General features: G+C 37.7%; 3 protein-coding genes and 1 pseudogene across 4 annotated transcripts; 3 read left to right on the top strand and 1 right to left on the bottom strand.

Annotated features, from left to right (window-relative positions):
- Positions 1–4,481: 4,481 nt before the first annotated feature.
- On the top strand, positions 4,482–4,599 carry LOC129411936 (5S ribosomal RNA; annotated as a pseudogene).
- An 8,539-nt stretch (positions 4,600–13,138) lies between these two features.
- rspo1 (R-spondin 1) lies at positions 13,139–39,163 on the top strand. The gene is made up of 6 exons (XM_020940482.2): positions 13,139–13,341; positions 22,252–22,545; positions 26,662–26,856; positions 29,194–29,337; positions 29,770–29,988; positions 38,860–39,163. The coding sequence occupies exons 2-6, from the start codon at positions 22,449–22,451 to the stop codon at positions 39,006–39,008; spliced, it is 804 nt and encodes a 267-aa protein (XP_020796141.1). The 5' UTR covers positions 13,139–13,341; positions 22,252–22,448; the 3' UTR covers positions 39,009–39,163.
- Positions 39,164–56,582: 17,419 nt separating this feature from the next.
- On the bottom strand, positions 56,583–122,701 carry fhl3a (four and a half LIM domains 3a). 2 transcript variants are annotated; one of them, XM_020940307.2, is made up of 7 exons: positions 122,533–122,701; positions 100,155–100,239; positions 68,973–69,135; positions 66,456–66,630; positions 61,273–61,442; positions 59,999–60,185; positions 56,583–58,858 (listed from the first exon to the last, which is right to left on the bottom strand). In XM_020940307.2, the coding sequence occupies exons 3-7, from the start codon at positions 69,126–69,128 to the stop codon at positions 58,707–58,709; spliced, it is 840 nt and encodes a 279-aa protein (XP_020795966.1). In that variant the 5' UTR covers positions 69,129–69,135; positions 100,155–100,239; positions 122,533–122,701; the 3' UTR covers positions 56,583–58,706. The 2 variants fall into 2 exon arrangements, with proteins under 2 accessions (XP_020795966.1, XP_055019640.1); XM_055163665.1 differs by lacking the exons at positions 100,155–100,239; positions 122,533–122,701 and adding an exon at positions 79,787–79,910.
- A 12,919-nt stretch (positions 122,702–135,620) lies between these two features.
- Positions 135,621–138,788, top strand: utp11 (UTP11 small subunit processome component). The gene is made up of 8 exons (XM_020940481.2): positions 135,621–135,821; positions 135,932–135,993; positions 136,546–136,648; positions 136,730–136,846; positions 136,934–137,027; positions 137,144–137,274; positions 137,628–137,738; positions 137,849–138,788. Exons 1-8 carry the CDS (start codon positions 135,762–135,764, stop codon positions 137,930–137,932), a joined length of 762 nt encoding a protein of 253 aa, XP_020796140.1. The 5' UTR covers positions 135,621–135,761; the 3' UTR covers positions 137,933–138,788.
- The last annotated feature ends 5,391 nt before the right edge of the window (positions 138,789–144,179 follow it).

Raw genomic sequence — 144,179 nt, 5'->3', positions numbered from 1 at the left:
GTAAGTTTTCCTGACGGAGTCCAACATGCACTGGGAACAGGTCTGAGTTGGTTGATATGAAACTACTAATTTGATTTTATGAGGTCTTAACTCTAAAAAGCTGAAATTCAAACTATATTACACTATATTAATTGGACAAGTAATCTATAGAGAATATTTTCAGATTAGTAAAACAAAAACAACAACAGCTAAAAGCATTTCCTCATGTAACATTTCCATTGAAACATTTCTCATTTCTAAGTATTTTGTGGAAATATTTGCTTCAGCGAAATACTACAGATACTTCTGAATAACTGAAAGTGTGACACATTTGGGCTTCACACTAAAGAATATGGGACAGTTAACGGTCTACAAATTGCTCACAGGCCAATAATTAAGTTTAAGTGTTGCAGTGGGAGCTGGACCCTATAGAGGATCAAATTGCACATTACGGTTGGAGCTTCCAGTAAAAGTTTGATGAGGAACCAAAAGATCACTTTGTTTATCAAAAGATATGGCACACAGCACGCATTCCTCTAAATCAAATGTTATGCTTTTGAGGGCTAAGTTGGAGAAGTTTGCAGGAATTATGCCATCATTGTAGCCATTGCACAACATCTGCATGGTATTTCAATGTGTAGTGTGAGACAGAAAAGATTGAGTGTGTTTTAATTACTGTGGGCCCCCACCCATTTGTTTGATGTAAGGAAGCAGGTTGTGGAGTCACGTTAACGTTAACCAAGCGTACTAATTGAAGAAGCTACATAATGATATTCATGTGTTTTTGCTGTATCCTCCAACTTAATTTACAGAGTCTAATCTTGCCAGTTTATTCAATCAACAAGCTTTTCATTGCACCTAAATAAGTATTAAAGGGTAGCCAGGCTGGCGCAACCTAGTGCCTCCACTCAATTTCATTTCTATCCAGCGACTAGGTCAGGAATCAAAATACACTAGTTTAGACGGTTTGCAAGAACCCGTAAAGTGCGAGTTCGGGCACCAGCCAATCATCAAAGAGCCATACATTCTGTGTTGGCAACGACTGCCGAGATCGAGGATTTAAAGCCAGAACAAAAAGAATGTTTGGTGAATTTCATCAAGGGGAAAGATGTTATTGTCCTTCTTCCTACGGCATTTGGGAAAACCTTAATATACCAGTTAGCCCCGTTAGCGGCACATTACATACATCACGACCAAATAGCAGAGATTGGCTAAATAAAAGAAAGTACCTGCCTACCGTCGAGCAAACAAATCTTACTGCTGTTGGGTCAGACGGTTTCCACAAAGTGAAAAGGGCTGATGAATTAGGCTGATTAAAGGGCCCATTTTACACTATTTTCTGGTCTATGTTATAATGATTCCTCATCAAAAAGGTACCTGTAGTTGTGTTTTGTTTCATTCACACATGTTCAAAACACAAATCCTGCATATTTAGACTGAGTTCTTCTCTCAAACTGAAAACGCTCTGTTCTACCTTGTCTTTGGGTTATACAGAAAGTGCTCCACTGTGTTTTTAAACTCCATGCAGCTTCACTAGAATCATTTGGATAATTTCAGCCATGGAATCTCCATTCTCTACTGCTTCATGACATCACAAGGTGCATTTTGCGCTTTGGAGTTGACAGACTGATAATAAAGGATTACTCAAAACATGTGTGAATGAAACAAAGCACAACTCCAGATCTGTTTTGATGAGGTAAAAACATTCTAACACAGCTAAAAGCTCACAGGAGTCAATGTTGCGCAATATACGACCTTTAATCTCTCCAAGAGGAAATAAAATCCCACTCATGAGTAAAGATGTGAAGTGGGTGAAGTGTCTTGCCAAACGACACAACAAATGTAGGAAACGTTGCTATGGTGACTTGATGCCTGGTCTATCTCCTGATCTGTTGTCCACACGTCTCTTTTTGCAGATGTCTGTTTAAAGAGGATCTCAATGTTACGACTCAGAGCTGCAGCTGAAGCAGGATTATAACAGGTACACAATTCGAAACATATGTGGATTCCCAAAACATGTCATTAAAATATTTATTTATTCAAACTTGTATACATGGACTAATTACTAATGATTGCTCTAGTAAAACCATAAACGTATTGCCAGAATGGAAAAAATTACTGCCTGATTTTGGACAAATTAGAAAATCAGCTCAAACATAACTGTATTATTTGTATGATCAAGTAAAACTCATAAAAAACATAATTAATTACATCCCAGTTGTCTTTTTAGTCAAATACTTTTCTTGTGACTACTGAATACCAGAGGGACATGGATCACATTTAGTTCTGGCTCAAGAGAGGTCTTTCACGTCCACTTCAATCAGCACCATGAGAGATGATAGTGGACATTTCTTATTTAAATTCAAATCATGTGATGTACCTTCTTTTGTTTGCAAATCCACCATGAGCACATTTCTGAAAGATTTGGAACTAACTATGCAAAACCAAACCAAATTGTTCCAAAATGAGTAATAAAATGCATCGTAACTAGTGTTTGTGCCACTACATTAGGGTTTTACAGTGGTGGTTGTTTGGGTCATTTTTCTCCATGTTCATCTGGTACCGTTTTAGAGAAGCTTTCCACAGTGACAGATGATTCAATAATAAGTCCATTTAGAGAACTTTTTGTCTCACTGCACACCTGCCACAGCACACATGTTTTCAAGCACAATATTAAAGGTCCTCTATTACACAAAATTGACTCTTGTGAGCTTTAAGCCGTGTTATCATGCTGTTACCTCATCGAAAACATACCTGGAGTTGTGTTTTGCTTCATTTACATGTGTTTTAGTAATCCTTTATACACTCTGTTCCACATTGTGATGTCATGAAGTAATTGTTTTCAAATTAACAACTATCTTTTGCTTTTTTTTCAGTAGAGATGAGATCAGCTTTAATATGCAGGATTTGTGTGGTAAACGTGTGAATGAAACAAAACAGAAATCCAGGTATGTTTGTGATGAGGAAACAAAATGTAGATCCAAAAATAGTGTAATATAGAACCTTTAAAGGTGCACTTTTCAGGTGGAAGATCTGCCACCTGCTTGACTCCATAGAATTATTCATTACTTTGCATGGAATGTTTGACAATATGGCATTAATTTTATCTGTCTCCATGCCACCAACCCAAGTTATAGGTCTAGGTCAGATCTACGGAGAGGCATCCCTCCTCATAGAATCAATGCATGTTTTCAAATTCAAGTTTTTTTTTGTTTTTTTTTCCAGTAATAAAATCACCTGTAATGAAATAAACTAAACTAGGAAAATATGCCTTTTCCTGCACAGCATCATGGCCTTGGAATCATTTAGAGAAATATCTTAAATTGGAATCTATGGTCTAAGTTGATTTTTATTTTTTTATTTTTTTTGTGTGTGTGTGTGTGACCGAGACATGCGGATGTTTTTCTTATGCAAGTGGTTTTATCATGTAATATTTTGTGAATTAAAGGTTTATGGCATACATTCCAGGCAAAACAATAACATCCCATTACAGACAAGCAGGTGGCTAGTCTCCAATAAAGTTACACAGTGTGCCTTTAAAACAAGACAAAGCCTCTTTCATGTCATTCATTTTATCAAAGAGAGTGCCTTGCCTAATCTAGTGTATTTAGTATAATAAGTCCCATGACAATGTTGATACTCAACAGAATAAGTCTCAACCACAGCCCAATACTTTCCAGTCTGTGTACTGTACTGTAGTCTTTATTATAGTGCAGCCCGCAACACCCCTGCTATTTCTGCCTCATTGTTTCAACTGATCCTCCAAATGCAGCTTGATCCTTTGAGCTTTTAAAAAATCTTTCAGAACAAAAAGTTAAGAATCAGATACGTACTGTTCACATTTTGGGTGGAAAAAACAGATTTAAGATGAATCAAACAGCTTCAAAGTCAAATCTTCACACATGTTTTATATTGAAACATTTCTTGTGTGAAGACAAGTGTAAGCTCTCAATCTACCAGTGAACACCATATGGTTTCCAAAGCCTACATTTGTCCATGGCCACTAACACCATTTTTGTGGTCTTTTATTTTAGAAAAAAATTTACAATAATTTCCATTGTCTGTAACTATTCCATGAGGTGACACAAGGACACAAAATCCATGGTGTTACAGTGAGAGCAGATCCTTCTCCATTCTCTCATTCAGTCAGTGTATTTCTGGGACATAATTTCTCCAGGTGTGAGGAGCTGCAGTAAAGGAACACTGAGCCAGCCGGACTGTTTTTATATCGCACTCATGGTGCAATTGATGGTGAAATGATGCTGGGGGGATGATTTTGAAACATTCATACTAATAATAGGGGAGTGTATAACCAGGCACCGTGGTGCTTAGCTTCTGAGATTAGGCTTTGACCTGGAGGTTTGGCCAAATAAACCTATATGGGATCCCACAGGGATCCATTCTGGGGCCATTTTTTCTGCTCCAGATTTTTTTCTTTTGTGTTCTTTAATATCAGTATTAATCGGTGTAAGTTGTAGACAATGCAGCGACAATACTAACATAAATGTGGTCATACTGGCTTGTCAAAGCCTGATCCTGCCAGATCTCAGAAGCTAAGCAAGTCCAGGCCTGGGTAGTACATGGATGGGAGACCACTGGGAATTCCAGGTGCCACAGTGGGATACCAGTAGCAAAAACTGTCATTGTGTCCTTAGGCAAGACACTTCACCCACATTGCCTATGTATGAAAGTGGATTGTGCATTAGTGATGGAGGTGGTTGTAGATGGCGCAGATTGGCAGCCTCGCTTCTGTCAGTGTAAAGCACTTTGGGTATCTTAAAAGTAGCTATATCAGTCCAATGATTAATTAATGGTGAATGGTCACATTTTTATATATCGCTTTTCCACCTTCAAGGCACTCAAAGTTCTTTACAACAAGGAACACTCACCCTTTCACACACAAGTGTAAGCAAGGCATTAGGGTCGAGATGGGTTAAGTGTCTTGCACAGGGACACAACAACAGCATTCATTTGTGGGAGCTAGAATCAAACTGCCAACCTGTGGGTCAGTGGATCTGACTGCTCAACCAATGATGTTTTTTTATTTTATGTCGAGATTCGAACTGTCTTCGGATCAGTGGACAAACAAGGCTACCAGGCTACTGCCACCCCTGTAAAGCTACATAAAGCTAAGTGCTAATATAATATATAAATAGACTGCTTTTTCTTTCATTTTCAGTCTAGTTTAAGTGCGCTGTCATGTGTGCTGTGAGATTTCAATGAGTGATGCTTTGTAAGAACCCAGTCTCAGTGTAAATGACCTCATTAGCCTCTGGCCTCTCCTCACACACTTCTGGAGAAGCTGATTCAGCGCCAGCCTCAGAGCCACTGTGGTGATTAACACCCTGGACAGTTCCAGAACATCTGTGGGAGGTGAAACAGGTCAAGAGAAACATAAACAAAAGGAATCTGTCTGCACCTTCTCTATGGAGGAACACACAATCATCTCCAGATCTTCTAACATGCTCCCCAGGCTTCCTCAGTCAACACCAACTATGTAAAGTGGAACTCTGGGCTCTGATTTTGGCCCATTTTCCACCATGAGCTCCTGCTCAACTGCTCAGTGAGTCTGAATTTTTGTATGGGCTGCATTGATACTCCTTCAAGTGTTTTAGCCTGGAGCCACGAGGAGTTTACGCACAGCACAGAAGCTTGTTTAACAGTTTCCAGGTTTATTCATTGTAAACATGCAATGACTTATTGTCTTAATAATTAGCATGTGTCCTGCATGGGTTGAAGTGCAAAGAACAAAACACTTTAATATTACGATTAAACATCAGAAGAAAACAACAACAACAATAAAAACAACAAAAAACATGTTCAGCTAAATTACTTTGCAAATTTGTCCCATTGTGCTACTTTCTCTCTATGCTTTAGGTAGATCCTATCAGATCCATCAATTTGGTGTTTAAAAATTCAGCTTGTTATAGATTCTGCACCTTTGAAAACCATGGAAATATGGTATATATTTTGATTATAGGCAGAATTATTGCATTCCTGCATGTATTTGAACACCAGTCCCATTTTTATGATTTTCTTGGGCCTTGAGGCTGGGCCAATGGGTTTACTTGGTAACAGATGATATGATATGGTTCATATCTGGACTGTGTCTGACTTTGATTGTCCTCTGCCAGCCTGTCTGTTCACATCTTTCTTTTTACGAGAAATGGACTAAGTGGTACCCGGCGACCACTTTAGCCGTCACCATTAATTTCGCATAAATCCCATACTATGTGTATGTGTTTTATATTCTGCTGGCTTGTGTTACTGCACAGAAGCTTGAGCACATCTGCAGGTTTATGGCACTGTCTACACTCACCTTAGAAAAACCTTTCTTATTTATTGAACTTTGATGGTTGGATTACCCAATATTGATATCCTGTTTTTAGTTTAACCATCTTATCTATAAATATGCGAGCTTTATCCAAACTTTGATTAAAGTGTATTCATGAAGTTAAGTTGTGACACACTGACACAGAATGGCCTGATCTCGATCCAACTGTTTTAGAGTGGTCAGTTGGGTAATAATTTGTAACTTTAACTGTAACTAAATACAAATGCCAAACAATGCAAAATAGGCTCAGGACATTTACAATGAGGCACGCAAGGCACAGGATTTACTTTTTAAATAAGTTACCTTAAATTGTTTTTACTGTCAGACTTCATTTCACCCGTTCATCATTAAAGTTCATACAAGTTCGCCTTTCTTGAAGTTTGTTGGAAAAAGAAAAAGGCAAGATTCCACCAAAAGGTAAGATCCCAGGTGGGATCTCCATGGAAACTGACATGTTAATATGGTTATACATTACATTACTTTAGTTAAAAGCTGCTTTCTATAGTAGGCTACATTGTAGTGGTGGAACAAACAAAGTAAATGTAGTGAAGTGTTGTACTGTGCAAAAAGTCAGGTATCTGTACTTCAGTTACGTATATTTGGCAGTGGATACTTTTTAATTTTTACTTCACTACATTTGACAGGTATCTGTACTTACTACTTCACTACTTTTTTTAACTAGACTGAAAAGTTAAAGTATTTGTCATTATAGTTTGAGACCTGCTGAAAAAGCTGTGCAAACAAAAATATACAAGTAAAAACAGAGGGGGAAAATCTATTAAAATCAGTACAATTGAAGCTTTATTAGATCTCAAACTCTCTGCCAAATACTTTTACTTTTTACTCTTTAAGTACATTTTTAAGCAAATGCATTAATATTTTTACATACGTTAATTTTTTCATGTGGTACTTTTACTTGAGTATTTTTAGCTTTGTTATCTGTACTTTTACTTTTACAAAATTGAATAATTCTTCCGCCACTGCAGCTGACGCACCCCATCACAGCCTAGTCACCGCAGCAATGATGGACAACAACAAAAAGGGGCTGGAAGTGTTTGAGGTCAGTGGTCAGATGTTGAGCGGTGTGAGTGAAGCGCTTCTATTGACTGAGTGCTAGGGATGCAACAATATCCACGTCTCATGGTATGATATTTATTGTAATATTTTGAAGATGCTAATAGGATTGTAGATTTTTTTTTTTTTGCTTTTAAAATACATTGACAAGGCTTTGGTGTGAATCATTATCGTCATAATCCCAAGAATTAAATAAAAAAACATATTTCTTCATGTTGTCTGCACTGAAATGAATCATGTTCTGTATAGGTCCCCATGTTTATTAGATGTTCCTACTATAAAACAATACAATTCGATATATTGTGACAGTTCTTGATATTATTGTAAGTCTTTTGACGATACACTGTCACGATATTTTAATTATTGTTACATCAGTACTGAGAGCTGACATAAATCACCAATGAAAATCAAGGTCCTAAACAGCAGAGCCCATCTTCAGGCTATACTGCCACACAACCTTTAAGTGTCAACACTTAAAGCAGCTCCAGATCTCCAAAACTGAGAGTCAAAAAGATAGAATGATTTCTCCAGTATCTCTAGTCTGAGAATTTAAGATCTGTGGTAGATTGAAAGATTATTTTTTTTCCTGTAAGCTACACTTTCACTGCAAAATATTTGACATTCTTGTGAGGTGATAAGGATTTGAAACATGAAAATCACTGTCCAAGAAAATACGATCTTTTCTGACTGCATGGTTTATCTGATCGCAAGCCTTTCCCCTTAAAGGTGCATTATGTAACTTTTCTACTTCAGGGGAGGTGACCCAGCAGCAGAACATAGCAGAACTCAGAGTGTGAATGTCACACCACAACTACACCACAGGGAGGGGTGAGTCCGGGATAAAGAGGGTTCGAAAAATTACTCAAACTTGTTTTTGATGGGATTTTGCATAATACCCCCTCTTTAAATTACATAAGTCTATTGTAAATGCATCACACTTTTTGAGCACGCCTCCTTGTTATGTGACTGAACCCCTGCTGGTGTTTTTTATAAATACTGTGGTCTGTAAATGGGGGAAATATTAATCCCTGATCTATGGTGCCTTAAATTATAGGCTATTTTCAAAACTGCTTTAATCCATGGCAGATGATGATAAATGTAAGTTTAATGTGAAAAATAAAAATCAAGAGGTGTTTTTTGTGAATAATGCACTTTTCAAGGCAGATGTCAGCTGTAAAACTTGAAAAATTAGTTAACAATGCCAGAGTTCTTCATCTGTGTCAGTTGCGTAGTGCTACTGCATTTATCAAAATGACATGTTTTGTGTTTTAAAAACTGTAATAAACACATTCATTTGGGATGATTGTTTAACACCTGAACTTTGGAGAATCTGTAGTCGGCTGTATAGATGATGCCATAAAAATGCATTTATTCTCCTGTAACATTATAATATCCTTATAATTTTGTGAAACATCTGTTATATTTGATGAATGGTCAATCCTGTGAAAAGGAATTCTCAATAAATACATCATTAATTATTGTGCTTCAACAACAACTGGAGTGTAACCTAAGCTTCATTTCACCTGTTTCACATGTGACACCATCAGAACATCTGCATAATTTACATTTGATATGTGTCTGCAAAGGTTGTATTGTAATGGTTCATTCAAGAGCAAATATGGCAGACACATGTTGGCAGCAGCTCTCTCAGCCTGGTGCTTTTCCTCATTTTTCAAACGTGATATAGTTTCATTTCCAGAACGCGTGAACAGGTTCAAAGGAGGTACATGGAGCCTGTTCTTTACCTGAGAAAAGATATAAACTGATTTTAAACTAACAAATGGGGTATTTGTTACTGAAATAATAAACATTGTCATTGTTCCTCACTGGTGGTCTGGTGCTCTCCCCAAGCACCAGTCATATCTCAGGGTGGAGCCTGCATGTCCTTCCTGCGTTGCCAGGTTCTGTCTGGGTTCAGAGGATTCCTCCCTTTGTCTCATGTCTCTGCCACACTGGACAGAGTTGACACTGTTCAAATAATTCAACAGACATTCTAAGTTGCTTGGAAAAATAATACGTTGATATACATTAAAGGTCTTATATTACACAAACTTGATGAGCTTGCAAGCTTTAAGCCATGTTAGAAAGTTGTTACCTCATCAAAAACATACCTTGAATTGTGTTTTGTTTCATTCACACATATGTGAGTACAACCTTTTATTATTAGTTTGTCTACATCTCCATAACTCAAAATGCTCTGCTCCACCTTGTGATGGCAGAACTGAAGTGTTCATTCTAACAACTACCTTTTGTGATTTTGTTCAGAAAAGTTTGGCAGTTCCAGTGCTGAAGTTCTCCAAATGATTCTAGTGAAAGTGTATGGAGTTTGAAAACACAGTGGAGCACTTCCTGTATTACCACATGACATCACAAGGTGTTTTCTGTTTGAGAGAAGAACTCTGTAATTTGTGTGTTTGGGATGAGGAAACTCATTGTGACATAGATCAGAAAATAGTGTAACATGGGCTCTTTAAAGTCAACCAAAATCTTTCCAAACCACTGTGATGTCTGGACTGCAGGCCACAGAGGAGCAGATACTTTTGTCCTGAGGGCTGTTACTCTCTCAAACCTCCCCGACTTTACACTGACGCAAGATGTGCTGGACCTACCTGATGTTTGACTATCTATCTATCTCAGCTTTACTTTTACTGGAATTTCAGTTCAAACAAAAGAAATACTATAGTGCAAACAACAGAGAAAGAATGACAATTGAGCGTGACCACATCCTACAGGTGAGTAATGACCAGACTAAATGCATTTCATTTCATTTTCTTCATTTTACTTTACCAGTAACAACCCGGAATGTTACTCAACAGCTTGTAGACTGTTGTTCTACTGTTAACATCTTCTATCACCACCACTGTGATGGATCTGAGCAAAATGGTTTGTTTGAACTATTTACCCTGACAGAGGAGACAGGCTGACTGGTAGCACAATAAAAAACAGCCACCATTTATTCAGACATCCCTCTCTGTTTACATATAGGCAACCAGAGGGAATTACCATCAGTACCCACCATTTGAATCACATTTCTTTGTTGTCTGCATTTCGTCAAAGCACAGAATTTCACTGAAACTTATAATCCTTGTACATGCCCCTGACAGTCCAATAAAGTAGTAGCCTTGAGACAGACAGTGACATACTCCCAACTCTTTTATGAAGTGTTTTACAGCCTCATTTGCGATGACACGGACCACGCTTGTGTATTCAGTTCTGTTGTCATTTGGCTTCTGGACAACTGTCCTCATCAAGATATATGTAATAGTTAATTCAAAAGATACAACACGGACATGCATGTACTTTTATATTATTGCATATAAAACGTCTCTCACTAATTTTAACCAGAAGGAATTGTTGGCGCTGGATGTTCTCTGGATTCATTTTAAGAGAAAAACAGCTGGCCGGGTAAAAGTGTGGACTAATTGCATGGCCATTTAATTTTGTTTACCAGTCCAGTATTATATAAGTATTAGTAGATTTTTTTTCTTTTTTTGTTTTTTTTGTTTGTTTGAGAAAATCAAAGTTCCTGCACTGGTCTGTTTTGCTTTAGCCTACCCTAATTGCCACTCTTATTTATTTTAAAATGAATAATATAAAACACAACTAGACTTAAAGGTGCACTGTGCAACTTTTCTGGTCAAGGGTTCGCCTCCCGCTTGTCTCCATGGAGATATTACTGTTTTGTCTTGATTACTCCACAGTATGGAAATAACTTTGAAACTTTGCAATCACAATATAGACAGGTTAACAGTCAGATCTATGGAGAAGCAAGCCTGCACATGGTGATAATTCATGTTTTTAAGGTATTTTTGAGTTATAAAACACCTATAATTGAACAACATCTATTGAAATAACATCTCTAGGGAGACAAGTTAGAACCCTCCACCTTAAATGTTACATAGAGCACCTTTAAGTTATTTTGAATGTATAAAAAGATGGTTTGAGGATTATCCAGTCTCATAAAATGTGTGTTTATGTCTAGGAATCAAATGTATTATTTTGTGTGCTAAATAGTTGCTGTATGATAGTATTGTACTGAGATGTGTCAAAATACTTAGGTGATTTTGTGGGACAGTTGTGGTATTATTTTCGTATTTTACTGTGATGGATATTCACATTGTCTTTGCTTGTCTTTTGCTCTGGTTTTGCCAAGTCACAAAGCTGGAGTCATGAGCCTATCATTAGTCATCACCGACCCCTCAGACTCTGCTAACTGCCTTTGGCTTTGAGCTGCTCCTCAAATCATTACCTTTATAAAACCGACTCTGTAATTTTTGCATTTACTAAAACCGTCTCGGTGATAGAGCAGGACACTGGGGCTCCCATGGGTGTCCAACTTAACTGGTGGACAATATGATTTTAGGTGCACTCCAGTGTATTGGAAAAGTAACTATTTTTGAATGTTGCCTATATATTTCAAAAGTAAAATTTGTCAGATGATAACCATAGAGGAGTAAATGCAAAGGCCAATTAATTTAAAACCATATGAAAACAACAGACAGTGCCGATGCAATGCAGCTCTTTCTCTGTCCTGGTTCAATGTCAGAGTGGCAAAAGGTACAAAGTGGGCAACTCTAACAGTTCAGTTTAAAACCTGTTCTTCACTCATAGTTCAGAATTGGATACCTGCTCTTTAAAATCTTTCTGTGGATACTTGACAGCCATCTTCATATATCTGTACTGTACTGTAAAACATTTCAAGAAAAGCATTGTCCATGGAGACTCCCAGATAGATGGTCCTCCGTTAATAAATCTGCATAGTAAGATCTGCACCTAGAACCATCTCACTTTGTTCAGCCCATCTCATATTTAGTCTCAGAACAGTCTTCCTCTAACCTCCTCACTGACAGAATGACCTGACACTCAACAAAACCAACTCATCTCCTCGCGATCACCATTTACGCTGTAATAATGATGCACAAAATGGGATGTAGTCAGTTATTTTTGGAGCATGAGTTTGAACAAAAACACAATTTAAGAGTTATAATTCAGTGCAAATAAAGTAACTCTATAACAATCGTTAATGTTTGTTTTATGGGATCTGAGCTACATTTCTGGTGCGGGAGACAGTGTGTAAAAACAAACGGCTCCATTCTCAGGATAAATCCTTCAGCACAGAGAGGAGCCCGTGTTTATCCAGTAGTCCTCCTCCAAACACGGCTCAAACAGGAACATGGATCAGCTGCTCTCCGCTGCTGCTGGATAATACTAAAATCAGGACTTCTTATATGTTGTCTACAATACTCTTTTTCAAAAAATATAGACTAGAATATCTTTACAAGGTAGACATGAATCCTAGTCTACACAAAAACATACTTATATTTACATTAGGTGCATTCAGGCCTGTTAATATTGTTTATTTTAGGCCTATTACATGTTAACCAAATGTTGGACGGCAAAGAGCCGTAGGCATTTTATAATAATGAAAAATACATTCATTTCACTTTCATTTAAAATTGAGTATAGCATAATAAACATGATTTTATCCCTGTGACAACATTTAAACAAAAATAATAGACTAAAAATAATAATGGCATGATTATGATGATCAGTGATTTGAAAGAGCCTAACTAAACTAATCTGGTTACGACTGAGAGATTTCACGCGCACAGTAAAGATGGAGGATTGCCTAAGTATCATCTAGATCGTCAATGGGCGGGGCGTGTTGGCCTTTGGCAGCGCGCGCCTCGGATGCAAATATCACCGGGCGTGCGCTCAGCTCCGAGTCAGATGCGCCTCTGCGCGAGGACCCAAAGAGCGCTACTCACACTCAGTCTGCGCCACACAGGATATTTGACCTGAGGTCTGCTGCAATGATTCGCGCCTTTCTGAAGTCACGATGTACAGTAGCGTGTGATGGCAAAGGAGACGTAAAAGATGTGATCGCTCGGATTTTTCTGAAGGGGCAACTTTTCTTTTAAAAACGCTGAACGCTACTCATGCCACACGTGCAGGTGAGTCGATTTCACCATTTGGCAGCGAAATTATTATTTACCAGAAACAGTGCCATCTGCTAGAACGCGCCACATTTGACTATGTTACTTTTGGCCTTTTGTTTGCCTATATGTGCCTATTGGTCTATTTTGAAATAGGCTACATACTTTTTTTTTTTTTTTTTTTTTTTTTGATAATTTGGTCTTTATCTGTTATCATTTAACTTCTGATTTAGAATAGAAAAACTTAGGCTACTAAGAAACTTAAATAGGCCTATTCAAATATCTGAATGGCGCACTCCAGTACATTACATGAGCTAATGAAAATGTAGGCTATAGCCTACAGATAGAAGTAAAAAACACAGAATCATTTTTGTAAAACAGTGCTGACCTGTGTTTCTTCACTGTTTTGTTCTTTTTCAATTTTATGTCCTATAGTTACATAATAGAAATAGGCCTACCTAGATCAGATTTATGCTACTTTACTTAAACTTTAGATTTAACTAAAGAATTATGTTAAAATGGCCAGTATAGATCTGTAAAAGCCATAAGTGGACTGTTCAGTAGCCCATGTTAGTGTAGAAGTAATCAGGCATATATGATGCTCTGTTTAATAACACTGACATTTTTACATACGACGTTGTAAACTAGAGACATTTTTGGTCGACTAAAGCCCTGCTCTGTGCATCAATTAATCGTGAAAAGGGGGCGTGGTTGGAGATGGCAAAAGCTCTCAGATATATGATCTTGGACAAACACTATCCTATGTGTACAGAGGAGTAGTAAACAGCAGTGAAAAGGTAGATTAAACTGTCCAGTCAGCGGTGGGGAGGCACAGATACTGATATTAGATATTGACTCTGATCCAGAAAAATGCATTGGACTGTTCAGATGCTGTCCTGATTACGCATTTAAACTGATGTAGATCGGTCCATTTTGGCATATGTACATTTTGTTTTAAGGAAATTAATTTTGAGTCTGTGCACTGGTACTGGCTGATGTTGACAATTAATGAACTGAATTAATATTTCGCTCATACCAAAGTGCCCAGTGAGTTTGTGAAAGTACTTTCTGACAAGGATGGTCAGAGTCAGTTAGTGAGGTCAGATCTGTGACAGGCCTCAGTTGTGACCTCGATGACTGTCTCTGGACTCGGGGCAGAGGAAGTCTGGGTCTGAGCCTGTGTGAGCCGTGTGCGGTCCTTCCTCAGCCCCTGGTCCTCCTCTCAGACCCAACGAGCTGATAATGAGCCACAGCTTTGGGGATGCTTACATGTATGGGCCCTGTTGAGATCTGCCTTCACATAAAACCAATCAACACCTCATTTACCCCTTGGCATTTCTTCTCCATCACCTCCTAAAGCTGCGCACTTCCCTCCAAGTTTATCACTGTGGCCAGCGCTGGATAACACCACTCACAAATATCCTCACAAACAATGTTAAATACTGGAAATGATACCCTCAAGCGACCTTGTATTTGACAGTAAACTCTGAATACACAAATAAAAAAGGAACGAAATGTCGTATTCTAAAATATGCAATGGGAAATTTACGTATTTTGATTTTCTAAAAGTAGCAGCTGAGGCAAGCCAGAGGGTCAATGGTTCAAATGTTGCTGATACTGTTGTGTTTCTGGGTATGACTCTATCCTCACTGCCTGCCAATGACTATTTGCACAAGAATGTCCTTTATCTTTCACACTCTACGAAAAAAAAAAAAGCTAAAAAAAAGCTTTAAAAAATAAATATATATATATATATTCTATGGTGTATATATATATATATATATATATATGCTCATAAAGAAATTCACTGTGCATAGCAAATATATTTTCTTTATCTTAAAATAGAAGAAGCAGGTGAACAATTTACAAAATGTAAGGGAGTATTAAAGTGTGATTTGATTATTTCCTTTACATCCATTATCACCATGTCTCCTTTACATATACAAAGACGTTTTTTTTTTCTGAATTCCATTTTATGATACAAACACAATTACGCCACTGTTACTTTCCAAAAAGAGGCCAGTTTTCAGTAGAAGTTGTTTATGAGGAGCAGAAAGCCCGGGTCCGCACAGGTTGCATTAGTAACTCTGAGCTCAGAGTTGTGGCACCTTCTCGTGTTCGATAAATTCCCAGTGTGGGAGTTCCCTTTCAGCACATGAATAATTAATAGATCAAACTTAGGACTTACAAAGGGGGCAATTTAATCTGATGACTATTTCATGAGGCCAGCTTAGTTTCACTGAGCTCAGTCCAATGTGGCCAACCGTGCAAAGGGAGACAGTTTAACGAGAGAAGTTTGACACAGCATAGGTACTTCACAAAGTCGAGCGATTTGAAAAGTGCTGTGAGGGTTCAGTTGATAATAAGAATTTCATTTCAAATATTAATTCTTATTACCGGAGTGGACACTTCTGAAAATATTATTTGGGTTTACACAAAAAAATTCAATTTTTCACCAACAAACTACCTGGAGCTGTGTCTTGCTACATTCGCACATGTTATTGTTTACTCCGTCTTCGTCTCCAGAGCTCAGAATGGCTACCTTTTTAATCAAATTTTCAAACAAAAAGAGCACCGTATCCGATATAAAGTAAAACTGAAAAGAACTCAGAAAAAAAAGAAAAGAAAAAGAAAAAATAACAATACATCAACAAATAAGGTGCAATTTCAAAGCTCCAGCTCTAGCTTACTGAAGAAAATCATAGTTGTACAAAAAGGACACAAGAAAACTGCCTCTTTTCTTTCAATAGTCTAAAAAATCTTAAAGCTTGAGGTCATTTTTCTAGTGTGCAATATTTTGTTTTGCAAAATGATATTTATGAATAAAATGTTTATCTAAAACAGTAAAATAGCGTTATTGGCAATGTTATTATCATCCATGGAAACACTTTTTTTTTTTTTTTTTTTTTTTTCTATGGTTAGAGGGGAAAACTGAATCCCCCTAGACTGACACCAAGTCTGAAAATCAAGCGTAAACTGCTGTTCAAAATGACACGGAAAGAATGGTTGAGTCCTTTATGTCTCATAAGCCATTCTCCATTTAACTTCTTTGTCTTTTAGTGGTCATCTTCATCAAACTTTTGATTATTTCTGTTCACATAGTGGCTCTATTAGTCCGGATCGGAGGCGTAACGATACCAGACTTTACTTTCACCTGTCAGCAGATACAGGTCTAGCACCATCTGCTGGGAACTTTTGTAACTACATGCAATGATCTAATGGAACACTTTCATGGCTCTAAGTCACACTAAAAGAATTGAAAAGATTATGGTGTATCAAAATACTAACATTTTCAAACTTGATTTTCAACATTAAATCATGTACTTTCTTCTATATTACCACATGGCCTTATATCTGTGCCATCTCTCCATCGTCCAGGTGGGTTCCATGGCCTTATACTAGTTTATGTTTAGGTCAAGCTCTCATACTTGTTCTGATACAGCTCAAGATTCTAAAACTATTTAGGAAAGGTTAACTTCTGTCAGTGCATGTTACTTTAATAACATTTAGGATTGATACCTGCTGAAGTGAGTATCCATTTTCAATACTAGTTTGAGTATCATTTACTATCTGATTTTCAGTACTTTTGACAACCGTAGCAAATTAGTATAAACCTACCAAACAGACATAATACTCTGGACAATTTACTTTGCTATACACTGCCAAAAATCATTCAGAACACACAATTTCCCAATGTTGTATCGAATTTGTCCATCTGTGGTCTTTGGTTAGGCACTATTCATAAGAAGCAGACCACTAGTGATCTCAAATATAGCTCCACTTTAAAACCAGGACTGGGGCAATTGCTCAAACCATCAAACCAAGTATGAAACGCATTCTTTGTTCAAATGACAAAAACCACTTGAGCTGCATGACTCACACTGACCACAAATCGTCCTGGGCATTGCTTTGTTTTTTACTTAACCTCTTCTTTGTATTTTAGTGTAAACCTTTCATTTAAAGGTGCATTGTGTAACTTTTCTGGTAAAGGGTCCGTCACCTGCATGTTTCTATGGTGATGTTATTGCTTTGTCTGAAATGTTCCACAGTATGATATTAAACAGTTCTACCTTACATTTATTCAATGACAGGTGATTTTATAGCTCAAAAATACCTAGAAAGACAGGCATTGTGACAGCTCTGACCTGTATCTGCTCTGTTTGATCTTCATGAAGATAGAAAGGTTTAACACCATACTGTGAAACATTCCAGAAAAAAGCAATAACATCTCCATGGAGGAAAGAAGTACAAACGTGTCTTTCTGCATAAAATTATTCATAATTTTTAGCATCTTGATTCTACGATTTATCCAAGTCTCAAGATTTGTTTCAAAAGAATTGTTCTTCTGAGAGCTTTGTGATTTACATCTTGACGTGACGTTAGATGCTATGCCAGATGCCCTTCCTCATCCAACCATTTCAGTTCAGTTTTGTGGCTGGAACAAGAGCAGATTTCGCGTATCTGATGCAATCATTTGGCACTATAACTAGATCTAAATCTTGACACACTGAAATCACCAATGTTATTACAGCATAAAAAAACAGACTATGGGTATAAATTTAAATGTTTTATTTTCACGATCTTTTCTAAAGGCACGTTAGACTTTTTTATTTCTATTTCGCTCACCAGAGATTAGTGTGGTCACGATACTAAAATTATTCCCGTTTGAATTCAGCTTTTTCAGTTTCGACACCGATTCCAATACTATAGCTATTTGCCGATACCCAATATGAACCAATACGAGTGCAGAGACTGAAAGCAGCATTCATTTCCTTTAAACAAAAATCAAATAAGACTAAAGTGACATATATTGGAGCTGTTATCTATCCCTCAACGAACAAAAATTTTGTATAAATAAAAGTTAAATTTGACACTTTCTGGGCTGACTATATGACCAGGAAATAGTCTTATTACATACATTTTTAGGCCCAACAAGAATTGACTAAATCTATATTTAGAAACCAATATCTGATCCAGCAAATTTTTCAGTATCCCCGCTGACATCCCTAAACTCGATTATACTAAGGAAAAGATTTGACACTCTATGCCAATTCCACACTGATAATAATAAATTAAAAACACTCTTTATTTAGACAATAGCGTGTCATTTTTAACAGATCGTAGTACTTTCTTTTATGTTATCATGTGGCCTTATATCTGTGTAATCCCTCAGTCATATAAGTGGGTTCCATAGTGGTCCATGAGTGTATATAAGATCTTATACTGATTTCTGATTGTAATGTAATATTGTTTTTTCTTTTGTTTTGTTTTTTCCCATTGTCTTTATTACATTGGACAAAAAAGAGTTCAAAGTTAAGCGCCGGCTATTCTTCAGAAGCTGTAGTTCCCAAAAGCTCTGACGACTACCATGACGGCAAACTTTTAAATAAACTTAATCAAAACTGATGAAGCCAAAATCGTGAACTGAAACGGATCATTTCTTTACTATAAATAATGTCAAAATCTCTTCTTATCGTGTACTCGTGGACCGGACAGAATAAATAAAAGTTAAATTGATGAATATGGACAGTATTCACTCTTAGTATTTTGGTTTATATTTTCTTTATTTTTAGATTGTTTCCAGCCTGAAGTCATCTTTACTGGCAAGTTGGCCGGTCACGATAACAAATTTTGAAGCTCAATATATAACTACAGATATGTACTGCAATAAAAGATAAAACTGAAACTACTGAGCAAAAACAATAAAGTGAAATCCTAGTAGAAATAGACAATAAAAAGGCACGAGCAACAACAAATTAATACCAGAATGAAGCAATAATTAGCCATAGAATTTACTTTTTCAAACCTCTACAGCTCAAATCTTTTCATGTTATTAAAAAAAAAAATCATCACAATTGTATGATAAATACTGAGCCCCAAAATATATTGTTCCAGCTTTCAGTCGATATAGTATTTATCATGACAAGTACTATTATTATCTACAGCTTTTCAGTATTTTGTTCTATTTATTATTTATTTATTTATTTTATTGTTTTCAGCCTGAAGTAATCTTTATTGGAATGGACAGTGTCACTACAATTACTATATTGACTTATCGTTCAGTATATGAAAGCATATTTGGGGGTCAGTATTTACCATGTGTACATTTTCTTTGCACTACTGGGAAGTTTGTTAATATATTTTGCCTATATGATAAGATTTAAGCCGTTAAAGGTTATATTAATCACATTTATCATCATACTCATTACAGATGCAAACTAAGTACTAAAGTACAATTAGGCCTGTCACAATAACAAATGTTGAATCATAATACTGAAACAGAAACATAAAGCAGTATTATCTCCCAAAAGTATTTTAAATGTAGCTTACAATATTGTTAAAAAACATTATCTTAAGCATTTAATTTGTGATTCAGAGGAGTCATAGAAGTTTATAATTCAATCCTATACAGCTGAAATATCATCGCAGTACAGAAAATAACCAAAAATGTCCCAATAGTACAAAGAAAAAGTACCCATGATAAATACTGAGCCCCAGAAAATATTGTTCCATCTAACATATGTTGAAAGATAAATTGATATAGTATATATTTTTTGTGATAGCCCCTAGTTTCATTCTGCTATTTATTTATTGCAGCTCATGATTCTTTTACAATATTGTAGAATAGTTTTTGTTGATTTAAATCTTCAGAAAAACAAATTTAGTTGTTTTGACAACTTACTCTGAAAGTTCAGCGATTCATTTCAAATAGAAATTCTTATAACTGGAGTCGACACTTCTAAACATATGATTTGGGTTTACACATAAAAATTTCATCTTTCTCAGACACAAACTTCCTGGAGTTGTGTCTTGCGTCAGTTGATCATTTGTTTACTCCGTCTTTGTCTCCAGAGCTCAAAATGGCTACCTGACTGCTTTTTTTTATTGCAAAGTTTCCAACACAAGAAACAGGGAGCATCGTACACGATATAAAAATTAAAAAATAAAACTGTATCAACAAATAAGAGGCAATTTCATAGCTCCCATACAAAAAAGACACAAAAAACCCACCTCTTTTCTTACAGTTAGTCTCAAAGATTTGATTATGATTCTTTAAAAATACTATAGATTTTGGAACGATTTGTGGTTTAAATCTGCTCTTCGATTTTTGTGTCTGTAGCAAAAATTGTTTGCAATATTATTTATTTACTTTAGCAATATATCACAGTTCAAATTTTGATGCATTATTGTGACAGGCTTACCAGGAATCAACATGGAGTCTGATATATGTGCTTATACAGCTTCGAGGCCCCTGCACTATCTTACTCCACAGCTTCTCAGTATTCTCCCTCATATGCAGTCAGAGGGAGCAGATAGTGTGGGGCCGTGGTGGGCTGTTGGCATTGCTGGTCTGGTGGGAGTGCTATATTGTGAAAGAGATCCTGGCTCAGAGTATGGACCAGACTGGGCTGCACTCATCGCTGTTTTCACCCACAAGCAGGTGCGGAGAGTGACTGCTCCACTCCGCTCCGCTGGCTCTGTCTTGTAAATATGGCCGAGGCTCCAAGGTGCCACTGACATCTTCTCTCATTACGTGTTAAAAGTAAATAAACTCACTGTTCGGCGCTAGGTTCAGCTCCCCCCGACCAGATCAGCCTTCTTCAGCTGGACTTTTTAAAAAGCGACGAAGGAGTTGGGGTTTAAAACGCAAAGATGAAGATGATGCAGTGATCTGTTACACATTTTTGTTTAATTTACAACTATAAATTTACCACACTGTTTAATTTGGTGATGGCATTTATTTGAATTATTATGATTTAGGTGAAACTGAATAACAATGTCGAAAGTGTAAAATAATAAGAGAAAGTTTATCTTGGCCGTGTATTGGACAAATCTGGTGAATTAGTTTTGTCTTTCATACCAGTAGCAAATGTATTCACTATTAAATACTTTTGTCCCGTTGATAGAATTTACTTTTTTTTTTTTTTACTCCTGACTTTTTGTACATTTTAAACAGTTACTCAATTGATAATTTTAAGTTAAAGGTGCATTGAGTTAGCCAGGCTGGCGCCACCTAGTGCCTCCGCTCCTCTCCAGCGACTAGGTCAAAAATCGGAACACACTAGATACTTCGCAAAAACCCCAGAAGTGCGAGTTTGGGCATCAGCCAATCAGTGAAGAGCCATACATTCTGTGTTGGCAACGGTTGCCGAGATTGAGGATTTAAAGCTGGAACAAAGAGAATGTTTGGTGAATTTTATCAAGGAGAAAGACATTATTGCCCTTCTTTCTATGGGATTTGGGAAAAGCTTAATATATCAGTTAGCCCCGTTAGCGGTGCATTACATACGTCACGACCAAATAGCAGCGATTGGTTACATGAAAAAAGTACCGACCTACCGTCGAGTGAATGAATCCTAATGCTGCAAGGTCAGACGGTTTCTACAAATTGAAACCGGCTGATGAATCAGGCTTGCATTGCACAACTTTTCTGGTGGCACTTGCTTCTCTCCATGGAGATGTTGCCTAGAATGTTCCACAGTACAGCACTACACAAATTTATCTCTACGGAGACAGCAGGTGACGCTATAGGGCCAAGTTACGTGTCAGATCTGTGGAGAGGTGAGCCCATTCATAGTAAGATTGCAAAATTTTAGGTCAATAAAAATCCACGTTATTGAGTAAATGCAAGATGGGTACGTTTAAAGCCATACGGGACCCGCCACCAGAAAAGTTGCATCATGCACCTTTAACTTTTTATGTTATTCATTAACCAGTACGAAAAGACACTGCTTTACAGCCCCGATTTTACAGCCGAGATTTTAAAATAGTGGCATGAATGAATTACATATTAAACCAAAGCATTTTGACTTTATGCACTGTCATTATGAACCTCCCCATGAGCTCAAACAAACTCTCTACAGATAACCCTCTCTCTCTCCCTCTCTCCCTCTCCCTCCCCTTCTCTCTCCCTCTCTCCCTCCACAGCCTCAGCTCTCCTCCACTCGCTCTAGTGCCAAGGTTCAGTGTGCCTCGGGGCTTGTTTGGACATGTAACCAGCGCTACATCCCGCTGACAGCACAGACACAGATCCGGGCTGACAGAGGAGAGGAGTAGCCCCAGTGAAGCACAGCCCTGTCAGCTGAACGCCCGGTGGTGAGGGGGGCCGGGGGGCACCAGGGACTATGCAGCTTGGACTGGTGGCGCTGGCGATGGTCTTCTTCAGCTCCATGGGTCACAGCTCTCCAGACGTGCTCTCCAGGGTCAGACGCCAGAGAAGAGGTGAGTTTTGCACATACGCATCCACTCGCATTACACGGAAGACACAAGATTAGCTGAGATATTTATTCGAATTAATTTTACCATTCATATTTTCTTCTTTGTTATTAGATTACATTGTGATGTGTGAGCTACTGTGTCCATTATGATTTCCCTTGTGGCTCAATAAAGTTATAATATCATGAATAATAAAGTTATACTATCATAATACAGTATCATGTCTCTCTGTACAATTGTGATTGCATTGTGTTGTGATTTCTCCAGCGTCATACTGTATTTCAGATGGCATCCCAGTAGGTCACAAATATTTAACAGAGATGGGGAGCTAAAATGAATATTGTTAAAATTTTTGTTGTGATAAATTTTGTTAGTTTAGTTTAGTTTATTGTATGACTGATTCAGCAGTCAAATTCATTTTTTTTTTTTTTTTTTTTCTTTTACAATGGTAATGTTTTTAATATTATGGAAATGTGTATTTCTCTTGTCTGTGGCTCAATTTTTCTTTCCAGCCTTTCCTCGTCATCTTTTATCATCATATAAATTTATATTACTATTATTATCATTGTCATGTGTTAGTATTATATTATTTTCCATACTAAATACATCTTTCTTACCCTTCATTATGAGGATGACACAATATTTTATAAGCTCATACCAATATTTGAAATTATTTTTAGTTTTAATAGTGTTTTTGTGATGTGGCTGATGCAGTATTTGCCGATATTATCTGATATGTCAAGGCTCCAAATTAGTGTAGCGAAGTTGAAGTTTGTAATTTTTTTTTTTTTTTTCTTGCAGTGTGGTGTGATAAAAATCATGATCTCACCATGTTGACAAACATGGGCACTTTTTCCCACCCATTTCTCCTATTGGTCAGTCAGACAGATGGATCTAACCAATCACAGTGAAGTGTGAACTTTAGAAGAAGCGGATGATTAAACGTTTTTTCTTATGGGCAATACAAATATATGAAGTGTGCATGAATTGTGATCAAATCCAAATTGTTATCTGACCCAAAGAACACTGTGATATATATATTTGTACCATATCACCGGCCCCTACTTTTTAAAATGAATGTATAAATATTGCGCTTCTTTTTTTCTTCTTAACGTGCTGATAACAGTAATAACGGAACTGTAAAAAGTTTCTCTGTTTGATTTTGGCCAAATTGGCAAACTTCTGTCTTTTTATATAGATACTATTCCATTCTAGTCTGACTTTATTGACTTTATTGATCCATCCATAAGGGAAATTATTTGGACACAGTAATTCACACATCACAATATATTATAATAACAAAAAAGAAACTATATATTATAATAACAAAACTGTATATTTAGTTAAGTTGTGTACAGTGTGTATTGATGTGAAGTTGCCAGTTGGATAATTCTGACATATATGTTCATTATACATTGTTTGATAGATATTGTCCCTTTGACTAAATAAGTAAATTGCTACCAGCTATTTATTCTAACATGTTTTGGAACATCTGTTTTTTATTCAAGTAATGCCCCTTCAAATAAAGACTAAAACAAATGTATGCTCATATTCAAATGGTCATAATTAGGACGGTGAAATTACACAAGGTACAGGACAGGTCTCATCCTCTGTCCGTTTGTTCAGGACTTATATGGACCTGGGCTTCTTTACACAGGGATTGTGATGGATTCTCCCTCAAATCCAGTGCTGACACTTGTAGACTTTGAGTTGGGCTGCATTTCCAGTCTTATTGGGAGCATATTTGGACCTGGTGCCGTTTTCTCTGCTTCTGCTGTTAGTGTTAGCTTTGAAATAATTCTTCCTTTACACACAAGCAGCTTTCAGTCAATGCCAAGCTCAGCCCCAGAGATTTGGATTTGTACAATACAATACAAGACTGGGCCCAGCAGCACAACACATGTGCAAGTGAACTGATCTGAGGAACTGTGCTCAGAAAAAGCTATTCTCACATATCAGTCCAACAGATGGCTAAAGATATGGCCGTGCATGATTCAGTGTATATAAAGATATACTGTGTTATTCTGCTTAAAGGTGCACTGTGTAACTTTTCATTTGGGGGTTCATCACCTTCTTGTTTCTATGGATATATCATTGTTTGGCTTAGAATGTTCCACACTATGACATTAAACATATCTACCTTACATTTATTCAATTACAGTTGGTTTTGTAGCTCAAAAATATCTAGAAAAACAAGCATTCTGACTGGAAGCGGGGTTGTCCCTCCACAGATATGACCTGTAACTTGGTCTGGTTTGGTCTAAGATAGAAAGGTTTAATGCCATGCTGTGAAACATTCCAATCAAAGCAATAACATCTCATTTGACAGATGCTATATATCCGTAGAAACAAGCAGGTGACAGACCCCCAACCAAAAAATTGCATAGCGCACCTTTAACGAAAACAAAACACAGAAATAAAACTAAAAACGAAAATGTGCTTTAAATGGAGCCTTCACTTCACTTTAATATTTAGACTCAAAATACTGACTGTTCAAAATACCAGTTGTGAGTGGCTGTAATCTGGTACAATTATTTGGTGCTACTCAGATTTTGTATTCTAAATTCGTTTATTTAATTCATTCATAAAATATAAAAAGGCATCCACAGTGTCATAAATTTAAACATACAAATAATGAATGAAAAAGGAGCAGAAAGAAGTGAAGTCTTATATTTTCTGCCCATTTTCCAGACAATACTAGTACATAAACACTGATAGTTTCTTAAAAACATTTCAGTACAGTTGCTTTCCTAAAATCAAACGAATATGTTGGAAATATCATACCATTCAGGCTACAGCTGCGCAGAACAAAAACACCACCTTTGCAGCTGGTCAAATCAGGTATTTTATTCTATTTTATTGGGTCCATAAAAGCAGACTGTTGTTTTGATTTCATCTGATAGTACGATCCATTTACTTCTCCAGTTTTACGACTTTTGATCCTGTGTTGTGTTGTGTCTGCATTTGGCTGTTTAATTATGTGGTTTTCTCACAATAAAATTCAACTAAGTATCTCCAGCGAGGCCTTTCTGGTAAACAGAGTGATTTCCCCCACAACAGACATGGTTGTGGTTAAATTAAGCCCTGGTTTTATAATGGCACCAGCACCTCAGCAGCACCTCCTGATTTTGTTTTTCATTTTCTAGAATGTGATGATATCATATTTCCAGATGGGTGGCAAGAGACAAGAGAGATTTTTCCCTATTGATTACATTGCACTTTACTGTCATATAATATAATATCTAAAGGGTATGTTGAACCTGATCATTTCTATTATTGATTGAACCCAAGAATTCACTGTATTATAACAATAATATTATATATTTATATTAAAAGGCTCATGCTGTGCTAGTTTCTGATCTATGTTATAACATTGTTTCCTCATGACAAATATACCAAGGGTTGTGTTAAGTTTCATTCACACATGTTTAACACAAAACTCTGCATATTTAGGCTGATGTTATGAGGTAATACAGGAAGTGCTCCAGCTCTACTCTGTTTTTAAACTCCATACTCCTTCACTAGAATCATTTGGATAATTTTAGCCCTGAAATTGACCATCTGTACTGAACTAAAGACATAAAGACATGACTTCACAAGGTGGAACAGAGCATTTTGATCTTTGAAGATGTAAACAGACTAATAATAAAGGACATATGTTTTTTTTTTTTTTAGTTTATTTGGGCTTTGTTTACATTTAGTTAATATTACATGCACACATAGAAATATATATAACCGAAAAAGGAGTCTGCTGAAGCAACAGTCGTGGAATGAAGTACAAGTAGTAACATACTGTACTTAAGCATACATTTTAGGTAGATTTTACAGTGGATACTTTTACTTGAGTAATGTTTTAGCTTTATATCTGTACTTTTACACAAAATTGAATACATCCACCCAGGCCCGTCAACAAAAATTTGGAGGCCCGGACAAGAAGCCTCACCTCAGACCTCCTTCTAATATTAATTAATAAGCAGAGGGTCCAATACTGGGCCCCTAAGACTATGGGGTCCGGGACAACAGATCCGTTTGCCCCCTCATCAGATCTCCCGCATCCACCACTGATTAGCACTTACACATAGAGAAGTCATGTTATTCTGTTGTGTATTTGTGTATGTGCAGTCAGTACGGAGGGGCCCCCGTCTTGTCCCAAAGGCTGTGATCGCTGCTCCGAGTACAACGGCTGTATCAAGTGTAACCCAAAGCTCTTCATCTTTCTGGAGAGGAATGACATCAGGCAGATTGGGGTGTGCCTGGCCTCCTGTCCGGCCGGATACTTCGGCATGAGGAACCCCGAGGGCAACAACAGATGCACGCGTGAGTCCCATTCAAGATTTCGTATTTATTTATTTTTTATTTTTTTGAGATGAGAAATTTATCAATTTTCTTAATTTATTGTTTTCATCTTCAAGTGATTAACATGTCAGGATGGTAAACTCTTTTAATTTCATCTATGAGCCTACCCCCTTTCACTTGCCATGTTAAATTGCTTTGAACATAACACATACACACACATTCGCACACAAAGACACAAGACAAGCAAAATAAACAACAAATAAAATAAAATGAAAACAACAACAACAACAACATGAAGACAAATATTTTTACTGGATATGGAAAATGGAAAAGTAGTGGGGCTAAGGGTTAGAGCCTGAAGATGAGAGGTTTTATCTCAGCTTTGGCCACTGCATACTGTTGTTATTGGGCAAGACACTACACCTGCCTTGCCTGTCTATAAATCAGAATTTAGTTTTAGTCTTAACTTGCTATATTCATAGTTGCAGTTTGACCATAATTCAGTGGGTTACCCCAAAGGTTAGGGGTTTGAATCCCACTCTAAATATCATTGGTTGGCGGTGCGATTCCAGCTCCCACAGATGAATGCTGTCATTGTGTCCTTGAGCAAGACACTTGGGCACCCACTCGCCCCAGTGTCTGCGTACACTGGTGGATGAATTTGTATGTGAATGGCTGAGTGGTTCCATGATGTAAAGCGCTTTGAGTGCCTTGAAGTTGGAAAAGCACGACCACCATGATATTTTAATAATATTATCTATGACAAATTGCAATGCATTACCTTATGTGACATGCTGGTGGCACATGAAATATGACCTAGATGAAAAACTATGACAAAAATATGTTTGTCGACGAAATTAACACTGGTATAAATGTGGTGTGTGGGTGAGTGATTGTTGACGGCTGCAGATGCCAGACGTTATGTGAAAATGCAATTCTATTTGGGATTATTTGCTTTAATAGATGGAAAACCACTTATTGCTTCCATGACTTTCTCAGGAAACTCTTTCAGTAATGTGGTCCTCTTGTGGTACTTGTGTGGTGGTTTGAAATGGCACGAGTCTCACACTTGGAGCCAATAAGGATTACCAAGTTCTGTTTCCTCTTGTGTTCAAAGCGCAAACAGGATCAGTGCTAAACCCCAACCCAAACAGCTCTAATACTGCTGGTTTGTTTTGGAGAAACCGCCTGCTCAATCATCACACGTAGTGCCAGCTCCTTGTCATGGCATTGTTTGTTTTTGCTTACAGTCTCGCATTGTATCCAATCGAGTGTGCAATGGGGAATTCTGGTTAAATATGATCATGTGAGTGGGCACGTATTTCCAAATATTTATCAAAATTCGAATCACCACGACGATTTAGAGTAGAAATATATCCATAGACTTGATGAAAGACGGATGCTTCAAAGCTATAGCGACTAACTTGTATTACTCAATCGATTTCTCAAAGTCTAGTTAGTGTCATTTGTCTTTCTTTATGGCCTCACTGCTGTCATATATAGCTGTCAGAGCTCTAATATAGTTATTGTGTTGAGCAGGGGAGAAAGTGGAGCTCCCAGGCAGCTCTTAGATCACTCCTGGCCTCACTCTGAAGACAGCTGCGCGGTGCCATTATTCAGTAAACAAGAATGAGATGAATATAGATGTGAAAAACGCCTTAAAGGTCGTCTGTTTTGGTCCAGATGTAAAAAATGATGGATCTGGGATGGAGCGTGGGAGCCTGCTTTTTATCTTCCACTAAGTCATAATTATGTGAAAGTGAAGAAAGGTGCTTGTTTGACTGTGGAGTGAGTGCGAGGGGTAGGGAGAGCTGCTCGGACAGTGCTGAAGTCTATAAGCTCCCATAATAGGTGTTTTGATCAGTGGGGTTTATGATTATTAAAGTGTATTGATTCTTTGACAGTGATTACAAAGTTTTAATGTGACGGCAAGAACACAATATTTCATGCTGGATCAAATACATCTTGAAATGCTTTACAAAACACTTGCCCAATGTGTCAGCAGTCATTAAGATACTCATCACCAGTGAAGTATTGCCAGTAAACTGTGACTAACACTGACATAATGCGTACAGTACGAGCCTTTATCCTCACATGTAAAGTAGTGACCAGTTCCCTCTCGTGCTTTGACACTGTGATATGATTCTGGCTGCACTGAATGAACCCAGGGCTGCAGTGCATGTGTTTAAAGGGAGGGCGAGTGTTTCATTTCTAATAAATCTGTGAGGACATAAAACTCATGTTGTCCCTGGAGACCCATTAGGATTTTTAAAATAGAAGCAAAGAGAGGAGCAGAATTAATGACCATGACTCATGGCTTGATTTAATTCTTTACTTGTGTCTCCCTGTGTCTTGCAGAGTGTAAAGTAGACAATTGTGAAACATGCTTCAATCGCAATTTTTGCACAAAATGTAAGGAGGGCTTGTATTCACACAGTGGGCGGTGCTACGTGAGCTGCCCCCCAGGCCAGCAGCCAGCCAACGACACCATGGAGTGCACTGGTGAGTGACACACACACTGTAGCACAACACTTCAGCCTTTTACTTTGGAGCTGGAGTTTACACAAAGTTACTGTTTCTTTAAACTTTTCAGCGATTCGATTATTAGCCCAATTGTCATACATTATTGCAGATCTCTGTAGACTCGATCAAAGGCTTGTATTACAGTGTTTAAAAAATAAAATGTCTGTTTTTGGCCTGAGTGATTATTAGTTCCAAATGTGGCATATGTGGTCCTCCTTTTACAGGGGCTTTTATGCAGTGAGCCCATTCAAAGACTCAACATAGATACCATGTTTCATAAAGTCATTAGTCGAGCTCTAGTGTAAATCATTGCGACATCGACAATGGACAGATGACATACATGTGTAAACCTACTTCTTCGCTTGTATTGTGTTACAACAACATAAGGCAGAGCTGTGTTCTGTGTTTCAGATCCTCGTGTTGCAAACTGTGAGCTGTCAGAGTGGAGTGAGTGGAGCACCTGCGCAAAGAAAAACAAAACCTGTGGCTTTAAAAAGGGCTCCCAGAGCAGGCTCCGAGTGCCACTGAGCCTGGCCCCCAGCACTGGCCCCTCGCCCATCCCCTCTCCTGTCTGCACACCGCTCACTGAGAAGAGGAAGTGTGAGGTCGTCAAGACGCCCTGTGTCAAAGGTAAATGCTAAACCTGCCCTATCATCTACCTGTTTTAAAGATGCACTGCACAACTTTTCTGGTGGAGGGTGTGTCACCTGCTTGTCTCCAGGGTGATGTTATTGCTGAGTTTTAGATGACATCACCACATTTTATAGGGCAATAATATGTAATACAGATGGGGGGGCAGCAAAAATGAATATTATTGCAGATTTCTGTTGTAATACCGTGAGCTCTTGAGTCAAACAAAGTAAAAATCAATGGGGGAATCTGGCTCTTACCCCCCGTCTGGGAGTATGACATCATCACATCCTAGAATCTGCCTAGAATGTTCCTTGCTATGACATTAAACACATTAATCTAGCATTTATTAGTTATGGGTGTTTCTATTGCTCAAAAATACAATAATTCTCTCTGTGAATAGGGTCATCTGTCCACAGATCTGACCTGTAATGTAGCCTGTAGTTGTCTCCCTTGAAACAGACAGGTTTGAGGTCTATTGTGGAACATTCTAGACAAAGCAATAACATTTCCATGGAGAAAAGCATTTGACGGACCCTCCGCCAGAAAAGTTGTGCAATGCACCTTTAAATGTATTAGTTAAAATATCAAAGAAGTACAGATGAAAAACTGTAGACGGTAAAGCATGGAGCGCAGCAGAACTCCACAACAATACATCTGTCATTATAATTGTAACAGGATATTTCTTCTTGATGCTTGGCGTGGAGGATGAGTTAAATTAATTAACACCATGAGAGATTAATAAAATATAAGATGATTGAATCCAGCAAAATTTCTACTGACATTTTTAAATTTGAAAATATATCATTTCTATTCAGTTGTATCTATATTGCTATTTCTATTCATTGTGTAATGAGGTTGTGATTGGCAAGTAAATGAGCTGTAATCTGTGTGCTCAGTGTAAAACAATATGTTAACAGTATATTTTTGCAGTCAGTATGCATCATGTATACATTTTCTTTGCACTGCATGGAAATGTGTGGTTATTTTTTGGCTATAAGATCAGATTTAAGCCATACAACAATAATAACTTTTAATGTTGTAGAGTTAGAATAGTTTTTGTGGTTTAAAGGTACTTTGTGTAACTTTTCTGGATAGGTAAGCCCTCTGACAGTCAGAATGCCTGTTTTCCTAGGTTGTTTGACCTATAAAACGACCTGTAATTTAATAAATGTAGGACAGAGCTGTTTAATGTCACACTGTGGAACATTTCAGGCAGAGCAATGACATAACCATAGAAACAAGCCAGTGGCAGACCCCCAACCAAAATGTTACATAGTGCACCTCTAAATCTGCTCTTGGGTTTTTGTGTCAGTGGCATAAATTGGTTTTACTATTATCGTTCATCATCTATATTTACTTCAGCAATAAATCGAACTTCAACAAATATTTGTTATCGTGACAGGCCTACATGTGACCTACAGTGTGTGGGTGGGTCTGGGTGCGCTTGTGAGGGCCCCTGCAGTCTGAGGTGTAGAGGGACATGTGTGCACTGCAAAACGTAAAATCTAGCTACATAAAAATGACTTGATTTCAGTTTTGTTTTTGTTTTTTTAATTCATCTTTATTGAGGACACAGAAAGCACATGTGGTCCATAGTCATTTTCACATTACAAGTATAATATCTACCAGTGGAACAAGATTTTTGTACTTGAAAAAGGAAATTACATCTTGTTACACTTAAGATAAGAAATACAACAAATATTTGCACTCAGAATAAGAAACAAACTGTGTGACTCATTCCATTGGTTTCATTTTACTTGTCAAGTTGAATCCACTCAAATCTAGTAAAATGTTAAATAAAGGTGCACTGTGTAACTTTTCTGGTGTAGAGTCAGCCAGAAGCTTTTCTCCAATGAGTTGTTATCCCTTTGTCTGGCTGTTTCACAATATGGCAATAAACCTTCCCTTTCTATCTTCATGGAGATCAAATGAGACCATGTTACAGGTCAGATCTGTGGAGATGTAACCTTGCTCACAGTCAGAATGCCTGTTTGTCTCTCAGCTATAAAACCACCTATAATTTAATAAATATAAGCTGTTAAATGTCATACTGTGGAACATTCCAGGCAGAGAAATGACGTATCCATAGAAACAAGAAGGTGACGGACCCCCAACCAAAAAGTTACACTGTGCACCTTTTTTCAGGGTGGACCGTATCTTCCAGACAGCCAGTATTCTGCTGCAGGTTTAGTTATTATCTTTTGGCTCCAGTTTGTTGGCATTCTTGGCCTTGTGCATTTCTATGACAAATAAACTCTGGACAAATGGTTCTGTTTTTATTACATGAGCAGTGCCACATGAAGAGGAATATCCATTACCATTTATAATCAGAAATAAATATACACATAAAATCAGACTGGTATTTTTAAAATATATATTGCTAAAGAGTCTATATTATGCAAAACTGACTCGTGTAAGCTTTGAGCCATGTTAGGATATTGTTACCTTCTTAAAAACATACCTGGAGTTGTGTTTTGTTTCATTCACACTTGTTTGAGTAATCCTGAATTATTGCGCAGTCTACATATCTAAAACTCAAAACACTCTGTTCCACTTTGTGATGTCATGTCGCGGTAGTTTTCAAGTTATCTTTTGTTCAGAGACTAGCAATCCTTGGTCTGAAATCATCCAAAGGATTCTAGTGAAGGTGTATGGAGTTGAGGACTTCCCGTGTTACCACATGACATCACAAGGTAGAGCAGCGTGTTTTCTGTTTGAGAGAAGAACTCAGCGTAAATATGCAGGTTTGTGTTTAACACGTGTGAATGAAACAAAACACAACTGCAGGTATAACATAGCATAATATGGGCTCTTTAAACACAAGAATTATATTTTACTGAAAACATTTGTATCATGTAAAGATTGTGAACTGTATGGATGTCATTTTTTCAATAGTTAGAAATCTAGAAATTACATACTGGAGTGTTGTTGAGCAAGGATCCCGAACTAATGGAAATTGTTATCCGTCTTATAAATTGTAGTTTATTTTTGTTTTATAGTCCAATGCTGTCGAATCACAGTTTTTACTATGAACGTATAAAATCAATTAACCAAATAAACAGAAAAAATTAGGGGTAAGACGTTAAAAAATATATAAGGGATTGTACTCATTTTGCGCTGTTGCTCCTGGCTCTGCCCCTTTCAACTGGTCCCTGAAACTAAATCTTGTGACTGTACCGGCCCTTTGGAGAAAAAAACTTTGGGGATCACCGTTGTAGAGGAGAAGCTAATCTTACTGTACCCTCCAAGTCCTTGTTTGTGGGTGAGTAGCTGGTCCTCTCCAGGTTGCTTTCTGGCTCTAATAGACTTGTTTTTTTACAAAGCGACCAACAATGTTTCCACTGCAGGGTATTCAGCTGGAGCTCTGGTTTATGGTCATTATAGGTCCAGTTAAAGTAGCATGAACTATATCAGTGTTGGATTCCTTCTGAATGTTGACAAGATGTTCAGGGTTTTTATTGGAGGACACAGTAGAGGGATGTAGAGAGAAAAGTGCAGTATCAGAATTATTACACTGAACATACTAGTATTAGAGATTGACAGGCGTTTGTGTATGCGAGTTTTCTACTTACATAACTGACGATGCAGTAGGCCTGTGCAATCGGTCTGTCTCATTGAATCATTCTGTCAATAGTCAGCTTGGGGCTTTTTAATATAACAACCCTGTCAGTAAAAACATGTGGTTTGTAGCACTGAATAAAATCTGTCTTGTATGTGTTCTTGGCATTAACAGTGAAAAGTATGTATGCATTTTTAGTAGGAAAATTCTCAATTGAGTAAAAAAGTGGGATTGAATCACTTTTTTGCCATATTGCCCTACCTTATTAGGGTTGTCAAAAGTACTGAAAATCAGGTACTACTAATTAGATACTCATTTGAGCAGGCATCAATACAAAAAAAAGTCACATTCGCAGGACAGAAATTAACCTGAATCTTAAATAGCTTTATGATGTTGAGCTGTATCAGAAGAAGTATAAGACCACATAGACCTGGACAACTAAGGGATTAGAGATATAAAACCATATGGTGATATAAAAGAAAGTAAAATTTTTCATGTTGAAAATAGCATTAACATAAGTAACAAAAAAACAAGGTGGAAAATGGTATAAATCAGTCAATAAAGTCATGTTTAATTAACAAGAATGTAAAGGGTAAATTAACAAAACATGCTAAAATATCTACATAAAATAACCTAAACTAAGAAACAAAACAGGATTACATATAACGACTTTTGTGCCAAAAACGAGTCATGTAGGCTTGTACAAAAAACGAGTGACTAAACTAAGGGACACACAACAAATCTAAATCACAAGTGTCCCAAAGTAAAAGCACATAAACCCACAAACAGAATCGAGTGACAAAACAAAAGGCACCAAACAGAATCATACTAAACTAATTGAGTGTCTCAACACGTCAGACACGTACTAGTACAAACAAAGTGACTGACACAAAAGAGATAGACACACAAAATGGCAGAATGGCCACAAAGACCAGCGCCCAAACAGCTGCTGGCAATCTCCTTAAACATGGGGAGGTGGCTGCAGGTGAGGCAGGATTGGCCCGGTGTAGAAGTGCCTCACCAATCAGGGACCAGGGCTCTCACGGCTGGAATCAGGACTGCCTGCAAAAGAAATGAAAACACACAAAACAAGTCAGAGAACTGGAGGTCTGGGGCCATAACAACAGTCCTTATATAGCAACTTAACTTTGCCTTAGAACATACACTGTATAAGTAAGCGGACTAAGGCAGTGTGACGTCATCCATAACGTTCGGCTCCAGTCAAATGAAGCTCATAAGGCTAGCATCCCCCTTTTAGGGACGAATTTGGAGCCAGGTCCATATTAGGAGTAGCAACATATATAAGGACAAAACTGTGAAATAAAAGCACCAGGACCATGTAGAGCAGGTTAATAGAGACATTTTAAGACCAAAATTACAAGACTCACAGCAGCAGTTACAGAGAGAGGGGTGACAATGATCAACAGACCCAGAAGCACCCCCATGAACACTTCCTATTTGGAATGAGGCGGCTAGCGGGTCAGCTATACAATCTATGCTTAGAACTAGGGATAGGACAAGATCTCATGCCACAAGATCTCCAGAGACAAATTGCCACAAGATCTCGTGAGGTTTTTTTTGCATGTTTTTTTCCATGAGATAAGTACTGGCGAGTTACATTTTTGAGACGCTTTAGGCCCAAAAAGCAGTCCCACAATGACAGCAGAAATATTAAATAAACTAAATAAAAAATGTGAGCAAAATTACGAACTGGATCGCACAGTTAATTTATTATAAATAATGTCAAAAACTCATCTTGTCTCATTCTTGTAGATCCAGTCTTGTGTCTTCTTGTGGAAATTGTAGCTCATCCCAACCCTACTTAAAACTTATGCGAATACACCAGCAGGTTGTGACAATCTGTGAACTGAAATGTACATTGCCCTGTCCAGTGCAAACACCCTGGCTCAGAATTTAAAAGTAAAATCACATGCTACATATTATAAACCAGCATATAAATCAAAGCTGTGTGGACTTCACCAATGTCCAGAAAGTGAGTGTCGTCTGAGAAGAGATGAGTCATACTAGTGTTTTAAATATATATAAGTACAGAAGATATAAGAAGATATGCCTCTCCTCTCCTCCATAATGGATGCAGGCATATACACATAGCTGCCAAAAACACACAGGAATCCATTTTGCCTGGTGTCATGTGTGATGTTAGAATGTGTCTGCAGTGTGCACAGCTGTGAATTCACATGTGGGAGTTGGCTGGCAGGCTGGCTATGTAAAACACAGGGGGCAGACCTTGTATAACATTAGTGATTTAGTAGTCTGAGGATCTCACGCTTTGTGTTGATTTGGCCGCACATTTTTTCCTCTCCCCTTTTTCCTGAAGCTCCACAAAGGGTCTCACGCGAAAACAGTCTTTTCTGGACCTGTGAGTGCGTTTGTCAAGCAGATATTGTTTAGTTTGGACGGGGTAGAGGTTCAATCAGGGTTGTCATAAACTGAGGTATCCCTGTTCTGGCCTTCATTAGCAATCTCCTCTGCTCTAATTAATGCTCCTTCACTAAACAGTGGCTAGAAAGTTTCACTTACTCATTCAAACCAAACACAATGAAGCTAATATATTATTTTTAAGAGCACCGGTGTTTATTTTAACTCTTATCATTTGAACAAACATTTTATGGGCCACCTGTTTGTCTACATAGAAATGTTATTGCTTTTCCATGTCTCACCGTGTGCCGTAAAAACTTGTCACTTTAAAAATGCATTGAAAAACTGCATTCTAACTGTGAGCAAGCTGTTTATGTCACCTGCTTGTCTCCATGGAGATAAATAAGTTGAATGCTATATACTGGAACTTTCTTGGCAACGTCTCCATGGTGATGATCTGCACCTTTAATCATATCTTTTTAATTAATCATAAATACCTCTTATTGTCTTTTTGTCCATATCTGACCTTCACCTTGGCTTAGTGGTGCATGTACCTGTTTGTCACTAACAAGATAGATATGTTTAATGCCACACTATGGAATATTTTTGGCAAGCTAAAACATCTCTAGACAGGCAGGTAGAAAAATCACACAAAGTCACACTTTAGATGCAACAGAGCATATGGAGAATAGCATGAGCAATAACTCATGGTTTAGCTTAAAAATGATATATTTATTTACCAAAGGTTGAGTATTATGTTTTTATGCCATACCCAACCACCAGTGGTGGAAGAAGTACTTAATTTTGCTAATAGAGCAAAACTCTCTCAAGTAAAAGTATCACATGAAAAACATCTACTGAAGTAAAAGTATTTAAGTACCTGTTTAAACATGTACTAAAAGATTAAAAAGTATTTCACGCAGAGTTTGAGATCTAATGAAGCTTCAGATGCAGTGATTTTGATAGATTTGTGCTGAATTTTGTTCAACAAAACAATTGAATCAATCTTTTATTTTATTTTATTTTATTCTAGCTTTTTTATTTATATATTTTTGTTTGCTCAACTTACGAGCATGCTAAAAATAAACTAAATATGAAAAAAAGTGAAAAATATTTTCAGTCTCAAAGTCTCAAACAATAGTCTCAAGCAATAATAAAAAAAATACTTTTAGTTCTCAGTCCTGTTCAAAAATTTTATAGAGTAGAAAGTACAGATACCCGCTTTCAAATACAACAAAGTAAAATTAAAAACTCCTATCCTAAACTGTCCACTTTGAAATCTACTACAGATACCTAAAATGTATACTTAAGTACAGTACTTCATTACTTTTGCTTCACTGTCTTGCACCACTGCCAACAACACAAGTCCTCTGTTAAGTCATTTCCACTTTTTAGTCCTCAGATCTTCTCTCCATGCTATTATACTATATAAGCCTTAAGTAGCTCTCTGTCCTTGGTCTGATGCTGCATGTACCATCACATACGGCGTGAATATTTCATGTGGTTGCTGCGTTTTAGCATTAGCAGATGGAGCAGGAATGTGATGCAATGAACTTAATCTTCATATTTCTTCTTTTCTTTGTGCTTAGCCCTGTAGCCACATGCAAACGATTCTTTATGCATGTGCAGATTGTCTGAAATGTCAGTGTGCATTATGTCTCCACGGTTACGGTTGAGGAGGACAACACCCTATTACTAATAATGAGTTTACTAACGAATTGTCAAATGGCTGTAGGTTGTAATTTGTTCATGTTTAGGCACTACTGTGTGGGTCTTAGGATCACTGTTTACTTGTGAACAAAACAGTTGTGGTGTACCTTGGCGTAAGCTAAATAAATGTTTCTCCATTGGCTCTGCGCGGTTGGACAAGGATGAGTTCTGTTCATCATCACATAATGATTTTCACCGCCTCAGCCTTCGTTCTCAGTGAGGATTCAGCACATTTTCTTTGTTATTTTGCTGAAAAACCGAAGAATCTTGAGTGTTTGTAGACTGGACCGCGGGGATAAACAGGGCTCTGGGCCCCGCTGCTCCACAGTAGACGTGATGGTGGCGCCATAGACTCTGCAGTTGTCGTCTGTGATGGGAACACTGTCCAGCGCTTGGCCCCCGCGCACTCTTTTTCCTGGATCCAAACTCCGCTTCATAACAAACATCATCTACTGTTTCATATCCTCCTCTAAACACAATAGTCTTTAAACAGCAGACACCTGACAGGACAAAGGTCAGTGTAGATGTTATAACAAGCCACCATTAAGGAGTGTGAGCCTATTCTGGGATGTGAAGTGTGGGTGGTGATAGTGATATAAAATTTATATCTCTTGATTGTTATCACAAACATACCTACATAGTATATATACATCATTTCACCTTTTGATGGATTAGATATTTTATAGACAAAAAATCTAAATTATAATTTGAAGAAATCTGAGCTTTTTAAAAGTATATCAAAAGTTTGCTGATCTAATTATTTGTATAATTGTAGTACCTAACTTGAAGTCATTGACCATTTAAAGACAAGCAGATTATCCACCATTCACTAGAACCATGCAAAAGCATAACTGTTCTGGGGCTTCCCCTGTCCTTAGACCCGCCTTCTCAACATGGAAATGCTCCAGAACTGATTCAAATTGATTGATTGTAAATACTGCCTTTCTTTGAAGTGCACAACTGTTTTGTTTTTGGTGAAAGACACACAAAAACATGTTGCTCAAGTGACAATAAGCATTAGAAGCAATAACTGCTGATGGTGTAACAATGACAGAGTTTGCGTACATGGCCCACACTGGGACTTTAGAGACAATCACATTCTTGTAAACATTCTTGTAAACCTCTAATCCTATAGTCACACAATTGTTATTGGACCATAACTAAGCATTTTATTAAACACAAAAACATAATGCATGCTGTTTATGTTTTGTTGTTTCCAGACAGAAAGAACAAAGGGGCCAGAACTAACCCTAACCGGAGGGAACGAGAGGGCACCCGTGGGAGAGGCCGAGGAGGCGGAGGCAAGAGGAGGAAAGGACACGTCAGGACAACCACCTCTCCAAGCCTCACCACCAGCTCCGTCACCTAAGCCCCGCCCCCTCTGCTGCTGACCGCTGGGCTTTAGACTTTCCCCAGCACACAGCGCCTCCTCCCCACACACACTCTCTGACTGACAGCTGTCGTGTCACGGACCACTGACTTCATGCTGCTATGTGTTATTGAAGATGCTCTACAGTGATACACAATGGAGTATTATGTGATACTTGGAACAGACTGGTGACTCCGGAGACATGCTGATCCTCGTTTATTGTGAACCAAAACTCAATCTGATCAAACTGAGGGCTCTCCGCTGGTCTGGAGGATTTGGTTCCAGTATGGTTCTCATTTGATTTTTTTTTTTTTTTTGAAAGAGATGGAAAATGGATTTGCTCAAACCGCTGTCCATGATATAACGCAGTCTATAAGACTCTACTATGTCTTTATATCTATGCGGACTATAGGAGAAGAAGAAGAGAAAGGCACTGGAAAATATTTGTGATTGTATATTGACAGATGGTCTATTATAAATATCTATATGTGAAGGGGCAAATATGTAAAATCTATAGGAGAAGCAAAGAAGTGTGGATCCTCCTCATCTTATGTCTTTGCCTACAGTTTGATGTACATTTTCATCAGATATTTGCATGGCACTTATGGATTCAGTGTGTGTGACCGCTGTTTCATTTTTTAAGAGTAATATGAAGGGTTTATACAAAACACAGACATACGTATTCATTAGTTACTTTAAAGTATACAGAGATAGTATACAAAGATTTGATTACTGCGAAATGTAGCCTAATTTCAAGGCCATTGTCAAACATTAAATGAAAGTAACATGTATTGGAGTCCATTCTAATCTTATGTGGAGCCAAACTGCAGAGGCACCTGTTAGGGACACCCAGACTTACCCCTCCCCAGACACTTCCCAGAGCTTTTACACGGTAATCTTTAGTCAGTGACACAGTCACTGCTACTTTCCCACAATATTGATCCCAAAATATTGAATATTGGCGAATTGGAGAAGCTATGTGATGAACAACTGGTGGAATGGCATAATAATGGTATTTGTCAGGTATGCCATAATAGAGATCTTACAATAATCACAGTGAAACAGATGGATAAAATAGACAGTATTTCATTATAATGATTAAAGTGGATGGAAATCAGATCAATGGAATCTAACATCTCCTTTGTAACCATGTCTTAGCCCTAATGCATGTGTCTGTGTTGTTCTCCAGAAGTCTGGGTGTTGCTTCACTTTTGAAATCATGAAGCTGAAGTTTGGGTGGAGCCTGCAGATGTACATGTGTGTTTACATTTGCACATAAGGTTTAATACAGGCCTGGTGGACAGAGAGGGCCTGGGGCTCTATAATGCACATTTATTTATCACAGATTTTTCTGAAGCCTTCCACTCATCAGCTGCTCTGTATTCATGTTTCCAACAGGCTCAGAACAAACCAGGCAAATGTGCACTTTAGACAAATGTTCTGTTTGCTATGTTTCCATGGGTGTTGCACTCCATTTACTAGTATTATACAGTACAATGCAATAACATTATCTTTGGGTCAATTACACATTTCATTACTTGCTAAAATTACAACTTGTGATGCTGAATATGTGGCACAGTGTTACTCAAATGAAGTATTAGTACTATCAACATGTACAGCTTATTCTGTAGACACCTAAATAAAGTTGGGATATTGTTTATAAAACTACAAATGTTGTGCTACTTTTTATTTTTTGACTGTCATATCATACACCTCAATTTCAAATCCACACATCTCAAGTGTTCAAGGCAGTTTAGACAAATCAGAAATCAGAAGAAATCAGGAAAGGTTTTATTGCGATTGTCAGTGAACATGAACATAAACAATGAACAAAAGCAAGTATTGTAAAATAGCAAAAAATCTAAATAAAGTTACAAAAAATATGGTAAATAAATATAGACTTTGATACACAAATATAAAATACACAGTACAAAACAGCACAAAACTATCAGTGCAAGAAAATAATTTATAGTTGCAATTTTAGAGTGTTCTGTTCTGAGGCAAGGGGAGGGGCTCAAATAGTCCACATCCTGGGCATAGACTGTGTAAATTGACAATAGCTAGCCTCTGTGTTCCAAAAAGGGAGTGTTTCCGGGTGCTCCCAGGTTCTGGCTTGACTTTACACTGAAAAATTGTCACCCCTCTTTCTGTAGCTGCTGCACTGAACCTCATCATCTACATGATCCTGGTGTTTTTATCCATAAATAAATTCCTATTCCTAATGTGGAGCTGGCTCCAAATTCATCCCTATAACCGCTAGCCTCATGAGCTTCATTTGACCAGAGCCGAACTTTATAGGTGATGTCACACTCTCTTAGTCCACTTCTTTAGAGAGTCTGTGGTCCAGGGTGAGGGCGGTTGTCATCCCACCTGTTGGAGACATGGTGATGAAGGTGGTGAGGATGGACTCAGTGATGGCTGGTTGGTTTTCCTCAGCTGTCGCAAGAACAATATCCTCCATGGGTCTTCTTGATGAGTGAGCTGATGGTGGGCTTGAGATCCTGGGTGATGGTGGAGCAGAGGAAGAGGAAGGAGTCCACAGTAGAGATGGAGGTGTCAGTAAGGGCGAGTGGAGACGGGGGGTCAACAATCTGGACCTGAGAATCGAGGTCCAGATTGTTGCCACTGCACCAGATCATGTCTACCTCTTTAAAAAGGCCATATGCTATTTTCTGATCTATGTTGCAATGTTGAGTCTTCATCACAAACATACTTGGTGTTGTTCAGACATGTTTAACACACAAACTCTAAAGCTGAGTTCTTCTCTCAAATGGAAATACGCTATTCCACCTTGTGATGTCATGTAGAAGTACAAAAAGTTCCCCATTGTGCTTTTAAACTCCAGTCACCTTAACTGGAATCATCTGGATAATTTCATTCCTGGAACTGCAAAGCTGTTAAATTGAAAACTACCACTTCATGACATCACAAGGTGGTGACTCAAACATGTGTGAATGAAACAAAACACAAGTCCACCAGTGTATGTTTTCGAGGAGGTAACAGCATTATAGCATGGCTTAAAGCTCACAACAGTCAATTTAACATAATATAGGACCTTAAAAGTTTATTGTAAACACTGTCCACTATTAAATGATGGTGTTGCTGAGGTCATAGGACATAGTTTTCTCCTCTCCTGTATCTCCTTTTAAAAATGTAAACCTGCTTTTGCCAGACAGGAGATAGGCTGAGGTCTATATATGAAGTATATATGGGCCTATAAACACATTGAATTACACTGTGGAGAGAAAAAGTCGTGCCCTAGCTATACTATAAGTGTCCTTCTACCCACTGTGAACAAATACACCCATAACTTTTGTCAGCATATTGTAATATCAAATAATGTAATAACTTGGAGACTAAGAGATGTATTTTTTCCAGCGGACACTACACTTTAAAATTTGGTCTTGTTAAAGCAGCCATAGCTCAAATGGGGCATAAAACCAGCCGTTCCGTGACCACTGGGAATGGACTGTATAGGCGATGTCATTAGTGCTGCAGGAGGCTGGTACAGCTGTCTACAGGCAGTGATGGGAAGAATACTTTGAAAATGTATTTAGTTATAGAATACTGAATACCTGCATTAAAATGTATTTTGTAACATATTCTGATATATGTTCCAATCAGAGTACTGTATTCTGATTACTGGATACTTTTAAATTGAGTTGCATTAAATCATAGTGGACAAAAATAACATTATTTTTGCAATTATGCATTCATTTGTGGCTAATTATAGGCAAAATAGCGTGTGTCTTTTTTCTTAAGAGTACCATGATGAAGTACCGTCATGTATTCCTTTTGAAGTAGGAAAGTAACTGTAATCAGAATACCACCAACAGAAAAGGTATCAGTACAAAAATACAGGTACTCAAAATGAATATTCTGAATACGTGTTTTCGGTCCATGTGTTCAGTTAGCCTCCAACACTGTCCACGGGAGGCCGTGAAGGGGGAGCACCTCTGGGATCTGCACCACGGACGAGCCGGTGATGGGACGATGATCCTGATCAGGGCCAAACGCTGGCGTCTGCACCCGGCTCGTAAAAGTAGAGACAGGAATAAAAACTAATGGTGTGTCGTTGCCAGTCGGGGCGGGGGGGCGTGCGCAACAGAGCAGCCGTTTCTCATTATTCCCAGGGAGGGCAGCTCGCGAACAGTCGGGTGTGCTGTAAATTAGGCATTCATCACTCGACTTGAGCATAAATTGTGGGGCTGGCTCCAGTAGACAGAGGAGACGCCGTGCACCTCCCTCTCCATGCGCCGCGGTGTCCGACAGAATTTACTGAATTGATGGTGATGGTGATTCTTCAAAATAAACTGTAGAGCTGCCAGTCTTTTCAATAGTCAGGATGATTTTATGACTCGCACTATTAACTTTTGTTTCATGCCTCTAAGAGAGTATTGCGTCATTTATGGATCACTGGGTCTCCATATATCACCACTGTGCCATTACAAAGATGGGCCTAGATCAGACTGTTACACGTAGACTACACTGACTAACACTTTTGATTTATTTCTTTAATTTATTGCTGAATATGGAGATTGAAGAGCCACAATAAAATGTCTGTCAGTGTCTCTGCATGATGCACCATTTTCTTTTGTTTTATAGATGCTCTAGGCCTATAAGTTTCTTGGTGGAGGACAGTCCATATTGTTTCTATTGTTCCATGATATGGAATTCAATTACAGGTGTTACATGTAACATATAATATGTTACTACACATTATTACAAATCTGATCTGTAACTTGGTTACTGTCATTGGTTGTATCCATGGAGAACGTTTAGTTTAATGCAGTAATGTGGAACCATCCAGGCTAAGCGTCTTGCTCAAAGACACACAGACACACACAACTGTCATTGTGTCTATAAGTTTGAATGTTGTTTGTTACATGATTTGGGTGAAGAGTGTTTGCAAAGGCGAGGAAATACAAGAGATGATAAATCAATTAAAAGGCAAATATCACTTTACTATATTACACAAAATAGACTATGAGCTTTAGGCCATGTTAGAATGTTGTTACCTTCTCAAAAACTTACCTGGAGTTTTGTTTGATTAATCCTTTATTATTAGTCTGTCTACATCTCCAAAGGTCAAAATGCTCTTTTCCACCTTGTGATGTCATGTATTAGTTTCTAGTGGTAGTTTTTAAGTTAACAGCTACCTTTTATCTTTAGTTCAGAAGAGACTGCCAATTGAAGTGCTCCAAGTGATACCTGAGAAGGTGTAAGTTTAAAAATACAGTGGAGCACTTCCTGTATTACCACATGACATCACAAGGAACTTAGCCTCAATATACAGGGTTTGTAATATCATAATAAGGTTTTAAACCAGGCTTTAAACAAGGTTTTAAAATGTATCAATATAAACATAAAATACATCCACATTACTATTCGTATTAAAGGTACATTGTGTAATTTTTCTGCTGGGCGGACCGTCAAATGCTTTTCTCTATGGAAATGTAATTACTTTGTATGGGATGTTTCACAGTATGGTTAAATGTTATTATTAAACATCAACAAGGAGACCAATCCAGACCAAGTTACAGATCAGATCTATGGAAAAGAAACCCTGCTCACAGTCAGAATGCCTGTTTTTCTAGGTATTTTTGACCTATAAAACCACCTGTAAACCACCTTTAATAAATGTAAGGTAGAGCTGTTTAATGTCATACTGTGGAACATTCCTGACAGATGGCATATCCATGGAAACAAACAGATGACGGACCCTCCACTAGCAAAGTTATATCAAAAACATTCTCTGAGTTGCGTTTGGTTTTGCAGTTTAATCTCCGTTGTGTCAGTAGTTCCTCACCTCAGACGCCCTGGCCAGCCCGCTCTGATAGCATCATCCTGGGGTGTTGTGGTAATGCTCTGTAGAAATGGCCTAATCCCGGTGGAAGTCTCCCAGAAATCTGCTGTCATCGTGTGGGTGAGAGAGAGGTCAGGGCGAATGAGGAGAGCACCCTGACCACCCTGAATCATAAACCCCACCCATGGGCGCCCCCGCAACCCCTACCACCCCCACCACCCTCACGTTGGAGCTCTGGGGGAGGAAAGGGTCTGTATGGTTTTCTGGGGAACATCATCAGAGTTGGGAAATAGACAACAAATCTTTCAGTGCATTGTCTTCAACAGTGTGTATAGTCTGAGTTGTTTTTGTTGTAGTCGTACTGAGTGAAAAACCATGTAAAATGTGACTATTAAGTGATGGGATTATCTGATGTAGATTCTGGTTATTAAAAATGAATCAAATAAATACACAAATTCTAATTATTACCTTAAGTAATATACAAACTCTACTAACACTGTGCTTGAAGGTTTGTTATTATTACCGACTGGAAAAAGCAGCCAAGATGTTGAAGGGGCCTATTGTTACTTTCAAATAGTTTATATGAGATGAGTTAAAGTGCGCACAGTAACTCCATAAGTCACAGTTCCAAAATAAAAGGGACTCTATGTAAAATTTCTGGTGTGTGTGTGGGGAGGGTCTGCCTTAGGGAAAAAAATAATAAAAAATCAGATGTGGAGTGGCCTGTAACTTGGTCAGGGGACCTCACCTGCTTGTCTCCATGGAGATGAACAATTTTAATACCATACCCTGGAACATTACAGACAAAGAAAAGCGACAGTGACTGATTGGTCTGGTCCAAGAATGTCCAAACTTTTTTCACCGAGAGCCTCATACTGAAACTGAAAGGAGCCATAGAGCCACAGATACAAGACACTGAAGTGAAACATACAAAAGGTTGCGTTTGTCTTTGGTCTGAAGCGAACGCAGCTTTAATAAGGCTGTATCTCATCTTACACCCCACTGCTCTAGACACACCTGAGACGCACAAACATTTCTAGGTGAGGTTAGAACAAGCACAGGTCTGATATACGTGAGCCACTGACATGCTCCAAACCTATAGTGTTTTTTGCGTTGAGGTGTATAGTGCCCTCTTCTGGTGAATTGTGGATTAACGTAACATAGACAAACCCAAAATTAAAACGTTAATAAAGTACACTATGGAGAAGAGTAATAGATTTTCCTTTCCTTTCGTTCATGTGTATATTTATGAAATGCATACAACAGGTGAGCACTCCAAAGGTAAAAAAGAATGTGTCAGTCATTTGATTATGTAAAACAACTGGGGTAGGACATTTAAAAAAAACAAAAAAAAACTTTTTAGGACCTGGTCCCAAATATGTAAGTAAGTAAGTAAGTAAGTAAGTAAATAAGTAAGTAAGTCTTTATTTATATAGCACTTTTCACAGACATTTTCTGTCCCCAAAGACGCTTTACACAGTATTATTCAGCATTTTTCATTCAACATTCATTCATTCAGCATTATTCATTCACTTTATACCCTGGTGATGGTAAGCTTCTATTGTAGCCACAGCTGCCCTGGGGCACACTGACAGAAGCGCAGCTGCCATGCCAATCTGTGCCATCGGTCCCTCCAACTACCACCATCACTCACACACACACCACTTTCATACTGGCCAATGTGGGTGAAGTGTCTTGCCTAAGGACACACAATGTACATGTACATATCCTTGTTTTTGTTTTGTATTTTTGTTAGTGTTGGTGATTTTGTTTTACCTTGCCCAAACAAATAAATAAATACAATAAAATACATTTTAGAATATATGATTGGCAAGAGAGTTTTATTCAATAAATAACTTAAAGAAAGAAAATGTTCAAATTGGACATTTATGTTATGGATTTGATTATGAACCATTTATGGTGAACCAAAAGAAAAAAAAAAAAAAAAAAAGGTCCATACTTGATTGCTGGAATTTGGCTATGAAAATGGAGAAACTGTTACTGTGTTATTTTATGTATAATTTGGTTGAACAATATTTCAATATTTTAACAAAAATACTTTACGAGACAGTCATTGTTTAAGTATTATTAAGTATTAGTATTAGTATTAGTATTAGTATTAGTATTAGTATTAGTATTAGTATTAGTATTAGTATTAGTATTAGTATTAGTATTAGTATTAGAGCAATAATACTCACAATGTTTCCACTACGCTTGGGGTCAGCTTCACAATATTTATTTTTTTATGTTTTCATTGTATTTTATTTTTTTATTGACAGCAACCTGATTTCGAAATTATGCGCTTCATCTTCACACCACCAGAGGGAGCTATAATCCCATAAAAACTGAAAGCGCTTCCAGACGCCACTATCAGAAACACCTTTTTACATGATGAGTGTATCATATTTATTACAGTGACGCATTTTCACGTCGTGTTCTTCTGTGAGAGAAATCCTTCATGCGTAATAGCCCTTCGGCAGAATGAGACTTCCCATGATTCCCATTGACAGCTTGTATCTTGTGCAGGTGTGAGCTGTCTAAACATGAAAAAGGATGGGCCTGTCCAAATAAGTCTATGCTCACACATACAGAGGAGTCATTAATAAAGTCAACACGTTCACAGACTTCCTGCGTAAGAAAACAGGTTTATAGGGGATGTTACTGGGAAAAAATACAGTTTTTATATTATGCGTTATTATTATTTTAAACCTTTTATGGAGACCTTACTCATGGACATATCAAGATTTCCACCATTTCTCAATAAAATACAGTATTGTAGTATGTGTCACTGGAAACAAGTATTAATCCTGGATATCCGAGCAAACAAACAAGTTTATGTCTTTCTTCATTTTAAATGCATAAAACATCACCATTAGCTTGTCTTCCTGAGGTATTATTTAATTTGCGAGTTAACTAACAGAAAGAAATGCATCAAATCTTACAAATCCAAAAATGGGTCCAGTGTGGGGGAAAAGAAAGAAAACATAATAATAATAATAATAATAATAATAATAATAATAATAATAATAATAAAATAATAATAATAAATAAATAAATAAAAAATACAGTAGCATATCCACATTTTGTTCAGCAGATTTGGCTACTATGAGACTGTTTCTAAGGTTACATTTACAATGAAACAAATCCTCGTATCACTGTATCACTGTATCACTGTATCACTGTATCACTGTATCACTGTATCACTGTATCACTGTATCACTGTATCACTGTATCACTGTATCACTGTATCACTGTATCACTGTATCACTGTATCGTGAAAAGTAGTAAGTAGTTCTCGCTACGCTGTTTCTCGTTTGTCTATGGTTTGTTTAAACTGTTTTCCACAACAGCGTCATATGACCGAGGTCATGAACCCAGCGAATCAGGAAGGCACAAGTCAGAGTGACATTGTCCAGTAAGCACGGCAACAAGTGCTCCTACGTTAGCATATCAATGTTTTCAGGCATCCACACAGTGCTGGATCAGATCTGTACTCAGATGAATTCATGGGAGCTGGCGGCACCAGATTGTTCTATCTCTGGAGCTGACTATTTCCATCGGATTAGTGTGGCCAAACACTGCATGCACTACAAAAATGACTCAAATACGTACTAGTGTGGATGGGGCCTTAGTATTATCTATTTCTTCAAGCAAAAATATATAAATCCTCCTCATGTCTGGGTGGGTGTCCTCCAAGGGCTTGTCTTACCCCCATTAAATTAAACCAAAGGATTAGTTCTCAAGGGAGGTAGAAAGTATAAACATTCTTAATTGTCATTTTTATTTTGATAGGAAGCAAAGGAGTAATTTAACAGATTGAATATAAAATGTTCCTTTAATACTAGTATATAGACCTGTCCCAGCTGTAGTTATGTTGTACACAGTGGATACAACCCTGAACTGTGGAAAACTGTCCTTGTTTTCCTCATTACAGCCTGAGAGAGCTCTGTACAAACAACCCCTCCTGACCTCAGCGGGGAGGAGGACCGCGCCAAGCCACAGACACACTGGCCCAAAGGCACAAGGGCAGCGGGTAATGGAGAGCGGAGAGTCAGCCTGGGACACAGATGCATGCTGGGAGGTTACTCACTCGCTCAGCTCATCCTCCACAGCTGCTCCGAGCCCTGAACTGTGGTAAAGCCAATGGGCCAGAACTAATGGAGGATAAACATTTAACTAGTCGTGGAAAAACGGCTGGAGCGCAGTTAATTACGGGCTGGAATAAATAACCTATTGCTTTTGTGTAGTATACTTGTTTGGAACTGAAGCTTTCAACCAGGGAGACTGTATTTTCAACTCTGTTTTTAGGCTATACCCATAGATTGTACATATAAATGGACATAACTAACCCGCTAGCCACCATGTTCCAATTAGAAAGTGAGCACGGGGGAGCTTTTGGCTCAACTGACTTTACCTCCAATTAACTAAAATCGTCATCCCTCTCTCTGTAACTACCGCATTGAGCCTCATCATTTTGGTCTTAAAATGTTTGTATTACTGTAACCTGCTCTCCTGTACATGATCCTGGTATTTTTATTTCTCTATTTTGTCTGTAAAAATAATCCTAATCTCGAACGCAACTCCAAATTTGGTTCATTTGACTGGAGCTGAGCACTATGGGTAATGTCACACAGTCTTAGTCCACTTCTTTATACAGTCTCTGGTTATACGTCTTTTAACCAAATCTGTATGTTGCCAAGTCTGCTTTTTTATAGCAAGTTTGGGGTTCTATTTTTTGAAAGTAGCTAGCAAATTTTAAGTGTTGCGGGTTGCATTTTGGGGGGCGTGTTCCTGCTTGCCCATTTTCAGATCATCAAAGAGGTTTTTATTTTAGCTTTGTTTAACTTTTCCACGTTAATGGACCCAGTGACGATTGAATAAACGAGGGAGTTTTTTGTGGGTCGCAGATTTTGCTTTGAGATATTTTTTATTTTTTTATTTTTGATCACTTGTTACTTTCTGAAAATCTTGCAGATCTTTCACTGTCAGCCAGTCACATTTTGGTACAGTACAGCTACAGTTAAGTGCAGCAACAGCATTAGAAATTGCCTCATCCTAGTATCACAAACTACTATATTTCAGCACAGGTTTAGATAACCACTTGTGTTTTTCATAGACTGTATAAAGAAGTGGACAAAGGGAGTGTGACAGTTTTCATGGGGTGACAATTTTTCAGTTTAAAGTAAATTGACGCCAGAATCGATGGAGCTGGAAGCACCGCATGAACATTTCATATATAGAATGCAGCGGCTTGCAGGTTAGGTATGTCCATTTATATATACAGTCTGCGTTCTTTTCTCTTTTGTTGCCTGATTCCTGAAACTTTATGCTGCTTTACTTAGTTATTTCTCTGTAAAACCTAAAATGTGTGGTTGCAAAATCGGACTATATAGTTTATATTAAAATATGCCTCTTATGTACTGTAACCATGTTGACTTTTCTGTTTCCAGTCCAACAGACACTTCCCCACTAACATTTCATCACTCTGAGGATGAGCAGTCTCGGATGATGACACTAACCGCTCTCACCAGCTGTTTCCACGGTGCCGACAGAGCCGACTACAGTAAATGGGTCCAAAATGCTGCAAATGACAAGCTCATGCAGTGGACCATATCTGATACTGTTGACTGGACTAATAGTTGTATTAACATTTCCATATAAGCTGACTCATGTTTTAGTGTACTGTCGAGACCGAGTACAAGATATGAACTCAAAGTGCACTGTGTTCTGTTATCAACAAATTAATAACGCAAGGGTTGTACTTGTTAAAAGTCTCATAACAAGGGAGGATCATTTCATTAAATATTAGGCTAAAAACCTGAATATGTAAATCACAAGACACAGGTGATGTAATATTTTTAATCTACTTACAAGTCTTGTGTAAACACTTAGTCCATCAAGGTATTGTATAATAGTATGTATTATTTGCTTGATGTTTTTGAAAAACAAGTAATTGGATTTGTACAGGACTTTTCATGAGACTCAAAGCACCTCATTCACTCCACACTAAGTAGTTGTTAGTTGCTGTTGAAGCCAGAGCTGCCCTGGGGTCGACTGAGTGCTTCAAGGCTGTCAATCTGAGCCATCACCATAGACTGTATATATAAATGAACATAGCTATCCCACTAGCCGCTGCGTTCCAAACAGAAAGTGACCATGGGGGTGCTTCCAGCTAGCCTGATTCATCATCTGGTTTCACTTTGTGGAAACCGTCTGACCTCATGGCTTTAGGATTTGTTCACTTGACAGTAAGAGGGTTTCTATTTCACCAGTCTCTGCTGTTTGGTCATGATGTATGTAATGGTCCAAATCCCATAGGAAGAAGGGCAATAACATCTTTCCCCTTGATAAAATTCACCAAACATTCTCTTTGTTTTGGCTTTAACTCCTCGATCTCAGGAATCGTTGCCAACATAGAATGTATGACTTCATCCATCTCGACCGCTTTGTTTACTGTCGTGCTGTACCACAAAAGGGACCCAGACAGGAGCTTGAGTTTGATGTCATGTCATGGCTCTTCACTGACTGACCGGTGTGCGGTCTACAACTTTCAGGGTTCTTGCAAACCATCTAGTGTATTCCAATTCCTGAGGAGGCACTAGGTGGCACCAGCCTGGCTAGCTTCCAGCTCCACTGACTCTGACGCCAACTGACTTTACACTGAAAAATGGTCACTCCTGTCTGTGTAACTGCTGCAGTGAGTCTCGTTATCTGTAAATAAATTCCTGTTTCTAATATGGAACTCAATTCCAAATTCACACTTGTAACTGCAGGCCTCGGTGAGCTTGATTTGACTGGAGCCGAATGAGAGGAAATAGGGCAGTATCCAAACGGTAAGACCATTTGATTGCAAACAAAAACAAGAACCAAAGCCACAATATTAGTTACATGATGACAAATGTTTTGTTCTCAACAAGAATTGCAGATATTACATAAAATTCACTCTACCACACTACCAGTGCACTGTCCCACTTTAACCGAATGCTTTTAACTGTATGTTTTTTATTTGTTTGTTTTTACTTTTGTCTATGCTTTTTATGTGTTTATTGCTGTAAAGTGACAACAGTAAAAAGGTCCTTAATAAATTAAATGCATCATTATTATTATTAATAATAATATTTAAATGATTCACGTCCCACTAGAGCAGCCGTCACCTGTTAATATCCTGGTATTATAACACAATGACATTTTTGGCGTGCACCTCCAAACCATTATTTCTAAACACTCAGAGGCTTAATGATATTTTATAGTAAAATAATAAATACACTCTCTTTAATGGCGGTTTTAGTGATAAGTGCCGGTGAGGAGTGTAAACAGTGTGGACATGAAGAGGGTTAGAAGGCTCTGTTAATCATCGGCAAAAGCTTTTATATGGACTTATAATGGAGTCTGGGAATACCACGTGTCCAAACGGAAACATGTCCAGTGTTACAGAGTTTAGTTAATTATGTTATGTTTATTCAATTATGTTAGGCTTTATTTATTTATTTATTTATTTATTTTTACAGTTTGCTTTTGCTTCTGAAATAGCTGTAGCTGTCTTTTTTTTTTTCTTTTACACATGTTGGCTGTTGGAAAGTAACTATTTGTGTTACCCTATTGTATGAACACCATACTACAAAGATAATAAAAAACAATTGTAGTACTTTCTTTTATATTATCATGTGGTCTTATATCTGTTTAGTCTCTCAGTCATCCAGGTAGGTTCTATTGTGGTCCATGTGCGCATACTAGTCTGTGTGTTCTTATACTTGTCTGATACATTTCAAAATCAAAAAAAAAATCTAAAGGTTAATTCAAGCATTTCTGTCAATGTTACTTCTTTAGTACCGATATCTGCTCAAATGTTGCCTGATTCATCAGCTGGTTTCACCTCATGGAAGCCATCTGACCTCGCACCATTAGGATTCATTCGCTCGACGATAGGCGGGTATTTTTTTGTTTAACCAATCGCTGGTATTTGGTCGTGACATATGTAATGCACCGGAACACTCAGTGGTGTCCAAGTACTTGCACAGCACAACAGCAAACAAAACAGAGAGTGAACATGTCTGCCAACGATCAATGTTGTTTCTGCGAGGTGAACTTGCGAATTAAAGGTGCAAAAAAAAAACAAAAAAAAAAACGAAGTTTGTATTTGACAAAGAAAGTCCAAAGGAGGATAGCATATGCAGTCTGCTATTGCAACTCGGGTTGGTTCAGCTCTTCGCTGATTGGCCGATGCGTGGTCTACAACTTCCAAGGGTCTCACAAACTGTCTAGTGTGTTCCGATTCCTGACCTAGTCACTGGAAAGAAATGAAATTGAGCGGAGGGACTAGGTGGCGCCAGCCTGGCCAGCTCAAATTAGCATGCAGTTTCAGTATTAGTTTTAGTATTGATTAGTATTAGTATTCGATAAGTTTGATAACCCTAGTCACAGGTGGGATTAAATAGTAGTAGTAGCATGTTTGAGTAACCCTTTATTATTAGTTTTTCTACATCTCCAATGCTCAAAGTGCCCTGTTCCACCTTGTGATGTCATGTTATGGTAGTTTTAAAGTTTTCCATTGGCATTTTCAGGTCTGAAATTATCCAAATGATTCTAGTGTATGAAGTGTATGGAATTTAAAACACAGTGAAGCAACAAGAAAGAGCATTATAACAGATCAGAAACAAACATAATATAGGGCTCTTTAAATCCTGCCCAGTTTAGAACGACAAACTTAATTCTTTTGTTAAAATTAAACTATGAGATACACTAAGAAATATAAATAAGCCTTATAACAGTTTTGACAGGTATAGTAGCTGCACTATTAAAGTATCCTGTGTATTTCTTTAGTTATACAGTATAGAGTACTTAGAAGCAAAAGAACGGTTTATTTCTACTACTTACTTGTTGATCATACATCATTAGGAGTGACTGTGGGGAACATGGCAGCCCCCTTCCAGACAAATGACTAGTGACAACTTTGACACAACACATGGCACTGTGCATTAAAACAGCGCCCCCTGATGGACTGTGGTTGTGACATTTGGTGTTTATCTTGTCACACTGAGAAGCCCTTCTCAAATTATAGAGTTTGTTTTTATGTAGTCTAATAATTATCCTCCCTAGAGTGAATTTCGTAACTGCTCGCTTAAATTAGTGATGTTTTGAAGAAATGTCTGGGTGTGGTGCAGTCGACAAAAAGGTCAAAGAAGTAAAGGTTCGAGATGAGTTACTGCAGAGTTTAGTCACTGTTCCAAGTAATACTAACCACTCTGCCACAAAGCATCTCTGATCACTTGTAAGGACTAGCAAACATAAAAAGTACCTTATTTTATCAGATAATTTCTACTAAAAACATTACATAAACTTACTTTAAAGGGCCCATATTGCACTATTTTCTGATATAAGTTATAATGTTGTTTCCTCATTACAAACACACATGGAGTTCTGTTTTTGTTTCATTTACACCTTTAACACACAACACATACATTTAAGATAAGTTCTTCTCTCAAACAGAAAACACTCTGTTTCGCCTTGTCATGTCATGTGGTAAGACAGGAATTGCTCCACTGTGTTTTTAAACTCCACACACCTTCACTAGAATCATTTGGCAAAATTCAGCCCCGGAACTGCACATGTCTACAGAATAAAAGTTGTCAAATGTAGCTGTTAACTTGAAAACTACTACTACATGACATCACAAGGTAGAACAGAGCATTTTGAGCTTTGGAGATATAGGCAGACTAATAAACCAGGATTACTCAAACATGTGTGAATGAAACAAAACACAACTCCAGGTATGTTTTTGATGAGGTAACAACATTATAACATGGTTTAAATCTCACAAGAGTTGATTTTGTGTAATATAGAACCTTTAAAATGCACAATTGTTTTTCATTTCCAAGGTGTATTCTGGTTGAAGATTAACCTATTACATTCAAAGAGGTATGCATACGTATATTGCCAGTAAATATGCAATGTAATAGGTCAGCTTTGGCAAACCGCACAAAGGACAGATAGGAGTGTCATTCTTTTACACGTGGAAACTTTACCTCATCAGGTTTTAAATTAACCTCATCATAAGGTAAACTGTATTAATCATTCCTGCTCCACTGACAGCATCTTAGCCACCACTTCTATTTAATATCAGTACGACAGGTTAAGATCGTTCCACTAAAACATGGTTAAGACTTTACTTTTTTGATTAAGTTTATAATTTTCCTGTCAGCTAGTAACTATAATGTTAAGAAGAGTCAAAACTTGTTTAAACTGCACAATAATTTTGGTTAAACTAATACAAATAAATGACAATGACACCTTTACATTGTTAAATGAAGATAAAGCTGCACTGCACATTTTTTCTCGTGGAGGTTGGTGGTTTACCTCCTTGTCTCCATGGAGATGTTACTGCTTTGGAATGTTACACGGTATGACATTCAACATATCCACAGAGCGTTTATTCATTACGGCGTTTCTATTGCTGAAAAATACAAGAATTCCTAAAGGCAACTCTCCACAGATCTGAATTATAATTGTAACCTGCTTGTCTCCCTCATGATGGATGGGTTTATCTATACAGTGGAACATTTTTACCTGTTTAATATCATACTGTGGCACATTTCAGGCAGAGCAATGACATATCCATAAAAACAAGCAGGTGACGGAACCTCCACCAAAAAAGTTACACAAATGAGCCTTTAAAGCAAACCAGCTGACCCTTCCAGACACACAGAACGAAAGTGCCACAGAGCTTTTCCGCATGTGCACATCCTCTCTCTTTCTTTCTCTTCCTCTCTCTCACTCCACCACCCCCCCTTCCTCCACACTCTCTCCCTCTCCTCCTTCCCCCCTCCTCCCTCCCGGCCCGAGCGGCTACAACTTTTCCATTTCCTTTTTTGGTGAAAAAATCCGCAACTTGGTGCAGGGAGGAGGACATCGCACCCAAGCCGTGAGCCTGGAGAGTGGGTCTGCTCCGTGTGTGTGTACAGTCCCATCAAAGAGTCCACTCAGCATAAACATTGGAGCGTGCAGTTTACCGAGCTTACATGCATTCACACACTTTATTGTTATGTTACAGTGAAATAAAGTAGATTAAGTTTGTGCTCTTGGTGGATGTGGTTTATCATCTAAGTACAGCAGTGGTGGAAGAAGTACTCAGTAAAAGTACAGATACTGGAGCAAAAAAACTCTTAAGTGAAAGTAAAAGTATCATATGAAAAAGTTAAAAGTATTAAAATATCTACTTAAAATTGCAATTAAAGAGTAAAAAGTAAAAGTATATTGTGCACATTTTGAGGGCTTATAAAACTTCAAATGTACTGATTTTGATACAGATTCATGCTGAATTTTGCTCAACAAAAACTTGATTTGTTTTTTCCTAGCTGTTTTTATTTGTATATTTTTGTTTGTTCAAATTATGAACTTAATATAATAAACCCTGCATTCATTTCAGCAGATCTGAAAATATAATACAAAATACTTTTAAAATTACTTTTCCGTCCTGTTCAAAGAATGTAGTGGAGTAGAAAGTACAGATACCTGCTCTCAAATATAGTGAAGTAAAAGAAAAAAAACAAAAAAACAACAACTTTAAAATCGACTTAAGTAAAGTACATATACCTAAAATTGACACTTAAGTACAGTACTTTACTACTTTAACTTGACACCTCTGAAGTATAGTGAAAACATTCTTCGAAAGAATACGCAGTATTCTGTTATACGAATACCACCGAGTACTATGAGCTCATAAAGAAGTAATGCGCACCCAACCGCAGCCACAAAAAAACACACAAAGTATAAAAATGTCCGCAGCGTATATTTATTTCATTAGACTTCACAAATCGAGCTAACCATCGTAGCATGTAGCCGTATCACATATTCCTGATTTACAGTAAGTTCATCCGGCTGTGACCACAACAGTTTACATATGCTGAAACACGTATATGCCAACTCTGACTCACCAGCATCAAAGCGGGAAAAAAGATTATAGAAATGCATTTTTAAATTTTACACACAAACAGTAAAACAAAAAATTTAAAGCGTGTTAATAAAGGGGCTAAAAACATGCACGTAGATCTGCTGCTCGCAATAAGCATCAGTGACAATTAAATATTTACAAATGAAAAGTACAAGTACAATTCCATAATGTTGAGTCACTGGAGGTAACTACAATAGAGTTGTTTTTAGATAATCATTGAACACACTGCATGCCTTATAGATGATCAAGCATAGGGACCTTACTATAATGATAAAGGTCCAGTATTACACAACATTGACTCTTAAGAGCTTGTTCTCATGCTATAATGTTATCTCCTCAAAAAACATACTTGGAGTTGTGTTTTTATTTCATTCACATGTTTAAGTAACCCTTTATTATTAGAATGCCTATATCTCCAAAGCTCAAAATGCTCTGTTCCACCTTGTGATATCATGAAGCGTTTTCAGTTCAACAGCTACCTTTTATTTCTAGTTAAGTAGAGATTGCCAGCTCCAAGGCTGGAATTGTCCAAATGATTTTAGTGAAGGAGTATGAAGTTTAAAAACACAGTGGAGCACTTACCACGTGACATCACAAGGTGGAACAGTGTTTTCCGTTTCATTCACACAAACCCTGCATATTCAATGCAGGGTTTGTGTGAATGAAACACAACCCCAGGTATGTTTGTAATAAGGGAACAACATTAAAACATAGGTCAGAAAATAAGAGTAATATTGGCCTTTTACTGATAATCAAACATTTTACAATGACTTCAAACATTTATATTATGTCAGCTTTTTCCATAAATGTGGTATTCTGTAGATATTATTTGGTTAATTCATGTTTTGAGTGTGCCCACCTGCTCCTCCAGTACTTTCTTTGGACTTTTGGACTATTTTCTTGTGCCTGTTGCTTGAGACATGTCCTTAATCGACAGATCTGAGTTGAATCACGTCCTTTGAGTCCCTGACAGTGTCCAAACTTTGTTGGAATTGTTGTGGTTAAAAAAACAAAACAAAAAAAAAACAGAAAAAAGACTAAAGCAGGAATATGACACATCAAAGTGGCATGTCTGTCTGTGGCAGTGAAATGTCTTATGTGCACAAACTGTAGAGACGAGCAACACCAGCCAAAGTGCAACAGAACTGAATGAAATACTAATAAGAATTTTTTTTTGCAAAGTACAATTTTTCTTTTTAAAATATTGTTTATAGTTTCTATAGGTATAGATTGTCACTATTTTTACAACAGTGTTGCGCTTTCTCCCACTTTCTATAGTTCAGAAAAATTACCGGATGAAGATGAAACATTTGAAATAAAGTGATTGCATTGGATTGTTAGACGCAATTTAGCAAATCTGTTTTGCCTTTAAAGTATGTATTTTTATTATACATATGTCACATATTATACTGTCTCTGGGTCCAGACCCACTGTTTGAGAACCATTGCATTTATCATTTATAAACACATTAAGAAAATCCACCAACAAATCATCAGTTTACCGTCTCCTCACTTACCTAAACACACTTTTAAAAGTGACTGGCACTTTTATCTCTTTGGTTTTATAGCATCTTTGATTTTGCATACCAACTTCTAAGGCACATTTTAGTATATGTATTTTTATTTTCTTACATTGTAAGTTAGTTTACAGGTTAGTCTATTATGTAGGGTTGTTCAGCAATTGCATTCTTTCTTTGTGCCCATATTGGAATATTCTCTGTGTCTAACTATTAATAAAAGGTCTACCAAATATATAGATAGCTCTACTTGCAAAACTCATTCTGTGACTTCTATACAGCATTAAACTGCTTTATGGACAACAAGGAACAAGTATGTTTATCACAAAGGGAAACCCTGCGTGCATCTTTGCATAGGCATGGTTGTGTCCAATACTGTGAAATCAAACACAGAGTCACAATGTGGTAGGGCATCTGGAATAGCAGGTTTTATAGGCTGGTGTGGCATTCGCGGCATAAGATCTTGTCCCCATCTGGAAAGAAGCCTGCCCCCACCAGGGAGACAGAGCACTGGCTGCAGGTGAAGCAGGGCTGGTGCCACTGGCGGTCCTCAAACGAAATGTACTTCCCTCCTCCAAAACCTACAATACAGAACAAAAACAAAAATATAAATGTAAGCTAAGAAAACTGAGAAAAGAACTCAGCCTAAATATGGAGGGTTGTGTGTTAAATGCGTGAATGAAACAAAACATAACTCCAGGTATGTTTACATGTTAACATAGATCAGAAAATAGCATAATATGGGCCCTTTAATACTGGTACCATTATATTCTTCTAGACGAAAGCCTTTAGTGTTATGACACAGGCCCCTCAAATGCTGAAATAGCAGAAAGTGGAGTGAGTGTTTACAGTTTTCCTCAGACATGTTCCCTTCTGTACACAATAGCAGTCTATTTGTCCAAACCATAAACACATGGGCTTCACTGTCACTTCTATTATTCTCAGTGAAATATCTTTTTTTGTTTTTCATTCAGTGTCAAACCACTTGTTGCTGAATCTGCATAATCCTGAGTTGTGTTGACATTTCTGACAGATTATTGCCATCCCAGTGGAACAAGAGATTTTTCGCATGAAAGACCCAAACATGAAGTAAAACCAACTACTATCTTTAAAACATGATATAAATGGATAAAATTTAGCTTCTTATATCACAGACTGTTGGGTAAATCATGTTTTCATTAACATTTTAATTAACAAAGGACTAAAGCAAAATGATATTCAGCTATATTCTCCTAAATTCAATAAAAATTTGATCACAATGTTGTAATCTATGAAATTCCTCTGTGGCGTTGTGTTTTCTTTCATTTGCATGTTAGTCTGTTTACATCTCCACAGCTAAAAATGCTCTGTTCCACCTTATGATATCATGTCACTGTAGTTTTCCAATTAACAGCTACCTTTTGCTTTCTGTTCAGTAGAAATGTGCAATTCCAGGGCTGAAATTTTCCAAATGATTCTAGTGAAGGTGTATGGATTTTAAAAACATAGAGGAGCAATTCTTGCATTACCACATGACATCACAAGGTGGAACAGAGTGTTTTCTGTTTGAGACCAAAACTCAGTCTAAATGTACAGGATTTGTGAATAAAACACAACTCCATGTATATTTTTGATGAGGAAACAACATAACATAGATCAGAAAATAATCTAATATGGGCCTTTAACCTTGCAGCCCAGTTCCAAAAGACGACAAACAGCAGGATGTGAGACTTTAGAGCTACCTGTGATGGGCTTGGAGCAGGCCTCACACTTCTTGGCGTACAGGCTCCCGAAGCACTTGAGGCAGTAGGGGCTGTCCTCTCTGGAGGTGAAGTGCTGTCCGGCCAGCTGGGTCTTACAGCTTGTGCACACAAAGCACTCCTTATGCCACGGCTCATCCCGGTAGGTCACTCCACCTTTAGCTAGGGTCTGAAACAAAGGCAAAGGTATATCATATATCCACTCCAGTTCAATAGAGAAGTTTTGGCAATAAAATGTGATATAAAGTGGATTTGTGTAAAATGTATAAAGTAGATTTGTGTAAAAAACAATGCTCATGTACACCAACAAGTCAGAAATACACAGATTCTCAGACAGGCTTTAAAACGGCTTTTAAAAAGGCTTTAGTAGTCTATATAAAACTTATTTACTGTTAAGATTGAAAGTCCCATGCAAAACATTACAACTCCAATGATAATGGCAGCACCTGCAGCATTTTCAGTAATAAGATTAATTATAATAATTCACAGTTTATATTATTACATGTTATTTATGATAATCAAAATATGCATTATTTGTAGCAATCTCCCTCTTAAAAATTGTATATTGCTGTAGCAAAGCAAAGCATTGTTGGCCCATATTAACACTATTTCTGATCTATGTCATAATGATGATTCCACATCAAAAACATACCTGGACTTGTGTTTTGTTTCCTATTTAACACACAAATGCTGAATAGTTAGATTGAGTTCTTCTCTCAAACTGAAAACATGCTGTTCCACCTTGTGATGTCATGTGGTAACACAGGAAGTGCTCCCCTGTATTTTTAATTTCCATACACTTTCACTTTAATCATTTGGAAAATTTCAGCCCTGGAATTATTATTTGAATTACTCAAGCATGTGACACAAAACACAGCTCCAGGTATGTTTTTGATGAAGTAACAGCATTATAACATGGCTTAAAGCTCACAAGAATCTATTTTGGACGGTTTGGACCTTTAATTAATTACATGTTTTGACACTGATGTTTGTTTGTATTGATTATTATGGTTTAAATTCACTCATTTTTGTTTGAGACTTGATGCTGTAAAAACATACCAGTCATTGAGTCATTGTACAGAATATTTTGTCCTCATAAAGGAAGAGCAAGTCTAGCTAAAACCAGCACTGCCAATCATGTATCAATATAAAAAAGTATAATTGCAGTGTGGTGTATTTCTGACTGAACCACAAACATCCAGAAGCATTTATGTTATCTTATTTGTTTGTTTTGTAGCTGTACAGTGAGTCAGTACCTTTTTACAACGTGTACAGCGAGGGGCAAACTTGTCCTCATAGCAGGGGACGCAGTAGTGCTCGTCTTTGTCTGGGATGAAGGACTTGGAGCCAATGGGCTGTTCACAACTGTGGCAGATGAAACAGCCCTCGTGCCATGTGGAGCCGCCATATTCCAGCTTCCTCGAGCCTGAAAAAGCAAAAAATACATTCATATAATAGACATAATGATGGATGGAAAAAACGACTGGCTAAAGGGACCTATTATCCTGTTTAAATCTCCTGGTAAACTCATTTCAGTGTTCCTGGTGGTACTTTAAGCGGGCTATAAAAAGATGAAATTGTTGCGTGATGGTATATAAAAGTCATTTTGTTTCACAACGGTTTATTTTATTTTGAATCATAATACCACAGACACCGCAGTACTTTCCGATTGCAGGAAATCTGATTTTCTTTATGTCCCCAAACACTTCATAGCATTACCTTCTGGCTTTGGAGTTCTTATGGTCTCATTGTTGTACATTGAATTACAGTAGAATTGAATTGAACTATTTTGCATAATGTACAGATATTTCGCACAAAAAGATAAAACAACAAGCAAATCTTGTATATAACAGAGATATATTTGTATTACTACAGTATATGTCTATATTTCATTTTTACTTGCACATATACATTTTTATATAATTATGCCTTATTTACACCAGTCTCTTGTTATTTTTCCTACTTATTTTTAATTTCCAACCATTTATATTTGCTCTTTGTTATTAAATTATATTGTGATGCATAAGCTACTGTGTCCAAATTATTTCCTTTGTAGATCAGAAAAGTTTTATCTGACTAAGTACTTCAATATATGCAAACATGTGAGTTAATAGTGACACATCGCACGGGGGATGTTCTGCCAGAGTGTCTACCGTATATAGTGGAATATATCAGCAGTTACCAGAGATGTAACAATTTCCAAATCTTCCGATACGATATTTTCATGAATCACATCTCACGGAGCGATATTTATTGCGATATTCTGTGGACGTTAACAAAATTGCACATACACTACTTTTCCATCATAATCCAAGATTCAGCGTAGTTCTCTCTGTTTTTTAGCTGTTGCTGCATATTTTTTTAGCTGTTGCTGCATATTGTGAGACTTTTGACAATACAATATCATGGTATGTTGGTTATTGTTACATCCCTAGCAGTTACCATGGAGATACAATGCACATATTTGCTGTTTAGGTTTTTGATTTTCAACAAAAAAGCTCCTCTGTTGTAGTTCCAATCAAGTAAGATTGTATCAGATCAAAGTATAACAGAGTTTCAGACTGAGCACTGCCTACAGTTGGCTTCACACCCCTAGGGAATGTTGATGACATCAATTGGCCAAGAATGATCTACCCTGACCCTATGAAGTTCCCATTAACAGTAACCAAACTTGGGTCAGTATAGTCCTGGAATAAGTGTGTAATCCACAATGTACATTTTTTCTCAAATTAGTCAAATGTCATGTCTGGGAAACTACACAATACAGCAACAGTTGTGTTACCATATGGTTAGAGATAAAAAAAAAAAAAAACTGCACCACCTTTGCCTGCACTGTGTAACTTTTTAGTGGAGTGTCGGTCACCTGCTCTGCCTGGAATGTTCCACGGTATTACATTAAACAACTAATTCAATTACAGGTGGTTTTATAGCTCAAAAATTCCTGGAAAAACAAGCATTCGGACTGTGAGCAGGGTCACCTCTCCACAGATCTGACCTGTAACTTGGTGTGGACTTCGTGATAATAGAAAGGTGTAATAGCATTCCGTGAAACATTCCAGACAAAGCAATAACATCTTCATGAAGAAAGGCAATTGACCCTCCACAAAAAAGTTACACAGTGCACATTTAAAGCTCAGAATTGACTCATGAGCTTTAAGCCATGTTATGATGTTGTTACCTCCTAAAAACATACCTGGAGTTTTGTTTTGTTTCATTCAAACATGTTTAAGTAATTCTGTATTATTAGTCTGTCTACCTCCACCTTGTGATGTCATGACGTGGTAGTTTTTGGCTACATTTTACCTTTAGTTCAATAGAAATGAGCAATTCCAGGGTTGAAACTATCAAAATGATTCTAGTGAAGGTATAATGAATTTAAAAAACACAGCGGAGCACTTCCTGTATTACCACATGACATCACAAGGTGGAACAAAGTGTTTTCCATTTGAGAGACAAACTCAGCCTAAATATGCAGGGTTTGTGTGCTAAACATGTGAGAATGAAACAAAACACAACTCCAGGTATGTTTGTGATGAGGAAACATTATAACATGAATCAGAGAATAGCATAATATGGGCCCTTTAATCCTCTAGTTCAGGAATAGATGAGTTAAACAATGGCAAGATTTACATTTCCCAAGAGCACGGTCAATACAAAGTCACTGAGTTTTCCTTGAAATGTATTACAATTCCAGCCAGTAGTTAATGTGCTGTTTTGAGATGTTTAGACCACATTAACAACCCATGTGTGAAAACAAACAAGTGCCTGCTGGCAGTAGTAAGAGCTCATCCTGCCAAATGTTAATACTAGGCAAATCAAAACACCATTATATTACCTCATAAATGACTTAACTTCAATTTGGTACAATTGCTCTGCGTAAGAACAGTTTAAGGCTCATATTAAACAATGACCAACTCTAGGGACGCAGACACCACAGAACTAAACCAGAACTAAACCAGGACTAGAATTAGACCTGTCACTATAACACATTTTGAAGCACGATATATTTCTGTAGAGATTTACTGCGATAAATTATAATATTACTGTTTAATATAACTTAACTATCATACACTTTTCTCCATGGAGAATGTTATCGCTTTGTCTGGAATGTTTCACAGTATGGCATTGAACCTTTCGATCTTCATGGAGACCCAAACCAGACCAAGTTAGATGTCATATCTGTGGACCCCACTCACAGTCAAAATTGTTTCTAGGTATTTTTGAGCTAGAAAACCACATGTCACTGAATAAATATAAGGTAGAACTGTTAAATGTCATACTGTGGAACATTCCAGGCAGAGCAATGACATATTCACAGAAAGAAGCAGCAGAAAAAGTTACATAGTGCACCTTTAATAATCCCAATAAAACAAAAATAAAATAGACAGTGTCATTAAAAGACATGAGCTTCAACACATAAATAGCTGAATGAAGCAAATGATAAAAATAGACCTAATTTTGCAAAGTACCCACTGGAATAAATGTGTAATCCACAATGGTAGATTTTTCTCAAACTAGTCAATTTGTCTTGCCTGGTAAACCACAAAATGTACTCCAGCAATAGTTGAGTTACCATATGGTTAAGGGTCAGAAACCTAACACACTTCACCACCTTTGCTTTAAAGGTCCTATATCATACAAAATTGACTCTTTTGAGCTTTGTGAGGCCATTTTATAATGTTGCTATCTCCTCAAAATCATAGAAAGAAGAGTTACTGCTTTACTAACATCTGAACTTCCATCACGCTGAAACACAAATGTACTGTTTTATTTACACAAGTCGATTCACTTAATCCTTAGGTTGGAAGTAGGTCAGTCGTAGCTGGAAGCACAGTCTACAGAGTGTGCTCCTGTTTATATCCATTGTCAATAAAGCGCTCCTCTGTCTTCTCCTTATATGTCCTCTTGAGCAAGCGCCATGTTTGAAGTTGACGCTAAGCTGTAGGGGGTTCTGGCAAAGGTACACTCGTACATGCATTGTATATCTGTATGATTCATAAAACTGAACCGAGATGAACTCCGAGGCCTTGAAACTGGGTTAGGACAGACATACTGGTTTAATATCAGGAAATGAGGGACCTTTTGGAGTAATAATACAGCATATCTCTACACATAGGGCTTGGGAGCAGCGTATCATAAAAATCTTGTAAACTAAGGAACCATTTGAGTGAGCTGTTTGGATGGTGTAGGTATAACTTTGCATGGCATGTGCATTAACCACTTTAGAGCAGAGTACAACAATTTAAAGTAAGACGAGTTTGTTAGCATATAGCATACACAGCTGAGTTAATGTGGTGAACTGGAGAAATGAGAAATATCTGTCTGCTTTCTAGACCATTAAGACGACTCAGGTGTATAAAAAACATAACTTTAACATCTTAATCGTACTGAAATAGCAAACAAGTACAAAGCAAAACACACATGGGTATTTGCTTGTCCTATACTTGCAGTGTGATAAATACACCACAAATTGGTATAGGCCTTCATGGAACAAAAACTTGCAAATTAATGTAATCTTTCAAATAACAATGATAATACAATGCAGCTTCAAGGCACTCAAAGTGCTTTGCATCAACACACCAGTGTACACCCACACTGGGTATGAGGGAGGGTTTAGTGTCCTTGGATTCATCTCTGGGAGCTGGAATCATCGCCAACCTGTGGGTCAGTGAATGACCAGTGATGTTTATGACAAAAGGAAGATTCTAACCACCAACCTTCTGATCACTGGACAAACACTCCTACTGAGCTACTGATGCCCAATGACAGCATGCATTAGAACCACCACTGCCACTGGTCTCTCATCCCCATACTGACTTCACCTAATCCTGCTATCCTCTAATTCCTTACCGTAATGCTCCAATTAAAACAACAGAACCATCATCCTCCTTCGTTTCCCCATCGTCTCCTTACTCCCACTAATGTCTGACCCCATGTCTTCTGTCTATAAACATATCGACACATTAGGGCTGTGCAAAAATATTGAAATATTTATATATGTGATGATACAGTATTGATTTTGTGGGCTGCTGTATTTTTTGGTATATTTTACTATTACTATTATTTTGTTACACCGCTACAATTTTGTTGCTAGTTTAGAAGAAGGAAACTCATTTACACATTTAACATATTCACTGTTTTGATGATTAAAATGGGCGTGTTTCATATTCATTTTGCACAGGAAGTGGCTAAACAAAGACTTTTATTATCACACCCATTATTTTGCTTTATTTTATTGAACCGTATCAAATTGATTTGAAATATATCGTATCGAATCGAAAGCTCACTGATTATAGATATTTATCGTATCGTGGCCTATGTATTGAGGTATATATCATATCTGCATCTTCTTAATGATACCCAACCAGGTCTGTCCCTCCAACACTCTTTTTGTCATTGTATTTTGTATCATGTCTGACTGATCAACTGAGTCCATTACCAGGCATGACGATCTTGTCACAGGCCACACACTTGGAGGAGAACTCATTGCAGTAGCAGTCGTTGCACAGCAGGGCGTCGTCCTGGCTGGTGAAGGGCTCATCGGCCAGAGAGCGGTCACAGCGGAAACAGCGGAAGCAGTGCTCGTGGTAGTGCCGGTCCTCATAGAACAGCTCCTGAGAACGCAAAGGGATTTCTTATGTAGTGTGTACAAATATATAATGTCCTTCACTAATAAGGGCATAAGGGTGGATTCTGACAGTCCCATTGTGACTGATAACACAACCACTGGATTAAATCAACTGTATTCTGATTTAAGGGTGCGTGTAACTGTGTAACAGGCACCTTTAACTTTTCTGGCTTTTCTGCTAGTCTCCATGAAAACAAGCAGTGCCATTTTTGTCTGGAAAGTCCTGGTATGGCATTAAATATATCCATGTTGTATTTGTACAATAACCTGGGTATTTATTGACCTAAAAACTTGCATATTTACAGTCAGCGAGCTCTCCTCTCCACAGATCTAACACGTGGACTAACTTAGCCCTATGGTGTCACCTGCTAATGACTACCTTAACAAGCCTAAATAAAGCATCACCCTAACCTTTAATTTAAAAAAAACTAATAATGCAGGATTACTCAAATGTGTGTGAATGAACAAAACACAACTCAGGTGACAACGGTCTAACATAGCTAAACGCTCACAAGAGTTAATTTTGCATAAAACCTTTAACATTTCTCTTTCATTTTTGTCTTTGTCAGGTTAGTTTGCCTTTTTTTGCATGACTTCTTGTCAAAACCAACACAAGTCTGAACAATGAGAAACAAATCAGATTACTCACATCAGATATAACAGTTTTCATGGCATTTCTATAACTGGATGACTCCAGAAATCAGATAAAGATCAGATTTGCACTGTGCTTGTAAACCATTTCCACATTTTGAGTTATTAAACAGAAAGAACCCAGTGGTTAGCATTATCCTAGTCACAATGACACATGAGCTGTGTACAAACTCCAACCACAATCTCTGTACAATGATGCATGCTACGATCTGAAAAATGTCCTGTTTAAAAGGGGAGTTTGCTACAGAGGCCTGGAGATGCCAAAAATGTGTTCAGTATAATTTTCCTCTATGGGCTGTGAGACTGCTAATAATTCACTGTTCTTAAACATAATCTGAAAGTTTTGCTGTGCTTGTTGAGTTCACATGATTAATGACTAGTTAGTGTTTTTCATTAGGAAGTAAGAAACATCTTGTTTCTGGGAATTAAAAAGAAGAGGCTGTTTCATGGTTGAGTTTTACGAGATAGAAGTGAACCCATGGCATATATGGACTTGGCTCAAATTGAGTGTATAATTACAGGTTAAATCAGCCATAACTGTGACCCGCTACACTAAATACATAGGAGATGCCTCATTTAGCCCAAGTGATGCATCAGTGGTACTATAAGCAGCTTGTAATTTTTAATGGTGAACCTTACTGAGAAGTCATTTATTATATTATTTAGCACAGTACTATAATACTGCCTGACCAGCCAGTTGCTTCTGCATTCTGTTCGAATCCAGAAGAGACTAGAACTGTAGAATCTGTCCAAACTTGAGATGGTCCAACCACTGCAGAAGACATCTCTTCAAAAAGCTCATAACACTCAGAACAAAATTACTTATTTTCTTCTCTCTTCTCTTTTAATGTAAATTTTATGATGATTATTCATGATGTCTTTCTTATTCTGTAAAGTGCTTTCAATTACTTTGTGTATGAATTGTGCTATACAAATAAACTTGCCTTGCCTTTTACTTGAGATAAGTAATAGTTTGGTGCTTCAGTTGTTGATTCTGTAAAAACTGACATGGTCTTTCAGACATTTATGTTGTTTTTTCCAACTTTTTTAAGGTAAGAGACATAAATTCTACTAACTATGGGGCTTTTTGTGTAACCAGTTGAACATATTTCAAAACACATGAAGATTATTGAGTGTTACTATCAGTCTAGGGCTAAACAGTTTTACAAAATAACATGCACAATAGGTCAAATCCTCCAGCTAAGCTAAAATAGTTCTGACCGAGACTAGCTCAAGATCTGGAGATTGATCTCAACTGCTCCTTACATGTTACCCCAGCCACATCAATAAATGGGTCAAATTCAAAGGACTATACAGTATGCAGGACAAAAGAGTCTACCTTAACTTTAACCTGAAATATGACCAGTTAAACTAGTATAAAAATCACACAGAGGACAAAGGTTAGCAGATGAAATTATATTCTTACTCTGTTATTATAATATATTGTGATGTGTGAGTTACTGTGTCCAAACAATTTCTCTGGTGGACCAATAAAGTTGGTCTAAATCTAAGTCTAATTACTATTATTTGTATATTTATACACTTATTTCTGGGTGGTTGGATTACACTACCTTAAATGGAAGTCTTTAGCTTTCATCATAACCTGCACTGTATCATATCATGGTCACATCTGATAGTTGTGCTGCAGGTCTGGTCCTGTCTGAGTAAAGTTCTTACCCGAGCATCGTGTCCTATCAGCTCTTTGCACTCGTCACACGTGTTGGAGAAGAGGCTGTCGTAGCAGGGGATGCAGTATGGGCTGTCATCAGACTGAATGTACTTCCGGCCATACAGGGACTCCTTACAGTTGTCACAGTCAAATCGGTCCGCCATTGTAAAGCTGTGGAAGACACATAGTAAATAATGAGCATTTAAATTTAAAGAAAGTTAAGTCAAGTATGAAGAGGTGATAATGTGGGAATAAAATGGTCAAAAATATGTTTCTGGTGTTGAAATGTTTGTAACAAATCTGAGTTAGCAGCACAAGTCATAATTGTAATTATAGTAGCAGAAATAAAATCAGTTAAAGGTGGACTATGTCACTTTTCTAGAGGAGAGTCTGCTACCTGTTTGTCTCAATGAAGATGTTATTGCATTACCTAATAGTCCAGAGTATGACAGATCATTCTACATAGAAAAAATATATTCTCCATAAAAAACAACTAAATCTCCATAGAAACCAGCATGTGACAACACCAGACCAAGTGAAAAGGTAAGATCTGTGAAAAAGTGACCCTGCCCACAGTAAGAAAGCAAATGTTTCAAGATATTTTTGAGAAATACAAACATCTGTAACTTAATCAAGGTGAGAGAGATTAAAAGTACTATTACATGTACTATTGCTAGTAGTCCTTATAGTACTAAAGCATTGTCAATATGGTAACAGTAGTAGCAGGAGTACAATAGAGGCAATAGCACATAATAGTTCTTTATATTTACATACAATTGCAGCCTCATTATATTGTATCTTTTTTGTACAATGCACTCACTGCCATTTCAACCCCAGTGACTTTGTTGGCTGCCAATATTTATGTAGTAAATACTTGGGCTTGTACTCCCGCTCAAACCAAACACGCAGCACAAGTGGGAGCAAGTGGAAAACGCAAACAGAGCAAGTCGACAAGGACCTGGGTTACACTATTTACTTTTATTACAGCATGAAAATGTAGTAGCAGAAATGGAGGGGACGGGTCCTGGCTGGTATCATCACTAGTGGTGGAACAAGGACTCAAACAGTAAAAGTACACATACAGGAGCAAAAAAAGTACTTGAGTAAAAGTAAAAGTATCATATTAAAAGAATGATTCAAGTAAAAGAATTTAAGTATCTGTTTGAAAATATACAAAGTAAAAGTATTTTGCACAGTCTGAGATCTAGTAAAGCCTCAAGTGTGCTTGCTCTATTATACTATTACTATACTATTATTGTTTGAGACTGCAGGTCTCAAACAATAATAGTAAAAAAAAAAAACTTTTACTTTTCAATACAGTTCAAAAATGTAGTGGAGTAGAAAGCACAGATACCTGCTCTCAAATGTAGTGAAGTAAAAGTACCTACTCTAAAATGTACCTACTCTAAAATGTACTTAAAGGTGCAAAGTGTAACTTTTCTGATGGAAGGTCCCCCATCTGCTTGACTCCATGGTGATACTATTGCTTTGCCTGGAATGTTCCGTAATCTGGCATTCAACAAAATAAATTGTATTTATTCAGTTATGGCTGTTTTTTATTTCACTTTCATTATTAACATGAGCCTACCTACTTCTCCACAGATCTGACCTGTAATTTGACGTGGTGATGTGGCCTGCTTGTTTCCATGGGGACAGTTAAATTAAAAGCCATACTGTAGAACATTCTGAGGAAACAATAATAGTCAAGCAGATTGTGAACCCTCTACCAAAAAAGTTACACAAATTTTAAATTTTAAATTAAGCACAGATACTTAAAATTTTACTTTATTTGCTACTTTCACTTTGCTACCTTCTACCACTGATCATTGCTGGGCTTTCTAAAGAACTCACATTTGCAACCACATGATAAAAAGTCCAAATGTGCTCAGGAGTTATAAATATTTATTATCCAGAACAGTTGAAAATGTAGACCACCAGCAGATCCCACAAAATAGTTTAGTATTTGTATATGAGAAGTAGTAGTTGGAGGCCGCTCCCTGTATAAATAATGAATAGTATTGCAAGCACATACAGATACTGAAAAATTGGACAGCGATTCAGAGATGTGTAACTGTGAGGTCTTGTCTTTTTAAAAAGGAACTTGTTTGAACATCTGTGGTATGTGCCGCTGATAAAAAATAACTGTGGTAATGATATTATAACATAAGACTGGCAAAATAAGTAGCTGTGCCGTAAGTAAAGTGTGTATTTTTATTTGCAGTTCAATTCAACTCAATTAACTTTATTTGCCCACAAGGGGAAATTTCTGAATTAGATGAGAGTTTTTAGTAGGCCAGAGAAATAGAAGTTTTATGGCTAGATTGGAAACAAAGATGGATTCTTATAGGATCTGGACCACAACTACTACAACTACTACTACTACAACAACAACGACAACTGCTACTACAACTACTACTACAACTACTACTACAACACTACAACAACACTACTACTAGAGCTACTACAACTAGTACTACAACTACTACCACTACAACTACTACTAATACTACTACTACAACAACTACTACTACTATTACTACTACCACTACTACCATAGCTATAACTACAACCACAACTACTATTAAAAAACTATTACTAATACTACTAGTCATTCCTTGACCTTTCACGAGTACTTGAATAGTTGATGGTTTTAAACTTTATCATAACTAAAACCACATGATAATATTCAAGACACAACTACTACTACTACTACTACTACTACTACTACTACTACTACTACTACTACTACTACTACTACAACAAATACTGCTACAACAACTATTACTACTACTACTAGACCTTTCCTTGACCTCTCCTGAATAGTTGAATGGCAGATGATTTTAAACTTCATAATAACTAAGACCACATGATAATATTCAAGAGACAACTACTAAATTTTAGTCTTGTAACAACACTCACTACTTCTACTGAAGAGATAAAACATTTTTGAGACAGACATCACCTGTTCATGACTCATATTCAACTTCATGATGGTGCAATGATGACCAAAATCTCCCCTCTTTTTGTTAGAACTGTCTCCATCTTGGACAGCCCGTGGCCATGTGTACACTCTGGATCACGTCTCTCCCATATTCTTTTATCATCACTTTAAAGGAGACAGCTTTAGTGTCTCAGTCAGTGCTTCTGATCTGGGGTCATGGCTCGCAGTCAGGACCAGCAGCTGTGGTTGGCCCTCCACATAATGACATCAGCTCTCTGTCATGGATACTCAAATTCAGAGTTGTTGACTAAGCTAAACGCCAGCTAAAATGATCTGGGGTTATTTAATCTTGTGTGACAGTAATGTTTTGTGTTGGCAATGTAATGTAAAGTTTTGTGTTGGCAATGCCACTTTTTCCCAGTGGTGGAACATAACAAAATAAAAGTAGTAAAGTACTGTACTTAAAGGTGCACTGTGTAACTTCTAAGGTAGAGGGTGTGCTACTTGATTGTCTCTACTGTCTCTCTCTATTTCTTTGCCTAGAATGTTCCACAGTGGAGTATTAAACATATCTCCCTTGCATTTGTTTGAATTATTACAATATGCAGGCTTGCTTCTCCATAGATCTGATCTTTAACCTGTCTCCACTGGGAATACCAAGTTTATTTCCATACTGTGGAATAATAAAGGTAATGCTGTAATATCTCCATGGAGACAAGCAAGCGGTGGACACTCCACCAGAAAAGTTACATAATGCACCTTTAAATAAAAAAAAAAAATCTGTACTTTACTTAAGTCAGTCTTAAAGTGGGCACTTTTTTACCCTTACTTCACTACATTATAGAGCAGCTATCTGCACTTTCTACTCTAATACATTTTTGAACAGGACTGAAAAGTATAAGTATTTATTCTTCTTCTTATTATTATTATTATTGTGTGAGATCTGCTCAAAAGGCTAGGGGTTTATTTTTTAACACATATTTTGTAACCCATTACAAAGAAAGACAGCCAAGGAAAAAAAATGAGTCATTTGTTTCTGTTGAACAAAATTCAGCATAGAGCTTTATCAAAATCAGTAAATTTTAAGTTTTATTAGATCTCAAAATATGCACATGGGTACTTTACTACTTTTACTTAACTTGATGTTTTAATGTGATACCTTTACTTTTACTGGAGTATTTATTTGCTGCAGTATCTGCACTTTTACTTAAGTAACAAAACTTCTTCCACCACAGTTTTTTCCTTAAAAATAGGCAATTATATGGCTGCATGGAATTATCTAATGTCTTAAAGATTTGCTCATGTTGTGTAAACCCGATTGAGCTGAAGTGAATTTTAATGACACTCCTACCATTTATTCATAGAGTAAACAAATGCTGAATTACTATCAGCCAAAAGAACGGTTACAATTAAAGTACAATAATGATATCACTGACTGTAAATGTACTTTCTGAATGGGTGCGGCCACCTCCTGATATTGCTCCTGCTATTTTGAGGGTGCAATTATCAGAGGCTGTAATTATTTATGTAACAGATGTCCCCTTCCACAACAAGATTTTATGGAGGAAAAACAGCTAATATTGTAGTCTGGCAGTTGTTAAATCTTTCAAATGTTTATGTACTTGTGTTTAAAATACACACTCTGAACTCTAATCTATCTATATGGAATTGCAGCCTTGTTTGCTGAAGTTTTTGTTTTTATTTTACTATTGCTAGACAGGGCAAATACAGCAGCTCAAATACATCAAATGGAGCTTGTAGATTGTATATAAATGGACATAGCTAACCCGCTGGCTGATGCATTCCAAACAGGAGGTGAACATGGGGGTGCTTCTGGCTCCATCGACTCTGACTCCAATTGACATAACATTGAATAACTGTCACCTCTCTCTCTGTGAGCCTTGTCATTTTGGCCTTAAAATGTTTGTATTAACCTGCTCTACATGATCCTGGTGTTTTTATTACACAATTTTGTCCAAAAATAAATTCTTATTCCTAAAATGGAACTTGGCTCTAAATTCACTCTAACTGCTAGCCTTCTTTAAACAGTCAATGAAAGAGCTCAAAAGTGACAAGTTTAAAAGCTTGCTGAGAGCTATCAGCTAAGTGTTAATGAATGACCACAAGACTTACAATTTTATTTAAAATCTTTTTCTGAAGCTTTATAAACTGCTAAGTTATTAAAGCATTATGCAGAATCTTATCTTGCATGTTTTTACTTAAAACAAGAATCCATGTGCAACTCCATATATCATTGGGAGGCACTGACTGATTATTTTCAGTTTCGAATAGATTCCAATACTATGACTACAAATCTGCCGATACCCTATATCAACCAGCATTTATTTCCTTAAAAAAAAAAAAAGACAAAACTGATCCAAATAAGATACGTAGCTGTTATTTATCCCTCAAGTAATCACAGAACAACTTTGTATAAATAAAATAAAAAACATTCCAAAACTTTCTGGACAATCTCTGACCAATAAATAGTCTTATTACCTAAAAAAAAATCATCATCAGCACCATATTTGGAATCACTATTGTTTCGGTGCATCCCTATTTATAATGTCGTTCAATCTGTAAACCAGAATAGGTGATGGGTCCCTGGATACTTCTCCTGACAGGTTGCCCAAGCAGCACTGAAAGATGGGTCAAATGCAGAGTACAAATGACCCTATACTGGGAGACTTAAGTATGCCACAACAACTTAACTTTACACTCTATTGAATCTTAATGACGTGTATAATGCCCTCTTCAACCTGCCTGATCGTCACACCTTAAACGGAAGTATACATTTGACACACCTAGTCTGTAGAAATTCCAAGATTGTCCTCAGCTATAACCCGAATACCAGAAGTCCACAGTTATTGCAGTGCAGGAGCTACGTGTGCTACCAAGGAACAGCATGTGCGTTAGCTTGTTTGCGAGTGGACGAGATCAGGCATGACTTTGCGGAGGGAATTCTGCGCTATGACGTCTGCTGTCACTCAGATTCCAATACAAAAGTACACAGATGTTCATTGCCTTATAGGTTACTTCACAAATTGCTCTCTCTGGAATTCAGTTTATTTGTAATTGTGACTTCCTTTCTGGTTTGGATCAACTTACTGCACATTCCTATAAGAGCTGCGTGGTTTTGGGGAGAAAAAAAAAGAAATGTGATTGCATTTTTTTGATTTGCGATTTTTAAAAAACAGGATTCTGTTCAAAGAGCTCATCGTAAACTACTCAAGAAGATAAAATATTTCGCAAAATTGAGCATTAAGCCATGTCATAATGTTGTTACCTCCTCAAAAACATACCCAGAGTTGTGCCTTCTTTCATTCACGCATTTGAGTAACTCTACGTCTCCAAAGCTCAAAATGCTTCGTTCCACCTTGTGATGTCATGTAGTGGTAGTTTTAGTTCAGTAGAGGACATCACAAGGTGGAACAGAGTGTTTGTTTGTTTTTTTGTATGAAAGTAGAACTTAGCCTAAATATGCAGAATTTGTGTGATAAATATATGTGAATGAAACAAAACACAACTCTTAACAACTTTTATTGAGGAAACAACATTATAACATAAATCAGAAAATAGCGTAATATGAGCTCTTTAATGTATATTCCTATATTGCTCAATCCAAGGCCTCTCTCTCAACTACAAGTATTTGGAGGTCACCTGGAACATACAGGATTGAGCAAGCATACCCATTGTGTGCCAGAAATCAGATAAGATTAAGTAACAGTTGACTCCCTAAACCATGAACAGGAATGCTATTGCAAAGATCCCAAATCCTGATATCAAAAGAGGTATATGTTTGAGGTGTGCCTGGATCTCAGAGAAGCTTACTGCTGTTTTCCCAGGATAAACATTTGTATGAATTTAATTTATTAAAGTATTTTAGAAGTGATAGTGTTTTCAGTATTGTTGTTAGAGTATTTTGTTAAAGGGCCCATATTACGATATTTTATGATCTATGGTATAATATTGTTTCCCCATCCAAAACATATCTGGAGTTGTGTTTTGTTTTGTTCACACAACCTCTGTGTATTTAGGCTATGCTATTCTCTCAAATGGAAAACAATGTTCACTCTTCCACTTTGTGATGCCATGTGGTAATACAGGAAGTGCTCCACTGTGTTTTTAAAATTCGTACACCTTTAGTAGAATCATTTGGATAATTTCAGCCCCAGAATTGTCTGTCTCTATTGAAAAAAAAGTAAAAGGTAAATGTTAATGTGAAACTACCACTACCTGACATCACAAGGTGGAACAGAGCATTTTGAGCTTTGGAGCTATAGACAGACTAATAAAAAAAGGGGTTACTCAAACATGTGTGAATGAAACAAAACACAACCCCGGGTATATTTTTGATGACATCACAACATTAATAACATGTTTTAAATCTCATAAGAATCAATTTAGCATAATGTAGGACCTTTAATACAGTCACAATGTAATTTAAAAAGGGCAAACTTAACCTCAACCAACTGACCAATGAACATCGCTCAGCTATTTCCTGATGTATATTACATGAACATATCTATGACTAAAGTACACCCAGACAAACTACATGACTGAACTAAAGTGACCTATTGACCGGGCCCTCTTGACGAATGCTCTCTTCATCGTAATGGCCCCTCTTGTCACTCTGTGGTAACTGTAGTAAACATGGGCTCACTAACCACAGAAGAGATAAGGTGAAAACTGAGCTGTATCCTCCCTGATAAAGCAGCAATAACATCAGTCTGAGTCAGTCACAATGCGGTTTCACTTCTGTTTTATACTGTAAGGGCAGAGCCACAAAAATACACAGAAAGAATGAATAATTACTAGCCTATTTGAGATATGAAATTATCCACTACAAGCGAATACCGAATTCCCTATTCTGTGCAAAACTGTTTTTGTTCCACCTTTTTATAATAAACATACCTGAAGAGTTTTTTTTTTTTTTTTCTCCATTTGCCCATGTTTCATAATCTTTTTTGTCGATGGGGTTTAGAATGATGAAAAATGTGGATCACTACCATGGACATTTAAAAAAAACATTTTTTTTAAAAATATCTTTTGAATGGGGAATACTTTTTATGCCAACCAGATGTTTGCAAGATACATAAATTATAAAACAGTCATAAGTTATACAAGGAAATATCAAGACTGAATGATCCAAAAATTGAAGAAGCCATAACTACATGCATAATATTTTAAAGATATAATAATAATATATATATATATATATATTTGGTTATTATTATTATTATTTTTTTATATATATTCCATCTATTTCTTGCAGAGGTCGCTGGTGTTAGGCTAGTGCATGTCAATGGCCATAGTTAGCCTGCCTCTAAAAACAGTCTTACCCAGTAAACAAAACACCAGAGGCAAAACAATTAAAACGCCAGACTGTCTTTGTGAATGTCTATGTTGATAGAATAATTTTAGAAGAAAAGACAAACTTGCATTTGAAGGATTTATGTCAGCAGAAGCAAGTTGTACTTCCTGATAGAAAGCTTGGCAACGGCGGACTGATATCACCTTGCACCTACCTTACCGGTAAAGTAAAATTACGCTACTGCTGAGAAAATAGTCCCTCAACATGCAACGATTCATGCGATGCAAGGTTAGTTTTATTTCAAACATTATTCCATCAACACAGACATTTACATCGACAGTCTGGCATAATAACAGATTTGTTTCGGGTGCTTTGTGGAGTATCCAAAAGAGTCAAAAATTCCAGATCGTCCCTTTAAACTGAGCTTTGTTTTAACATAATCTGAATATAAAGAACTGACTTAGCTGGAACTAAAACATGTGAGCTGCCTTGTGCTCTTAAACAAGTCCCTCTTTGGTCGGCTTTGTTTGCCAACGTGTACCTCGTGTCACTATGGAAACTGCTAAACATTTCCACATAGACACACATGCAGAACACCCTCACTGTGAAATATCGAGACTTGGGAGTTCTTTATCATTTCCACTGAGACCAATTTCCCTAAGAACTTAAAGCCCTGTATCAAAAGTTCATCATCGTAAAAACATCGTAACTCATCTATGACAAACTCTGGCTTAAGATTAAACCCCAAATCTAGTGATATTAAGTTTCCATCTGACTCATTACCTTTGGGTATCGAAATCATCGGAGAGCTGACCCGTGCAGAGAGGGTGTCCACAGAAAAATCTGACCCAAAACGGCACCTCCCCTTGGGCTTACATTTCCTACTGTACAACCTCACATCCACACTTCCCAGCAACAGCGGCGCTCTATCTCCCTCATGTCCAGTGACTAACTCTTTTTGGGTCAATAATATTCCAAAATTCCAAAGCAGTGACTGAACGCGGCCCCCTGGGAAAAATGTGGGCTTCAAGGAGAAAATGGCCACTGCCTACACACAGGATAGGTCCAGAAATACGCCAGTGTATTTAATTATAGTGTTCAGAGCGTAGGCGGCAGAGCAGTCAGGTCTGTAATGGGCCACGTGGAGTTCATCTGGGGGGAATTGGATTAAATATATCCATCTATCACATGAGACAATTTAAATGATTGCAGAATGTTGTCTGTAAGCTGTATAAGTGGGTAATGGTGGTCAGGTTATTGGGTATAATGCGACGAAATGGAAAACAACTGGTCAGGAAATCACACCGTGTTTGTTATGTCATGTCGTGTGTTTTTGTTGTCTTAGAATCAAAAACATCAAAACATGAAATCAGGAAATGCAAATGCTATGTCTAAGATGTTATATGGTATCAGCTCAGAACCACTCATTCAAATTAAAGAGGTCATCTTCTGCTATTTTCTGATTTCTGTTATAATGTTGTTTCCTCATCAAAAACCTGGAGTTGTTTTTTTGTTTCATTCACACATGTTTAATTCTTCTCTGAAACTGAAAACACTCTGTTCAACTTTGTGATGTCATGTGGTAATACAGAAAATATGCCACTGTTTTTAAACCCCATACACCTTCTCTTGAATGACTTGTATAATTTCAGCCCTGGATTTGCCAATATCTACTAAACAAACGGTAAAAGGTAGCTGTTAACTTTAGAAATACCACTACATAACATCACAAGGTGGAGTAGAATTCATCAGCCAGTTTCACCTCATAGAAACCATCTGAACTCACAGCATTAGAATTCGTTCGCTCGATGGGAGCTAGGTACTTTTTTATTTAATCAATCACTGCTATTTGGTTGTGATGTATGTAATGCACCGCTAATGGGGCAAACTGGTATATTAAACTTTTCCAAAATCCCATAGGAAGAAGGGCAATAAGGTCTTTCCCCTTGATAAAATTCACCGAACATTCTCTTTGTTCCGGCTTTAAATCCTCGATCTCAAGAATCATTGCCAACACAGAATGTATGGCTCTTCGCTGATTGGCTGGTGCCCAAACTCGCACTTCCGGGGTTGTGTGAACTGTCTAGTGTATTCAGATTCCTGACCTAGTTCCTGGAGAATAAATGAATTTGAGCGGAGGCACTAGGTGGATCCAGCCTGGCTATAATAATGCGTGTGAATGTGTGAATAAAACAAAACACAACTCCAGGTATGTGTTTGATGAGGTAACAACATAATAACAAGACTTAACACTCACAAGAGTCAAATCTGCATAATATATGACCTTTAATCAGAGTTCAATCTCGATAAGCATTGTCACTGTCTGCCTCTTTAGGCAGACAGTGACAAGTGACAAAACTGCCTCTTTAGCTTGACACTAGAATGGCCCAGTCCCATAGGCCAGAGCCATAATCCCTTAACAAAACTTTGCTTACACCAAAAGCACAGCCAGTGATCCAGCTGGGAATAAGCCTGGCAGCTCTCCCCATTTCCTGCTGTCCATTAAAAGAACCTACAAGTACAATATACACAGAGCCAGACAAAGTACTTCATGTTATACTACTTACAACAACGGAAGGGGCAGCTGCTCTCTTGTCTACTGTATACAGATATATGTGTCCCTTGCCATCCCATACTCTTGTTCACTGTGTCAACATCAGTGACTAACCACATATCAACTGGTAGTTCATGTGACTGGGGAAAGCTGTAAGGAAACCGATCTGGACCACCCTGATAAAACCAGTAGTAGGAAATAACATCATGTCTTGTGAGTCAATTTAGTTTTAAGGTGGATTAAGTAGCTCTTCTGGTACTGAGTCTGACACCTGCTTGTCTCCGTGGAGATGTTATTGCTTTACCTGGAGTTTACCAAAAAGTACTACTTTGCAGTGACATGACGCTGGGGGTGTTCTACATGGATCTCTATTGGGGGAATGTTCGTCAACGTTACCATGGTGACACAATGAACACATAAGCAAACACAGACAGAAAAGATTTAAGATAGTCAAAACAAAATGGATCTAACAACACATTTTCATGAGCTTGTGTTAAATATGAGCACTCATTGTCCTGTTAAGGAGTTTAATTTTCAACAAAAATGGTGACTAACTGGAAACTGTTAATGCTAGCTAGCTTGTGACTGCAATTTTATGTATGAGAGACGTTATTAAGTGTACAAATCATCTCACCTGTCTGTTTCAACCAAGTCACCTCTTTCCGATCAGACAGTGATAAAATAAAGTTCATAGTCTAACTTGTGTAACAGAGCTTTTAACAGAGTAGTGCTTCCAGTTAGCATCACCCCCCCGGGAATGTTGATGATATCAGCTGCAAAGTACCAATAGCATTAAATCTATTCTAGCATTTTTTTCCAATTTGAACCTGTCCACAGACCTGACCTATAACTTGGACCGGGTGCATCACCTGTTACCTCCATGGAGATACATATGTATGCTTAAAGTCATACAGCGGAACATTCCAGGCTGATCATCTCCATGGAGACAAGCATATGTTGCACCCTCCACCCAAACAGCTGCACAGTGCAACTTGGCATTGTGTTCTGTGAGTTGAGAGGTTACGTTTGGTCACAGTAAATGTTAAAGGAAGTTACATTAAGCAATTGCACAATGGTGAATCAAAAATGTTTAGTGCTTAATATAGTATGTCTAAATATGGTCAAAGAGAGATGATCAAAGCTTTGGAAGCATTAAACTGCAGGCAGTACTGTTGCTAAGTGCACTTGTGTATTAAAAACAATGGCTGATATGGAATAGGCAAAGTTAAATCATATTGTGTTATGACAAAAGCTTGGAAGGGTCTACATGCAGTTATTTTTAACATGCAGAAAGCCAATAATGATTTCACGTATAGAAAATGCTCAATAGCAAAAAGTTTGTAAGCTTGAATCCAAGCCAGCAAAGCAAAGGTACTTAATGAGTTATTGTATTTTTTTAGGTAGTACTAATATCCATGATACCTAAATTGAAAACAGCAGAGGAAAGCATTTTATTACAGTGATCATATCCAGGATGCAACGATCCTGCTTTTTTAGTTCAGATATCATTTTCAATACTGTAACTTTGAGTGTCTGCACTGGTATCGGTTGATATCGTGACTTGAGACTGAAAACAGCATTTATTTCTTTTAAACTCAGATAAAATAAGACTAAACTGATCCTAATGTGTTATGCATCTGTTATTTACCTCTCAAGTAACTACAGAACAGCTTTGTATAGATGAAAATGTTATGTCTTTGACTTTCTTGGCCAGCTAAGGTCAGTAAAGAGTCTTATTACATCAATTTATATGTCCAACCAGGATCTCTGCTCAACCGATATTTGATGCAGCAAATTTTTCACTACTGGCACCAATATCTATTACCAGTAACGGATGGGTGCATACCTAATCATATCTTGAGCTATAATTACATGGTCAGGAGTACCTTGCTGGAGGATTAGCCTATTGTGCATGGTTTAGATTCGTAGAGGAAACCCACCCACCCAGGAGTCGAACCCACAATCCCTTCAATAAATGAAAACTGGAACAAATTTTTGGAGCTCAATATTTATCGTGTGTACAGTTTCTTTGCAATAGTGGGGAGGTTTTAATCATTTTTCTGCACCATAATAAAATTTAAGCTATCCTGCTTTGTAGTTACAATATTATAGTTTATCGCAATATTTCTCTGTAGCAATAAATCACCCTTCTTTTTGTTATTTGTTTTTTTGTTATTGTCAAGGCCTAACTGTACCGTACACTTTCAAGGCTTGATTAGCACCAGAATGCACTGAGAAGAAGGACTACATATGGGAGACATTTTCAACAGTTTACATTACAATCTGTGGTAGTAACTTTGTGGATACTAACATGTTTTTGCTAGTTATCTACGATTTATCAAAAAGGAGTTGTTATAAAAGTACTGCTTAATCTCCATTACTGTCCAGATGTTTGGCAGCATTTTGGAGCAAATTTCGGAGAAGATACACCACCTCTGGAGAAGACACAAGAGCCCAGATCAAACAAGAATCTGGGCTGACGGAGAAGGTGGCGTTTGGAGGAGAAACAAATGTTGGAGCAGGATCTTAGAGTGATGACGGCTCTTAAATCAGGGAGAGGAAAGTGAAGCGGCCGGCCTGGGATAAACACATACCATGACACTGTGGTCTGTCTGCTGCTGGACAAGAGCCAGGCACGCTGAAGCTCCACGGCTGCATTGAGAGAGGGATAGACAAGGGAGAGGCGGAGGGGGAGAGAGAGTCAGAATGGGGCAGAGAAAGGGAGAGTGCAGGGAGATGGACACTTGTGGAGAGCAGTGTATGTTTTGTAGAATTGTATGGAAGAGATTTTGGAGATGCATATAGCAACTTCTTTTGCAGTTTAACAGGGCAAAGGTTAAAATGAAATATGAATTGCTAATACAGGAATTACAAGCAGTTCAAAAACTTGTATGTATGGGATATTTTGGTCTCGGCGTAGGATGTACACTACTAGTCAAAAGTTTTTTTTATTTCAGTTTTTTCTAAAGTCATCACAACTATGAATGAACACACAAGGAATATAATAAACTAAAAAATAAAATAACTCAAACCCTTTGCTTAGACCACTGCTTTTGACACTCGGCATCCTTTGAACCTGACATGGAGAAAAGGTCAAGAATTTGCGGGGCTGTCAACAAAGCAAAGGGCTTTGAGGAATTGAGGTCTAAAATTTAAAAAAAGTTATTTATAAAAGAGTTATTTCACCCTATATTTGATGTCTTTCATATGTATCAAAATGTAGTAGTAAACATGAAAGATATGAGCAAAGTAACAAAACAATTTGCCTTTCTGTGTGGAGTTTCTGCCCGTGTTTGGGTGGGTTTCGTCTGGCTACTCCACTTTCCTAGCCAGGCTAGCAACACTTAGTGCCTCCACTCAATTTAATTTCTCTTTAGCGACTAGGTCAGGAATCAGAATACACTAGACAGTTTGCAAGAACCCCGGAAGTTGTAGACCGTGCACCAGCCAATCAGCGAAGAGCTGTGAAGCCATGACTGGGTTGTAGACAAAGCCATACTATACTCCCGATATCGAGGATTTAAAGCCAGAACAAAGAGAATGCTTGGTGAATTTTATCAAGGGGAAAGATGTTATTGCCCTTCTTCCTATGGGCTTGGGAAAAGCTTAATACCAGTTAGCCCCATTATGTCACGACCAATTAGCAGCGATTGGTTAAATACAAAAAGTACCCGGCTACCGTCAAGTGAACGGATCCTAATTCTGCCAGGTCAGACGGTTTTCACAAAGTGAAACCGGCTGATGAATCAGGCTACCACTTTCCCCCATGAACACAAAATATACCCAAAAGGAAAAATCTCCAAAGTTGACCCCTAACTAAAAACTAAACTAAAGATCTGGAGATGGGTTCATGGGCAATAGACTGTAGCAGGGTGTCCCATCGGGTTAGGTTCAGTAACACAGACATCCACACGTGTAAACATATGCATATGCTGTGTAAGCATTAATATCTGTCTTATGCAGAACGGTAGTTAGAAAGGTTATTAATGCTATTTATTTTTATTTATTTATTCATCACATTTGTAAAATATAACAAGACATCAACAGTGTTATTTTAAATATGCAAGAAATTTATGAGAAGGAGCAGAGTAATCGTATGTTATCTGCTCCCTTTTCCACACTTCAACACTGATAGTTACTTTAAAATCGACTGCAAATACTTATTTATTGTCAAGGCCCTCTGGAGTTTGGATGTTCTCACTGTGTTTTCTTAAACCATTGAAAACTCAACACAGAATCACTAACATCTCTGACACTTGTATTTATTTACGCACAAAAGACAACCCCATATATTCAAAACACGCCTGATAGAAAGCCTCTGCGGTCAGTTAACAGACCCTCTCCACTTGTGAATAATGGAACACGACGATGGAAGGAGTTGCATAAGGCTTTTCTGATGCGTCTGCTTATGTTCATGACACAACATCATAAGACCTCAAGCTATCATTCACGAACCTGCCAGCCGAGGTCAAGTCCTATGGGAGCCCCCCCTACACACGCACAACTGGAATCAACAAGATTTAATTGTTCTCTTGTACATCATCTGGTGGTTCGGTCCGCTTGGGGTCACAAATCAGCAGCTGGCCCCCGAATGCGGTTGCTCATGAGTTAAATATTTGGTTTCACAGCATCAGATAAATCACATACTGTAATCAAATGTACTGCAATGAATCTTATCACAGGAAGAAGAGGAAATCACTCATGAAGGAAGTAGAGGGGGAGTGGGGAGAAGGCTGCGTATTGGACACAGTTAGGCCTGTCATGATAATTACTACATCAATATATGAAAGATGGAACAATATTTTTTTTAGGCATATCCGATCCAGCCTTTTCAGTTCTGATACGTATTTAGATACTATAGCTTTAATTATCTGCCGATATCAGCCGAAGCCACTGCAGAGACTGAAAGACACTTATTTCCTTTAAAAGTGCATTGCGCAACTTTTCCAGTGGAGGGTTCTGTCACTTGCTTGTCTTCATTGAGATGTTATTGCTTTGTCTAGAATGTTCCACGATAGAGATTAAACTTATCCAACTCAAGGGAGGTCAGGTTACAGGTCAGATCTGTGGAGAGGCAAATCTATTCACAGAGAGAATTATTTCATTTTTGAGTGAAGGAAACACCTGTAATGAATAAATGCTGGATAGATGTGTTTAATCATAGTCATTAGTCATACGATGGAACATTCCAGGCAAAGCAATAACATCTCCAGGTGACGAACCCTCCACCAGAAAAGTTGCGCAATGCACCTTTAAACAAAAATGAAATAAGACTAAACTGATCCAGATGTGTCATGTAGCTGTTATTTATCACTGAGGTAACTACAGGACAGCTCTGAATAAATAAAACTTCAATCATTATAGACTTTCTGAGCCAGCAGTAAGTAGTCTTCTTACATCAATGTATATGTCCAAACAGGATATCGACTGAACCAGTATTATATTTGGAAACCAATATTCGATTTAGCTAATTTTTTAGTGTCTGTACTGATATCAAATACCAGTATCAGATCTGTAAATTCTACATTTTTTTGGCTCCCATATTTATCATATATACATTTTATTTGCACTACTGGGAAATTTGTGGATTTTTTTTGGCTCTATATATAATTTTGCCTATATACTGTATAAGATTTGAGTTATATAAGGTTGAATGAATAACTTCTGTGACTCATTAAAGATTCAAACTAGGTACTAAAGTCTTTCATTTTGTATCTTTTTATCTATTGCAGCTCATGGTTTCAATCACTGTACAATATTGTAGATTTAGAAAAGTTTTGTGATTTATATCTGCTCTTGGATGATAGTGTCAGTGGCATAGATTTGTTTTAATATTATCATTTATCATCTATATTTCCTTCAGCAGTATGTATTGAACTTCAAAATTTGTTATCGTGACAGGCCTAGTCTAGACACAGCATAGTTCAATGATTAGAGTGAACAATTTAAAAGTTAGTGTCATCATGTCCTTCTCCTTTGTGCAGTCTGTGGTGAGTGGAGTTTATAAGATGAGGTCAAATGCTATTGTAAACAAAGTGTGGTAATAGTAGGAATTATGTTTTTGTTTATACCGTCCATTTCTTCAGAGATAATTGGGGCCCACACAGATCACTATAGGGAAAAGAAAAATGCAGCAAGCAAAAAAATAAATGAAATTTCAAGGCCCATTAGAATATCTTTTTTAAATTGTTTATTGTTCATTTATTTTTTTGACTATTTTAACATTTGTTTTGTTCTTTGAGTGTCCTGAAAAGCATTATATTGTTTGTTATGGTTGGCGTTTTGTGTAGCTTACTTCTTTTAAAAATGATACAAATGGACAGTGCCATTTGGACGATATAGACGATAAATGTTAATACTAAAACTAATTTATACCACTGACACAAAAACCCAAGAGCAGATTTAAACCATAATAAAAACTATTCTAAATCTACAATATTGTTAAAAGCTGCAATAAATAAATAACAGAATGAAACCTTTAGTACTTAGTTTGCATCTGTTATGAGTTGAGTATGAGTCGACTTTTTAAGGCTTAAATTTTATCGTAGAGTGAAAAAATAAACACAGATTTCCCACTAGTGCAAGCACATCCAGTATTACCACATGACATTACAAGGTGGAACATAGTATTTTCTGCTTGAGAGAAGAACACAGCCTAAATATGCAGGATTTGTGTGTTAAATGTGCGAATTAAACAAAACACAGCTCCAGGTATGTTTGTGATGGGGAAACATTATAACATTGAACAAAAAAGCGTAATATGGTCCCTTTAAATAAACACAAGCAAATTCATCAAAGAATGTATAATATATCACATCTCAGAACAATGCAAAATTCACTTGGCTGACCCCACTCTGAACAGGACGTGAGTGTGGCCTGGTTTCTGGATCACCTGAGAGACATCCCGTTTGAGGACAGAGCAGAGAGCGCAGGAGCAGACAGCACAGCCCTAACCTGTCATTGGCTTTGAGCATTTAAACACTATGGTGCGGTGTGGGCGGTGACTGGGGCCCCAAATCAAAGCCTGCATCATAAACAGAAAGAACCCAAATGACTACCTGCTGATTTCAACGTCACCACGTTCTTTGTAATTTGTCCATACTTGGCAGCTTTTAATGAGCAGGCAGATGTCGGGATAAGCCTGATGTCTCTTAATATTAGCCTTGGTCCCATTGTGAGGTGAGCTGTTGAAGCGGTCAGTCAACGCGGTGTACACGGAGGCTTCTGGACCGGGTTGTTGTAAGGATTTTCTATTGTGATGTGTGTGTGTATAATAGGCTCTCTGTGGTTACACGTGGAATGGGCTGGCCTGCTTCATGACAGTGGCTTGGCAGGTGAGCGTTCAACTGTGAGAAGGTGCAGTCTCTGAACTCTTTGACCTTGAAAACTTGCTTAGAGTAGACAAACTTTGGTAAAAATGGCTTAAAGAAAGAACTAAAGGTAACTTGTAACTTTGTAACTTTGGTGCAGGGTCTGCTGCTGGTTTGTCTCCATGGAGATGTTATTGCTTTGTTCCACATATGGCAGTGGTCCCCAACCTTTTTTGCACCACGGACCGGTTTTATATCATACAATATTTCGCAGACCGGAGGGAGTTGCCACAGTGGGCGATTCAGCGGCACGATTAAGTCCTGGATTTCTGTTTTAGTCCTGTTTTACTCCAGGTTTTAAACCTGTTTTAGACCTGATTTAGTTCTGGTTTAGTGGTGCAGCCCGTGTGGCGTACGGGAGGGGGAACAGTCTGCACAACATATGGGACAGGGGAGGATCCATGCAACGTATGGGAGGGGGGACGATTCACGCTTTGTAGGGGAGGGGGGAACTGTCAGACGGGCCACGCGGCGTATGGGAGGGGGGGTTCTGCACTTTCACGGCCCGGTACCGGTCCCCGTCCCCGGGGACGCCTGACATATGGAATTAAATAATTTCTTGCATTTAATCATTCATTCATGTGTCTTAATGTTTTCTTACTGTGAATGGGATTGCCTCTCTGCAGATCTGACCTGTTACATGGCTTGGCAGCTTCCCTTGCATGTCTCATTGACAAGTTTAATGCCACACTCTGGGGCAAAATAATCAAGAACCAGATACTAAATGATACAAAAACAAGTATTGAAAAAAAAAAAAAAAAAAAAAAGACAGAATGAAAAGAGTAGTATGTAGTAGTATGGTCCATGCCCACACTAGTATGTTGTGTTCTGTAGACCGTCTTTTAAAATGTATTATTATTAAGACTACATTAACACATCAAAAGCATTGTTTTATCTGTATTGAGGATCATGCCACCTCCTTATGATCAAAATCGCATTTTAAACTTTGTCAGCTCCCCTGTGTCAACCCATATGACACGTTATTCATAGGAAACCCTCCAGAACTGGATAAAGGCTAAAACACGACTATAAACAAATATGATAACGTCAAATTTCACATCATAACTTCTGGATGACAAAAATGCATTTCAACTGACCATGAATGAACTGTGGAGTTACCATAAATTATAACAAAAAACAAAACAAAACACTGAATTCCAGTTAGTCAAACGCACCATTGACTTATGTAATTCACATCCGTATTTAGCTGGTGAAAAGCAAATGTCATCTGTCTATTCCCACATCTCAACCCCCATTCTTCGCAAAGATCGTCCCGGAACCAAACAATAACATTGCAATTACTTAAATCATACAGTACTGCTTTAACCACCGTGAAGGAAGGCTTGGGACTCCAGAATAGATTTATTTTTACATCTCCAAAAGCCTACATTTTTGGCCTACATTTGTCTCCCTTTGAAGAAAAAAACCCTCAATGCCATACATTTCACATCTGGTTTGCATTGACAGAGTTATGCAGTGGACTCCTGTGTGCCAATGGAGCCTTTTGGACAATGGCTGCCTGGAGAGTGGCTAGCATTGAGATGGTAGAAAAAATTGGAGCTGGAGTGAGAATGCAGAGTGTAAATCTTAAGGAGAAACATCTTGACAGAGTGTGAGTTGATTCAGGGATGCTCTTGGGTTTGATAAACAATGTGGTGTAAAGAATGTCAAAAGGGCTTACAGAGCTGTTGTGATAGTGGGGAAGGTAACAGTCAGAAGTTGGATGAGCGCAGAAGGTCAAACCAGAGAATGGTTGTAGGGAAAAGGGATTACGAGACACACTGGCTCATCAATTGTAGCCAGAGATTTGAGAAACAAGATTATCACAATAAAGGAAATTTATGAATGTGGTGAAGTACGAGTATGCAAGGTCATTCATTGGCACCTTTCTACTTTAATAGAATTATACTCAGACTTGGGACTGAAATGCAGTACTTTATTGGTGCACAGGTCCATTGATACTTTGCAGTGACATCATGCTGGGAGTGTATTTCTATGGCAGAATATACATAATTTTCCATGGTGACACAATGCACACAGAAGTTTTTAGATAGTCTGAAAACAGAGTGAATTCCTGGCAATACTTTTATAGAGACAAACAGGTGGCAAACCCTCCACCTGAAAAGCTACGAAGTGTACCTTGTGTATGAAAGCAAAGGTGGAATTGGAAGATTGGAACAAAAATATGCCAACATCTCGTCATCAAATATGTATAAATTGCATTTCCTATTTTTGTACTTCAGTTTCATCCCCCTACCTCAATAACCACATTGTCATGGGTCAGCTAAGTTCACTATAAATATTGCTCAAGCACATACTCATATTTTCAAATTCATCTTATCAATGAAAGAATACAATGAGGTGTTAAGAGATGTAAGGTTTACAGTGTGGATCTGCTTTGGGGAGGCTGCTAACGCTACAACAAAAACACACCACAGTCCTGTTCCTCTGGCATAAGAAAGCAAGAGTATATTATTTCCCTTTGAACAAACACTCATTAATCCTCGGAGCTTCTTTCCTCTGCGTTCCCAGGCTGATTTGTGACCAAACATGGCTCTGGTCCCTGTCCTGGTATCCTCACATCCTCTCGCTCACCCAGCTCCTCTGATCCACTCATGGTACGCCCCTTTGAAATCTGAGCCCTGACTGTTGGGGCAAACATCCACCATCTGACACCTGCTTTGTTTTGATTCACTGTTTAAGACCAGCAGAGTTTGAATAGGGCTAGTCAAACAAATCCTGTAAATTAAAGCTGTATTATGAGTGGTGGGGAATGGGCTGTGGTAGAGCAGAATAGTTTTTGGTTTAGGTTTGTATTTTTCTATTTGCTTTTAATTTGTTTGTCTTTTGGGTCCTCATTTTTAATTTTATATTTGCATTTTAAAAGCCTATATTATACTATTTTCTGATATATGATATGTTTCCTCATCAAAAACATACCCAGAGTTACATTTCATTCATGTTTAACACATAAAGCCAGCATATTAAGGCTGAGTTCTTCTCAAACATAAAACATTTTGTTCCACCGTGTGATATCGTGTGGTAAAACAGGAAGTACTCCATTGTGTTTTTAAACTCCATATACCTTCACTAGAATCATTTGAATACTTTCAGCCCTGGCATTACCTAACAAAAGGTAGTGCAAGAGCTAATATTTAACCTGAAAACTACCACTTCACAAGGTGGAAAAGAGCATTTTGAGCTTTGGAGATGTGGACAAATAATGCAAGGTTACTCAAATACAAATTTGGAGGCAGGTATTTATGCTGGCTAACAGTAGTTTGAGTGTTAGGCCACCAATCCAAAGTCTGCTGGTTCAAACCAGGTTGTTGTATTCTTGGGCGACACTTTCCCCACCTTGTCTATGTATGACTGTAGTGAGTGATTGCTTGATAGCTCCAAGCTGGATTGAAACTTGTTGAATACTACATTTAGAGTGATATATATTTAGATTTAATGATATTGTGTCAGCTGGAATTGGTAAAGGAAATGTGTTATGTGTAAAGTCAAAGAAAAACCTGGAAGACGAGCCTGTAGTTTCAGATGTGTAGTCTTTAGTCCCTGGTTTGACCCCAGTGTTGCTAAAAGGAGTACATGTAAGGTCAGGGAGCTCTTGGTGTGAGTTTGATTTAGTTGATGCTTTGCAAGGCCAAAGGGAGGATGGTGTTTTCACAAACCCAGCCCACAGGAGCAGACACTGTCCTCTGATGCAATAACCATGTATGTACAAATAATGTCTTCACTGGACAAAACAGGAGGGACTGTCCACAACTTAAAATCACCTCTTGGGCAATGGTACAAACACAAGAAAATGTCAACACTGAGAGATTTTAGGATCATAATATATTCCATTTGCCTGACCAGCCAGTCCAGAATCCAAAGGGGGCTGGAGTTGGACAATAGAGGGTGAAAATTCTCCATCCTAACCTAAGATGATCCAACCACAGTTGTTAATTTGTAGCACGTGTCTCTCAAATGCAGAAGACATCTCCAAAATTCTCATAGCATTCACAACAAAATATATAACTTCTTTTACCTGAGATAAGTAATATTTTGGTGCTTCGATTGTTGATGCTGCAAAAATCCATTCTATTTCTCAGCCCTTTATTTAGTTTTTTTCCCTCTTATTTATGTGTAAGCAATATGTGTTTTGATGCGAACAGACCATGCTTCTCTCTGATTGGTTAATCCATCTGTCAATCATGCGATGTGAAATCAGGGAGACAGGACACAACTCCAGATTCACATGTCTTTGTAAAGTTTCGTCAAAGCGCGTGATTCTGGCTGGTCATCTAATTTCCATACTTACACTGTACCCAAAAGTGGACCTGAGAGACATGAGTTTAAGCCGTCACCATGGAGACCTGTATCCCATAATCTGATAATGGAAAATGATGGTGCTCCTTTTCAAATGACTTGGTTTTGAGGTCAGTCTAAACTCTGCCTTATCCAGAATATTTATACAAAGAAGAGCTTGTCATTCGTCAAAGAGTATTTTTGCTATTATTGGAGAGATGTTAGTCATATGAGTTGTGTGGGAGAAAACGTGAATCCTACAAGTGCTTCTGGCTCCGTGTCTAGACCAAAATGCAGTTTGTCATGGGAAACTTCAGAAAGCGAACTTAAGAGCAGGTGATGGGTAAAGGACATGACAGTTTCTCAAGAACTAAAATAGCAATCTGAAGTCTTCAAGTGTAACTGTATAAAACTTGCTTGAGAGACTGTCTTCACTACATATTGAAAGTAAAATAATCTACCTGCATGCTGCACTTCCTCCGACCACCACAAATCATTCACGCACACACTTTCATACTAGGCAATGCAGGTCCAAGCGGGAATCGATCCTCAACCTCTAACCACATAGTATTATTAATAATTATTAAATACTGGCATTATCACACTTGCTCTAGTATAGTAGCATCACTTGCCTGTCTCTACAGGGGAAGAGAAGGCAAAGTAATAAAAAAAAACAAAAAAAAAAACAGGTAGCAACCTCCAAACAGAAAAGTTACATAGTGCACCTTTTTAAGTAGCCTGATTCATCAGTCAATTTCACTTCGTAGAAACTGTCTGACCTCGCAGTATTAGGATTCGCTATTTAGTCGTGACGTATGTAATGCGCCGCTTCCCCTTGATAAAATTCACCGAATATTGTCTTTGTTCCAGTTTTAAATCCTCGATCTCGGGAATCATTGCCAACACAGAGTGTATGGCTCTTCGCTGATTGGCTGGTGCCCGGTCTCGCACTTCCAGGGTTCTTGCGAACTATTTACTGTATTCCGATTTCTGACCTAATTGCTGGAATGAAATGAAATTGAGCGGAGGCACTAGGTGGCGCCAGCCTGGCTACCTTTTTAGTGCCATAGGAATGTAATAATATCTAAAACAGGGGTGTCCAAACGGTGCCACATATGCAAGCAAGTCTTTCAAATATATGCATTTTACGTAAGTTTGACAATAGCCTCATACTTTTATATTGATTTGGACCACAGAATTTAGGTCTGTATCACAATACAATGTTGTATTATTGAGATTACAGTGATAGAAATACTTGAATTGCAGTAAAAAGTACTGCACAGTTTTCCAGTTTTGACACCCCTGATCTAAAATGATGATATTGTCTTATTGCTTCACTTACATAGGCTATTCATTGTGTCCAAATTGTTAACAGCAGCCATTTCATGTTTTTCCCATAACGCTAAATATAAGTAAATTGACCCCAGAAACATACCATTCGATATACAGTAAAACCTTATGCAAACAGAGGACACATATTGATGCCAAGTGTGAACAAAACGACTGCAGCTGGACACTCGCATTATACAATTCCCCTCCTGAGAGAAAGTCGAGAGCTAAAGCTGTTCATGCTACTTCTCTTAAACCTATGCTTACCCTACTATTTAAAGGGCCTATATTACACAAAATTTACTCTTGTGAGTTTTATGTCATGTTAGAACATTGTTACCTCAAGAAAAACATACATGAAGATGTGTTTTGTTGGAGTAATCCTTTATTATTAGTTTGTCTACATCTCCAAAGCTCAAAATGCTCTCTTCCCCCATCTCATGTAGTAGTTTTCAATTGAACAACAATTTTTTACCATTAGTTCTTTATCAACTCCAGGGCTAAACTACACAAATTATTCTAGTGAAGGTGTGTGGAGTTCCTGTGTTAACACAGGACATCACAAGGTGGAACAGTGTTTTCTGTTTGGAAGAATAACGTACATGTACTGTATTTGAGTGTTAAATATGTGTGAATGAAAACAAAACTTCAAGTATGTTTCTGATGAGGAAAAAACATTATAATAAATAGCGTAAAATAGCATATAATATGGGTGTAATATGGGCCGTTTAAAAATCCAGTCAGAGAAGATCAAATCATTCACAGGTGGTCCGATAATGGAGCCGAGTCAGCAGAATCAGTCTGGACAGCTCTGCAATGGTCTTGGGTTTCCGAGGCCATGCACTCTGCAATCTGTGCTCCGGCCACAACTGCCAGCAATTATTTAGACCTCATCCTGAGTATATGGGCTTGTGGCTGCCGCAATATGGCACCTGACCTTGAGGTTAACGCCGACATAAAAATACATTTCCCAGCATCCCCTGACGAAAATATATTAGCGCTAACAGGTGGACGGTTGCGATCATTACCAAGTGTTAGCCGTTATAAGTACTGCGGACAAGCCACATTCTTACAAACAGCTGCAAATTATCAACCATGATACTGCCAGTTCAAAATACTATTGCCTGACCAGCCAGTCTCTTCTACATTCTGTTCAAATCATAGACTGTGTAAAGAAGTGGGCTAAGCCAGTGTGACATCACACTCAAATGAAGTTTGCAATGCCAACGGTTATAGGGGTGATTTTGGACACAGGCTCTAAATTATGAATAGGATTTCTGTAAAGGCCAAATAGCGAAATAAAAAGCCCAGGATCATGTAGAGCGGGTTAATACAAACACTCATCCATCCATTTTCATCCGCTATATCCGGGGCCGGGGCAATACAAACATTTTAAGACCAAAATGACAAGGCTCAGTGCAGCAGTTGTAGAGAGAGGGCCCACAATATTCCAGTGCAAGTCAATGGGAGCCAAGGTCAGAAAGAGCCAGAAGCGCCCGCATGTGAACTTCTTATTTGGATTGAGGTAGCTAGCGGGTTAGCTCTGTCCATTTATATATACAATCTATGGTTCAAATCCAGAAGGGAGCTAACCTCCATCCACGAGACGATCCAACCACAGCCACTAATGTGTCTCTCAAATGCGTAAGACATCTCCTCTCCAAGATATTTAACTTCTTTTACCTGAGATGAATAATAGTTTAGTGTTTTGATTGTTGATTCGGAAAAATCCATGCTGTTTCTCAGTCCTTTACATTCTTTGCCATGTTTGTTTTTGGCACAAAAGCCTCTCTTGATCGGTTAATCCCCCTGTCAATCAAGCCCTCTGTAATCAGGGAGACAGGACACAGCTCCATATCGACTTGTCTTTGTAAAGTTTCGTCACAGCGTGTGGTTCTGGCTGGTCAATTAAAAAACAGTATAGGCTCTGTATAGTGAAAAACCCATCAAATGTAGATGTGCCAATGAGCAGAAGATGTCAGAAGTCATTTCCAGTATATGCAGGCATTTTCCCCTTGTCAGGATGGTCTCCGTGGTAACATATAAACAGTGCCCTCGGGTCGTGTGGCCATAAAGCGGTTGGTGGGGAAGTTTCCTGCTCTTTTCACCAAGGCCACAACCTGTAGTTTTATGAGAGACAGAGTAGCTGTATTAATACAGTGTTTAGAAACGTAAAGAATTATGAACTTGGATAGTTAGTGCATACCAACGATATAGGGGTAATAAAAGTGGACATTTTCTGTACGTTATTTCATATTTTTCCTTCATTTATGGCTAGATTAATGGCCCATTTCGGAGCAGAACTTAATACCTATATATAGGACTTTCACAAGTTCAAATGGTTACATTATATATAGATTCAAACACATGCCAGATCTGTTCCATTTTCCCGAATATAGCTTATATTGTTTCAGGAAGGGCATCCATAATAAAACATGCCAAAATATATTATACAAATGGTTTACTGTGGGGAGTAGTGGTGGAAAATAGAGACACAGACAGACAATTTTTTTATGCTGTAGTTATGATGTACCATGTTTAAAATCTACTGCATTTTTATATAATCCTATCCTTAAAGCTTTATTTAGCATAGTACTGGCATTTGTGAAAGGACATCCATGTTGGAATATTATTTGAGTGACCACCAAGTTTACCTATATTTTAAGATAGTTCAAACATTTCAAGGCATAACAAATGCTCAGTATACTGTCTTTCAATAACTAACAGCTTTCCTTATATTCCAAGAGTTTCAGAATGATGAAACATTAGGACAGCAGTCAAGGCTATTAACAAATTAAAACAAAATAATATGTCTCTTGGAAAGGAAAAAAACAAACTTATTTATACTACAAAGTTGAAACTCAGATTCAATTAAAATGAAATAATGAATAATGCATCAGTAATATATATAGTGCTTTTCTGGACACTCAAAGCTCTGTAATAAGCTTTCATTAACTTCACATTCAGTGGTGGTCAGCTACTATTGTAGTCACAGCTGCCCTGACTGAATGGAAGCGAGGCTGTCAGTCTGCGCCATCAGCCCCTCCAACTACCATCCCAACACTCACGCACAGTTCACTTTCATACTAGACAATGTGGGTGAAGTGCCTTGCCACGGCTTTTGTGACTGGTGCCCCACTGTGGCACCTGATTTTCCCAGTGGTCTCCCATCCAAGTGCTAACCAGGCCCAGTTCTGCTTAACTTCTGAGATCTTACAGGATCAGGCTCTGACAAGCTGGTATGGCAACAGTTTATAGACTCATTTGTCTAATTTCAGCCCTGGATTTGCCTGTCTTTACTTAAAGTAGTCGGCAACTTGAGAAACTACCAGTCCATGACATCACAAGGTGGAACAGAGCATTTTGAGCTTTGGAGATGTAGAAAAACTAATATACCAAGATTACTCAGACATGTTTGAATGAAACAATACACAACTCTGGGAAAGTTTCTGAGGAGGCAACAACATTATAATGTGGCTAAAAGCTAACATGAATCAATTTTGTGTAATAAAGAAAAATGATACAGCAAATTATTCATAACAGTCCTAGTAGAGTAAACAACCATCTGCCTTTCAGTTTCCACTCCAAGTTTGCAGTTTAACACCTGTGCACATTCATTTCCTTCAATATCTTTAGCGCTTACAAAAATAGCTACAACCAGCTATACACAACACACACAATCACACATTATGGGCCAAACACCTCCACACATCCTCCACAACAGCCAGAAGAAAGAATAGTGTTTTATATTTAAACAAAGACCAGAGCGTGCAATGGGGAAGACAAGTGGCACCCTGACACAACATACACACACACACACACCGGCTGCAGGCGCTGAGGATCAAACAGGAAAATAAACATCTATCCGACGAGACGGGGACAATGCACGGGCAGCTGCACACACACATATGCTCTGTTTGGATATCTTTGTGGGGACTTCCTGCAGAGGATAATTACTCCTCACACTCTTCATACAAGCTCAGGATCTCAGTACGGTTCAGTTGATCATAATATTAAACATGACTTCATAGTTAAACAAATAGAAGAGGTTTCAAGGTTCCACTGAAGATACCACTTACGCTAACATTAAATCACAGCCTGCTGTAGTCCTAGTAAAACATGTAGTCTGTATAAAACACAAGGAAAAACTATAAATAAACGTAGGTGTAGTAGCGTGAATAGCTTAAAGATGCACAATGCAACTTCTTTCTGGTGTATGCTTGTCACTATGGAGATAGATATGTTTATTGCAATACTCAGGAACATTCCAAGCAAAGCAATAACATTTCCACGGAGATAAGCAGAACCCTGGTGGACTCACACCTTTAAACAACAAACAAAGGATGAAAGAGTCAAAAAAAAGTTTGGAAACTTTCTGAGAAATGCAAATACTACCATGGACCACTCCTGGAAGAATGGGGGATTACATTACATCAGCTCAGCTATAATATGTATAATATGTATAAATATACTGTAATATGCTACATCAGAATTACTTTACAATTATTGACTTCATTTTTTCCATTCACCCCATTCTTGTGACAAAAAATGTGACTACCATCCTACTGATACCATTTTCAACTCTTAACAGGAAGACTGCTAATACCATTGAAGTAAAGTAACCAACTTGGGTACAACACAATAATATATATGAAAATGGCTTACACAGATTTCATTCATATATCCCTTGTTACTGTGCACCAAACCCAGTGCATTCTTCTCCACATTGTGACTGCACGGACCGTTAACTCAAACATGATGTCATGGCTGTGGAAATCTAGGAATGATCAAATCGGTTTCCATTTAAGGACCGCTGCAGATACTCCAAAGTTCCCCTGACGATTCTGCTGACTGAGGCAAAGTGAGAGAGGAGGAGTGCATAGGAACAGATCTCTCCTGACCTAATTTTACAATCCCCAAGTCCACCTTCTTTTCCAGCCTGGAGGTTAGGTCACGTGTCCACAGCTGCTATAGTGGCTCATTCTGGTTTGGGGGTGGTGTCGACTGGTTACAAAGGTTGACTGTAGGCCTGTCACGATAATCACAATGGCTTAACGACACAATAATCATAACAACGTATCTAGCGATGCACCAATCTACATTTTTCAGTTACGACACTGCTTTGGTATCTGTCAGATCTGATATTAACCAATGAAAGTGTAAAGATTGAAAAAAGCATAAAAAACAAAACAAAAAAACACACAGTTAACTTACTACAAAATGTACCCAGTTGTGTTACTATTCCGGCAGATAACTACTGAACAGCTTTGTATGAAACAATATAAAGGTTCTAGACCAAAATCTGCCAGTAAATAGTCTTATAAAATCCAACACAAGGCCCTCGCAGGATATTGGCTGAACTTATATCATGGAATCAATACCTGATCCAGCTAATTTTCCTGGATTAGTGCCAATATTTGATACCAGCATTGGTGCATCGCTAGACTTATTGTTCAATATTTGAAAGCTTTTGGGGAGGGTCAGTATTTATTGTCTCTACTTTTTCTTTGCACTAAATTTGTGGTTATTTTTTGGCTATATGATGATATTTATGCCATAAAAGATTGATATTGTAAATTCTATGACTCATTACAAGAACTTAACAGTTTCATTCAGCTATTTTTTTTATTGCAGATGGTATTTTTTAACAATATTGCATACATAGAATAGTTGTATGGTTTTATGGTTTAAATCTGTTCTTGATTTGTTCTGTTTCAAAATTATCATTTATACTCACTTCAGCAATATTTTGCACTTTAAATTTTGTTATCGTGACAGGCCTATTGGCAGACTGGTTATTTTAATGGGGTTGTGGAGGTGAGGCATTCTTGCAGTCTAGAATGTGCCTCATATACAACAAACCCAGAGCTGGAAAGGTGTCCAAAGGTGTTCATAAATCAAGCTGACGTGAAGCAGACCCTCTCGCAATGTTTCCACCTATTTTTATGACTGTCTGTGTGTTATGCTGAATTTCAACCTTGCATGACACATTATATTGAACATTAGAAAATAAAAGAGTAGCTTGGATTTTTGTATCAACTACCACTTTGTATAATCAAGATAACAGTATCATTTATGGAATATGGTGCAGATTGACTAGGAACTAACTTTGTTTTAAGGTGCACTATGTAACCTTTTGGGTGGGGGTGATTCACCTGCTTTCACAGCTCAAAAATACCTAGAAAAACAGGCATTCTGACTGTGAGCGGGGTTGCCTCTGCATAGATACCTTGGTCTGGTTTGGTCTCCATGAAGATAGAAGAGTTTAATGCAATACTGTAAAAGATTCCTAACAAAACAATAACATGCCATGGAGATAAGCATTTGAAAGGTATACAATGCACCTTTAAAAGTAGGTGTTAACTACTTCTGCAACTTCTTGTAGCCATAAATATATTATGGTAAAGATAGACATGGTTGGCATTCGTAGCATTTGTAGATGCTCTAAACACCATCAGTCACACAAAGAAATGTTTACATGAGTGGCACATATTCTATTTATCTTCTAACCTTAGGGGCAAATGTAAAAAAATGTAGACACTCCAAGTTACGTTACAAGTTTTTGTATTATTAATTCATTCCTTAATCTGTGGTAGTAAACTACTTTTAGTCACAGCTGTCCTGGGATAGAGTGACAGAAGCGGGGCTGCCAATCTGCTCCATCAGCCCCAGAGCCTCCGCCTAGGCAATGTTACTGAAGTGTCTTGCCTAAGGACACAACAAAAGTGACTGCTGTCCCTCTGAGATGATGGTAAAACAAAAAACAATTTTTTTACAAAGGAGTTATTAATCTGAGAAATCCTATATCTCCTCAAGATTAGTGCAAATTGTATAAGAGTCCTTGAGTTCATCGCAGTCCTGAGAAGTACCATGTTCTCATTTGGGATTAAGGACCAAGGCTTGTCCAGATAAAAGCATGTACTCAGAGCCATAAATTATTCTGGGTAGTATTTTCAAAGGAGGGAAAGCCTTTATTGTAAAAGGCTATATCATAAAACACTACACACAGGAGGTATGGCCTTGACTTGAAAGGGAAATGGGAAGAAAAACACTGCAGCCTACACACACACACGCTATAAATTTACATATAGGTCTTTTTTATCTTTAACTGATACCTGTCTTGAAAGAATGATGTAACACCGCCACAAATGAACACTAATCTCAAACATAGTAGGTTTTGAGTTACCATTTTAAGAAGTACTGCGTGTGTGCTCCTCTTAACTCAAAAAGATATTAAACCAGTATGAAAAATACATTTGAAGCTATAGGACAAATACACAAAATTATATATAAATGAATTGGTTTACCAGTAATAGCATTTGAAATAAGAATATTAAAGTGATATAAGTGATGTGTGCAATAATATTTAATGCATTTTGTACTTACAGTTTGGCCTCTGGCTTGGTCTGTTGTAATGGACCACCCAGTATACGTAGAGACCAGTTAGTGTGGAACTCCTATAACACCAAACCTATAAAAAACACAAGAAAAAATATTGTAGACTTGTTCCTTGTGATAAAATATTAGGACCACTGCCATAGCAATACAAAATTCCCTCAAAGACCTCAAGATGGCGACCATAACAGGAAAACAAATCATGTGACTGAAATCCTGCAAAATGTACTTTAATCATTTTAAACCAAGCAAATTCTAAATAAATATTACACTTCCAAGAAAACAAAAACAATCATATGTAGGGCTACTGAAACAAAATATAGGCTATTTCAATAATTTTTCACTAAGCAAATTAAAATAGCTTTCATTCTTTCAAAAAAATTCCTGCTAGTAATAATAGTAGTGGTATTAGTCATAGTAACCAACCACAAATAACTACTCCAAACCCCTGATTAGATCTTTTCAACAGATCCTTTTACACTGCATCCAAATACCTTTATCTCTATTTCCTTCAAGCCACAAGGAGATCCGCAAGTTCTCCAGTACTACAGTTTCTATAGTTTCTTGACTTTGCCAGAAGAGCCCTGCAATCCGTCAAAGCCTTATCTCCCTGTGTCACCCAATGGGATCTCTTTATCATGCACCCATGCAAAACACCATTCGTCATCCCCGTCTAATTCATTACGTGTGATAAAATGCAAACAAGTCCCTATACTCTGTTGTTAAATGGACTGGCCTGAAGAAAACAGGTGCTCAGGTAAACACTGATATCGCTGGTTGAATTATGTTGCGGATGCTTCTATCTCTCTCAATCTATTAACCAGATTGCTAGCCTGACCCCGTTTTGCGTGACTATCCCCCGCCTCTAAAGGTTTCGTGTTTAGGTGAAGAAGAAGAAAAAAAGAGAGGTGAAAATAAACAGATTCCGGTACTTAAAGCTCCACACCGGTGCATTGATCAAATACAGTGTACATTAAGGTCACGCAGGGTATAAATTTAACAGCTATATGCGGTGCTGTGTAGGGTCACGGGGCAGTAAAGTGTGGAAAAATGCATGTGCTTACCATAGAAAGATTTATATAGATTTCCATTACGGTCTATTGCCGTTTCGTTCTTTTTGGTACAGTGTTCATGGGTGGTTTGTGAACTAGCCAATTCACTTCTGCGCACAAAATAATATATTCGATTCATACATTTTCACTTATTCTAGGTAATAATTTGGGCATGTGTTCTACATATTATAAGTAAGTGCCAAGAATGCAGACAATGTATATCTTATGACTACATTATAAACACTAGAAATGCAAACAAGTATACCAACAAGAGCCATGAAGAGCCTTGCCCAAGACTACAACAGCAGTAAATAGGCAGTGAAAATAGAGATTGATCACTTGACTTTCCAATCAGAACAGTTCTACCAACAAAACCAGATGTACTGATATTTCTATTGGGAAACTAGTTACCTATTTACATTCTCAGCAAAAAGCCTGATTTTGATGGCCTGATTCATCTGCCGGTTTCACGTCGTGGAACATGGCATTAGGATTTGTTCTCTCGATGGTACTTTTTTATTTAACCAATTGCTGCTATTTGGTCGTGACGTAAATAATGCATCAAATCCTGTAGGATTCAACAAACATTCTCTCTGTTCAGGTTTAAAGCTTGATCTCAGGAATCGTTGCCAGCACAGAATGTATGGCTTCGTCTACATCCATCTCAACCGCTTTGTTTACAGTTGTGCTGTACCACAAAAGGGACCCAGACAGGCGCATGAGTTTGACGTTAGGGCTTCACAGCTCTTCGCTGATTGGCCGGTAAACAGTCTACAGCTTCCGGGGTTCTTGCAAACCGTCTAGTGTATTCCGATTCCTGACCTAGTCGCTGGAGAGAAATTAAATTGAGCGGAGGCATAGGTGACACCAGCTTGGCTATGATTTTGCTAGCTCTGTTAATTAATCCATGTACACAAAAGACCAAACAATCATATTTTTTTTTTTTTCGAATGGGGGTTGTGAGGTTACATGTTGTCAACAATTATAGTTTTTTTTCATGACCAATGCGGATGCCGATTATTTAGAATCCAGGGCAACAGATAGCTGATAAGCTTTGCCAATATTTTTGAGTCAATATATAGGGACGATTATGATTTTCTCCCCCAAATTATGTAATTTCAATTTACTACAAACTCACCCACAGGCCTTATTTGTCATTGCTGTGGTCCAAAGTAAGAAAACTATCTGATGAAGGCTTTTTTTGCCGAAACATTATTTTGAAAATACAAGAGCTTTTGGACATCGGCCCTCTGAATGTGCTATGCATTTTTTCACTTTTGTCTTTTTTTTACCATTAACCTATAAGAGCAGTGTAGTTTTAGGCAGTAGGACACCCAAAACAAAATGTGCTGGAGATTTAAGGCCGATAGTGAATATGCTGAAAGGACTAAATCGGCCAACAGATATATCCATCTCTCTCTAGTTACACGGTTATTTGCATACAGTTAATCCCAGAAAACCAAATGAACATAGAATTGGCATTACTTGTTAGTATTTGAAAACTCAAACTGCAGGTTCATATTTTTGATTGAATGGCCCACATAAAGCCATAGAATATATTGTAAATTGGCCCATGCAAAAACCCACTGTAACCACATTGCCACAAGATGAAGGCTTCAATCCACCACACAGAAAAAAACACCAACTTTTTGACAAATCACCGTAAGTTCGACACTAGCATCATCTCCCAGCAGTTTCCTTCTCAAGCAATCACCAAAAGCTTAGACATTTTCCACTTACTCGATCCGTGTGATGGGATGAGGGATGGGGTTTTTCAAAGGGGGGGTCGAATACCACCACAGTGAAATCATAGAGCCTGTGTCATTGGCCCCTAGTCTGTGTTTGGCTCACCGTCTGGCCCCCATTTCAGCCATTGATCTCATTTCCATTGCCAGCATTGGATGTGGTTGCGTTTGAAGCTCACTGTTTGGGCCCATTAAAGAAACAAGGGAATTGCTAACGTATGCCGGGTTTAGATGGGGGAAACTGTTAAAGGGTGTTTACCAGATTTCTGAAAGGAATACAGTAAACATTGTATAGAAGTAGTGATTTCTTTCTAACACATGGCATTTACAAGTGTCTAATGGTGGCCTATTAGTGCAAATCTGGTTTTCACGCATTTTGGTTCATTTAAATTTTATGATGGGCTGGGTGGGATTTTTCTTAGCTAATGCTTTTGTGGTGAGAATAATGGTTTAATAGGCTGATAGAAAAGCCACAAAGTTATATTCCAAGCTGATTTTAATAATTTATTTAAAATAGAACATTTTGTAATACCATTTGCTTTTATGGTAAAATGTGTTAAGATATTTATTTGGCTCGAGGGTGGATGGCTAACAGTAAAATTTGACTGGTTTCAAAGATTATGCTATGTTCTGATCTATGTGTTAGGTATTATGTGTTATATGTGTGTGTAATGTTATAGGTTTCCTCATTTTATAGTGTTATATGTTTCCTCTTTTTTTTTTTTTTTTTTTTTTTTTCTTCATTCACATGTTTAAAACACAAACTATGCATATTTTAGGGTTTGAGAGTGATGTCATGTGGTAATACAGGAAGTGCAGTACACAGCTGACTTATTCTGACTCTGAAAAACAGATACAAGTCCTTTAAAATTAATATAATTTATATAATTCTGATTGCTCTCTATATATTTTGAGAATCCTGAAATTGGATTATGATTGACATATCCTAATGAAGCCTACATGCAATTGATAATTTGACGTATGCTGATGGTGTTCGACATGTATTTCTATTGGTGGAATATTCAACAGTTACCATGATGACACACTGGACACAATAGCAAAAATGTACAAAAATGTTTGAAGTCTGAAAATGCAAGATAAAAATACAAAGCACATTTTCAGGAGTCTGAGATCAATATGAGTGTTAATGGTCCTGTTTAGGAGTTCGATTTTCAACTAAAAAGACGAGAGTAATTAACTGAAAACTAGCTAATGCTAGTTAACTTGTGACTGTAATTTTACATGTGAGGTACTTGATTAACAGCACAAATCATCTCACCTGTTGTAGTTCCAACCAAGTCAGCGCTTTGTGATCAGACTGTGCTAAAATAAAGCTCAGATTAAGTCTAACTTAAGTAACAGAGCTTCAGAGAGAGCAGTGCATTCAGTTAACTTCACACTCCCAGGGAATGGTCGGACATGAGCTGTAAAGTATCAGTTGGGGACAATGGGAGGTGTTCTAGTTCCACTTAGCTAAGACAGTGAATGACTTTGTCTGACAAGTATGTGTGGCTTTGTATGGAGTGGACCACAATAAAATGCTCTAATATTGAAGTGGTATGATTTCATCCACTTTCAAAAGATGGCACATTTGTGATCATAGTACGTTTTATTTTTCTGTAAGCCAATGCCTCTGTGGTCTTCTCCAAAGTGGCTCTTTTGTTTTTGCCTAAGCCCTGCAGTGACGGCCTGGTGACAGACACAGGCCATGATGGCTCCCCTTAACCACGACTCTCTCTTCATCTTTTCATTCTCAATTGCAAGTTATACCAATGATGTTCAGTTCCTTTCTTTTGAGTTTTTCTTACTTGTATTGTAAATCTGTAGCGTCTGCTGTACTTCTATTGTTGTCTAACCAAAGTCACTTTCTACCATTTAAGGCGCCGTATTTTGGCACGCCACTAGCACGTTGCCATGGAGATAGATGATTTTATGCCTTTGGAACATTCTATGCAAAGTAATCATAATAGAGACCAATATATGCTGTTTGTTTTTTTCATGGCCGTTGCTGATACCCATATTTATCATCCAGAGAAACTGCTGGTCGATAAACTCTGGCAATAATTTTGGTGTGATATGTACGCCAGATTTAGATTATTTTACTCAAATTCTGAACTTTAAATTAATTACTGCCTTAATTACATAATATTTTACTAGAAACTGATAAGAAAGCAGTGTAGTCATGTTCTGTTATGTTATCTCTTTGCACTAAGGTGTTCAAATAAAGCTTTATGTGTATGCTTTTGACAGCAGGTCAAAACAAGACATCGACCTCTGCTGGACATAAGGCAGATAGCCAATACACTAAAAAGGGCATATATTGATATATTGACCAACCAATATAACGGTCTATCTCTAAACATCTATATAGAAATAGGCAGGTGGTATGTCCTCCACCAAGCAGCAAGTCAGATCTGTGGAGAGGCAAGTTCATTGATAGTAAGGCTGCATGTTTTTAAAGGTCTTTCAATACTATAAAAACACAAATAATAAAATAAATATTTGGGCTCCTTTTCCCCACCAGTGTCCACTTATAATCTATATTCTATGCAAAGTAACATCTCCATAGAAACAGGCAGATGTTATGCCCACTATTAGGGCTGGGTATCATTACAAAGTTACTGATACGATACATACCTCGATACGTAGGATATGATACGATACACATCTTGATATAGTACACTTCTGATTCAATATGATATATTTCAAATCGATTCGATACGGTTCAATAAAAATAATGGCTAAATAATGAATATGATACTAAAAGACTTTGTTAAACTGCCTCTTGTGCAAAGTTCATATGAAACCCATTTTACTCATCAAAACAGTGAAAATGTCAAATGTGTTGCATAAACAAGTTTCCTTCAACTACACAAGCAACAAAACTGTAGCACTGTAACAAAATAATTGAGTAAAATACCAAAAATACTCTTGGAAATATATCAATACAGCAGCCCACGATATTGATACTGTATCATCACATTAGGCAATACAATATATTGATATTTCAATATTTTTGCACACCCCTATCCCCTATGAATCTGCAGGTCAGATCTGTGGAGAGGCAAGTCCCCTGGTTGTAAGGATGCATGTTTTAAAGGTCTTTCAGTATTTAAAAAAACCTACAAAAACTAAAATAACTTCCTATTGCAAATCACCAGTGTCCACTTATAGATCTTGTGCTGTACTTTTATAGCTTTTATAACCAAGGACACTTTCTACCATTTAAGGCTCCTTGCAGCACAGCAGAAATGGGCTGGGGCTGGATCCAGTGAAGGTGAAGAAAAGCCCCTCTCCTAGGACCTTACTCAAGAACAGATGAATAAATGAACCAGTCATGCCAAGTGTGCTCTTGTCAGTCTGTTTGGTTGGGCTGTTGAATAGAGTTGGATGTGCGTACTTGGAGGCTGACATAAATCTTACACTTCGGTACATGCAGCGGGCCTGGCTTGTCTCAGCCTGTCTCTCTCTCCTCGCGTACTTTTGTCTCTGCCACTCGACTGTGAATGGAGGAGAGAAAGTGTTGGTAAATACCGGAGGTATGAAGGATTAGAAAGAGTCAGTGAAGTCAGTGCCAATTTCAAACTTGATTATACAAAGGAATAGACTTAATAACGATTCCGGTGTCTTCATGGAGATCATACCAGACCAAGTTACAGGTTAGATTTGTGGAGAGGCAACATTGCTCACAGTCAATATTCCTGTTTTTCTAAGTATTTTTAAGCTTTAAACCCCTATGTAATTTCATTAATGTATGATAGTGATGTTTAATTCACACTGTGGAACATTCCAGCCAGAGTAATGACATATTCAGAGAAACAAGCAGGTGACAAACCCTCCACCAGAACAGTTACACAATGTACCTTTTATATTATTATGCGGTCTAATCCCTCAGTCGTCATCCCATAGTGGTCGATTGGTGTATACTAGTCTACGGTCTTATACTTGTTCTAAAATAGATCCAAATCAACTTTATTAGTAGCAAAACTAGCTCGTTTCGATACTAGTTTTAATATCGATTAGTATCTGATTTAGATACTCCAATAATTTTCATTTTCAGTTGCAGGAATTGTTATATTTTCAGAACTTCCAATTGCCTGTGAACATTTGCATATTGTTCTTTTATTTATGATTTTACTATAGAGAGTAATAGTAGTAGTAGTAACAATAGTAGCAACTGGCAAGACTTGACATTCAAGTTTAAGTTCCTTATGTTTCTATTTTCAGCCAAGTATTACTACAAATTAATCTATTAAAGGTTAGATCCTATTAATAATGATTCTAAACAAACATATCTGCTTCTTAGAATGTTAAAAGTAAAGACCAGTGTTGACTTGTATAGAGCTCCTCCTGCTCACAGCTACACAACAGATGAGATAATCGAATAAGAAGGGTTTATGATGTGCCACAAATCACTCTCCATCAATTTACTTCCTGGAATGTATTTTGCAACACTGTGAACATGAAGAAACAACCACAAACCAGCGCTAAAAACATAAGGGTTCCTCATTCAGAAGTTTTAAAAAATAGTGCTTTTTTATGCGGAACACCAGAAACTAAAATTAACAAAAGAATTAACATGACTAAAAAACTGTGCATGGGAGAGGTTCTATGTCCATGTAAACTATTGTGAGCTCTGTTAGAATGCTGTTACCTCATCAAAAGAATATCCGAACTTGTGTTTTGTTTCATTCACTCATGAATAGATAATCCTTTATTATTAATCTGTCTGCTCTGTTCCACCTTATGATGTCAGGTAGTGGTAGTTTTTGTGTTAACAGCTACCCCTTACCATTATTAGCAGAGATTGGCAATTCCAGGGCCAAAATCATCCAAATGATTCTAGTGAAGGTGTATGGAGTTTAAAAGTACAGTGGAGCACTTCCTGCATTACCACATGACATCACAGGTTGAAAAAGAGTCTTTTCTGTTTAAGAGAAAAACTCAGGATTTGTATTAAACATGTATGAATGAAACAAAGCACATCTCCATATATGTTTTTTGATGCGGAAAAACATTATAACATGGCGTAATATGGGCCATTTAATGGCAAAATATCATATTATTTATATATTGAGATTTTAATTTTTTTTTTGTGTCAATGCCATCTTTCCATTGAATTTTACCATTTTTTTCCTACACCCTGCATCGCACCAGAATTTCTCACAGTAAGACAGCAATTCTTCAAAATCCTTCACTGCTAACTTGAGAAGGGTGCTTTTGAATGAAATGCCCTCAAAGTGAGCTCTGACACCTTACCATCCACCCACACTCTCTCTCATGACTCCATTTCCTCTGCCATGATGTCACAGGCTGGCTTCATTCGTTGCAGATGTGGGAACCGGGCTTGTTAAGAGTTTGGGAAGCAGTCCACAGTAAAGCTCTTGGCACTAGGGCAAGAAAACAAGAAGGCACAATAGCAGGCACCTACACAAGGGTCTGGAACAGGAGGAGGTGTGGAGAGCAGAGGGAGCTGTGGTGCTCACTGTTTACATGGAGCGGTTGGTTTAAGAGGAAAGAAGCTGTCTACCATGTCAGCTTGGGTTTGTGGTTCAGGCTAAAGAGCATTTACCCTCTGACTGGAACATCTTAAAGGGTTGATATTAACTATTTTCTGATCTATGTTATAATGTTTCCTCATCACAAACATACCTGGAGTTGTGTCTTGTTTCATTCACATGTTTAACACACAAATCCCTCATGTTTAGGCTGTGTTGGTCTCTCAAACAGAAGAGACCCTGTTCCACCTTGTGATGTCATGTGGTAGTACAGCTCCACTGTGTTTTTAAATGCCACCTACCTTCACTAGATTCATTTGGATGATTTCAGCCCTGCAATCGCCCATTTCTACTGAACAAAAGGTAAAAGGCGTTAACTTAAAACTACCGCTTCATGACATCACATGGTGGAAGAGCTTTGGAAAATAATGCAAGATTACTCAAATATGTGTGAATGAAACAAAACACCACACCACGTATGTTTTAGATGAGGTAACTCTCAAGAGTACATTTTGCACAATATTTAAGTTAAATTTAGATCTGGGCACACCACTTGAATATTTCCATGGGTATAGATGAGTTTTATGACATTCTCTCAAACATTTTAAGTAACTTAATAACATCTCCATAGAGACAGGCAGAAGGTATGCCCTCCACTAAGTTACAAGTCACATCTGTGGAGAGGCAAGCCTGCTGTACTAGCGGTGCATGTTTTTAAAGGTTTTTCAGTACTATAAAAAACACAAATAATAAAATTAAAGTTTATTTTTGGCTGAAAATGGGGCTTTAACATAATGATGAAAACATGCTGTGCTAAATGTACTGTGGTCATTTGATAAAAATGGATTTGAGCTTGAAGGAGGCTAAATTGCTATAGCTGATGACTGGCTCAGAGAAGTTGTCTCAGAATATCCCTAAAACTGGTCTTTAAAATAGGCAGATTTGTTGAGTGGTACTACAGCTAGTATAGTATCTTTAAAATTTTAAAATATTTGGTGGAGGTTTATATGTGGTTTTAAAGCAGAATTATGATGCAAAATTGACTTTTCAGAGCTTAACCACACTCTCGAAGTTGCATTTGGAGTGATTTTTGCATGTTTGTGCAGTCTTTAATCACTTATTTTAAAGACGCCATATTGCCGATCAACCCCATTTTCACTGTCACTGGCATACGCCCACTGCTCTGAACTTACTTTGTTCGCAAGTTTTAATTTCTTAATTAATGATACATGTAGGATTTGTCAGCGTTGCATAGTCATTTTGCTACAAATGAAAAGAAAATCTGTACTTGCTAGTGTGATCTACAGCTGTCTATCGGAGGGGTCAACAGCTACACTGCTCATTATTGTGATGACGTTTATGGTGACATTAGCTCCCACTGGGTGCTGCAGTCTTCTAACGCAAAAGTTAGGAGACTACCTTCTTTTATTACGTCATTTTTTATGAATATTACGATTTAAAATATGTAACTTACAACATAATGATCCAAGGGTGTCGTAGACTATATAGCAGGCTCAAGCACAATATGTCTTTTTTAAAATAGTAACTGGTTGAAAATACCCTGACAAAACCAACACTACAACACCATACAAACACTGTGTAAGGATGTATGTTATTGCAAATTGTAAAAGTTGCATACAAGCAGTAGCAAGCTTACATGATCATCCCAGGCATTTAGAGTATAGGCCCTGTTGAAATATGGCTGCTGCCGCGTGTTCCTGTGTATCTGGAGTTTCGTGTTTTGAAAGGTGACGTTTTGGGCGCAGGGCAGAGTGTTTGAGGCCTGCTGTGTGTCACCGCGGGGTTAAAGACTACATGCCACACACTCCTAAATATTACCCAATTAAACAGGGAGGAAGTACATCCGCAGGGAAGGATGTAGACTCCACTGGTCTGGCAGAAAGAAAAACACTAGCTGGGTTCCATGTAGGTGGTTAATTACTGGCGAAGAGTTGACGTAGTAGTGGAGTGGAGTGAAGTGGAGTTAGTGCTTACACAAATGTATCGATAGTTACTCAGAATTATGTAAATGTTAAGTGGATGATTTCACTTCTGAGTTAAAAAAAATAAGATTCCGCTGTTTTCTGATCAATGTTATAATGTAGTTTCCTCATTACAAGCATACCTAGAGTTGTGTTTTGTTGCATTCACACATGTTTAACACACAAATCCTGCATATTTAGGCTGAGTTCTTCTCTCAAACACTCTGCTCCACCTTGTGATGTCATGTGGTGATGATGGTTTTTTTTGTTTTTTGATGATGATGATAGGTATCAATAGGTATGAATACTAATGTGTACATGGGCCGGTGTGTGTGTGTGTGTGTGTGCGCATGTGCGTGCGCGTGTGTGCGAACATTGACGTGTATTGGATTGTGTGTCTGTATTGTGTAGGTGTGTATACCAAAAGAATTAAGCAGATATTCTTTTTAAGTAGATATTCTTTTCTGCACTCATAAAAGATGAGTTTTGTGTTGTTTTCTAAAAATAGTTCTGCTGTCTTGTATCCTGTTTTATATGTTAATAGGGTTAAGCAAAATAAGTGTTAAAACTTCAGCCTAAAGCCCTTCGGTCATTAGAATAACTTTAGTGATATGCATAATTTCTGTGTAAGATTACTGTTATATGATTCATGATTATGTTAACTGACCGAAGAAAAAATAAATTAACTAAACTATGATGATGATTCAAACATACTATAGAGTAATAGAGGGCATAGCACTTGTACTTTATACAGGAAGTGCTCCACTGTGTGTTTAAACACCATATACCTTCACTAGAATCACTTGGATAATTTCATGAATGTCCGATCTCTACTGAACAAAAGGTAAAAGCTAATAAGAGGTTACTTAAATATGTGTGAATGAAACAAAACACAACTCCAGGTATGTTTTTGATGAGGTAACAATATTCTAACATGGCTTAAAGCTCACAAGAGTCAGTTTTGTGTAATATAGGACCTTCAGGCCATATAAAAATTCCGACTACAGTAGTAATATTAGCTCTGATGATTTTTCACTTTGTTCTGCTTGCCATGCACAACAGCCTGGTGGTTTCTCAGTTTTGTGGTTTGCTGCTTGATTAAAGGACACTATTAAAGACGATGATCTCTTTCCTCTCACATGAAGACTACGGAGCTGCCCTAATCTTTCTTTTTATCCTGGCGAATTAAGATGAAATTACACACCTCCTTAACCCGAGAATGTATTTTTCCCCTCACATTCTTGCACTTCTGTTAACTATAGGCTATCCTATGATTTAGCCATTAACCACAGCCCACCATACCCATTGATTATATGAATTCACATTACACCATTACCACTTGTAGAAAACCACCGCAATTTGTCCATAAAATTTCAGCTGGTCTGTCTCCCCAGTCCCCCTCATACTTTTCTGTTTGTTATGACTAGTTTAATTGACGCTTTGCTGACTAAATACCCACGTGTCACTCTTATTTATGGCTATCTGCAGTGGTACTCCCTTTGTGGAATGGAACAATTTAGTCAGAAATTCATCTTTTTAACCCAAAACCAAGAGAAAAAGTAGAGCTTGCATATTTTTATTCAGAGAGGGGGTATTACACTATGGGGTAGAGATCGACTGATATGTTTTGTTTTATTTCATGGGTGATGCTGATACCAATTATTTAGAATCTTAGAGAAACCAATGATGGATGAGCTCTGTCAATATTTTTGGATCAATATGTAGGGCAGGTTTTGAGTTTTTCCTTCATATTATGTTATTTTCATTTGCTGAAAACTCACCCACAGCCCCTGTTTTACCACAAAACTGTAAAAGATATGTGTAGTCATGTTTTCTGCAGTTATCGCTTTGTATTAAAGTGTTACATGAAGCTTTGTGTGCAGTTTTTAGGCAGCTGGTCGACCAAAACAAAATATTAGCCTCTGCTGGAGATTTAAGGCATAGTTGATACACTAAAAAGTAAAAATGTTAGATTAGATGTTATTAATTACATTCTCCAAAAGCAACATATTAACATCATTCATTTCCATTTCATTTCTGACATTCTGAGTCTCCCCTCCCTTTGCTCGCTGTGTTAAGTCACTCCCCCTTCAGAGCGCTATCACAACACAATCAACTTGCATTTTGCTAGTGAAAATACGGCAGATCACATTAGGTTTGTGAAGTTGTAGAGTATTGTTGATACTTTGGATAGGATCCTGCTACTAAGGGTAAGGAAGGTTCAAATAGGGATTGGAAAAGATTGCTAAATTACTCAAACATGTATGGACAATAACTAAATCCTCTTCAGGCTTGTTTTTGATGAGGGAACAATGTTATAAAATGGCACAAAGCTCCAAAAATCCGATTTTGCGTAAGACCCTCTCTTTAATCAAGTTAGCCAAGGTTGTTCCAGGAATTGGGAATAAGCTTATCTAGTATAAATCAAGCAGGACCAGGTTTAATAGAACACTTAGTAACTAGCATACCAATAGCATCATATGTACATGGTGATTCACTGGCACATGCAGGTACCTTAAGGCCATGGCAGAGCTGTGGTCTGAGTCACTGGAGTGAACGCAGAAGACATGATGACGCAGCATGAATCTCCACGACTGCACATAAACTGTGGTATGATATAGTACAAGTCTGGCTATCTTAATTTTCAGACAATGTACTGTACATTTGGTGGGCTATATTGGTAAAGTATAGAAGTATAAAAGTATAGTCATGTCTGTACAAATATTAGCAGTTAACTATATGAATAAATACTTCTGTAAGATTTTACAAAAAGAAGCTCCAATATTTTGTTTATTTTTCCAAAATGCCTGGTGGCTTTTTTTGTATTATAACCTGTACAAGCAAGAAAAGTACAAGAGATGCTTTGATCCAGCTTTTTCAGTTCCAATGCCAATTTCAATACTGTAGCTTTAAGTATCTCCCAAAGGAACATTTATTTATTTTACACAAAAATAAAATATGACAGAACTGAGAGAAATGTGTTATGTAACTGTTATTTATCTCACAAGTAACTCCAGAAAAAGCTTTGTATAAAGGAAAATTCAAACATTATGATACTTTTTACTTTTTGGGCTGACCATGACCAGTAAATATTACAGTCTTATTACAATTTATATGTTCAACCAGAATATTAGCTGATATCAGATATATCAAATTTTTCAGTATCAGCACTGACATCTGATGTACCAGTACCAGTAGGATTGGTGCATTAAGTCACTATTAGTCTGTCAGTAATAACCCTAAAGCATGCTATAAAACTTTAGTCAGTAGTTAGTGTTGAAAAAGAGTCATAAGTCATAAGTTCACTCTCTGCACCTCAAATCTTATCGTACTACAAAAAAAATTGAGAAAAGTTAGCAACAATATAAAGAATGAAAGAAATGTACAAAACTGATAAGAATTGAGCCCCAGAAATGCGTTGACTGTTATGTAGTAGTAATTGCTGTGACAGGCCTAATCTCTTAATAACACCAATGTGATTCAATTTGAACCAATCATAATTAATCTTAATAACAAAGAAAGAATGGCATGATAACAGATGAGGGATATGCCTTCTGAATTGATGTGTCTACTGTGGATTGAAGGGATATAGACCTATTTAAAAGGTCCTGTATAATGCAAAATTGTCTTTTGTGAACTTTAAGCCATGTTTGAATGTTGTTAACTTGTCAAAAACATACCTGGATTTGTGTTTAGTTTCATTCACACATGTTTGAGTAACCTTTTATTATTGGTCAGTCTAAATCTGCAAAGCTCAAAATGCTCTCTTGTCATGAAAAGGTAGTTTTCAAGTTAACAGTTACCTTTTGCCTTTTGCTTAGAGATTGGAAATTCCAAGTCTGAAATCATTCAGATGATTCTAGTGAAGGTGTATGGAGTTGGACCAGAGCCTAGATATGCAGTATGTGTGTGTTAAATATGTGTGAATGATACAAAACACTACTCCAGGTATGTTTTGATGGGGAAACAGCATAATAACATACATCTGAAAATAGCGTAATATGGGCTCTTTAACAGCCTGTTCATTTATAACCACTCTAATAAAACTTTGATGGTTTGTGATTTGGTGGCACTCACACACACTTGCAAAAAGACACAAACGTAGATCTACGAGATCTACGACCTCCTCCTTTACCACAGATCTCAAAGTAGTAGCATTGTTTGTACCAGAGTAAGTGTAATGGATTGAGTAGACCTGCTGGGGTAAGTGAAGTCTTGCTATTCTCTTCTATAAACTGCAATTACCCTGTATTAAACCAGTAAGTGTGTGTTTATAAGACAGATGCAATTGGAAGCTTACAAGATGGCATTTCCTTTGAAAGCAGCCCTGGCTTTGAGAGCTGCAGGTAAGTGCTGGGTATGGACCTGTAATTGTATCCCTAAAAGAATGTAATGACCCCATTAGCAGACAGCCACTTACTTATTGCACTATTAAACTCCTGCTATAACTCTGTGTCCACTCCAGCTAAACAATATTCTGGGATAACAATTAATAGGTGGATAGTGATTGAGGATGTGTATATGTTTAAAAGTGCACTGTGTAACTTTTCTGGTGGAGGGTATGCCACTTTTTTTTTTTCAGGTGGAGATGTTATTGCTTTGCTTGGTATGTTCCACAGTATGGCATTAAAAGGCTATTCAGCCTTTGTTTCATTAGAGGTGATTTTATTGTTCAGAAATACCTTTAAGAACACGCATTCTTGTGTGAACTGTACCTTGACCTGCTTGCCTCCATACAGATAAGTTTAATGCCGTACCGTGAAACATTCCACGCTGAACAATTAAGCACATCTACATTCTACATGGAGGCTTGCATGTGGCGTACCCTCCCAAAGAAAAGTCGCACTGTGCATCTTTAAAGCAACTTCAGTACTAGCAAGAGGTAGTAACAGATGCATTCTTTCTGTATATATTTTTTGTATTGTATTTTTTTGTTTCTATTTTGTAGTGTATTATTTTTGTCTTGTCTCTATGTTTCTTGTCTGCAAACAAAACAAAAATCTAAAAAAAAAAAAAAAAAGAAAGAAAGAAAGAAAAAAAGAATAAAGAAAAATTGACAATAGGCTTGTATTTATGTTAACCTGATTCAAATACTTGGTGGTGTATGTTTACCATTACAAACGACTATAGCTTGGTTGTGGCCTGCAATTAACATTATAAAAATAGTCACACTAAGTCAACATGTTGACATTCAACAAAATTCAAAAGATTAGAACTTGATATTTCCTTAGTTTGCATATATACTTCCTGGTTTGATCCCTGTTTAGTTCTTGTTTAATCCTGGACTATGCAGGTTCAGTTTCAGGTTTAGTCCCAGTTTCCTTGTGGTGAGTGTATTCAAATATAAAAGCCTAAAGATTTGTTCTGTCCCTTTTTAATTAAAACAAATAATGACTAAATAAGAAAAGCTGGTATGAATTTAAAATATATAGTGGAATTAGCTATAAAAACATTTGCAATCAATTTCCCCTTGTTGTAGCACTTTTTGAACATAGCCAATATCCACTGAAGTATCCTTTAGTTAAAGGGCCCATATTACACTTTTTTTAACGCAATTTTCTGATCTATGTTATAATGTTGTTTCCTCATCAAAGCATACATGGAGTTTTGTTTCATTCAAACATGTTTAACACACAAACCGTGCATATTTAAGTTCTTCTCTCAAACAGAAAGCAACCTGTTCCATCTTGTGCTGTCATGTGTTACCACAGGAAGTGCTCCACTGTGCTTTTAAACTCCATACACCTTCATTAGAATCATTTGGAGCATTTCAGCTGAACAAAAGGTAAAAGGTATCTGTTAACTACCACTTCACAGATGGAGATGTAGACACAGTAATAATGCAGGATTACAGACATTTGTGAATGAAATAAAACACAACTCCAGGTATGTTTTTGATAAGGTAACAACATTCAAACCTGGCTTAAAGCTCACAAGAGTCAAATTCACATAATACAGGACCTTTAACTTCACCTATCTTACTTTGATGCAAAACCGAAAAGAAGCGTGAGGCATGATGAGTGGCTGGTGAGGGGGCATATTACCTCCCATGGGGCCCTTCTTCAGAGGATAGAGTTTCAGACATTTTACTAACAGAGCGTTCCACTGAGGAAGCTGACTGCAGTGCGCTCTCACAATGGCAGCACAGCACCTGGCCCTGGTCCCTGCACAGGCACCCAAGGGTCACTTCCCCCTCAGAGGGAATGCAGACGCACTCCTGAGCCAGCCACGCGCACCCCCTACCCGTCTTGCAGAAAGGAGGGGGGGCACCAGGGGAAAGCACAGAGACAACTGAAAAAACATGGCTACAGGGAACTGTGGTGTAAGAGTTTGTCAGATGAGATGTGATAATCCTTAAACAGGTTTATATTACTATGCTCAGTTACAGTGTGAGGTGGGTATGTGACTGAATTAAGTTACATTTACATATTTTATTTTTAACATGATTTTATAATTGTATATTTTATAAATTGTCATGAATTATTGTTAAATATACTTGCATTGTAACTACTTCCATTGTAATGTTATCAAAGGGAGAGTCAGTGTGTACAGTATAGCAAAGGAGAAAATCAATCAGTTCTGTCAAATGGACAAACTCTTTGACAGAATTGTATTTCCCCTTTGCTGTGAATCCTACCTGAATGACTGAGGGATAACACAAAATTATACAGTATACTGTACAAAATCTTACTGATTTTTTTTTTTTTTTTTGAGTCAGTTATAAGTGTTTCATGTCCAAATAAATGGAGAGATGTCAGATTCCTTTTCTTAGCTTCCTCTGTCCAAACAAGAATGTATCAATCATATACCATATTTGTATAAGGTACTGTACACATTAAGGAATTATTTGCCTCATACAGTGCCACTTACATCCCCTAAGCAACAAAAGCAGTGAATACAGTATATTATGAAGTTAGACTTTCCAGGTTTCCAGTAAAACTACCATACATGTAACAGCACAATACAAAACCCCACTGCATTCACCTATTGACCATCTGTATTTAGTCATTATCACTCAACATGGTGTAATCCACTGAGTAAACACACACATACCCAAAGTGTGACACAAGCTATTACTCAGACTCAAATGATCAAAAATCCAAGATCCTTATTTGAATCCAGCTCCCTAAGCACCTGCAAACACTTGACCACCATTTCTTCATCGCTATTCTTGGCTCGATTTCAAATTATGCCCAACCGCGAACTCCAGCCACAAGCAGTCCGATTCCTTTAGTGTGATTCCCAATGCAAGTCTGGGTCTGGCCCAGATCCAGACTCCACGCGGGACTAACCTTTGCAAAAACACTGAGTCCTCCAAAGAATGTGGACAGAGAGACAGTAGAGAGGAAGAGGAAAGAGGTAACAGAAAAACATTATACAGACAGTGGTTGTGTCTGTGCCCCACATGCTAAATAGGACAGAATGACGGGCGTCTGGGGCATTTCGGACAGTTACTATGACAAACAGTGAGTGTAAAAATAGCTGCTTAATGGAGGATGCACAGTGGGATGCTTTACTGGCTGCATTCCTCTTGAAGGTGTAATCTATAGGAAGCGACTGGAGGTCCTGGAAATCAGACGTGTATGAGAAAATCTGACAGAAGTTACATTATTTATATAGTAAAAAATAAATTGGCCACACAGACATAATATTTGGATAGGTAGTGCCTCAAAATACATTGTGGTATACAAGCAAATACGTCTGGATTTGTGAAACAGCCTAAGGAGGGGGAAGCTTGCCCTCTAGACCTAAATTTGAGCAAGCAGGAAATGCATGGGGCAGTTAATTGGAATGGTGAAACTACAGTCAAAGTCTAAGAAGCTGTAAGAAAATTATATAGTAAGATCAAGTACATAGGTTGGCCTGCTATGGCAAACCATAAGATTCAGTGCTTTTCTGTATAATGTAGATCTGCACTCAAACACAGAGACTTTTCCCCTCCCATTCGTCCTATTGGTTGATCTTCTGTCATGCTCTGAGTGACAGCTGGATTTAACCAATCACCGTGAAGTATGAACTCTCAGGTTAAGGCTAAGTACACTCAGAAACTTAACTACCTTTTATATTTTGTTGTAGAAATCAGCATTTCTAGTTTATAAACACATCATGTATCACCACATGACATCACAAGGTGTTTTCTGTTTGAGAGAAACACTGAGCCTAAATATGCAGTGTTCATGTGTTAAACATGTGTGAATGAAACAAAACTCTAGGATGACAAACAACATTATAACACAGAGCAGAAAATAGCAGCATGATGGTGTTAACATGAAAATTATGACCAAGGCTTGAAAGAAGAATACATTATTTATAGTTCAGATCACCAAGAAACAAACAAACAAACAAAAAACTATTAACAGGCATGTATCTGATCTTATCCATGTTATGATAAATGTTTTTTACATTTTGTGTTGTATGGTAAAATCTGAGAATCTAAGAAAAAAACTAAAAACTAAACTTAGACTGGTGAACTTTTAGGACACAATTGCATGACACGATCCCAGACAGTTGTTTCTGTGTCATTGGGCAATATCACAGCAAGAGACGGACTCAGTGGGTGGGGCTAAAAGTTTGAATTGAAACATTCTTGACTCATGGTTTTCGGGTACATGCTTTTAACCAATCATGTACAACAAAACTAAACAAAAACAGAAACTTACTTAAACCAAATGGGAAAAACACAGATTACATGATTACCCCTTGCCTCTTTGGATCTTGTGGAGATGTTGCCAAAGCTCTTATTGATTTCCTGTAACACAAGCATTTACAGGGACGCCTGTGTATCAGCTGAGGCTGGATGACGCACCAGGTAGAGTGCATCTATGTCATGAGTGTTTTATGATGATGTAAAAACAGTGGGAACCTCAGCGGGGCCCTCCACACCCTCCACACCCTTCTGCTCACTTCCTGCTGCTGGGGTAGGACAGAGATAGTTTAGCCTGTGGGACTCTGATTCTTTCTTCTTTTATTTACCACACTGGGTTACACTTAGTAAAAGAGCTAAAGAAGTTTTAATGGCGGTGAATGTACAATGAAAAAGTTAAACTCTTGTGAGCTTTTAATTGTGTTAAAACATTGTTGCCCCATCTGTTGCCACATACCTGGAGTTGTGTTTTGTTTCATTCACACATGTTTGACTAACCCCGTTTTCTGTTTCAGAGAAGAGCTCAGCCTAAATACGCAAAAGTTGTGTATTAAACATGTGTGAATGAAACAAAACACAACTCCAGGTATGTTTTTGATGAGGAAACAACATTATAACATAGATCAGAAAATAGCCTAATATGGATACATAGGCTATTATTGTGAATTAATACATGAATTTAGACCCTGCTTTGTTATCTGTAAGACAATGGAGTTGCTTGAGTCCATGGCACAACTTATGTTAAAGATGCACAATGTAACTTTTCTGATAGAGGGTGCACCACCCACTTGTTTACATGGATTGCTTTGACTGGAATGTTCCACAGTATGGCATTAAACTTGCCTTGGTGTTTTGATGTTCAGAATTACCTCGAAGGACATGTATTCTTACTGTGAATGTCATCGCCTTTTCACAGATCTGACCTGTAACTTGGCCAGGTAGATACATTTAATGCCATACTGTGAAATAACCTTAATCCTTAAACGTACACTATGTAACTTTTAAAGGTAGGGGGTTCCCTACTTCCTTGTCTCCTTGGAGATGTTGTTTCTTTGCCTTGAATGTTACACAGTTGGGCTTTAAACATGTCTCCCTTGCATTTGTTCAATTACAGGAGTTTTATAGCTCAGAAATACCTTAAATAACACAAATTCTTACCGTGTGCAGGCTTGCTTCTGCATAGATCTGACCATTAACCTTACTTCAGTGTGCTTAACAAGTTTATTTCCATATTATGGGACAATCAAGGCAAAACAGTAGTATCTCCATGGAGACAAGCAGGTGGCAGACCCTCCACTAGAAAAAATTACACAGTGCACTTTTAAACTCTAACCTTGTCCTGGGTCATTCTATATAAGGCTCTTTACTAACCACAACTATTTACACAGTCATGCACCAGGCACTGCCCAAAGACACAACAACATTAACTAAGACACTCATGTTTAATGTGTTTACATAAGTTAGTTTGTGCAAATAGCTATGAACCATGCTTGGCCACTTTCAGACCACATCATTTGTTTGCATTCACACTTCCACATACACCACATCCCAACAAGTACTGGACCTGGGCTAAAACAAGACTAGACCAGGACTAAACAAGGACTGAAAGAGGCCCAAGCCAAGCCTAAATCTTAACCAAACTGGGGTCAAACCAAAGTGTAAACACATGCTAAAGTTGACACCCACATACCAAGACTTAAGCAACTCGGTTTCACTGCTTTCTTAATACACTTCCTCTTCTGCATTGACAGGGTCGCACATCTTTGCACCTTTAGGCATGTATTGATTACCACACAGTGTCAGTGCACTTTCACAGAAAAGAGGAGGAAGTGGTACAGGCCTGTAGAGCCAGATCCTCATATGAAGTCATCCACATTTACTTAAAGGGTTCGTATTGCACTATTTTCTCCTCTATGTCATAATGTTGTTTCCTTATCACAAACATACCTGGAGTTGTGTTTTGTTTCATCCACAAATGTTTAGCACAGAAACCCTGCATATTTAAGCTGATTTCCTCTCTGAAACTGAAAACTCTCTGTTCCACCTTGTGAAGCCATGTGGTACTACAGTTAGGGCTCAACTGTGCTTTAAAACTCCATACCCATTAATTAGAATCATTTGGATGACTTCAGTCCTGGAATTGCCAATCTCTACTAAACAAAAGCTAAAAGGTAGTTGTTAACTTGAAAACTACCACTACATGACATCACAAGGTAGAACAGAGCATTTTTGAGCTTTGGAGATGTAGATAGACTGATAATAAAGGGTTACTCAAACAAATGTGTGAATGAAACAAAGGTATGTTTTGGAGACAGTAACAACATTCTAACATGACTAAAACCTCACAAGAGTACATTTTGTGAAATATAGGACCTTTGATAAGCATTTTATTCCACACCCTACTTTTATGCTTTTGAAAGTTGTTAAATATTAAGACTACAGTTACATTGTCATGCCCACACCTGCCTTTATCTACTACAATCATTTTTGCATCTGAGCCAAAACTGTCACAGATGCTTGAGTCATTATTTAGCTGAGACTTTAAGTTGACAGCTACTTTTAACCATTTGTTCAGTAGAGATTGGCTATTCCAGGGGTGAAATTATCCAAATGATTCTTGTGAAAGTGTATGGAGTTTGATTGTGTGTGAATGAAACAAAACACAACTCCCGGTATGTATTTGATAAGGAAACAACATTATGTCATAGATCAGAAAATAGAGTTATATGAGCCCTTTAATCATCCCTTTATAACAATGCAGTATAAAAGTATCAGTTAACAATTATACCATCTGTTTCTATGTCACTATTTCAGTCTTTGTTTACATAGGGGGACAGTAAAGAGGATGGAACTCCCAGCCAATCCAGTCCAGCTCACATGGCCAAGGGGAATCCAGCAAAACTGTATAGCACATGGCTACAGTTTGCCAAGAGTCAAGAAAACATAGATATGCAATGTTAAATTATAATAAGAAAGATACAAACGTTGCATGCATAAAATACTTAAAGTGTCAAAATAAAAAACAATGATAATGGATAATGCTCTACCCAACTTCACAATGAGAAAAACTGCATGCATTTAAGTGTAGCCAATATATGAGTCTTGAAAATGGTACAGAAAAACTATAACACACACTAAAAGCCAAACCATAATTTCTTTGAGCTTTGGATCAATATTTTACCCATTTGGCACCGTTTTAACAAAACTTGTTCATTTATCTTACGAACCAACCAAACTTTCACTACTGCAGTTGTATAAACTTCTGTCATGGCATTCTCCATTCAAAAGCCCCATCTGTGTGTCATTCAATCTTACAAAACTTTACCACGCCAACATTAGCCTCACTCAGAGACAACCTCTTCTACTTCGTGTTACGACAAGTGTTAAATAACTTTTTGGACAACAGCTGTGCGTAAAAACACGACAAAGAACGTGAAAAAGGTCCTACCAAGATAGCGGTGTAGGTGAAGTTGCCAGGGACCGGTTGCGCGTCTCCGGTGCACCACACGTCGGGTTTACGCAGGGATCAAGTCGCGGCTCCAGAAAACTTTGTTGTGGATTGTTCCGCGCGTAAGTCAAAGCGCTTTGGAGAAGAGTGATGCCGTTTGCCGGTTACTTTGTCCCACTACAGGAGGAAGTTGACTACGTTGAGTCACAAGATCCCGCCCCCCTAAAAGCATTCCTCCCTCCCTCTCTTCCCTCTGTCTCCTGCCACTTCAAACGAGTCAAGTCCAGGCAGCGAGGGCCCGGTGACTCCAGTCCACTTTGCGCTAATACAATCAGGGCTATTGGCTGCACACGGGCAAACTGCGTCCCTGAGAGGCCTTTTGCGTCGGTCCTGTCTCTTTCATTAAATATAATTCAATTTTGCAATTCGTTTTAATAAAGAGCAAATCACAGACAAATGTTATCTTATGCAATGTGATGCATTTGAGTCCTGTTTTGGCTTATTACACAATTATAAAATCTGAAATGGTAATTACGACTGCAATTGGCGAATTAATTAATTATAACAATAGATTGTATATATAAACAGATATAGATAACCTGTTAATCACTATATATTCCAGATAGGAAGTGAGCTTGGGTGCGCTTCCAGCTATATTGACTCCAGTTCACCTTGTATTGAACATTGTTGTGTTTTATTCACTGCGTTTGTTTTACATGATCATGGCATTTTTATTTTGCCATTTTGTCCATTAATCAATTCTTATTTGTAATTTGAACTCATACTTTGCAACTCCAAACCTCCCCCGTAACTGCTAGTCTTGTGAGCTTCATTTGACTGGAGCTAGACGCTATGAGGGACGTCACACTCCCTTTGGCCACTTCTTTCCAGGGTCTATAATTACAATTAGGCCATTTTAGCAGATTTTATGGCAGCCTACTTCAAATATAGCTAGGCCTATACTTAATTGTAGTTACTATGCAATAAGAATAATGTCATATAATACAAACTAACGAATACATAATCTGTACTGTACTTTACCACTATGTAACTTTTCAGGTGCAGGGTTTGCCAAATGTTTGTCTCAATGGAAATATTTTTTTCTTTGCCTGATTTGTTTCACTGTATGGCATTAACTTACCTATCTGGCATTGATTCAGTCATGTTTTTGTTGCTTAAAGTAAGATGATCTGACTGTAACTTGGCCAGGTGGCACTGCTTGCTTGTCTCCAGGGAGAAAGGTTTAATGCCAAACCATAGACTGTATAAAGAAGTGGACTAAGAGAGTCTGACATCATTCAGCTCCAGTCAAATGAAGCTCACAGAGGCCGGCAGCTATAGGAGCGAATTTGGAGTGGAGTTCCATATTAGGAATAGGAATTGGTTTACAAACAAAATAGCAAAATAAAAAAAATAGGGTCATGTAGAGTTTGTTAATATGAACATTTTACAACCAAATGACAAGGCTCACTGCAGCAGTTACAGAGAGAGGTGACGTTTTCTCTATACAAAGTGAATTGGACCCAGAGTCAATGGGACTGGAAGCATGCCCATGCTCACTTCCTATTTGGAACACAGTGGATAACAGATTAGCTATGTCCATATACATACAGTCTATGTGCCATACTGTCAAACATCCAAGACAAAGCAATAACATCTCCATGGAGATAAGCAGGAGATGGACTTGGATCATCCACCAGAAAAGTTACAGAGCACGCCTTTAATATGCAAAAGAAGTGCCCTTGGTTTTGTTTTTGCTGCTTTTTCTTTGCTCCAATTCCCCATGCATGTTTGAACTTTATGGACTGTGGAAAATCTAAAATGGTCAAACGCATGATCTAAAAGTAAATGATTATAGGACATTGTGGGCTTTTAACTATTGGCCATGCCCAAAATGAAGTAAAACTAATAAAACGGCAAAATACATAAATATACCAATTACGGGCGGTAGCAGCATTGTATAAACTTGTTTTCAGACATCGAGACTACGCAATAGACAACAAATAGACATTACATACAAATATGTCATAGCACAATTAAATTACCACTAACTGAATCATCAGATCTGAATCCAAATGGAAAACTATGTGACATTTTAGACCAGTGCTCCATTTTAATCCAAATATAACAGACCACGAGCTGTTCTGGCCTCAGGTAACACCTTATGAAACCTGCTAACAGAGAATGAATGGAGAGCTAGACCAGTTGCTAGGTGAGGTAATAGCAAAACATAGCTGGGGCCAATTTGGTGTTCTTTCCTGGATCGCTAACATTTAACATTACTAGTACTATTTGGTAACTACGCAAAAGACTTTCCCTGGTTTATTTTATTAGATAGATTCTTCTGCCATGCCTCGACAGGTGGTAGTGACGCGCTCTCTGATGCAGCTGGCAAGGCTCATATTTAGAGATATTTGGGCATGACATAATTTGAGTCAGTAGCATTAATCAGTGTAAGTCGGCAGTAGTAATGGCTGTGCTGTTGACAGAAGGGCTGGGGACTGAGTTTATTATGCTGAAAATGAGTCTAGCCAAGAATCTGTGAAAATGTCTTGGTTATGTAAATGATTAGGCTCCTAAGTTTGGCGTAACTGAAAAACATTATGAAAATTGTTTTAAAGGACCCGTATTACGCAAAATTGACTCTTGTGAGTTTTAAGTCATGTTATAATGGTGTTACCTCATCAAAAACATAGCTGGAGTTGTGTTTTGTTTCATTCACACATGTCTGAGTGACTCTTTATTATTAGTTTGTCTGCATCTCTAAAGCTCAAACAGCTCTGTTGCACTCTGTGATGTTATGAAGTGGTGGTTTAACAGCTACCTTTAACTCTTTGTTCAGTAGAGATTGGCAATTTGAGGGCTGAAATTATCCAAATAATTCTAGTGAAGCTGTATGAAGTTTAAAAGCACCATGGAGCACTACCATGACATCACAAGGTGGAGTAAGAATTCAGCTTAAATATGCAGGGTTTGTGCGCCACATATGTGAATGAAACAAAACACAACTTCGGGTATGGTTTTGATGAGAAGACAACATTATAACAGATCAGAAAATGGTGTAATATGGACCCTGCATACATACTGTAGATACATCATAATTAAAGAAGCTTTGTGTAATATTTCTGGTGGAAGTTCTGTCACCTTGTTTACATGGAGATGTTTTTGCTTTGCAGTGTGACAATAAATTCAGCTGTATCTCTGGACAAAAACAGGTGGCATTACCAGCCTAAGCTACAGGTCATATCTACAGAGAGGCTCACAGTAAGCATGCATGTTTTTAACATATTCCATAAGCAATAAAAACACCTGTAACTGAATAAATAAAAGATAGTTTTAAAAAGGTTTAATGCCATACAGCGACATATGACATCATGGCAAAGCAATAACATTTCCATGGAAACAAGAGAGCAGCAGTCCCTTCATCAGAAAGGTTAGTTAATGAACCTTTAAAAACGGAACTTTACTTTCAGTCAGATGGATTTTGAACTATAAAAAGTTTTTTCTTCTTTTTTCAACAACATAAAAAAATCATCTGCCTCCCAGTAGCCACACAGTAGAGAAGATTAGGGTTATATAAAGAGACAGCCCCTGCAGTATGGAAATCTATACTGCTAAATTCACGTCAGTTTGTAAAACTAATGGGATTAGTGACAGCCACTTACCCCCTCTAAAAGTAATCTAATGAAAGTAATTTGATAACTGATTTGAAAAAAAAAAGAAGAAAGAAAACATACATTCAAAAACCTAATTATAAAAAGCATGAACTCTTCCCACTAATTCACATTCCTGTTATTTAACCTCATTTTATATAAACAGCACCTGAGTCCATACGCACAGTCCTCCAGAAACCAATGATGTTTGATGATGTTTTGGTGTCTGTCCCCAAAAGACCTGTTTATCTTTTTTACTGTTAGATCACAGTTCTATGGACTAAACATAATTTTTTCTAGATAAAATATTTTGAAATATCATTAGATTACTAAATCCTAATCTGATTATAGGAAAAGAAAAAGTACTGTGGTTGCTTGTATTTATGCTTTTATTTTTGCCTATTTTATTTTCTGAGAGTGCGCCACTGTGTTTTTAAACTCCATACACTTTCACCAGAATCATATGGAAAATTTCAACTCTGGCATTGCCAGTATCTACTGCACTGAAGATAAAAGGTAGCTGTTCACTTGAAAATTGCCACTCCATGACATGACAAGGTGGAACAGAGCAGTTTGAGCTTTGGAGATGTCGACAGACTGGCAGAGGATTACAAAAACGTGTGAATGAAACAAAACATAACTTCAGGTATGTTTTTCATTAAGTAACAGCATTCTAACATGGTTTAAAGCTCACAAGAGTCAGTTTTGCTCATTTGCTTATTTATAGGTAAACTTTGTTCTCAGTAGGTATTAGAACATTATCATATTTACTTAATGACTTACTTACTTCTCATCTCTGACCTCACGTAACTTGTAACATATGACCCGACCCATGTTTTTGACGGTCCTGTGACAGACCAGTGTCTCCATAGCCCCTCAAAGCCTTCATTATGAATTCTAATTTTAGCCTGTGAGGCGTTGTCCCTCCGTCACACTGCTGCAGTAAATTAGAGAGAGGTGCCTCCGTGCATCACAGCTAACATCAAGTAATGAGCCCTCCACGAAAACAGCTCTCTTCTCTTCTTTTTATATCTCTCACATGAAGGTCATCTCTGTGCACACCAGTCAGAAATTTAGCATGGTTGTTCATTAGCATTAGCTCCATAGAGAAGCTACAGTCGAGATAACAAGCTGGCCAATAAAGTACAAAACTGTTTTCTGTCTGTGTGAACATTTGTGTTAGATAACGGTCACGCTCGGCTAAATTAAGTTCTTGCTAACCTTTCTCCGAAATCTGAAACTCCTGATGACATTTACAGTAATGGATACCCTCAGATTTAAATTAGTTGTGATAATGTAATGAAAATGAGATAGAAAGTGTGGGGTGATCAGAACATACAGTCGGTTAAACTGGAGGAATAAGAATTTATTTATGGACAAAATAGCTAAATAAAGACACTGGGCTCATGTAGACCAGGTTAATACAAACATTTTAGGACCAAAATGATGAGGCTCACTGCAGCAGTTACAGAGAGGGGTGACAATTTTCCAGTGTAAAGTTAAATGGAGCCAGAGTAAATGGAACCGTCCCCATGCTCACTTCCGATTTGGAACACGGTGGCTAGAGGGTTAGCTATGGCCATTTATACAGTCAATGGCTTAACTACATCCACCCATCCATGGTAAATTTACTTCGGTGATAAATATACTGTACTCCCATGTAATCATTGTTTCTATTGTCAGTATGTGTATTGTGTGCACTGGGTGTGTGTGGTGTGAATAATAGTCCTTCAAATACAAACTGTAGCCCACAGTCACCATAATGAGGACTGTCACAGGTAGCTTAGGCCTGTCACAGTAATTACTATATCATCTTATCGACAGTGGTGGAATAAAGCCAATGTGTGAAATACTTTTACTTTTTACTATTCAAGTACATTTTGAAAAGGGTATTTTTCATGGGATACCTTTACATTTATATGAGTTTTTTTTTTTTTTTTTTTGCTCTGGTATCTGCACTTCTCGCTGGCACAGCCTAGTGCCTCCGCTGAATTTAATTTCTCTCCAGCAACTAGGTCAGGAATCAGAATACACTAGACAGTTTGCAAGAACCCCGGAAGTGCGAGTTCAGGCACCAGCCAATCAGCGAAGAGCCATACATTCTGTTTTGGCAATGGCAACGTTTCCTGAGAACGAGGGTTTAAAGTCAGAACAAAGAGAATGTTTGGTGAATTTTATCAAGGGGAAAGATGTTATTGCCCTACTTCCTACGAGATTTGGGAAAAGCTTAATATACCAGTTAGCCCTGTTAGCAGCACATTATATACGTCACCACCAAATAGCAGCGATTGGTTAAATAAAAAAAGTACCCGCCTACCATTAAGTGAACAAATTCTAATGCTGTGAGGCTACTGTACTTCTACTTAAGTAATACAATTGAGTACTTCTTCCAGCACTGCTTATACTTCAATATATAAAAGCTGGAACAATACATTTTGGGGCTCAAAATATCACAGGTACTTTTTCTGTTCAATAGCAGGGAGGTTTTTGCCATTTATGTAATAAGGTATGATTAGAATTGTAGCTGGTAAAATATATTATTGGTTCATTCTGCTATTTATTTGTTCCAGCTTAGGTCTTTTAATTATACTGTCTACAAAAAAAAAAAAAAAAAAAAAAAAAGGTTTACTGGGATTCTCTTGCACTTGCTTTGTTGAAGTTGAGTTGAATGTCCCTCAGGAGCAACAGTCTCTCTCTCTCTCTGTCTCTCTCTATCGCTGTCTGTCTCTCTGTCTGACTCTCTGTCTGTCTCTCTCTCTCAGATAGTTTCAGTATTATCATTTACCACAACACTTCTCTGTAGCAGTATATCTTGTTTCAACATTTGTTATCCTGACAGGCCTATGGTATATTTAACTTTAAAAACTATATTGTTGCACATTAATACTGCAGAATAGAGAGAAAGGGTGAATTAATGTGTTAAAACTCAAACATAATTTATTGTCTACCAGCTAAAATAGCGATGTGCATCCTGGAAGCTCCTGGGCTTCATGTTAACATTGTCCAACATTCTCCAAATATGGTCATGTCTCACTTTGAGCATCTGTCCATCTCCACAGTCTCACACTTGCCTTGGAAGCATCCAGGAGCCGACCCCAGACTTGTAATCACTCTTAAGTAGGCATTTTCAAGCACTTACACCATGGAAGACTCTAATTTCCATGAGCGATAAAAGCTTTTCAACAGCACACTTGAGAGCTACATTTTGACTTCACTGCACGGCTTCAATTACCCAGTATATATAAAACAAGTCACTAATATATTTGGGCGAAATCTCACACATATAAAGCACATTCCTGGTGGTTGGTGAGTTTGGAAGTTGCTACATGGGGAGAAAATGGTTGTGTAGTGGTGGAATATCATCAGTGGTGGATGAAGTACTTAAATTTGTTACTTAAGTAAAAATACAGATACAGCGACAAAAGGTTACTCAAGTAAAAGTGAAATGAAAAAATATACTTAAGTAAAAGTACCTTAAATTAACTTAAAGAGTAAAACGTAAAAGTTTATACAATTAAAAGATGAAATGTAGCGATTTTGATAAAGAATTACGGTAAGCTGATTTTAAGAGATTCAAACGTGATTTCTTAATTTTTCTAGCTGTGTTTGTGTGTTTGCTGTGCTCAACATTGGGACTGCAATTCAAATTAAATGTGTTAAAAATAAGTCTCAGCTATTTCAGCAGGTGCCACACCATAAAGAAAAGTACTTTTTACTTTTCAGGCCAGATTTAAAATGTAGTGGAGTAGAAAGTACAGATAAATGTTTTCAAATGTAGCAAAGTAAAAGTAAAAAGTATCCACTATAAAATTGGCTTAAGTAAAGTACGGCTACCTAAAATTTGTAATTAAGTATTGTACTTTTGTACTTTGTAACCTTCCACCAGTGAATATTGTTTTGCATCAGTTGTGGAAGAAGTATTATTTTTTTTACTTAAGTAAAAGTACAGATACTCAAGTAAAAGTAAAAATATGAAAGTACCTGTTTAAAAATGTGCTTAAAGGTACATTGTGTAACTTTTTCTGGTGGAGGGTCCATCAAATGTTTTTCTTCATGGAGAGGTTATTGCTTTGTCTGGAATGTTTCATAGTATGGCATTAAATCTTTCTATCTTCTTGGGAGATCAAACCAGACAAATTTACAGGTCAGATCTGTGGAGAGGCACCACTCACATTCATAATGCCTGTTCTTCTAGTCATTTTTGAGCTATAAAACCACCTGAATAAATGCAAAGTATCTGTTTAATGTCATACTGTGGAATATTCCAAGCCGATTAATGACATTTCCATAGAAACAAGAAGGCGATGAACCCCCTACCAAGAAGTTATATAGTCCACCTTTAAGTATAAGTACAGATACAGCAAAAAAAAAAAAAAAAAACTCAAGTAAAAGTATCACATGAAAAAAGTATTAAAGTACCTGTTTAAAAATTTAAATAAGCAGTTAAAAGTATTTCATGCAGATTTTGATGTCAGCTGAACTGATTTCTAAGCCCTTACACCATGGAAGATACTCTAATTTCAATGGGCGATAAAAGCTTTTCCTCAGCATACTTGAGAGCTACTTCTTGACTCCAGTGCACAGCCTCGATTGCACAGTATATATAAAACAAGTCACTAATATATTTTAAATCTCCAGCCGGGATAATAAGCACTTTGCGAGCACTTAATCGTAGATGAGTTTTGTTTTACAAGAGTCCGCGGTCAGAAGCTTAAAGTGAGAATCCCACCCAGAACTGCACCTAGTCCTCCGCTGACAGCTGGCAGGGAGAGGAATTTGGAAAGGCATTCTGGGAGTAGCCGCTACCAACATTTTTAAAGGCTTAGCTCTGAATTATTTAATCCATGTTTGGTGTAACGTGAAGGGGATACAGCTCAGATGGAGGCCAGGCGTGTGGTGCTGGATGGACATGCCAAAGCCTTGAGAGTGTCAACAGTGGTATTCGGACAGTTGTACTAGAGAAAAGTAAATAAAGCTGCACACAAGGGCATTCCTATAGTTTTCACCAACAAACTCTTGTCCAGGGTTGTACTTCTAGGGAATTCTGGTAGATAGTGATACTATCTGTGGTAAATATTGGACTTTCACCTCAGGGGTGCACTATAGTACAAATGTGTTATTCTAGTAAAGTATTGGCAAATGTTATGTCTGCACCAATCCATCTTTTTCTGTTCAGGCTGATAGGGACAGAAAATGACACTTAGTAGTATTTCCTTAAAACACAGTTAACTTAATACACAAGAGATCCACTTGTGTTATGGAACTGTTAATTATCCTTCAAACCACTACTGAACTATTTTGTATTAATAAACGTTCTAGCATAATGAGATCCAATTAAAGGCTCAACCAGGTTATTGCCTGAACCAAATCGGTAGTGGTACATCCATAGAAAATGCAGCATGAGACAATGTTTTGGTCTTACTTAGAGGTGGGCAGATAACCAAAATAACAAAAATATTGTTAATGTAGTTTTGAAGATACTCCAGCCTGGAGCATCTGTTCTGGATGCGTCCCTGGGGAGATATTCCGGACATGTCCCATGGGGAAGAGACCCCGGGGAAGACCAACGACACGATGGACAGACTATCTCCATCTCTGGCCTGGGAACACTCAGTCCTAGAGAAGGAGCTGGAGGAAGTGTCTGGGGTGAGGGACGTCTGGGAGTTTCTGCTCCCCCACGACCTGACCCCATATAAGCAAAAGTAAGTGAAAGGATGTTTTGAAGACAAGCTAAATTTTAATATCATGTATATCTCATTATAAAAAATACTGCATAAAAAGTTGATTAAAAATTGAAATGGGTAAAAAATGCATGTAAGCTTCCAAATAACAATTAAGTGATATTTCTACACTTCTCACCCACTACTCATGGGTAATTTTACAGTCGTATCACATTTGTCTGATACTTATTGTTATATTCATTTTTGACTGTATAATCTACTGGTTATTGAAAGTGTTCAATGCTAATAATAGAAAAGAAAACTGAAAGAATAGAAAGATAGTCTGCTCTGTACCGTGGCAACTTAATATTATTGTAACAATTTAGATGTAGCTATACAACTTTCAACACCTGGAGAACCCACTCAATGCACCTGCCAACTCACAGACAGAGAGGGGGATTCATTTAACACCTGAAGCTAAATTCTTATATGTAACCACCATTCTTTCATTAAAAAATATTTGGGTTGCGTGGACGCTAATCCACAAGAATTTTACCTTTCAACAAGTAAGTAAGTTCTCTCATACTTTGACTACAGACATACAAACATTAGCACACCCATAGTAAATCATATGACTGCATATTTCTGTCAGCAATTTCATTAAAGGTCCTATATTATGCCAAATTGACTCTTGTGGGTTTTAAGTCCTGGTATGATGCCGTTACCTCATTAACCCAAAGTTGTGTTTTGTTTCATTCACACAGGTTTGAGCAGTCCCGAATAATTAGTCTGTCTACATCTCTAAAGTTCAAAATGCTCTCCACCTTGTGATATCATGTAGCGATAGTTTTCAAGTTAACAGCTACATTTTACCTTTTGTTCAGTAGTGATGGGCTGAATTTATCCAGATGATTATAGTGAAAGCGTATGCAGATTAAAAAACACAGCGGAGCACTTCCTGTATTACCACATGACATCAAAAGGTGGAACAAGGAATGTTTTCTGTTTGAGAGAAGTACTCAGCCTAAATGTTGCAGAATTTGTGTGTTAAACATGTGTAAATGAAACAAAACATAACTCCAGGCATGTTTATGATGAGGAAACAACATTATAACATAGATATGAACATAGGCTACGGTTTGTAGTATTTATTGTAGTTCCTTAACTCAGATTCTCATCCTGATCTACTAAATTTAGAAAACACTTAAAATGTATTCTTGTGTATGTAGTTTGCATCATGGCCTTTATAATGACCCTCCACTACTGCACCAACCTCATGTGGCTCCTCAAGCATGACACTCTTAATGATTAATACGATTCTAAACAGGAAAGACTCCGCTAAGTTAAAATGCAGACAACTTTTAACCCGTAAATCCTGGCTTGCTTCTTGAGTGTGCTGGTTTAAACACATGTTATAGTATACAGAGATTTGGACCTTAGGCTTAAAACCTTCACGGCAATGATTAGACAGTAGACTGATAAACAGGCCTATGACATAATGTGGAAACACTGAGCCCATTCACAGACCTCATCACCCGCAAAACATCCAGCGTGCTGGGCGAAATCTCACACATATAAAGCACATTCCTGGTGGTTGGTTGGTGGGATGGGGAGCTGCTACAAGGGGGGAAAATGGCTGTGTAGTTGTGGAATATCACTCTGTGTTAGTTGTGGAAGAAGTACTCGATATTGTTACTTAAGTTAAAATACAGATACAAAAAAAAAAAAAAAAAAAAAAAAAAAAACTCAAGTAAAAGTACCACATGGGGAAAAAAATCAAACAGTACCTGCTTTTTTCTATAGATATGTTTTTGCTCTGCTTAGAATGTTCCGCAGTATGACTTTAAACAGCTCTACCTTACATTTTATACAATTACAGGCATAGGCATAGGCATTGTGACTGTGAGCAGGGTCACCTCTCCACAGAGAGGTCTTGGTCTGGTTTGGTCTGGTTCATGAAGATAGAAATGTTTAATGCCATACTGTGAAACATTCCAGACAAAGGAATGGAGAAAGGCATTTGACGGACCCTCCAAAAGAAAAAGTACACAAAGCACCTTTTAAAGAGTAAGTATTTAGTACAGATTTTAAGGTCCTATAAGGCTTGAACTGAATCAGTTATTTTTTGTAGCTGTTTTATTTGTATAGTTTTCTCAAACAATGAACTTGATTAAAAAAATTAAATAACAGCCTTTTCAGCGGGTCTCAGACAGTAATAAAAAATACTGTGCATATCTGAAATGTAGTGAAGTCAAAGTAAAAAGTATCCACAATAAAATGTATTTAAGTAAAGTACAGATACCTAAAAGTTATACTTAAATGCAGTACTACTTTTACCTTGTTACTTTCCATCACTACTCTGCGTACCTCTCTTTTCACATGTCCAGACTGGAGGAGATTAGGAGACTGAGTGGTGCCTTCTTTTGCTGCTTGCTTGAAAAACCGTGTTGGAAAGAGGATGGTGTATTTCCCCAGAGAAGAGATGACCCCATCGCCTTGAAACTTCCTGTACTGTTCCCTAGAAAGAAGATAGCATTTAGAAAGGCAATGCAGATGGATAAAAGGGCAAGCCGTAAATAGAGATAGACCAATATGGGTTTTTTTCATGGTGGATGCCGATACCGATCCAGACAAAGCAATGGCTGATCAGCTCTGCCAATATTTTTGGACTGATATATTTAGGTAATCTTCCCCAAATTATGGAATAAAAATTTTGTGCAAACTCATCCACAACCTCTTTATACTACAAATTGTATAGAGTCTAGTGTACTAACATTTTGCAGTACCCTCTTTGAACTAAGATATTCAAACAAAGCTTTATGCATTTATCTTTCATGCATGTTTAGGCAACTGTTTGGGCCTTTGATGAAGAGTTATGGCCGATCGCTGATATGCTAAAAAGGGCAAATATCGGCCATCTATCGACCAGGTTTAGACATAAATGCTGCTGCTTCCATTTTCTTATAATATATGTTTAAAAGGCATTCATAGACTTACAGAGAAAATATGGATTTAAAGGTGCACTATGTAGCCTAGCATTTTGGTGGAGGATTTGCCACCTGCTTGGCCTGTTGGTTCCACAGTATGGCATTAAAGTTATCTATCTTTAAGGAAACAAGCAGCTGACGTTACCAGGCAAAATTACAGGTCAGGTGTGCGAAGAGGCGACCCAGAGTAAGAATGCATATAGGCCTATTTATGGGCAATAAACATAGCTATGATTGAATAAATGTTTGACAAATAAAACAAAAACAATACCATATTGTATCCATTGAGAAAAGCTGGGGATAGACACCTCCACAGAGCACCTTCAAATGTAACCTAGAATAAACAGAACAGAAACATGAAAAAAATTACATATTTTCAAGTCTTAAATCGTTTAGATGTTTGGAGGGGAAGTGCTCATCTTGCTGATCTTTTACAAACATTCATTGTTGCATGGAAACCTCGTTGTAATCAAAACGGTAAAGTGATTGCAAAATATGTTTATAACCTCAATACCTATGTCCAGAACGTTTAACTTCACGAGAGAACGAGTCGAGATTTCTTTCAGCTGTATCAAAAAAGTAATACTGCGCCTCCCCCTAGTGTCCAATGTACGTATTACATGGCAAAATAGTCTGCTTTAAAACTACTCAGAATATCAGTTGTTGCGTTTAACTTACACTGCATAAAACACAGATTTTTAAAGCACTAAAACTATACAACAATTACATTTATAAACGCTAACCAGAATAATTATGTGGCGAATCTGCGGAGAGGAACTACACCGGGCAGGAAGTGAAACCCACGTGTGCCAAAGCATCAGGATAGCACAGAGCTGCTAAGGAGGACTGGAAATGCTTATAAATTCGTTCTAGGAACTGATATAACTTTCTTTGATTTGTACTTGAAGTTCTCAGACGCGTTAGGCAAAATGTCGTCGTTCAGGAAAGCGTTGAAATCCCGACAAAGAAACCACCATGAAAGATCTCAGGTTTGTTGTTGGTTAGCATGCTAGCTCTGGTCAATGTAAATAAATGGCAAATGTCTAAAAAGAGCTATAATGTCAACACGGTTTACTATGTCATCTTTTCCCATCAATAGCCTGGTTTTCGAAAACATCTGGGATTGTTGGAGAAGAAGAAAGACTACAAACTTAGAGCAGAGTAAGTTCATAAAATGTGTCCACACTTTATGTATTGTGGTGCTGCTGCTGCTTACCTATTGATAAGTGAGTACTGCATCATTAAGTTGCTATTACTAGAATATATCAAAACTGTTGAACTTCATGGTTTGTTTTAAGTAAGCTTTGATAATAGGCGATATTGTAGCATCTCTATTTATTTATTTATTTATTTTTCAGAACAGTTGCTTAGTTGTATCATCTTTATTGGAGAGGAGAGACAAAATTACCACAAGATTGTGCACACATGAGAATTATCATTTTAATCATGTGTTTACTATTGGATTGTATAAAAAGTACTGCTAGAATGGCACAAAAACAATGTGAGTCCAAAACTGAATCACGCAGTTTATCCATTAGAAATTATGTTAAAATTTCATCTTGTCTCGTTCTCATGGATCCAATCTTGTGTCTCGTTTCATCTTGTGGAAATTATATCTCAACCCCTCTCTTTATTATCTCAATATGTCCTACATTGTTTTCAGGTACAGAGTAATATAGGAATATAAAAGACTAATTGTGTTTTTTTCTACAGTGATTATCATAAGAAGCAGAACACACTTTCTGCTTTGCGGAAGAAAGCACTGGACAAGAATCCTGATGAGTTCTACTTTAAAATGATCAACACTCAGCTGAAGGTTGGAAGCAATATCACAGTCATTCTCTTGTTGATCAGCCATTGCGGTCTGGTTCAAAGCTTCACTTCATGTTTATGGTAGGATGGAGTACACGTAGAAAAGAAATCCACTGACGAAGAGATGACAGAGGAACAGAAGAAGATGATGCGGACACAGGACATCAAATATATAGAAATGAAGAGAGTTGCTGAAGCTAAGGTGAGTTCAGTTCTTCTATTTTGCAAACTCCCTGAATAAATACTATCTGATGCTTTGTTTTACTTAAATGCATACTGTACTTTTCAGAAAATTGAGAGGTTAAAAGGAGAGCTTCATCTTCTAGATGCAGACAACAAACCAAAAAACAAACACACGTTCTTTGTGGATTCAAAGAAAGAAGGTGGAAATTTTTTTTGTCTTCTTGGGCATCTATCTTTGCAGTTCCTGATTTGCCAATGGCCTTGCCTTCTGTTCTGGTTCAAGATCAGTTCAATGTTTTTGGTTTTGTTTTTTTAGTGCAGTCATTTGATTTGGCGACCCACCTCAACACTATGCCTGAGCTGGTGGACAGAGTGTTCAACCGGCCAACTATAGACACACTGAAAACCAAGCACATCCAAGGAGCTGTAGATCCTCAAAGTGTGGAGGTGAGTAAAAAGAAAAGGAAATTGCTGTTTGTTTGTTTTTTCATTAAAGTCACTCAAGGACTCAAGGGGCTCAGTAGGTTCACCCATAACGCAAAGGTTGCAAAGGTTGGCTCTCACCTGCACATATTGCAGCTGTACCCTTGGGCAAGACACTTCACCTTGCCTCCAGTGTTTTAAACTGCTGTTTCAATGTGTGTGTGTGTTTGAGTGTGAATGTGTGAGTAGCTGGGAATTGGCCCTAGGCGTGTTTGCATTTGAGTCATGAATGGTCATTAACATGCATTGCCCCAACCATGTGAATAATAATATATAACATAATGTATATTAATGTGTTTGAATATTTCTTTCCACAGAAACTAACTAAACAACGTAGGCACCAGTATAAAATCCTTGGCCAGAGGATAGACAGAGAAAAGAAGATGTTTGTCATTAGTGAAAAAATTCAGACCAGAAAAGACCTGCAGGTAAGACAAAAGATGGCTCTAACTGGAATATTAACTTTTAGATGTTAATATATTTACAACTTAATATAATTTATAACTTTCAGATGTTAATATATATCTTTTTCATTCAGGATAAAAGAAAGAAGATTAAGGTAAAGAATGAGACAAAAAATTCTGCAGCTGTTTACAAGTTTGAAGCAAAGAGACAGCGCTGACCACAAAGACTTTCGATGGCCGTTTCCATGCAATGTTTGAATCAACAAATAGTGTTGCGTATTACACATGTTATATTTAGTAATCCTGTTTTCTTGAAATAAAAAATACCTGGATTTCCTGATATAATATTATTACTTTGTACATAAGCAAGTGCACAGTCAGATTGTTCTTTTTTTTTTGTATATTGTTTTGCTGCCAGTAGGTGGTATCAGTGTTCTAAAAATACACTGAAGGGACAAATAGGCAGAAGAAATGATTGTAATAATAAAGAAACTAAAATAAATTCACTGTTTTTACATGGATTAATGATCACTTTAAAGTACACATTATGAAAGTACCCCACAGTAAAAGTGCAGGGTTAAGACTATTTAAAAGCTTATGTTTGTTTAAAATTGTGGAATTAATCGGGAATATGTTTAGGATAGACCTTCCCCATTTCCATCTAAATTTTGTTTTACTTTATTTTTTCTGCTTAAACTTGTAAATTCTAACTGATGTGAGAAACACTGGATGTAGCTTTTTTATACACACCACAGATGTGAAGACACTGCCTCCACATCCGCTGAAGGACACTCTTTTGTGGGCTGCATCCTTCAAAGACACAGCCCTTGACTTTTGCAGATCATATTCAGTTTGTACAGCAAATTTCACAGAAGACCTTCTCCACCATTTCAGAGCAACAACTAAGGGCACTGGCAGTTCATGACAGTTATCTAAATCTGTAGTTAGGTTATCTTTATTTAAACTTGTGAGGCAAATGCAGCTGTCACTAGGCCTTACTCCTTAAATGTCAATATGGCAAAACTGCATGGATTTTCTATTGTAATGTAATGTTAAATAAATTATATTAGCTGATTTGGCTTTTTGTTAAATCTTGCCATCATCTACTATTAGTGTATAAATGGTACAATGGCCTTCGCCTTCTATATATAATGTAAAATATTATAAATTATATGCTGTTTCAATTTTGAATGACAAACTGATATTTCTAAGCACATCATATATTGGGCAAGACACAACTGAAAAATCATGAATCCTCTTGCAATAATTTCACAGTTTTGGGTGAAAGTTTCAGTGCTGAGAACATAGGTAGAGGGATTCAATTTTAGAACTCAGTGCTGCTTCCTGGATTTTTGTACTTTTTCTTTTTAACTTTTTCCACAAACTGCTTCTTGACTGATGTATAACTGTGATAAATATTTACTACAGGTACTAACTCACCAAACCAAGTAATAATGAGAAAAACATGAAAATACAATTAATTCACTATAGGTTCACATTTTGCTGGCAGTTTAAATCGTCGTTTAACAAAATAAAGGTGTTATTAATTATTTTTATTAGTCCAAACATAATTATTGTGTAATTTAAACAAGTACTGGCCTGTGGTTACTAAGAACTGTTATGGAATTCATCTATGTATTTCACATCTGCTGTCCTTGTCCAAACAGGAAGTAATATTATAAACTTCACAAAAACATAAATACTAGAAAAAACAGCACAAGATTTTTTGTTAAATCTTAAACATGTGTTCAATAAAAAAAACGTCTGTACAGTTGACAGAATTGAATTTTTTGCCGTGGATCCTACCTGGAAGACTGAGGGACAAACATAAACCTTAAACACAATTATGTTAACTATGTTTTAGAGAAATGTGTAGTCTAACCTGTCAGATGCACTTTAATTTGTTGTAAGTTATTTGGCCTATTGAATCCCGGTTTTATTTAGATAAAATATGTATTAATTTTTCCAGTGTATAAACAATTTTACACTGACACCACCTGCTCTTCCCATTCAGAAACTCTTCGCTCCTCTTAAACCCAGACTCTCCCCCTGGAAGCCATCAGTCTCTGTCATAAAAATCAAAGTTTATTAGCTCAATATACAGTATCAAAACGTCCATAAATCCACATAACTGTACAACCATCGGCATGTAGAGAGCTCCAGTCAGCTGTACCATGTCTAAGTGTAATTACAGCTTTCATCTCATCCTGTGTAATAGACTCACGGTCCAGGAGCGGCACCACTGACCTGGGCCTGATCGATCACGGAGGTGGCACGCGCTTCATAAACAGCACCCATCCATCAGCCTGTCCTGGGACCCACTGCAGTAGAGAGGGGAGAGCCAGGCCCGGAAATGTCACCCACCTGCCCCCCCCACCACCACCGCCAACAAGAAGAGAGGAGAGGGGAGAGGGGGAGCAGGCTGTGAGGCTTTGGCCCAGACGCTGCTGACCAGACCAAAGGTGAGCCAACATCCAGACAGGGCAGAATGAGGGAAGAGTAATGGTTGGTGTTCCTATGGACCACTTAAGCCAATATAAAACTCAATACAAAGTGGAATGTGAGAAAGTCTGCGTATATGCAAATACAGTGTAGAATTGATAGAGTTTGTTTTTGTATCTGTCAGCCTATAAAGTAGTAGTAATATAATGTACCATATGTCAAGGCAAGAGAAATACATACTGCATTCTTTCAAATAAACTCTCTTAAAAGTAGGACCACATTGGGTATACAATAGTACAATAGGAAAAACTGTTTATAGTTGGGTTTCAGATGACATCACAGTGTTCTACAGGCCAATAATATGTAACACAGATGGGGGGCAGCTAAAAAGATGGTTCATGTCTGAATTTAGATATTCTGTATTTCACAATGCACTATGTAATCAATAGGGAAATCTGGTTCTTGCCCCCCAACTGAGAGCATGACATCATCACATTCTAGATTCTGAAGACCACCAATAGCTACTGGTTGTGGTAAAATGTGAGTTTTAATGGATCTTACAAAATGGTATTATAAATGAGTGGTTTGACTGACTAAGGCCTGTAACTTTGATTGTTAATTTGCTTGTACAGAGCATGGAAAAGCATAGGGAATATGAGAAAAACATTAACACAGAGACATTGGTCAATCTTAAACAGTTATAGACATAAAAGTAATTGATGATGAATCACTACATTCTGGGCCCCTTTTCCTACATATGGTTTTGCGATTTAAATGCTGTTCACAGAGATGTTTGTTAGATATTATATATTTAAAATGTTGTTTTGTTATTGTGCAATTGTTCGCAAATAGTATCATAGATTTAATCTATAATATTATGGCTGACTGCAGAATTGCTATTTATTTTACATATGAAAAACATAATAATTGTAATAATAACTTTTTACAGACTAACTTTTTTGTCTTGCCGTCTTGTGTATTGTGTGATATTTTCAAATGAAACCGCCCCTGTATCAGCTTTCAGGGCTTGCCCCTGAAATGCCACTTGCTCCTAACTTGACATTTCCACTCTTCTCATTGATGTCTGTGGCCTCTCCATCACTGAATGACTGACTTCCTCGCCTCCCCCCTCCCTCCTCCCTCCCTCTCTTCCTCCCCCCTTCCCTTTTCCCCCTCCTGCGTCATCACAACCAACCGCGTGCGTGCTCTGGACCCTCGGGCTGGGTCGTCTTATCAGCAGAGGGGGCGGGGGTCAGCGAGGAGAGCCCAGGGGTCAAAACACTGTGTGCGCAATTCCGGGACCCCAATCTAACGGGCAGGCCCAGCACAGACACGCCACTGTTCCTCCTCAAAATCTCCTTTCTTTCCCCCTAGCAGCCCACTCTATAGCCAGGCTGCTGTGGCGGACCCAAGGGTGGGCAGTGGGTGACGTTCATGATTTTAAAGATATAGACAGACATCCCTCTATTGTCAGAAAACCCATAATTCATTTGGGCATCCTGTAGCCCCTAACCCCGGCAAAATGACCCCCGGAGGTTTGCTAAAGGGCAGTCGTTTTAGGAATGGGGGTAAAGTGGTATACAGTGGAGGCAGCTGGAGGCCGTGACATTGACCCTAATATATAAGAACTGTTTGAGTGGAAGTGGAAACTGGTTAAGAATGGGTCTATTACAAAGGACTCTTGTTGGAGAGTTAAGTTACTAGTAATGGAAAAACCTTAGTTATGAATGCAGTGCTTTTAAATAACCAGTGATAAATGTGGGGGCAGTACAGTGTTTTTGGTGCTGACAACACTGTTTAAATTCAGGACAAAAAGAACATAAACTAATGACTATGTAATGACTAATAAACTGACCACAATCATGTCAATAGCAGCTATATAATAATTATGGATCTAACGAAATAAGGTGATATCATATCATCAAAAGTCTCACAATAATATCATGAGCAATCACAATATATCGAATTTAGTCTCTTAAATTCATTGCTATTGTGCAGCATGAGCTAAAAAAACAGCGAGAACTACATAGACGATGATCCTTTGGTGTCACTGCAGACTATATGAAGAAATAATACTTATTAAGCACTTTTAAATCTTAATTATTTGTATTTTAACAGTACCAAAGGCTTTTCAAGACTTTTTCAAGGCTTTTACTGTAGCATATTCACAATTTGGTTGGCCTCCACCTTATATAAATATTGTATCGAGAGATCCCTAATAATAATGTGGCACTTTCTCCTAAGAGCCCTTGAATTATACATAAAGGATAAAATTGAATTATGCATAAAGGATAATAATATGTTGGCAAAACTATTGATTACACATATCCATTTAGGGTGCATTCACACTTGTTCTTGTGTCCTGCTTTAAGCCCAGTGTAGTTTTGACAATAGACCTAATTTGGTCTTTTTATAGCCCTGGTTCAGTCAAAGATTAGTCCCAGTGTCAATTTTGATGTGGTCTATGTGCAAGAGTGAACATACCCAATCTCTATGGGCTGTCAACATTTTTATTATAAACAGCACTTATCAGCAAGTACTACTATGAATGGATCTTGCTCCCCTTAACCAATCTTCACACTTCTTTTGTTTGTCAGTAGTGCCAAAATCGGCTAATGCTTTTTGAGCCCAAATCAGCTCATCAGTTTGAATTATTCCATCTTTAACTTTGTAAATCTTGGAAAATCTTACTAATGATTGCAACGGAGAAAAGTATGAGGTCACCTTTTCAAAATAATAGAGTGGGAACTAATCTGGAAACAGGTACCAACCAGTATTCAATGACGCAATGTCAAGAACAGCAAAATCTTCCACTGTAATGTGTCAGCAAGGTGGTCCAGTTTAATTTGTGGTGCCTTTCTGTTTTGTATGCAAGTCCCCCATGATAAGGTGGTCTTATGGTTTCCATAGCAACTTAACTTTTCATATTGGTACTTTTGATATACATTGTGGATCAAGATCTGGAGATGGTATGATAAGCTGATGCTCCTGACTTGCTATTGAGCTCAACAGTGATCGCCTGCCCCCGGTTCCAGAACAAAATTTCTCATTCATTCTCAATCATTTTTCCATAGAAAGTTTGAAAGTTTGCTCAAAGATCATTAGCTATTTGGTAAGTAATGGCCACCATAGTTGTAATTTTATTTTCAATCTGTCTGGAATGTTATAATTCCCCATTATTAAATCATTTCACCAAATCTTGTGTTTTAGATGTGCTTTTTGGGCTCAAAACAACCTCGTTATAGTTAGACTCTGCCTTTAGACTCTTAATGGTTGAATTTTTCCAGATGTCTATGGAAAAAAATGAATGGAAAATTTACTTTCGGGACCAGAGCAGTTGGTCACTTGGGTCAAATGGAGAGGACAAATTCTCCTACATCAGAAAGACAATCAGAAAACAATTCCTTGAAGCCTGGTGTAAATATACAATCTTGAAACCCCAAAGAAATTCAAGTAATAACTCCCCTCCATAAAACAGTATTATTCTTGAATTGTAGACCCTTTGAGACTTACTGTACAACCAAATGAGCAACTCCCTAAATGCACATTATTAAAACACACATATCACACTATCACACTGTACCTCCCATGCAACTCAGCCTTAGCTTACTGAGCCAAGGTTAAGCGCGGTTAAGGAGAGCGCTAATCGATCCCTCATTTGGCGGCGGCGGGGTGGGCGAGGCGGTGGGGAGAAGAAAGAGAGAGGTAGCCCGGGGTCTGTGTGTTGGTGGTGGGGGCCACCAGGGGGGGGTAGGGGGGAGCATATGTGGGGGTGTGGGGAGAGAGGGATGAGACGCACTTTTTATCTTTATTTCTCCCCTTTAACTTGAAGCCGGGTGTCATGGGGCTTTTGAAACAGTGGATTGAGAGGAGGGACACTGAAGGAGGGAGGGGGTCTCTTCATGCCAGGGGGGAGAAGATCTTTACAGCTTTGACAGTGGCCCTGACAAGTTGTATGTGTGTGTGTGTGTGTGTGTGTGTGTTTGGCTACGGGACAGGATAGTAGTACTGTTTGCGTGGAGA

Source organism: Boleophthalmus pectinirostris, unplaced genomic scaffold (genome assembly GCF_026225935.1).
Source record: "Boleophthalmus pectinirostris isolate CB_2022bp ecotype Guang Dong unplaced genomic scaffold, ASM2622593v1 HiC_scaffold_6, whole genome shotgun sequence".
Classification (NCBI taxonomy): Eukaryota; Metazoa; Chordata; class Actinopteri; order Gobiiformes; family Gobiidae; genus Boleophthalmus; species Boleophthalmus pectinirostris.
Note: the sequence above shows the minus strand (reverse complement) of the source record. Positions and strands in the feature narration are given on the sequence as shown.

What these genes read in the sequence shown, in the direction of transcription:
- rspo1 (XM_020940482.2), top strand. Translation starts at nt 22,449, where the DNA reads ATGCAGCTTGGACTGGTGGCGCTGGCGATGGTCTTCTTCAGCTCCATG. An exon ending in GGTCAGACGCCAGAGAAGAG is followed by an intron (nt 22,546 to 26,661) that starts GTGAGTTTTGCA and finishes GTGTATGTGCAG; the next exon opens with TCAGTACGGAGGGGCCCCCG. An exon ending in CAAGACGCCCTGTGTCAAAG is followed by an intron (nt 29,989 to 38,859) that starts GTAAATGCTAAA and finishes TGTTGTTTCCAG; the next exon opens with ACAGAAAGAACAAAGGGGCC.
- fhl3a (XM_020940307.2), bottom strand. Translation starts at nt 69,128, where the DNA reads ATGGCGGACCGATTTGACTGTGACAACTGTAAGGAGTCCCTGTATGGC. An exon ending in TGATAGGACACGATGCTCGG is followed by an intron (nt 66,631 to 68,972) that starts GTAAGAACTTTA and finishes TTGCGTTCTCAG; the next exon opens with GAGCTGTTCTATGAGGACCG. An exon ending in TGACAAGATCGTCATGCCTG is followed by an intron (nt 61,443 to 66,455) that starts GTAATGGACTCA and finishes TTGCTTTTTCAG; the next exon opens with GCTCGAGGAAGCTGGAATAT.
- utp11 (XM_020940481.2), top strand. Translation starts at nt 135,762, where the DNA reads ATGTCGTCGTTCAGGAAAGCGTTGAAATCCCGACAAAGAAACCACCAT. An exon ending in ACCACCATGAAAGATCTCAG is followed by an intron (nt 135,822 to 135,931) that starts GTTTGTTGTTGG and finishes TCCCATCAATAG; the next exon opens with CCTGGTTTTCGAAAACATCT. An exon ending in GACTACAAACTTAGAGCAGA is followed by an intron (nt 135,994 to 136,545) that starts GTAAGTTCATAA and finishes TTTTTTCTACAG; the next exon opens with TGATTATCATAAGAAGCAGA.